Consider the following 144,179-nt stretch of genomic DNA (forward strand, 5'->3'; position numbering starts at 1 on the left):
AAAAAAATACACACCAAATACTGAATGTGTGAATGTGGCCTTACCCAAAAACTCTGGAGATAGGAAAATACTCTGCTGTGCAATCTGTGCTCTGTTGGGAACTGCTAATCTGTGACGACCCAGGTACTGACTGCCACTGTACAATGTAAAATAATAATCTGCTATATATCATAGCTGCAGAGTATTATGGCGGAGGTCCACCTGGCCACACAAAATTACGTTTGCCTGCTCTCTGAATCTCAAAGTGTTCAAATTCTCATGTAATCATGAATTTCAGAAAATTCATCTTGAGCCCGATCTTCGTCAGATAAATCCGCTCATCTTTAGTGACATAAAGCATTATTCATGAGGGCGCTTATTCAGATGAGATCATTCACCTAGTCCATTCACAGCATATATAGTAAGTATGTAAAAATCTCAGAAATAATATTTAGAAGGATACAATATTAATAGTAGCAGCAGTACTGACCCGGTTGCATAGTTGAAAAGGTCAGTTCCTCTCACCGCACTCAATGCATGTTTCGCTTTGTCACTTCATCAGGGAGTGTTATATTGCCACTATAAAAGACTTAAATATGCACTTCGGTCTATGCTTGATTAATCCATACTTGTAGTTTTGAACTCTTGCTAATTTTGACCTTATCTTGTGTGAACCGTTTGTTCAGTGCGCTTTTCTTTTGTATTACAATTATGTCTTACTAGATGAAATATTTATTATCCTATCATGGTTGATTTTTGATTGCATAACTATCATGAATATTCCTAACTTCAGCCTGCCCCCCCTTACTAAGATTAGACTTTTAATTTTTCAGATTGTGTTATATGTTATTTATATTGCCAATCATAGCATATAAATATTATTTTTTTTTATTATTATGGTTATAATTCTTATTTTTCAACACTTTTTTGTATGAAGGCAAACAGGATTCCAGCACATGTGCTTGTCGAACAATGACGTGAAAAGGATATGTGGCACTTTTTTTGTATAGTTTATTGTATGTTCATGCTCTGTAAAGTTTTTTTGATTTGGGGTATTTCTTTCTCAATTGGCTTTACGATTTGATTGATATCCCTGCATTAAAATAATTTTTTTATTGGCAGCACATTCCTCATGTAAATGGGATGTGCTACGGATAACATGCACTCTATATTGAGACAGAACAATCATATTGGCGATCATAATGTCTCATTGTTCATTATTAAGGGAGTTCTGAACCACTTGCATATAGTCGATCTCTGCTTGTTATTGGCCTAAAATTGGCCCATGTAAATGGGCCCTAACTGTAAGCCAGGCAGAGCCACTTCAAAAAGCTCCCCGACTGGTCTGTGCATCATACATTTAAGACTTCCAATACTGCATTATACATTGTATTATACAACTGGAGCCATCATCTTCTACCAGCAGTAATTTCAATTGCTTCCAATAATGTGGTTACAATTCTTCCTTACTGAATCTAAAACTGATCAGAGGCATTTACACTGCAAGATTATCGTGAACAACTGTTCTTAAAAACACTCGTTTCACAATTATCTTGCCATGTAAGCAGGCTGGTGATCACCCAATGAATGAACAAAGTGCTCATTCTTCAGATGAAATATTTTTTTGCGCAGCATAAAAAATCATCATTTTCAGCGGTGCCGAGAACCATGGCAGCCTATGTGCACTGAGAGATCTAGTCGGTCAATGCACATAGTTTGCATTGGTCTACCTGTGTAAACAAGCAGTCAAACGACCACTAATCGGCAAAAGTTTACTGATATGAGGTCATATTATGCCACCTGTTGGTCAATGTAAACGGACCTTTAGGGTATGTGCACACAACATTTTTCCAGGTGTATATTTTCAAAAACCTTTCTGAAAAAGAACCTCTTCAGGTTTCTAAAGACACAAAGCACTTAAAAGAAGTGAGTTGGCCATTCTTCAGGCGACTCCAAAGCTGCTCACTTTTTTATTCAATTCAAGTTTGGAAAAAAGCCGGTGGCCACAGACATAGAAAAAAATGACAGACAAGATGCCAAAAAAGATGCTTTAGACAAAAGGCGTGTCCTAGAGTATCTTCCTCCTGAAAAACTTACCGGGTTCACACACGTCTAAAAGACTTTGTATATACACAGCGGGTGAAATAAGTGTTGAACACGTCACCAATTTTCAAATAAAATATATTTCTAAAGGTGCTACTGACACAAAATTCTCACCAGATGTCGGTAACAACCCATCCAATCCACACAGGTAAAGAAATCAAACCATAGATGTCCATAAATTTAGTTACGTGTAATAATGAGAAATGACACAGGGAAAAAGTATTGAACACACTTATTGAAATTTATTTAATACTTCATACAAAAGCCTTTGTTGGCAATGACAGCTTCAAGATGCCTCCTGTATGGAGAAACTAGTCACATGCCTTGCTCAGGTGTGATTTTGGCCCATTCTTCCACATAAACACTCTTCTAATCCTGAAGGTTCCCGTGGGCTCCTTCTATGAACTCCATACATTTTCTATTGGATTCAGGTCAGGTGATTGGCTGGGCCTTTCTAGCAGCTTTATTTTATTTCTCTGAAACCAATTGAGAGTTTCCTTGGCTGTGTGTTGGGGATCATTGTCTTGCTGAAATGCCCACCCTCGTTTCATCTTCATCATCCAGGTAGATGGCAGCAGATTTTTATCAAGAATGTCTCGGTACATTTTTCCATTTATTCTTCCTTCAATTATATGAAAGTTTTCTAATGCCATATGTCAATAGCGCCTCTAGAAATATATTTACTTAGAAAATTGATGACGTGTTCAATACTTATTTCACCCGCTGTATGCCCTGAGGTAGGTGTTGGTGGAACCTCTCCATTAACATGCAACATGGCTTTCCTAACAATGTTCCTGCAAAAACGTCCTTTACGTTGGGTACCAGTTACGTATCCAAACTCTAGTTCTCGAAGCTATATACAACCCCTGGCAAAAATTATGGAATCACTTGGCTCGGAGGATGTTCATTCAGTTGTTTAATGTTGTTGAAAAAAAGCAGATCACAGACATGGCACAAAACTAAAGTAATTTAAAATGGCAACTTTATGGCTTTAAGAAACACTAAAAGAAATCAAGAAAAAAAATGTGGTACTCAGTAAGGGTAATTTTTTTCAGATGAAGCAGAGGGAAAAAATTATGCAATCACTCAATTCTGAGGAAAAAAATATGGAATCACCCTGTAAATTTTAATTTCCAAAACTAACACCTGCATCAAATTAGATCTGCTCGTTAGTCTGCATCTAAAAAGGAGTGGTCACACCTTGGAGAGCTGTTGCACCAAGTGGACTGACATGAGAGATGTCAATTGTCAACACGAGAGATGTCAACACTAGAGATGTCAATTGAAACAAAGGAGAGGATTATCAAACTCTTAAAAGAAGGTAAATCATCACGCAATGTTGCAAAACATGTTGGTTGGTCACAGTCAGCTGTGTCTAAAATCTGGACCAAATACAAGCAACATGGGAAGGTTGTTAAAGGCAAATATACTGGTAGACCAAGGAAGACATCAAAGCGTCAAGACCGGAAACTTAAAGCAATATGTCTCCAAAACAGGAAATGCACAACAAAATAAATGAGGAACGAATGGGAGGAAACTGGAGTCAATGTCTGTGACCGAACTGTAAGAAACCGCCTAAAGGAAATGGGATTTACATACAGAAAAGCTAAACAAAAGTCATCATTAACACCTAAACAGTAAAAAAACAAGGTTACAATGGGCTAAGGAAAAGCAATCATGGATTGTGGATGACTGGATAAAAGTCATATTCAGTCATGAATCGCAAATCTGCATTGGGCAAGGTGATGATGCTGGAACTTTTGTTTGGTGCCGTTCCAGTGAGATTTATAAAGATAATTGCATGAATAGAACATGCAAATTTCCACAGTCATTGATGATATGGGACTGCATGTCAGGTAAAGGCACTGGGGAGATGGCTATCATTACATCTTCAATAAATACCCAAGTTTACATTGATATTTTGGACAGTTTTCTTATCCCATCAATTGAAAGTATGTTTGGGGATGATGACATCATTTTTCAAGATGATAATGCATCCTGCCATAGAGCAAAAACTGTGAAAACATTCCTTGAAAGAAGACACATAAGGTCAATGTCATGGCCTGCAAATAGTTTGGATCTCAATCCAATTGAAAATCTTTGGTGGAAGTTGAAGAAAATGGTCCATGACAAGGCTCCAACCTGCAAAGCTGATCTTGCAACAGCAATCAGAGAAAGTTGGAGCCAGATTGATGAAGAGTACTGTTTGTCACTCATTAAGTCCATGCCTCAGAGACTGCAAGCTGTTATTAAAGCAAGAGGTGGTGCAACAAAATACTAGTGATGTATTGGAGTGTTCTTTTGTGTGTTTGTTTTTCATGATTACATAATTTTTTCCTCAGAATTGAGTGATTCCATAATTTTTTCCCTCTGCTTGGTGTAAAAAAAATTACCCTTACTGAGTACCACATTTTTTTTCTTGATTTCTCTTAGTGTTTCTTAAAGCCATAAAGTTGTCATTTGAAATGACTTTAGTTTTGTGTCATGTCTGTGATCCGCTTTTTTTCAACAACATTAAACAACTGAATGAACATCCTCCGAGCCAAGTGATTCCATAATTTTTGCCAGGGGTTGTAGATGGATGTCTTGTATATGTTTAAAGTGCCCTTTCCTCAAAAAACAAAACAGTAAAAAGTCAACTGAGTACAAACAAGCATAAAAAACTTGAATGGTTGTTATAAAAGTAAAAGAAAATTGTGCCAAAATTGTTCACGCCAGCAGTATTGTATCTGTTAGATTCAGGACATAATAAATACCTACAATCTATCTATATGGTCCAGGTTACAAGAAGATCAATGCAACAGAAAAAAATTCCAGGAGTTCACTGTAAATCATCTGAGTTTGTAAACATGTTTAATTGTCTTATGTAAAATTAATAAGGTTACATTATCGATCCCACATCTATATAATGTGTGTTAAGTGTGTGCCTGGACTGCCAATATCTCCTGGTCGCTTTTACCCTATGTCATTCATTTTAAGTGGTCGTCATTATGAGAAGATATTCCCTTTCAAGAACAAGAGATAACAGTACTGTGTATTTACCTGCCTCCAACTGTGCCCTATTAATTCATATTTCTCACATTGAATCGCTACTAATCTTTGGACAAAATGTAATATTATACAAACCTGAATAAATGTATAATGAAGTTGATGCATAATTACTACAAATTTATCAATCACCAATATTATCCTTGTAAGAGCATTTCTACAAGCTACAGGTGTTCTCCTATAACAGAATGTCACGGCGGTATTGCATGCGTTCCTGCTTCTGTGCTACCCATTGCTTTTGCCGCTCTGCTAGTCCTCATTTCTGGTCGCCACGCTGAGTTTATGCAGCACTTCTAACTCTGCTGCATATCCCTGTTGTCTTCACATGACTACTGGGGTGGTGGCCAGAGCCTGCAGGAATTTAACCCTGCTGGGTCCTGCAGGGTTTGGATTCCTCAGCCAATCACCAACCAGCAGTTACTATATTAGACAGTGTCATCCTCCACATCTTTGCCTGAGCTTAGGTTCCAGATTGCTGTTAGTATCTAGTTTCCAGTCAAGGTGTTTTGTTGTTTATCCCTCCCGTTACTGACCCGGCTTGTCATTTCGTCTTGTCTGATCTCGCTGCTCATAACCTCGGCTACATATCCTGAACCTGTGCTGCCAGCCCTGACCCTTGACCATCTGACTACGCTTCTGCCTTGTTCCTCCTGTACCTTGTATACCTGCTCTGACCCGTGTGACAGCTACTGCAAGACCGGACACTGCCCTGGAGTGGCACCTGGTGGCTAGCCTACTGCCCAAGCCTATACTCACCATCAGAGGCACTAGTGAAGACCAGGTAGCCAATTAGTCACACCCCTCTAGGGTAAGCCTGGCCAGTGGCACAGTGGATCCAAACCCACTGGCATTACACAGAGTTTTGGAACATGTCAATATATACAGGACTCATCATTACAGGGTTCTTCCAATCTCTTGACAAATTTCTGGAGCCACTTTATATGACTGCAGATTCCAGAATTATGACAGTGTGTAATGTGCACACTGTCAAGATTCCCTTGTATTCCCTGCATGAATGAGCAGTCAATTGGCCACAACTATGTGATTTGGACAGTTGTGGTCACATGCCGAATAGCTTCTCATCCTCTTCTCTCAATATTCTATTGAGAGAAGAGAAAGAAAATCTAATAACCATGTGACTTCCACTCTGCAAATTACATACCTGCAGTCATTTGACCATCCCATCAAGCTTGGGATACACAGGAATCATAACAGTTGTGCATATTTCACACTGTCACGATTCAGCAATCTGCCGAAATTTGTCTAGAGCAAGGAAAAATCCCTTTAGGCTATGTGCACATGATGCAGTTTTAATGCGTTTCCGCAGCCATTTTTCCGCCACGGAAATGCATTAAAACCGCTTGTTAATAGGTCTGCCATGTATAGCAATGGTAATCTGGATGTGCTGTGCACATGATGCAGAAATTTCCGCTCCGGATTACCATTGCAGCAAAAAACGCAGCAGGACCATTTATTGCGCGATTCCGCCGCGAATTCGCGCCCATTGACTTGCATTGAATCGCAGTAAACCCGCATGTATAATATCTATAGACGCCCTCCATTACTATCCTGGGCTTCACGTCAGCCGCCAATACAAGGCAGACGTGAAACCCAACCCCACTACCCCACTCGCCACCGCTACAGGGCAGTGGGAAGAGCGAGGCTAAGCGCCAGATTTGGCGCATCTTATGGATGCGCCATTTTTTGGACTGCTGAGGGGTGACATTAATAGCCGTGGAGGGGGCTAGTATACATGGCCCCTTCCCTGGCTATTAATATCAGTCTGCAGCTGTTTGTTTAGCCTTTGCTGGTAAGATTTTATAGGGGGACCCCCTCGTCAATTTTTTTCTGGGGTCCTCCTGTAATGTAGCCAGTAAAGGCTAAGCAAGCAGCTGTGGGCTGATATTAATAGTCAGGGAACATTTTTGGCTAATGGCCCCTTCCCCGTCAACTAATATCAGCCGCCAGCTTTCCTTCTGCTGGTTATAAAAATGATGCAGGAGCCCACGCCATTTTTTATTTTATTTTAGGCAATGTGCCCCCGATCCAGACGTAGAAGCGCTTTGGATGCATATTTTTTGCTGCATCCAAAACGTTGCATTCTATTGCACTTAGGTAAATCCACATGTGTTCACTGAATCATGCGGATTTATCGCATTCAATACTTTCTAGTGGTCAAATTTCTGTTCCGGAGACTAGCGACTCTGCAAGGGAATTTGACATGCTCTGGTCCTGAAAGACGCGCCGCATGTCAGTGTCTATGGCTGATTCGCAGCCTCTGATGCAAGTTTAGTGGACATGGGATTTCTAGAGATCCCATCCACTATGCTGTAACATCTGGACGCTGCGGGTTTGACGCTGTATAAACACGCAGTGTCAAACCTGCAGCGGCTCCTGACCGTCGCCACGCAGCCAAACTCACTCGCACCATGTCAACTTCTGTAGTGGACACGCTAGTCTCCGCTGCAGATTTTGACCGATTGAAGTGTCATTATATGCGGTGGATTCACATGTACCTTTAACAAAAGTGCGGCATTAGAACACCGTATTTTGGATGCAACAAAAATACATTGCAGACTGAAAAAAGATAATTAGCTCATATCACCTGATACTCACAGGAATCCCAGGCTCAAGGATTAGTGTCCAGCATACACTTGCAAGGATATATAAAGAAGGTAAAATCCGGTGCCACATGCGATAAATCCTTTTATTCCAAAAATAAAAATCACAACATGTCCCTAGGAGGGGAACAACTGGACGCATTTCGAGGACACAGCCCCTTAATCGTCAGTATACAAATGAATTAAAAAACAACACATTTATAATAAAAACTGTGACCACCCCTAAACATGTGTGATAGATTAGTATACAAATTAGGATATTAACTCCCACTTAGACAAGATTTGAGTGCAACGAATTCACATAGAATATTCAGATATAAACTTAGGGGAAAAAAATAAAAAAACACACTAAAAAATAAATAAATAAATAAATAAAAATTTATAAATGTAATAGATTTGCCATATAAATGCACAGAAACAGAACATGCATATAATATTATAAATGCAAGCATATACGTATAATTTAATAGAAAAACATTAGATCTGATCTATAATTCATACCTTGCGGTATCCATGCATTTAATTTCAATATCCATAATTTTTCTTTGTTATGGAGCATTTTTTCCCAATTACCGCCACGATGGGGATATGGTACTCTCTCTATGCCTCTAATATTTAATGTGCTTATATTGCCCACATGTACCTCCCTGAAATGTTTGGAAAGACCTGATAACCTGATGGATTTTGAAGCAGGATTTGCTCCAGTAATATGTTCTGATATTCTTGCTTTAAAGGCTCTGATAGTACAGCCTATATAATATTTTGAACAGCTGACACAAGTTGCCATATAGACAATATGGGAGGTGTTACAATTTATATAAGAGTCTATGTCATATTTTCTACCCGTATGTAAATCAGAAAAACTTGAACCCATAGCGACATACTTGCACATACAGCATCTATTTTCACCACACTTATATATGCCAACATATTTCAGCCAGGTGGGACTTTGTGCTTTATTATGCAAAAATACGATGGGTGACAACATATTGCGTAGATCCTGACCTTTCCTTGAAACCACCCTACAACCTGCTTCCAATATATTAGACAATTTTTCATCCTGATATAATATGGGTAAGTTCTTGAGAAAAATTTGTTTAATGTTGTAAAAATGATCACTATATGGCGTAGAGAAAGTTAATGAAGATTTCGCCTTTTTGGAACTATGTTTTTCTGATTGTGTCAACAAACCCTCTCTATCTTTAGATGTAGCTATAGATACAGCCCTATCGATCATCCATTTTTCATATCCCCTAGATTTTAGTCTCGCTGACATGGTTTTAGTTTTCTCCTCAAAACCCTCTTGTTCACTACAATTGCGTCTAGCTCTAATGAACTCACCCACTGGTAAATTTTTGATAACATGTTTTGGGTGACTACTTTCAGCTCTCAAGAGAGAATTACTGCTGAGGGGCTTGCGGTAAAGTTTAGAGGTAATTTTCCCTGTACTCACACAACCAGTTAATACGACATCCAAAAACGGAGTTGACTGCTTGTGAATCTCCATAGTGAATTTTAAATTATAGTTGTTATCCTCCAAATAATTTAAGAATTCCGTAGAAGGTGGTGCAGGAGACCCCGACGAGAGACCCCATATGAGGATCATGTCATCAATGAATCTCCCACACCACCAAATATTATTCCTATATGGACAACATTCACTAAAAATATATTGTTTCTCCCATCTTTTCATATAAACATTGGCCAGTGAAGGGGAAAACTTAGAGCCCATCGGACAACCACAAAGCTGTAAGTAAAATGTATCATTAAAAATACGTTGTGTCTGTCCAAAGCGCTGCTGAGTGCTAATTGGGGGGACGTAGCGGCTAATGAAACAGCTGCGAGATGTTAATTATGGCCAGGGAAAATGTTTGCCTAATGGCACCTTCCCAGGCTAAAAATAACAGCTCACAGCAGCCGCATAAATTACATGAATATAAATGCTCATGAAGGTTGGGCGAATGGGACTAGCTGACACCCAGCTCTTTTGTTTGGTGATGACAAGGTGTCAATCAGACCTTTTCATGGCCAAACTTAATTAAAGTAAAAAGGGTTTAATAAACACACAGACACAGTGTAAACACTTAATTTGAAATACAACAGACCCATTCTTTAATCATTTAAATGGACCAATATACTCATCCCAGTTCTATGGTAATCCAAGGGTTTAAGCAATGTCCCACCAAATAACTTTATTTAGCTCCAAAAAGCATTCATTGATGTACAAAAACGCTTCAAAAAGCGCATGTAAATCCGCATGCATTTTTTCTGCCAGGGAGAGGCAAAAACGCTCAGGAAATTTCTGCTTCAAATCCACATCGTGCGCACATAGCCTTAAACACCAATTGATTCTCTGATGATGATGAGGTGGACAGGTTTACAGGTTTTGTTTCTATCAATCAGTGCAAAGAAAGTGTAACAAGTAACATAGTAACATACATAGTAACATAGTTTTTAGGGTTGAAGGAAGACTAAGTCTATCTAGTTCAACCCATAGCCTAACATGTTGATCCAGAGGAAAGCAAAAAACCCCATGTGGCAAACACTAAGCTCCACATTGGGGAAAAAAAATCCTTCCCGACTCCATACGACAATCAGACTAGCTCCCTCGATCAACGCCCTATCAAGGAATCTAGTATATATAACCTGTAATATTATACTTTTCAAGAAAGGCATCCATGCCCTTCTTAAATTTTAATAGTGAATCACTCATTACAACATCATGCGGCAGAGAGTTCCATAGTCTCACTGCTCTTACATTAAAGAATTCCCGTCTGTGATTATGATTAAACCTTCTTTCCTCCAGATGTAGAAGATGCCCCTTGTCCCCGTCTCTGGCCTCAGAGTAAAAAGATCAGTAGAAAGGTCTTTGTACTGTCCCCTCATATACTTGTACATAGTAATAAGATCACCCCTAAGCCTTCTTTTTTCCACACTAAATAACCCCAAGTGTAATAACCTGTCTTGGTATTGATGATCCCCCAGTCCTCTAATAACCTTGGTCGCTCTTCTCTGCACCCTCTCTAGTTCAGCTATGTCTTTCTTATACACCGGAGACCAAAACTGTACACAGTATTCTAAGTGTGGTCGCACTAATGACTTGTATAGAGGTAAAATTATGTTCTCCTCATGAGCATCTATGCCTCTTTTAATGCATCCCATTATTTTATTTGCCTTTGCAGCAGCTGCCTGACACTGGCCACTAAACGTGAGCTTGTCGTCCACCAATACACCCAGGTCTTTTTCAGTTACAAATTTGCCCAGTGTTTTACAATTAAGTATATAATTATACATTTTATTTCCTCTGCCCAAGTGCATTACCTTACATTTATCCCCATTAAAGCTCATTTGCCATTTATCAGCCCAAGCTTCTAGTTTACATAGATCCTCCTGTAATATAAAATTGTCCTCCTCTGTATTGATTGCCCTGCAGAGTTTAGTGTCATCTGAAATATTGAAATATTACTCTGTATGCCCCCTACAAGGTCATTAATAAATATGTTAAAAAGAAGGGGGCTCAATACTGACCCCTGTGGTACCCCACTGTTAACTGAGACCCAGTCTGAGTATTTTCCATTAATAACCACCCTTTGTTTCCTATCACTGAGCCAATTCTTAACCCACATACATATATTTTCCCCTATCCCCATTGTTCTCATTTTATGTATCAACCTTTTGTGTGGAACCGTATCAAAAGCTTTTGAAAAGTCCATATACACAACATCCACTGCATTTCCTTGGTCCAGTCCAGAACTTGCCTCCTCATAAAAACGGATCAGATTAGTTTGACAGGAACGGTCCCTTGTAAACCCATGTTGATATTGGGTCATGAGGTTATTCTTCTTCAGATACTCTATTATAGCATCTCTTAGGAAACCCTCCAGGATTGTACCCACAGTAGAGGTTAAGCTTACTGGCCTATAATTTCCAAGTTCAGTTTTTGTCCCCTTTTTGAATATTGGCACCACATTTGCTATACGCCAGTCCTGTGGTACAGACCCTGTTATTATGGAATCTTTAAAGATTAAAAATAATGGTCTATCTATGACGTTACTTAATTCCTGCAGTACTCGTGGGTGTATCCCATCCGGGCCCGGGGATTTGACAACTTTAGTGATTTTTAGACGCCGCCGTACTTCCTGCTGGGTTATGCAAGTGACATTCAATGGAGAATTTTTGTTATCACTAATCATGTTTTCTGTCATGCGATTTTCTTGTGTAAATACGGTTGAAAAAAAATCATTTAGCATATTGGCTTTTTCCTCATCCTCATCCATCATTTCACCCAGACTATTTTTAAGGGGGCCAACACTATCATTTTTTAGTTTTTTACTATTTATGTAGTTAAAGAATATTTTGGGGTTATTTTTACTTTCTCTGGCAATGATTCTCTCTGCCTCAATCTTTGCTGCCTTGATTTGTTTTTACATAATTTATTTAATTTTCTATGTTTAATTAATGCCTCATCACTACCTATTTGCTTTAGTTCTCTAAATGCTTTCTTTTTGTCACTTATTGCTCCCCTTACAGCTCTATTTAGCCATAGTGGTTTCCTCCTATTTCTAGTATGTTTATTCCCATAGGGTATATATTGTACACAGGTCCTATTCAGGATGTTAATAAATGTCTCCCATTTGCTTTGTGTAGCTTTATGTCTGAGGATATCGTCCCAGTTTATTGCACTAAGATCATCTCTCAACCGTTGGAAATTTGCCTTCCTGAAGTTTAGTGTCCGTGTAACCCCTCTACTACACATCTTATTAAAGGTTACATGAAAACGTATTATTTTGTGATCACTATTACCCAAGTGACCCCCATCTCGTATATTTGATATGCGGTCTGGCCTATTGGTTAATATTAGGTCTAGCAGTGCCCCCCTTCTTGTTGGGTCCTGAACCAGTTGTGAAAGGTAATTGTCTCTCATAGTTGTCAAAAACCTATTACCTTTCCTTGAACTACATGTTTCTGTCCCCCAATGTATTTCAGGGTAGTTGAAGTCTCCCATAATAATGACTTCTCCTTCAGTCGCTGCTTCATCTATTTGCTTTACGAGGATATTCTCCGCTACTTCCATTATTTTTGGAGACTTATAACAAACCCCTATCAGTAATTTATTATTTTTTCCCCCTCCCCTTATCTCCACCCACAGGGACTCTACATTTTCATTAGATTCACATATATCCTCCCGCAAGAAGGGTTTTAAGGATGATTTTACATATAAACACACCCCCCCCTCGCTTGTTTGTACGGTCATTTCTGAACAGACTATAGCCCTGTAAATTAACTGCCCAGTCATGGCTCTCGTCCAGCCACATCTCTGATATCCCTACCATGTCATAATTATTTTCCAACAAAATAAATTCTAATTCCTCCATTTTGTTGGTGAGGCTTCTGGCATTAGTGTACATGCATTTTATGTATCTCTCTGTACCTCTATTCCTTCTTACTTTATTGACTGTTCTAACCCCACCCCCAATTTCTTTATTTGTGCCCAGGTCACTATCCGCACTATCTTCCTCACCTATAAAATGAATACCCCCCCAATCCCTAGTTTAAACACTCCTCCAACCTTCTAGCCATTTTCCCCCCAGCATAGCTGCACCCTCCCCATTGAGGTACAGCCGGACCCTAGCGTAGAGTCTGTAGCCAACTGAGAAGTCGGCCCAGTTCTCCAGGAACCCAAATCCCTCCTTCCTACACCAGTTCTTGAGCCACTTATTTATCTCCCCCACATCTACCCCAGTAAGCTGCTGCTCAGTTAGCAGCAGACTCCTTTCCATATTGTCAATGGATCTCAGTGTTGCCAGCTGCTCATTTAGATCCAGTACCTGGGCTTCCAAACGCACAACATGCACACATCTCGCGCAGCAGTAAGCAACCCCAACCGGCTGTTCAAGGAATGCATACATGTGGCAAGATGTACACTGGATAGCATTGTCAATAATGGAGCTCATTTCCTAATGGGGATTGCAATAGACAAAATGTTAAGTAAAAAGAAAAGTAAAGAATTAATAAAATACAGACAGCAATTCTGTCCAAAGTCCTCCCTTCCAAGCTCCCTGAAGTCACTGAAAAACAAGTCACACACTTACTTTCGGTCGCACTTACGCTCCGGTCACACTCAGCTCGTTCACACTCGCAAATTAAGAGATTTAAAGAGTTTTTTTTTTGTTGTTTTTTTTCCCCTTTTCCAGCAATGCACCCTACAGCTCAATGCACTTCCAAAGGCAGGTCACTCCTAAAGAAATGAAGATGGGTTACAGATTTTGTAGTATCACTCAACAGTTTCCAATACTTCAATTCATTTTAATTGCTTGGGTTTATTTAGGTATTCTTTTTTTTTAAAATGTTAGGCCATTGCACATCACTTTTAGGAGACCCATTCTTCCATATGTGTCTTGTATATCAACTGGGTGATCAGATCTTGGCACAATGGACAAGAAACTATTTCCTAAGAAAAGATACACTTTTTGTACATCTTTTATGATCAAAAGGGGATCACATTTAAGCACAATATTTCCCTTTTGCCAAGATACAATCACCCTTTTAATCATAAAAGAACTACAATAAAGTGGATATCCCAGGTGAGATATGAAAGGCGTCTCAGATGTAATAATTGTATACAGTAAATCACAGCTCCCTAAAAAGTAACTTGCTATAGTAGCCATTCCAATAATACATAATTGAAAGAGTAAAAGGAGTGATGAGTGGAAAACGAAGACTGAAGGAGAAGCAAATAAAAATTCTCCTACACAGTGAAATAGAGATGAAGGTTGAGCATCAAAGTGTTTTGCAACCTTATGAGGAGGGGAGAGCACTCAGAAGAGAACACCAGAACACAGGTGCTATACATGTGAGATATATGTACAAGCATGAAGAAACAATCAGAACATTTGAGTAAGCTGTAAACCTTTACGACAGTACATACTGTACATTTTAACAATATAAACGCGCTATACTCTGACTGTTCATGCTTGCATTTTCCTCTATATATGGTCTCATGTGATCTTTACCAACTTTTTCTTTTTTAAATGAATTGAACTTTTTAAGCCATGTGTTCCAATTGATATTTTTGTATCAAGAGTAAGTTTTGTTGACCATCAGTTTTCCAAAAATGGTAAGTCATATAAATGGTACATTGAGACCCCAAGTGCTATGCCAAAACAATGTATGTCCTAAAAACTGCAGAATAAACAGTAATCATATTTTACCACATACTGTAGATCATAAAATCAATAAGGAAATCCCAGAAGCAAGTGATTGGCACCGATGTCAGCTGGGGTCTTCTGATGATGTTTGTTACAGGGCTCTTGTGGCTGAGAACCTTAGCTCTATGGGACCAGTACAAGTATTACAGTGACAACGCTCTACTGAATGGTAGTTTGGAGTTTGGTATGCTTGGTTTCTTAGGTACAGGTAAACATACATTTTCTCGAGCAATAGGTTTCATGTTTTGAGGTTAAGACAAGATACCGAATCCTTGCAAGGAAACATTGAGATCACATTGGTTTGTCCAGGCAGAGACAGTCACTGACTGTTAATGTAAAATGAAGAGGGCTTACAAAATGACAGCACTATGAACAAAAGGGGTAACGTGAATTTCCTGGAGCCCAATGCAAAGTCTGTAATACCCCCTATAGCTATATCCCTGATATTATATCCAATATAGATACAGGGGGAAAGTAAGTATTTGATACACTGCCGATTTTGCAAGTTTTCCCACCTACAAAGAATGGAGAGGTCTGTAATTTTTATCGTAGGTACCCTTCAACTGTGAGAGACAGAATCTAAAAATAAAAACCAGAAAATCACATTGTATGATTTTTATATAATTAAATTGCATTTTATTATATGAAATAAGTATTTGATCACCTACCAACCAGCAAGAATTCTGGCTCTCACAGACCTGTTATTTTTTCTGTAAGAAGCCCTCCTACTCTGCACTCATTGCCTGTATTAATTGCACCTATTTGAACTTGTTACCTGTATAAAAGATACCTGTCCACACACTCAATCAATCACATTCCAACCTCTCCACCATGGCCAAGACCAAAGAGCTGTCTAAAGATGCCAGGGACAAAATTGTAGACCTGCACAAGGCTGGGATGGGCTACAGGACAATAGGCAATCAGCTTGGTGAGAAGGCAACAACTGTTGGCACAATTATTAGAAAATGGAAGTAACACAAGATGACTGTCAATCTTCCTCAGTCTGGGGCTCAGTGTAACATCTCGCCTCGTGGGGTAAGGATGATTCTGAGAAAGGTCAGGAATCAGCCCAAAACTACACAGGAGGACCTGGTCAATGACCTGAAGAGAGCAGGGACCACAGTGTCAAACATTACCATTAGTAACACACTACACCGTCATGGATTTAAATTTTGCAGGACACGCAAGGTCCCCTTGCTCATGCCAACACATGTCCAGGCCCATTTGAAGTTCACCAAGGACCATCTGGATGATCCAGAGGAGGCATGGGAGAAGGTCATGTGGTCAGATGAGACCAAAATAGAACTTTTTTGTATTAACACCACTCGCCGTGTTTTGAGGAAGAAGAAAGATGAGTAAAACCCTAAGAATACTGTCCCAACCGGGAAGCATGGTGGAGGAAACATCATACTTTGGGAGTGCTTTTCTGCAAAGGGGACAGGACGACTACACCATATTGAAGGGAGGATGGATGGGGTCATGTATCGCGAGATTTTGGCCAACAACCTCCTTCCATCAGTAAGAACATTGAAGATGGGTCGTGACTGGGTCTTCCAGCATGACAATGACCCAAAACACACAGCCAGGGCAACTAAGTAGTGGCTTCATAAGAAGCATTTCAAGGTCGTGGAGTGGCCTAGCCAGATCCAGAGATCCAGATTTAAGCGATTTGTCACTTACTGGGCTGTTTGCTGTAGCTTTCATGAAATCCCTGTTTTATCAGCAGGAGATTATCACTAAAGGACTACTTGGCTCACTGCCAGATAGTCCATTCACGCCCCCACCACTGATTGGCAGCTTTCTATCTATGCACAGCTTACACATAAAAACTGCCAATCATTGATGGAGACAGGGTTATACAAAGCTCAGCATTCAGAGAACTGCTAGATCTGCAGCAGATAAAACAGATTTTAATCAAAACTGCAGCAAGCAGCCCAGTAAGTGACACATCGCTGGAATCAGTCTCTGTGCCTCATCATCTTGCTGCTCTCAGTTGGGCTAGCAAAAACCTGATGACTGGTTACCTTTAAGCAGAATGGACCTTTATGTAAACCATGCAATTCACCATCTATAATACATCGGATTGCCACCACATGAGGACTTCTTGTGGGTGCATGGGACAAATAACCAGGCTCCTATGATTTTCGTGGATTAGAGACAAAAAGTGGCTAAAATGTATCCAAGTATGTGACTTTATGTGACTTTATTAAATGTATATCCTTTAAATTGTAGGTACAGAATATTCCACGTATTATTAGTAATCCATCTTCTGCCAACCACATGCCATATTTTAACAGTCAGTCTCGGCTTCATCCAGAAAAGCTCACAATGATTGCAGTCTTTACAGTTCTTCAATGCAGAATCTACTCTGTTCCTTTCATGTCAGGAAATAGACCCTTTGTATGAAAGTTGCCTTGAACAGTTGTTCTGACTGTGAGTGCATAGCTTTATGTGATGCACACATCTGGATTGAAGTTCTTCTTGTACCTGTCTTACTCTTAAACAAACACAGTAATGTATGAAATTTAAGATCAAACGTGTGTTTCAGTCTGAGTCCTGACTCTTATCCTATTCTTCTGGCCATCAGTTCTCCAGAGTAATCCTGGTCTTTTCTCTACATGGGAAAAGGGAGAGACTGTCAGGACATGGCAAAAAGCTACAGAGAGGAAATGGTTAAGAAGTTCAGTCCTTCCTATGCCCCCAAGGCAGAGTCTTTTTGATGTATGTGCTTGAGGTTGGCAGTGGATCAGCTTGCTCTGTGTTTTATGTTTCTCTGTTCTGCCTCTTTTGTCTTCAGCAGGAGGTGGAGATTATTCATCCCACCCAGCCATGGTCTGTGACAGCCTAGCACAGATGAAGTTGTGATCTCAGACAGAAAGTTCACTGCTTGGAGGTGCTGTGGAGAAGTTTGGCTGCTGCAGTTCTCAAGTGTGCTCTTCCTCATGATCTGGGATTTCTGCACTCACAGGAAACATCTCAGACATCCATCAGCTGCTATACCTGGTAATGCCGAGTTATTATTTTTCTTATTATGAACTGGATATTTACCTTTTTCCCTATCCTTACACACTGTTTATTCAGTACTGAAAAGGTTAATATTGAGCAATAAATCTTGTCTTCTTTCCTCATTTTGAGCATGATGTTGTCTGGAGTTTAATCTAAGGAAGTCATTATTATCAGATCTATCTTTAATTTCTTGTTAAGGAAAAATGAACTAATCTCATAATTGCTGTAATTAAGTAATCCCCGGTAAATAGTTGCGGGTTCTGGGGTGTTGGCAAATAATAGAGAAGAGAGGCAAAAGTGTACATTCATTAAGCTACATCTGGGAATCAGTTACACTCTTTGTTTCTGGCTCATTTGCAAGTTTTTTAAAAGAATTCTTATGAATGAACCTGGAGTCATCATCATCATCACCCCCTATGTAATATCTCTACTATGGCACAGGGAATGTAACACTACTATACACAATTTGTGTATGGGGGGCTTTTATTATTTAAAGATCAGTTCCGTGAAATGTTCATTAATGTGTTTGCTGGAAAAGAGCATGAAAAGGATTTATACATGCAGTTGCCCTGTTGAAATCAACATCTATTTTTTTTTATTTTCTCAGAGCAAATATGTCACCATTGCCCCTAACATTTAAAACACTGGGTAAAAAGCCACCACCGTGTCCTGAATCTCCTTGTAGGTTCTGGATATCTTTGCAATTGCTTTGTACAGTTTGCATGTGTAATTTTTGAACTCTTGTTTCCTATGTATATAAAACAAATACTAGCACATCACATTGTAGCAAAGGTCATCATGATTGCTGTGGATATTCTTGATGCTTTATACCTCCTGCCTCAGTGATTTGGCACTGACAGCTTTGATTTTTGGATTGCAAGCTTCTTTGTATGTATGTTGTATTTGAGCCGTAACCTTGTGTGTTGTCCATCAGTATAAAATGCAGATGCAGCAGAGGTTTACTTGATCATGTACAGCATTGCTAAATTATTCATTTGCTACAATTATTGATGATAATACAATTTGTTCTCTTACATAGGACTGCAGGCAAACCTTTTATATTAGCTCATCTAAATCACCTTGTACTTAGGTCAGATTGTACAATTTTATACATGATAAAAATTGCATGTATTTTGTGTCATATTTCATGTATTTTATACTTTACATATGCTTGAAAGGCATAAGTTATATTATGATCAGTCATGGCAGGAATGTTTTGCAATGACCCATTGACTGATCAACTTGTAGTATATAGTGCATGTCTCGTATAGTTTATTTTATACTGTGCTGTGATGAGGACTTTCTAGTAGTAGATGGTATAACATTTAAATACAGGGAATACTGTGTATTAGTATGAAAATACAGTATTATATAATAGTAAAACATTAACAGCTTTATTATTAGCGTTTTGAGAGAAAAATAGATTTCATGGTAATACATATTATGTAAAATAAAAAATTATATTGTGGTACTGTATTACCCAGAAAAATCGATGTAAATACTTTTCTGCCTAAAAAAGACAAACGTATTCTAAGAGTGATACCTTTATTGGCCAACCAGAGGAATATGTTTGCAAGCTTTTGGAGCTTGCCTGAAGAAGGAGCCTTTAGGCTCTGAAATATCATTTTTCTGGTTAGCCAATAAAGGTATCATTCCTAAAATACGTTAGTCTTTCTTGGCCATAAAAGTATTTACATGGTAGTAGATAAAGAGAGAAGAGAGTACCTGATTGTACCACATTCCATTTGTGTTCCAGACATACTCATCCCATGGGGAGCTGCTTTCTCATACAGCTCAGCTCTGGAGTAAGACATATAAATAGCCATGTGAATACGGCTTAACCCGAAATGAACGTGATTCCCAGAGTCACAATCCAAATATTTAGTTTGTGCTTTACAATGCAGTCTTCAGGAGAGGGCAAAGGAGAGTAATAAAATAGCCCTAACATGCTCCCTGGGGGATTCTGGATACTACAGCACCCTTGGTCTTTCCTGCTGTGGGATTGGTTTGGTTGTGACACACCACACAGGCTGTATATCGAAGTGTGTGATTTACAAGTGGATTCTATCTGGAATATAAATATTTACATCCATCTAAATATCTTTCTTTATAAACAGGAGTTTGCTGCAACAGAAATATTGAAGCGAATTGGTTGTATTATTATGGTTGCTATCATTTTGTAACAATTACTTCAAATATGACACATGCAACAATCTGTTCAGAAAAGGTTATGGTTTTATTACTTACAATATAGGTAGTAAATAGAGTTTATAGTGATGATATATTACCAAAATGTTTACTCGGTTGAGCTCACAATCTCAGACATTTCTCTGCACAGTGATTGACTGGAGTATGTACTGTATGTGCTGTTGACTTTGTAACATGTTAGTATGAGCTTGTCATGGGTCCTGTAGAATATTCATTGCATTTAATAAATACTAGTGTTGCTATAAACACTAGTATTTAAATATCATACTAGCCCACAAACTACTATTTCGGACTATACATAGTAGGGCAGGGAGGTTATGTTATATGTCGCACATCTTCTCATATTATTACAGTATAGAAGGGACGTCTCGTCAAAACTACTTCTTTTCATATGTTGCATTAGGGCATATAGGTTCAATTTAGGTGGTCCCCAATCTGGATCCACTTTCTGAGCCATGGAAGAAAGCCGTGAACATAGAGCATCTCCTGCACACCTGGCCATTTTAATAAACAGGATTTAATATCACACTTAATGCAGAAATCTTAATCTGAAAAAGAATTGTCAAGATATAAAAAGTTTTTAATACAAGTAAAATACTTTCAAAAATTTGTAAAGCTATGATTAGCCTGCAACTCACTATAAGGCCCCATTCAGTAGCACGAAGAGTCTCTATTAAAGGGGTTTTTCCACAAAAAGTTAATGTCAATCAATATTTTGAGTAATAGATTTTGGAATAATAATAAGTACCACAATTGGATGTGTTTAAATAAAATGTTCCTGTGCTGAGATAATGTTATAAATGTGCCCCTGCTGTGTACTGTGTAATGGCTGTGTCTCACAGTGCAGAAACATGGTCTGATCAAACCACAGCTCCTGGGCAGGGGGGGATGCAAAAGACAATACAGACATTACAGCAGGGGATCACAGCTGTGAAATATACTTTGTTCGTAGGAAAACCCATTTAAGTTCATATTAAGGAGATGGTGCCTCCATGTCATGATCCTCTCTGGAAGCACGGATATACAATACGTCATGCTAACATACCACCTTTTTCATGGTTTCTTAATAAATCTATGAGAACAACCTTCCATGTGCATCTGTGTAAAATTGGAAGCACATGGAGGTACAGTAGAGGGCTACACCTAACTATGAACATACAGCAAGATCATATGGACAGAAGCTTTGCTGGGAGGAGGTAAATTTACATGGGAGGAATATGTAGGCATACTATCTTCATATTATTTTTTATTATTATAAGTGGATAGGTAGACGAGGCCTGGTTCAAGTGGCGACAACGGTCACCAGACCTTACCCAGATGGACTTTTTCTTTTGGGAAGTTATACAGTATGTACATAGGTCTATATGGACACATCCCATGTCAGACTGAGGTGCTAAGGGCCCATCATTAACATTGACTCTGGTGGCTACTGTTTAGCTACAATCAACTATTATGTAATCCAGTGTCCAAGTCCCATGCACCATTGGTACAGTACAGACCAAAAGTTTGGACACACATTCTCATTTAAAGATTTTTCTGTATTTTCATGACTATGAAAATTGTACATTCACACTGAAGGCATCAAAACTATGAATTAACACATGTGGAATTATATACTTAACAAAAAAGTGTGAAACAACTGAAAATATGTCTTATATTCTAGGTTCTTCAAAGTAGCCACCTTTTGCTTTGATGACTACTTTGCACACTCTTGGCATACTTTTGATGAGCTTCAAGAGGTAGTCACCGGAAATGGTCTTCCAACAATCTTGAAGGAGTTCCCAGAGATGCTTAGCACTTGTTGACCCTTTTGCCTTCACTCTGCGGTCCAGCTCACCCCAAACCATCTCGATTGGGTTCAGGTCTGGTGACTGTGGAGGCCAGGTCATCTGGCGTAGCACCCAATCACTCTCCTTCTTGGTCAAATAGCCCTTACACAGCCTGGAGGTGTGTTTGAGGTCATTGTCCTGTTGAAAAATAAATGATGGTCCAACTAAACGCAAACTGGATGGAATAGCATGCCGCTGCAAGATGCTGTGATAGCCATGCTGGTTCAGTATGCCTTCAATTTTGAATAAATCCCCAACAGAGTCACCAGCAAAGTACCCCCACACCATCACACCTCCTCCTCCATGCTTGACGGTGGGAACCAGGCATGTAGAGTCCATCCGTTCACCTTTTCTGCATCTCACAAAGACACGGTGGTTGGAACCAAAGATCTCAAATTTGGACTCATCAGACCAAAGCACAGATTTCCACTGGTCTAATGTCCATTCCTTGTGTTCTTTAGCCCAAACAAGTCTCTTCTGCTTGTTGCCTGTCCTTAGCAGTGGTTTCCTAGCAGCTATTTTACCATGAAGGCCTGCTGCACAAAGTCTCCTCTTAACAGTTGTTGTAGAGATGTGTCTGCTGCTAGAACTCTGTGTGGCATTGACCTGGTCTCTAATCTGAGCTGCTGTTAACCTGCGATTTCTGAGGCTGGTCACTCGGATAAAGTTATCCTCAGAAGCAGAGGTGACTCTTGGTCTTCCTTTCCTGGGGCGGTTCTCATGTGAGCCAGTTTCTTTGTAGCGCTTGATGGTTTTTGCAACTGCACTTGGGGACACTTTCAAAGTTTCCCAATTTTTCGGACTGACTGACCTTCATTTCTTAAAGTAATGATGGCCACTCGTTTTTCTTTACTTAGCTGCTTTTTACTTGCCATAATACAAATTCTAACAGTCTATTCAGTAGGACTATTAGCTGTGTATCCACCAGAATTCTGCACAACACAACTGATGGTCCCAACCCCATTTATAAGGCAAGAAATCCCACTTATTAAACCTGACAGGGCACACCTGTGAAGTGAAAACCATTTCGGGTGACTACTTCTTGAAGCTCATCAAGAGAATGCCAAGAGTGTGCAAAGCAGTCATCAAAGCAAAAGGTGGCTACTTTGAAGAACCTAGAATATAAGACATATTTTCAGTTGTTTCACACTTTTTTGTTAAGTATATAATTCCACATGTGTTAATTCATAGCTTTGATGCCTTCAATGTGAATGTACAATTTTCATAGTCATGAAAATACAGAAAAATCTTTAAATGAGAAGGTGTGTCCAAACTTTTGGTCTGTACTGTATATTCTGTGCTTGCTCAGAAGGGTCTCCCACTAGGCCCAAAACAATAAAATATCAAGAATTCCGAGGCACCAGAGGATAATTGAAATGTTGCCTTATCTTTCTATCATTGTGTTTCTTTTAATAGTATTGAATAAAGATCTAACTTTTTAAGGATAATCTTCTGGTGCCTCGGGATTTTTGGATATTCTACAAGCAAATATTACATTATCCTCATTAGCAAATGTACCTATTCTTCTATACACTGGACAGTTTGCTAAATAAATGATGAGATGCTGCTTTTGTCTGTACATAGTGAATTGAGTGTATGGTGCTAACTACTGTTTATATAAGGGGATGGGACTCACTCCTGCACAGGGGCCCACCGGGGAACTCACCTGTTCCCCTATGGCCATGTTCGAACCTGGACACATTCCCCACCTATGTTGGCAGCTGGTATAAATTCCTGGAAAGTCTGTAAAAATAGTTCATATTTTTTCCCTGTCAGTAAAAAAAATTGCATCTGTGATTTTTATTTCTTTTTTTTTTTTGAGCTGGAGGAGCTTGTATATAGACTAGTGATTGTAGAATTTTACTTTTATAGTTAGAAGTAAACTCTACTTATGTTTTTCTATCAATATTATGGGCTGTAGACAGGTATCACTTGTGATCTTTATGATTCATTACGGTTTTTCAGTGCGTAAAAAATGTTGGCCATCTGTGATTTTTTGATCAGTTGCCCAGGAAAAAAAAACAGGCTGGCAACCCTGATGTGTGGATTAGCATCTACAAACACAACAAGAATTGCATGAATGGAAGGGTGTAATTAGCCTTCTTCATTTTGATAGGTGGCTAATTATTTAGGTCTGTACTTTCCTTGTAACCCTGAATATAACATACCTGTGTTTTCTTTTCCAGGCAAGCAGTTAGAGGTTCCCTAGAAGTGATTTCCTCTGGGATTGTGGACAATAAGGAGACATGGGTTCTGTTATCCTGAGAGTTATTGTGCTGTTGGCATTGACCGGACTTGCTATCAGTAAAAATGCTGGGGATTACTTCCACAATCGGACTGACACCACTGCTGACTTCACAATGAACAGGACCTTTCCTCAGCGTTCAATGAGACCAAACAGTACTGTTATCTGGTGTCCTCAGAGGACTAAAATCAGCCATGTCTTCAAGTACATAAACACCACATTATCTTGTGCTATTTTCATCATTGGGATGGTTGGAAATGCAACTCTTCTCAGAATAATCTACCAGAACAAGTGCATGAGGAATGGACCAAATGCTCTGATAGCCAGCCTGGCGCTTGGAGACCTTATCTACATTGTCATTGACATTCCCATTGTTGTGTTTAAGGTAAGCGAGATATTTTTGATCTCTTCTCAGCCATGGTTGTCAGTGGGTGCCTCCTTGATTGCTACAATATCATAAATAAAGAGAAATGTAACATTTGTTAAGGATGTATTTACCCTGACCAATTATCAGGAATGAGCATTCCCAGGAACACTCATTTCCTAATTATCAGCCTGTCTAAACGGATTGCTAATCAGCTGATAAGTGAGCAAAATGCTCTTTCATCAGTGGAAATGATTTTTAAACTTGCTTAAAAATCATCGTTCTTGGCAGCACATTGTCTTGCGTTGATATGATATGTGCTGCCGAGAACCATGATATTCTGTGTGAAGAGAACAATCATTAACAACCATTCTCTGAGCAAGGAAGTGTGGTTGGCTTGTTTAAAAAAGGATATTACATGGCCATTCATCAGATTTATATAGCCAATCAGTTATCATTTAACGGCCAAGAGTCGGGCAGTGAAGACGCATCTTTAGCTAGCTGACATTTGGATTCTTAAAAATGATAACCTTTAATAGCAGGATCAGTCTGAGATCTGCTCTAGTTGTGTCACACAAAGTTTGTATTTCCAGTGATGAATTCTATGTCTTGTTAGAAAACATCTTTTTCTCTGGAAGTCATCTTGGTGATCAACTGATCACTTTAGGATTACCTAACCTTACCTAAGCATTTGTTACTGTCAGGGAGCCTCCGGCCAGGCATACTATGTGGCATTTGCCTAACAGCCATTTGTGTAAATCTCGACGTAAGGTGAAGAGCAGTCTTCCTTTTTTGCTCAAGTTTCTAAGCTGGAGACCCCGTTTTATATGATATTCTCAGTACATATGAACAGAGGTGATCTTCATAAGACTGCCCTTTTATTTTTCTTTGTTTTGTTTTTATTATTTCAATGTGAGATCTCAAAACCCTCGCTTTTTAGAGAGAAAGGACAGCGAAAATAATATAAGCATACATTGGGTGATGGTTATGAAAGGCTGCATGACCACGAAGTCCAACAACATGATCGCAAGTGCCCAGGGGTCAGTGCTTCCACGACCTTGCCCACGACTCTAGTCCAGGGCACTACACATGAGGAGGCCACTTCCTGAGCACTACACATGAGGGTTGCACCTACTGGGTGCTACACAAAAGAAGGCCACCTCCTCGGCACTACACATGAGAGGGTAGCATCTGCTAGGCACTACATATAAGGGGGCCAACTCCTGGGCAATACATATAAGTGGGCCACCTCCTGGGTACTACACACAATAAGGCCACTTCCTGAGCACTACACATGAGGGGGCCACCTCCTAGGAACTACACATATGGGTGCCACCTCCTGGGCACTACACATGAAGGGGCCAGCATCTGGGCCCTACACATGAAGGGGTTACCTCCTTGGCATTACACATAGGGGGCCACACCCCTGGACCCTAAACATGAGGGTGCCACCACCTGGACACTACACATGAGGAGGCTACCTCCTAGGCACTACACATATGTGGGCCACCTCCTGGGCACGGTGCTTGAAGGGTCCAGCACATGGGCACTACACATGAGGGGGCCAGCATTTGGGCACTACACATGAATGGGTCACCTCTTTGGCACTACATATAAGGGGGCCCCCTCCTGAGCACTACACATAAGGGGACCACCTCCTGGGCACTACAAATAAGAGGGCCACCTCCTGGGCATGACGCACAAAGGAGCCAGCATCTGCTAACTGCACATGAGGAAGCCAGCATCTGTGCACTACATATGAAGGGGTCACCTCTTTGGCACTACACATAAAAGGGCCACTTCCTGGGCACTACACATAAGAGCACCACCTCCTGGGCACTATATATAATGGAGCCACCTCCTGGGCACTACACACAATAGCACCACCTCCTGGGCACTATATATAATGGGGCCACCTCCTGGACACTGCACATAAAGGGGCCACCTCCTTGGCACTACACTTGAAGGGGTCACCGTCACCTCCTTAGCACTTGTGATTGCAGCATAGGAGTCATAAAAAAAAAGATTCCTTGTCCAGCATAGGAGTCATAAAAAAAAATATTCCTTGTCATACAACCTGCAGTAACATCCCCCTTATATTTACACTACTTTCCTTACTCTTTCTATAAAGATTTCATCTGTTTTGATGGATCACAATTTCTTACCAACTCCCTATAAATAAAGTGGTTCATATGTAGCATATTTTGTCACAGTATAGTTGTCCAGTGAAGCTTATAATCAAATGTCTTATCCATAAGCAAGCAAATGCTGAGCTATAAACCAAATGAATCTTTTTTCATTTTTGAATAAAGGGAAGACTGAATAAACCTTTGGATGGTCTTTAAGATGCCTCTTCTGTAAAGTAGCTTATATTAGTGATAAGGCCACCTTCAGATGATAATGACATGACAGTTTTTCTAAGTTTTTCTTTTTTTAACTAATGAAGTTAAATACTAATAATTCAGTAGTAAATTCATTGCTTTATCGCCTACACTTCCACAGACTAGCACTGCAGATGTGTTGGTGTTATATGTTTAAAACCTTGTGTCATAGAGTTTTACGCTCATAGCAGAACACTTTTTACCTGTTTTTCTCTACTTTTACTGTTGATAAACACCATCTATGTCTCGGAGGGCAAATACTGGTACTATGACTGTTAAAAGCAAAGAATATCTGTGGATCTCATAGAAATAGGTATGCGATATATGTTTTGTCTCATAAAGTGGAGAGATCCTTAAGATTGAAGGATCCCAGTTGAAATGAAATTTTGCACAGGAATGGAAGGAAACTTTTGAAACTTATTTTTTGGGGAAAAAAAAAGCAATAATTACAAAGAATAACAGGATGATGGTGGTTTCTATTGCTTACTATAGAAACTGCTATTCCTTCATAGTACAGAAATTAGTTTAAAGTGGCTCACAACTGTTGTAGGTGAATAGTCTAATAGTTTGAAGAAAAATGGAAGAAGTAGTAATGTTGAGTATGTCATTCATTTTCTTTGCAGGGTCCCAACTCTGTTTCTGTAAGAGTGCAATCAGAATGTTTATAGTAATCACGATTTTGGCCATAGTAGTATCAGTTCACATCTGAGTAAATGACAAAACATCATGTCAGTATAAGAGGTCCCGGAGGTCACATCTGTATTAGGTTAACATTCACCCAACATATGGAGATCATTTTCACAGGGCATCAGCTGCAATGTCAGACTCATATTTATTACAGCCCCTCATGTTCAGCTATGTTCTCTTTTTACTTTCTTTTAGCTGCATGTACATAATATTTATGATGACTTGTAATATCTCAACCACGGTGCTGCCAATATCCAACTCTTTGCTCATCATAGTGATTTCGCATCTCCATATGTTTACAAAAGTTATTGAAAGGAAAGCTTTGTTTATTAAACAGTCTGATTTTCTATCATCCAGATCTATTCTGATACAATCCAGTGATCTCAAAGAACTCGTGTTTATCACAATCAAGGACAAGAAAAAAATCAAAAAGTACTTTATTAGACCATTGGGATGTTTATACAAGATATTTGTTGCATGAGGGTATTATAAGGAAATTAAAAACGAAAGAAACAAATTGGAATATAAGTTGGTATACATGCAAAGTGTAGGCGCATGTTCACATTGGCCACTAAACAGACAAAACCTAAGATAAAAGGAAAATGAGCAAATATCCAGCAAATAAGTAAATAACAGTAAATAACATAGAATACTTAGTTAAAATTGGTTTGATCAAAAAAATGTATAAGCCATCCCACCACGTCAAGGTGACCCTTAGTCGAGACAGTCCTAACTTCTAGTATTAAAACCTTACCATGTGTCAAGAGTTAGGACCATTTCAATTAAGGATCACCTTGCCGTAGTGGGATGGCTTATACATTTTTTGATCAATACAATGTTAACTACAGTAAGTACCCTATGTTATTTACATGCACTATTGCTGTTTATTTACTTATTTGCAGGTAAATGCTCATTTTGCTTTTATCTAAGGTTTTATCTCATTATAAGGAAATTGACCAAAATTTCCTGAAAGTAAGCACCCATTGGGTTATTAAAGTGAAACTGTCATGTCCTCAAACGCTATTAACATGCAGATACGCAAAGAAAGCATGGCTACCGGGAGGAAATAAACTTTATTACTCCTCAGCCTCAGTCTTAGACCACCGCCCCACTATCAGTATTTGGTCAGTATTCAGTCAGTATTTTTTCTCAGGAGTGGGAACCAAAACCAGGAATGGGTGATAAATGCAGAATTGGTGACTTGTTTCTATTATACCTTTTCTCTGATTGCTCCTCATTTGGTTTTGGCTCCCACTCCTGAGAAAAAATAGTGACCAAATACTGATAGTGGGGCCCTGGCCTTAGAGGCGCACTTGATGTGGCTTCAGTCCCGGTTCAATACATAGGGAGCGGAAGCTGTAAGAACACACTGGCATATTGACTGACAGCCGTCTCTGCAACGTAATACTGCACTGCCGGGGAAATCTTACAGCCGCCGCTCACTGGGTACTGAATGGTGACTGAAGATGAACTGGCTGTGCCTCTAAGACTGAAAGCCAGAGGAACTACACATAAGGGGGACATCATATGTTCATTTCTCCGCAGTAGCTGCGCTTTCAGTACAGTGGTCGCACAGCTTTCGAATGTTATTAACCTGAGGATTAACCCCATATCTGTAGGCTAATACCGTGTTTAGCACATGACAGGTTACTTATTTGTTTCATTAGTTCTCCATTTTCAAGGAAACACAATATCAAATAAATCATGACGTGGCTCCGAGATAGATTACACAAATCTGTAAATTACCTGATTTCCATTCTAGTTCTCGGAAATGAAAGCATACAGATATCAGATAGAACAGATGCAAACTGAAGATATTTGGGGGGTGGGGGGACATTTGAATGAGTCTTGTAACGGAGCATTTTATTTCCATTTTTCTGCACAAATGGATGAGAAAACAGAAATACAAAAGGAAATGTGAACAGAGCATTTGGAACGATTGGACCTTTGCATTTAATCTGATTGGAACCAAATTCAAATAAATGATGCAAATTCAAAAAAATAATGCAATACTTCTAAAAAACAGTAAGACATGAAGTTGAATGTTTAAATAATCATAATTCATTATTCTATATAAGTTACAAGGTGATCTTGGATTGAACCTGTGGACTGCTTGCTGTGACTGAGAATTCCTAGAAAGATCTGTGAGATGCAGTGAGAATTTCACATGGTTACTTTGTAGCTGCAGGAATTGTTTTCATTAATTTCTAACTCAAGTCATTGACAGAAGGATCATTTGACTGAGGAAGTTCTCTTGAACTTTCTACAAGTGGCAGGTCAAATATCATTGCTCGCAAGCTTGGAGATCACATTCTATTAAGCCTTGTAGCATACAGTGCAAGACCTGTTATATTTTTATTACGACTGCACAGTCCTCTGCCCAGTCACATCTAGTCTGCAGTCTATACATTATCTGATTTCCATTCTAATTCTAGGAATTAAAAGCAACTATAACTTAAGCTTGCTAAGCATGGAACTAATTTTATCCAATTAGAAAATGATTCAATGTAAATTTGTGACACATATATCATACAAATCAGTGCTCTTAACCAAAACGTCAAATTTCTGGTAAAATGCTTTACACATTTTTTTTTTACCAGTTTAAAACCACCTTTTTTGGTACTTACAGATTTCAATAAGTTATGTCAATACTTAGGTGAAAATGGGAACCTATTTGTGGTCGACATGGGGACTTTTATGACATCACTTTTTCTAAAACCTACTAATAAGTATATCATTGAAACAACACACAATACATTGTGTGTCAGCCTCCCTCACTTTAGGCTGTCCTGCTACCTGGGTAGGTTGTGAACATATCACTTGATTGATACTATGTAAATGCATTTACCTATTGACTTTTCTTGCTTATTGTGTGAGAGATAGAGGCCGAGTCATTATGTTTTACCATAAGTGTGGGAAATTGCTATCGATGGCTCTGCCCTCCGCTTTGGCAATATATTCTGTATCCTAACTGTCTACTACAGGTTTGGTGGGACCCCATTAGACATGTTAAATGGTGATACCTAGAACTGCACATGACTTTATAAATTTATTGTCTGTTCTGTCTGTTTTGTATTAATTAATAGGTGTATTTTAATATATTTCTAATAAATATTTATTTTATCTGAGTTTATAATACTCCGCATTTTTCTCCAAACTTATGGTCCATTTAGGTAAACCAATAATCAGTTAATGAGCATTCATAGTAGTGCTCGTTACTAACTATCGGCCTATTTTAACAGGTAGATGATCACCCAATGAATGAGCAAAGTGTAGTGATTTTAGAGACGGCATAAAAATCATAATTATCAGCAGCACATCGTCCAGTATAAATAAGCAATGTGCTGGTGATAAGATAATATTCTATGCACACAGAAAGATCATATCAGTAATCGTTCTGTGCTCAGAAAATATTTCCGTTGGTATGTTTAAACCGGCTGTTAAATGACTGTCGATCAGCTTGTATATTGCTGATTGAAGGTGAATTAACAGCCTGAATTGTTCCATCTAAAGTGATCATTAGACTACAAATAATCAAGACTGGCATTATGTATGCCAGTCTTCATGAAGAATCCGCTCGCGTAAGATTAACTAAATTCATTAAGAGGCACATGCTCCTTAAAGAACTTGACGCATCTTTCAGCTGGAACACATCAGCATTAGAAATAAAACTAGTACAAAAAGATATATTTTGTTTTACAGTCTGGCTTGGAAATAATTTCAACTGCTGTCAGAAATTGCCTTAAGGCAAAACAAAATGTCCATAAATGCACAGACTATGATAAAATGTAGCTTTTATTTGATTACTTAATGTACAACGTGGATCAATATATGCAAAAGGGATTTTAAAAACAGGACATGTCTAAGGATTTTAGTTTTTTATACTAGTCAGTTGTTTTTTGGGTAACTTTATAGATGCAATTTTTATTCTTTGGGAAGGGAACACAAAATTGTTTTTGGATTTTGTCACTGTTTTGAATAAAAACTTGATAGGTATGTTTTTCACGCATGAGCTAGGGAGTAAACAGATTAATTTACTGGATGTAAAAATCACCACTTTAACAGGCAGACCGATAACACTGACAACTACTGAAAGCCAACAATAACTTTTTACATTGTGAGAGTTGGCACCCCTCGTCTTAATATAGTGGCATAGCTATTGGATAGTACCTTAAGGGAAGGCATAACTATTCACAAGGAAAGACCTTCCAATAAGAGACCAATGCATTGTATCCACATTTTAAAACACATGGGTATCCTAAACGAGTTTTGTATAACGCCTATTGAAGGGCTAAAAGTAGTGATAGAATTTCCTAATAAATAAATCAACATCACACGCCACGCCATTACTTGCATGTAGGGTAAACAACATGTAAGATCTTGAGAAAATTTGGTCCCATTTTTGAGGCAGACCAGAATTTGAGAGGAGTAATTGGAGATACTGCAGGTGTTATTTAATGGAGAGGAAACATCTGAGAGATCTGTTCACCCATAGCCATCTGGCAATATTAAAAACAAAAACTGATCACAACTGGTTCAAAAGGCTACACAGAGGATTGTTTCCATGTGAAAACTGTACCTTCTGTAAATACACTATCTAGGTAAAAAAAATATATATTTTTATCCTAAGGGCAATTTGCTCAAGTTGCCTTTGAAATGTTTATTTCTCTCATAATTTCCACCACTTTTGTGTCATAAATTATAATGAATTGTTTGGGCCTGGCTTGGCCACACCCCATACTTCTAAGTAGTCCTAATTAAAAAACAAAAAGGCAAAACTCATATAAAAACTCCAAAAGGCGCAACATTTAAGTGCGCAATAGTTTTACTGTTTTATTCCAGATTTCTAATTTAAACTATTGGATTAATCAGCCCACATATTTACATAGTTTTTATCTATTATGTTCGGCATGTGCAACAGAAAAACTGTCAACACACTCACCTGATGTCATTTTGGCCTCCATTTGGATGGTATGCATTGACATCATTTTCTTTCATTTTATAGACACTCTTATTCAGTAACCCACCTCTTTAATATTGGGGCTGATTAATGACTTTTGTCTCTGTATGGCCATACAATGGCATACATTGGAAGCTCCTTTGGAAGTGTATGTCAGGAAATACTCGTAATGTAATATAAATCAGACAAGGCTCACATGTGATTTGGACTTACGATTAAGTTGCATTTACCCTGCAAGATAATCGTGAACATATACTGTATCATGCCGCCGGTCTGCCTTGGTAAAGGACTATTAGATTACCTAAACCAGATATAGTTGTGAGTGTTAGGTTACTGATAGCAAAAAGAAATGTTTATATGGTGAAAAATGAAAATACAAAGTATTCATTCGTTCATTAACATACTGAAAGCTGGAGGTCCTACATCCATCCCACCTGCTATCAGATGCCTAGGCAGAGAGAAAGATCAGATGGAAGACATCAGCCAGAGAGTGATTTTTTTGTAGCGATTCTCCACTCTAGTTATTAGAGAGGCGTCTTGAACGGGACAGCCATCCTTATGACATTCAAAATGAAAAAGAAAAAGAACTAAAATAATGTGGCTACATAAATATGCACACGCCTAAAATAGTACTTTGTTGAATTACCCTGTAAATTTAGGAAAACATTCAGTCTTTTTGGGTAGGAGTCTATTAACATGGCATATCTAGAATTGACAATCTTTGCTCACTCATCCTTGAAGTAGTGCTGCAAATCTTTCAGATTGCGAGGGTATCTCCTGTGTACAGCCATCTTCATGTCAACCCACAGATTTTCATTTAGATTCAGGTCTGGGCTGTGGTTTGGTCATTCCAAAACTTTCATTTTTGTCTGACAAACCCATTCTTTTGATTTGGAGTTATGCTTATGGACGTTGGCGTGCTATAAAAGGTGAAATTCGTCTTCAGATATTTAGCAGAAGCCTAAAGGCTCTGCTCCAAAATTTACTGACCTCCTTTGACGAAAGCCCAAGATCAAACTACGAAAGAAAGCCCCATAGCATAATTCTGCCTCCACAATGGTTCACTGTGGTATGGTGTTCTTTTGGTGATGCACAGTGTTGTTTTTCTACTTGCTTTTGGCAAAATATAGCCCGGTTTGGATGTTTTTCTTTGTAAGAATGGACTTCTGCCTTGACACCCTACCTCACAGACATGAGAAGAACACGGGAGATTGTTGCAGTACACAACCAGTACTTTCTAGAAATTCCTGCCGCACCAGCAATATTACTGTAGGCCTTTTGGCGGTTTCCGTGACCAATTCTCTCAGAAAATCAGAAGCACAGGAAATGATGGCAGCTGTGTGCGAACAACTATTTAACATGATTTTAAATTTGATTGGCTAATTCTGAACACAATAATATCCCCAATTATAAGACTGTGTTCACACGTATGCAACCACTTTGTTTTAGTTTTATTATTTTTATTTCTCCTTTGAAAATGATTTGTTTGTTTCTCAATGGATTTGTACAGATTATGTGTGACATTAAAGGTGATAAATGTCTGAAATGATTCTTCTTGTTGGGATTTTTTCACATGACAAAAACCTGACATTTTAATAAGGGTGTTTAGACTTTTTATATTCACTGTATATAACTAAACAAAGAAAAACTGTTATACAAATTATAGAAATGTGATACAAAAAAAAATTGAGATTGAGTAACCAGCATTTTTTCCATTATTTCTTCTCTCTGACACTTATTTGAATAAAACAAATTGTATTTCCAATATGAAAGGACTGCTGTCTACAGTGAAAGTGAGTGGGCATAATTCACATTGTGCAAAGATAAAACGACCTGACTGAAGTCCCGCATGTATTTTATGTGCCCATAACATCTTCAGCTAAAGTTTATCTTCATGACCCATCAGAATAAGTTCTCACAGTTGATCTGTGAATACATCTATTCTATCAATTAGTGATTCAGAATATCCCAGGACCTTTACATCAGAACTGTGGGAATTAGATACTTTTGTAACTAAAGACACCTTTGTTCTGCTGATGGTAAACCGCTTTCCCACAACATGAACATTTACAAAGTAACAGAAATAATAATCGTTCACAATGTCTCGAAAGGAGATATAATCTTTACAAATGTGCAAATTGCATTATTTCCGTTGACCATTATCTCATTTGATTTGTTAATTTAGTAATGCATTACCTCGACTATGTTAAAAAAATAAACTAGATAGACATGATATGGATATCTCTAAGGTCTATTGCGATAGTAACTTTAGGTCTCTTCTAACCATACCATTGCACATATACAACAAGTATATACAGTATGTTCTCTTTAAAATCACATTGGTTTCATGACATACACTTCCTCCCAGTACCACAAATTCATACTACCTAAATAGATTTTCATTACATTAATATGTATAGGTGTGTCCAAGATAGTAGGGAAATTATACTTTGGGGAAGACTGAAGAAAATGGAAAGTTATTCATAAACCACCACATTGATTGATGATACTGATGTTATGCATGTACCACACTCACACACGAGTAAAGGGAATAAGAAAGATTTGCTATATAGAGAAACGGCACCTACATCCATCTGGTCCCTGTACAGACTTGTCAATCCCTAGCTGCACAATTTAAAACACCACCTCGGGCCTGACTCCCTAAAAGGCTGTCGAGGGGTTTCTCATGTCTCCTGAGAAACCAGAGGGGAGCCGCAACACACTGCCAACAAGGGGAGAGGAAGGTGTGCAGATGGACACGAAGACCTAGGGTGAGAAACTTAAAGCACATTCATAAAAGGGGAGAGAGGAAATAGTAAGGAGAACCAAAAGATAAATTAAACTAGAAGTGCTGGGAGGGTAGACAGAGACACACAGCAAGAATATAAGCAGTGTAAGTCTAGCAGGGTAAATCCCTTCACTAAAGGGCTTGAACGCCTTAGCACAAATCCACCTTGAAGTATAGCAAGCAAGGAAGTGCAGTGAAGGGATAATATATAAAGCTCCACCCAGAACGTGATAGGGCAAACCAAAATGGGAAAATGGAAAACATCTGGAAAGGAGCAAACCAAGAAGGGAGAATAAAGACAATAGGAGCAATCAGCATATGGACAGGGAAGGAAAAGAGCAATAGCTCAACAAATAGAAGAACCGACCACAAAGCAACAGGTCACAATATTGAATCCCCAAACCGAGCAATTACAACTAATATAATGGATACTAGCAACATTTACATTTCATCATCAAAGCTTAATGTGGTTAGCACTGTAGCTTTTACAGCATTGGAGTCCTAGGTTCAATTCTCACCAAGAACAATATCTGCAGGGAGTTTTTATATTCTCCCCTTGTTTGCGTGGGTGTCCTCTGATACAGCAGCAAATGCTTAAAGTTCTGTAGGCTTCAAGCTGGGGGGCTCCATAGTATGGACATGTTTTTCCAGCACACCCCATAGATGCTCCACAAGATTAAAATGGTTGTCCTATTTCCCAGTTTGAACTGGCAAGATCTCAAGTTGCTATCAAATTACCCTCGTATTGTTTCTTGGCATCCTCAGTGGTCCAAATCTATGCTCAGCGCAGTGTTCTATGACTCTTTCCCCTTGTCTACTTAGGATCACGGATGCAGCAAGGCATGTCTGTACTATAAGCTACATGCTGAAAACTACAATTTGCGCATCAGACACCAGTGCCCAGTGCTATTTAGCCCCACCAACTGTTCACATCCTGCAGTTTTCTCTTTCCCCAGGTCATCCTCCAGCATATAAAGTCATGTTGGACTGCCCATGTACTAGCTAGAGATGTCATTCAATAAGAAAAGGGAGGAATGTCTGAGATGATTTCTCATCAGCAGGGCGGTGATTTGGATGCATTGTACTACATGATCTGATGATGTGACGTCAGTTAAGTATTGCACTGAAAGTGACAGGGGTCATGTGATCATAGTGTGCAGCTTAAGATTGGGAGGAAAGCGTAATACATCACAGTTATAAAGTTACTTAGCTTGCCTAAAAGGAGGTAGAAAGTTAAAATGGGGCAACCCCTTTAAGATATAAGGAATTTGGAGGTGAACTCTTTGCCATCCTACAATATTCTGGAACATTTTTTCCAGCATAGCAGTGTTCAATATAATGAAGAAGGCGGCTTCATATAGGGAATACCGTTGTCATAAAGGGGTGTACTTAATATGCAGCAATGTGTTAGGTAGGTGATATAGAGAGAAGTATCATCTACGTGGATGCCAAGATCTGAGGTTTCTGAGCATCACACTGCCACCACTGGCTCACCTTATTACTATAGAGCAACTTGGTGCCATCTATTTCCCAGGCAAGCTGTGCACATACCTGGCTGTCCAGCATGAATCATCATTCCAGGCCACCCTCTTCCATTGCTCCATGATGCTTAGTTTTTGATTTTAGATGTTTTTAGCTGGTTGCACTTTAAACATTTTTAGAGGGAATCTGACAGATGGGTCAACCCTCCTAAGCTGTTCATATGGGCATGTAGATCATAAGAAGCTGAATAAAATGATACCTTGATATCTGCAATTTGATGTCTTATTCTAGAGAAATCCATGTTTTTCTTAATATGTAAATGAGCTGTAACGATCTATGGGCCAGGCATAGATCTCCCTGAGAATCTGCCTCCCGAGCTTATTTTAAATTAAAGGGAGCATTACCAGTGTGAGACATGTAATGACTGACAGTCTGCTCTTCTGATCTACATGTCTCACACTGATAACACCCTCTTTTTTAAATAATAATATCTGGAGGCAGATTCTCATGCAGATCAGTGTCTGGCCTATAGATCTAAACAGCTCATTAAGAAAAACATGGATTTCGCTAAGACATCAGATCACAGATATCAAGGTATCATTTTATCAACTTTCTATGACCTGCATGCCCATATAGACGGCTTAGGAGGAGCGATCCTACTGATAAATTTCTTTTTAAGATAAATTCAACTGAAAAATATTTACTTCTGCCTAGTTCACAAGTGTCTGCTATGTTTGAAGCTCCTAATTATATTGCCTTTGGGTTACTTGCTAGACACATTGTTTAGTTTTCAATCATGAGATAAAACTGGAAAAGTGTTTTTAGCATCTAGAATTAACATTATTTTGTGACTTATTATTACTGGCCAAAGAAAAGAGAAATTGGAACTCAGATTTTACTGACACTTTTGACCATACGACTAGGAATGAGTATTTACTCACTACTTCTAAATAGAAAATTCTTCCATATTCTTATTGCGTGAGTAGACTTCCAGTAAAAGTCTCTGCATGGGCTGTCTTTCATCTTGGTTGAAACTTCATGTGTACATTTAGTGCAGTGCCTTAAAATGTCTACTCTTCCTCATGCTTCTTTCATCGTCTCAAAGGCCAAGGATATTATGACTTCAGATTTCCTCTCTAAAGCTATTAGCAACGACATGATTCGTGCACAAAAACAATTTTTTAGTAGAAAAACAGTGGAAACATATGCAATTGTTTCAGGGGGTTGTACAGGACATTTTGTGCAGTATTGTTCGTAGTGCATGCTCGTACGTAGCAAAACACACAGCAGCTGACAACTTTCTCTTCATGTGGCTAGGCAAAAAAAACAAAAATTATTGCTATTCTGAGAAGTTTTAACATGAATATATCCAGTCAATGTACAGTTTTATCCTGATTGTCATTGACTAATCTTTCTTTGAGTATTTACTTAGTAAAATCTTAGCCCCAAACATCAGCTCGGGGCGATGTGCAGTTCTGCGCTGCAATAACAGGATCACTCAAGAAGTCGCATTACAACAACAAAGATCATTCTAGTGTGATATCTATAGCAGAAATGACGTTACTGTATTAAACACAAAAACAATTACCTTGCGAGCTGTAGACATATTTGGCAGAATGAATTACTTCACGTCTATTGCTCGGAAATAAAAAGTTGTGATATGCAGACAAGTGTTCTAGTCATAAATTCCTAACTGGGATATTTGCTGGAATTGAACTTTGATGAATCCCAGCCACTAGCTTTCAACAATGGCTTACAACGTATTCTTACAGTAACATGATATTATCAGCTCTGCAATGTATACTTCTGTGGGTGCTTTTTCTCCTAACCCCCAAATGGAAATTGATTTAGATTAAGCAGGAAATGCTTTTGTGGTGTTCAGATGAAATTGGTGATTAGTGTGGGTTAGAAAGGTATAATAATGCAAAACATATACCCTGTGCCAGAAAGGGCAAATAGACACTATCAATCCATAAGTACTGTAACTATATGACCGTAAAATGCTGTTATTCAGGCCATAAAACACTAAAGTATGACCCTTTTTTTTCAGAAAACAAATGAAATACAATGTTATTTAGACACTGCATGATTCTATTATTTGGCCACACTATAAGGGGTGGTAATAGAAGTTATTGCTCACGACACAAAAAAATACAAAATACTGGCACTGAACTCTTATTAACCTCTCATTAAAGAAACACTCCCATCAAAGTTTGTATCCTCTTAATATATTGCAGTCATCATATTGTATAGCACTGTGTACTTACCGTTACTCATTTTGCCCTTCTACCCAGCTAATTCTTTTTTTTTTCCATTAGGTCTAAAACATCACATGATTAAAAACTGACTACCTGAAACCTTCTATGCTCTATTTAGGAACAGGAGGTCTCTTATCCCTGCATAAGTCATCTCCCTCTTCAACTACTGACCCAGCTGCTCCCTTTCTCCCCCTGCCAGGGACTTTGTAGTGAGTAGAATTGTAGTTCTAATGATGACTCATGTAGGGAAAACAGACTTTCTGTTTTTACATAGAGCTTAGAAGGACTCATCCAGTCTGTTTTTAATCACATGATGTCATAGACCTAATGGAAAAAAAGAAGAATTAGCTGGGTAGAAAGGCAAAATGAGCAATTGTAAGTACACAGTGTATATAATATGATGATTGCCATATAGTATGAGAACCAAAATTTAGATGGGAGTGCTTCTTTTATGAATAGATCAAACTAGATGACATAAATGAACATCCACTCTAGTTTTCCCTTGTTATCATTTTTTTAGCATTTAGTATGATAATTTATTGTCGTATTCTGGCTTGAAAAAAGATAGAGATGAATGTTGAGAAAGACTTCGTAATTCACAACCTTTACATATAGATCACATACTTGAAGTCAAGAAAGACGTGGTTTCTCACATTTCTTACAATTTTGGTCTGACTAATAAAAAGTTTTTGGATATCTTCCAAATATTTGGCTTTCCCTGAAATGATGACACAGTCTGGTTACACTGAATAGCAAACCACTTTGGATACGTGAAAGGAACTAGATTTCTTGTTAACATTAACTTGTCACGGTTTTAAAGGCACAGGCTTGGTTGTTAGTGATAATGAGATGACCATATTGTTCTTTGTTGGGTGCAGTTCAGAAGGCAACACAGTGATGGTGACCCTACTGTCAAGGTTCAGCAAACTCATTATACCTTTAGGTCTGAATAATTCCAAAATTGTCAGTCATCAATACAATAAGATAAAGTTACAATTTATTAGCTTTTTAAAGAAATCATCCCTCAATAATGTGAAAAAGTATACATATTAATGTACAACATAAATAAAAAAATGTTCCCTTAGGAGCATTGTCAAATCTATACCAGCCTGTTTAGCGTGGGAAAGTACAGTCTCCATATGCTGCTCACTGTGCTAATCATCACTTTCATGAGTTCCTATTTGTTGGTGTGCCCAATAAAACACAAATGGTTCCATAAAAGCTTCTGCCACAATATCCAATACTATTTCTAGTGTCAGATTTTAAATAAAGAAACCATTTTACTGTCTTCTTGGGATATGTTAATATAATAGAAGGTAGATCTTTAATCTGAACCGTAAGCTTTAAGCTAAAGAAAAGGAAACCACATGGCTGTCTATGGCCATTAAATTCAATAGACTCCCACTCTGACTTTGCTGCAGAAAAGCAAGTATTTACAGATGTATCAACCTAGAACTTTTTCTTACATTTTCTTGAAGTTATAAAACTTGTCATGATATCAGTTCATTACAATATTGTGCCATCGAGGAAAAAAGTATAGGTTAATTCTATACATTTATTATTTTACAGTTGCTCAAGCTATGGTTTTGGTCTTTTTTTTTACATGAAGTCTATTGATGACCAATGGTGATGTTACACACCTGTCTCGGGCATCCTGGGCTTCGCTCCCTTCTCCTGGGTCTGCTGCCCTCTATTGTGCTTCATGTCAGGTTTTGCAGGTTGCCTGGCGTGGATCAATGACATCATCTCTCTAGGCCAATTTAAGGCCCATTGACACACACACCTATGTCTTGGGAATTCATGTCTAGAACTCTTATGTTTGGTGTGCTCCACCATATGTCCCTCATATGTCTACTTTCTTCCATCCTTGCTGGGTTCCACTTCCTCCGCCCTGCTGCTCCTGAGATTCCTGAGTGCACCAAGTCCTCACTGTCCACGTGCCTTCCTGCTTGCTGCCCCAGCGCCGAGGTCCATGTGTCCACTTGGACCTGGGGCTCAGAGGATCCACCTCACCTGGTGAGCCTTGACAGGCAATTGATGGAAAAAGATATCATAGATTAACATTTCATGTTTAACATTTCAGGATTAGAGTGCAGTGAATCTCTCAAACTTTGAATAGCCCTGAATTGCTCTTCTATTTTCTGTCTTCTTTCTTCTTCCATATACTGTATCTTCCTTCCATCTTCCTTCTGACTAGGGTTAAGGTTGACAAGGCCCCACATTGTCACGTTATATGTCAGTGATGTGCATTGCACCACTTTCAATAAGGGGGGTCACGACACATATCATTGACATTTGTCGCGCCCCATCTCAGAGTATGGAGCATAATATATGGAAGACCCAGCTGGAAGGGAGAAAGAAGATAGAGCCTTCTATCTGTTACAATACGACCAGCGAAAACAGGCAAAGGGACGAGCAAAGAGAGGTGAGTAGAAGACATTTTTTTTCCTGGCCCTCTGTGATCCAGCAAAATGGCGGCCAGCAAAAAACGGATTGCAAAAAAATGTAGGGTTTAGGACCCAGTTGGGATCATGTCGGTACTAGGTCTCTGAATTTAGATTGTAAACCCAGTTAGATATAAAGACTGGTGTGCGTGACATCCATCTCACTACAACATGGCATTATATGTTTGTGGTGTACATATAAGTAACAGTACAAAAAAAACAGTCATGTAAGTTCAGTGAGTCTGGATACACAGAATCTGATGTATGTAGCAGATCTATGTACTCATTGTATAGAATGGACAAGCTTGTGTAATCAAAGATAGAACTCCATAAATAAGGGTGATCCTCAAGATTTCAGCATTGCAAGATTGTGACAGGCAAAAGCATTATATTACTTCACCATTACTGTGGAATTCACAATGTAGTGTTTGTGTACTCTCCAAGGGCTGCAAGATTTGTTGATGAAGTGAGTGCTTTAGGGCATAGGTGAAGACCTTCAGTTAAGTAGGTTAAAAGGTTGATGGGAGAAACCTCAATATTCCGGCCTCAAGTCACAGAGCATTCATCGGAATCTTGTCTACAATGTGACCAGCCAAAGAAATCCATAAAACATTAGACACAAGGTTATGAATGGGTGCATAAAGGCTATCCTTGAAATCCGTGGAAGAATACATATTAATATTGTACGTTCCACATATTTTGAAAGTCTTTTCTGAAGAATAATCATTTTATGTAAACTGTCACTGAAATGTTTACTAGAGAAGTTGTTTGTGTATGTGGCTCTTATCATGTTTTCAAATATGACTGATCTGATATAGTGGTTTGTCTGTAGTATGGTTTCCGCCTGTTGATTTCTACAAACAATTCCTATTTATACTTGAAATCTAGTTCTTGGGACACACGTCTCCCCTGCTGCGGCTCTGCTCCATGTAAGAGATGTGTTTGTCTACCTTGGAGAATTCCATGGGGATGAAGCTGCTGCCCAGATGACTGGACTTTGTCTGCATAGAGTAACTAAGGTTTTCTTGTTTTTTAATAAAAGGACCAAGAAAAACATTTTAAAAGTATACATAAAAATGAAAACATTTTGCATTTGTTTGTTTTTTATTTTATTTTCCCTGCCCGTAGTAAAATACTAATCATCCGGCATCTTCAGTTCTTCCTGGCGCCTCTCTAGTCCCGCCTTGCCATCTTGTGACTACATCTCCTGACTGGCCAGAAGTCAGAGGTAACGGTCAAAAGCTCTCATTGAAAGTTTATGAGAGCCTCGTTCTGGCTCTCATAGACTTACAATGAGAAGTAACTTCCAGTCCACTCAACAAACACATGAGCGATCAGACAGGTCACAACCAGCAGAAAATTACCAGAACAGCGCTGAGAACAGAAGATGACGGCAACTGGCAAGTATATTATTAGGGGCAGTGTGCATGCATTAGTGACACCGCTCCTTTTATGAAATTAAAAAATGCTGGAGTGGTGCTTTAATATAAGCAACTGGAAATAAATATTATGAGAAAAGTTGCCATATTTAAAATGTGGGTATAAGGCTGCATTCACACATCCATGTGAAATGTTGGTGTGTTTCCTAATTATTTTACTGGAGAGAACACAGATCCATTGAGTATGTTCTATTCTCAGCACGGTGGCTCAGTGGTTAGCACTGCACCCTTGCAGTGCTGGGGTCCTGGGTTCAAATCCCACCAAGGACAACATCTGCAAGGAGTTTGTATGTTCTCCCCGTGTATATGTGGGTTTCCTCCGGATTCTCCGGTTTCCTCCCACACTCTAAAGACATTCATATAGGCAATTTAGTTTGTGAGCCCCAATGGGGACAGTGCCCATAATGTCTGTGAAGCGCTGTGGAATTAATGTCACGATATAAGTGAGTAAAATAAATTCTGATACTTAAAATCAGATTAAAATTGGACATGCTTGAGCTTCACGGATCACATTCTTGGATTCGTCATTTTAACTAATGTCTGAATAGATTAATTTTACTCAATGGGTCCGTGTGCTGTCCAATAAAAAATTGGACATTTTTATTTAAATGCAGCCTTATGGTAGGTGCACATGGTGACTTTTATACCCCGGTGCATCGGCCACGTTTTCCATAGTGGAAGCTGTTTCAGGAAGGCTTTCTTGAAGGGGCTTCGCCAGCGGCTCTTCCATTACCAGTGTCTTTTACTCTGTTTGTTGAGTATACAGAGTGGGCACCACCTGAAGAATATAAGCATGTCTATTCTTTTACCCACTTTACTGTTTCTGACCCCTGAAGCATTAGATGAAGTGACATAAGACAGAACATGTAAATAGCAATGTCCTTACGACATTGCTGCGCACTATGTTCATTTTACAGCGCCCAACTGAAAAGGTCGGCATGTGCACATAGCCTTAGGGTTCTAGATGTGAATACACTAGCAAATGGCTGTTTTTTATCCTACTAGATCGCTGAATTAGAACCTTATGATGTGGTTTTGTTATAATTGCTTTCTACTGAAACTCAAATATCCTAAACTATGAAGGTTTATTGCAGGATCATTCAATACATTAATAAACAGGTAACTTAGATCTAAGGAAAATGCTAAAGGGTCCAGTTTTGTAACATGCTGAATAGGCTCTTAAGAGGACCGGTATGTGCATAATAAATGGAAGAAGTACCTTGAGAAGGCATTAGAAGCATTTTCTACCATTTGCATCTCCATTATAATGATTCTTTACTTCCTGAGACATTAGTTATTCTGAGTACCTGCTGTAAAGATACAAATGAGACAACATAAAACATGCACTGGGCTATCAATATTCTACTGTTTGGTATTTTACCTATATATTATAATGTACTATGTGCATCCAGTATAATTAATGTGGAAGATAATACTTAAGATAGGAAATTTTTGCTACACATGACGGAAGACAGCATATTTATGTATATTAGTAATGGATATCATGTAATATTAAAGAGAGTTTGTCAGCACAAAATGACCATTCAAATCAAGCACTGGCGCTCGGTGCACCCTTGGACCAGCCGAACAGTTCAATGCACCTTTCTATATGCTTGTTTTCCTTCTATCTCCGCTCTACTCTTCCTTGATTGACAGCTCAGGCTTTACTGAGCCAAAAGAGAGTGGAGATAGAGGGAAAACAAGTAGGTGGGAAGCCGCACTGACTTGTTTGGCCATATCAAGGGTGCTCCGAGCCCCTGTGCGTGGTTTGAACAGTCATTTTGAGCTGACATAGTTCCTTCAAAAGATTGCAGTATATGCAACATCACACTATATGTACTCAATGGTACACATGCAAATACAAAAAAGTTGTTCCATAATAAAACATCACAAAATGTGTAGTCTGTTGTTGGTCTACAAATATCTTAGGACTATATATATTTTGATTGAAGCTAAGTAATGCTAGCATTTTCTTTTCCAGCTTCTTGCAGAACGATGGCCCTTTGCTCAGTCACCCATTGGATTGTGTCTTTGCAAGCTGGTCCCATTCATACAGAAGGCTTCTGTTGGAATCACAGTGCTCAACCTGTGCGCTCTAAGTGTAGACAGGTACCTTTTCCATTTATCGTTCATAAATCAGAATGTTTTGTTCCTATAGAGATTCCATTATAAAGTCTTCTAAAACTAATGGGGAAGTTGTATTCGCTTCTAGAGAAACAAGAACTTGGTTAATAATCTAAAGATCAATTTTTTGGTAAAATGGAAAGCAGAATCTTGAGCCACCTGTGGATCTCTGTTTAATGAGCTTTAGAACAAAAATATACGTTACTCTTTAATGATAGGTGCTCGGGTAGGATACCACTCCATATAGTCACTATACAAAAAATCCATCACTCTCCAATGTGCAATGAAGAAAGTGTAGCTTTATTGGAACAGCAATCCAGATAAACGTAACTTTTCGGACTAACATTAAGACCTTCCTCAGACAGATTGCAGATTGGATAGCCATGCTAAATGAGGGACGGAGCAATAGGAGCGCACATCACTAGGGCTGTAGCCCATTTTCTATTTTACAACTTACTCCATCCCTCATTAAGTGTGGCTATCCAATCTGGAATCTGTCTGAGGAAGGTCGTAATGTTAGACCGAAACATTATATTTATCTGGATTGCTGTTCCAACAAAGGTACATTTTCTTCACTGCACATTGGAGAGTGATGGATTTTTTGTATAATAAATGAGCTTTAGTTATGTACAATTGAATTATTTCTTAGCTCTAAGCAAAGCCAGAACTAGATGATCTGATGGTAGATAAACTCATCACAAAGGATGGCAAAATGGCTGAATAAAGGGAAGTTGTAATGTTAATGTGCTATGAATGTCCGCTCTCTATCTGAAACTCAACCTGAACTTCATCTGCTCCCGCCGTCTACTCACCTCCCTAAATCTGACATATCCCTCTCCTTGTGTGGCACCACAATAACGCAGCGCCAGCAGGCGCACTGTCTGGCCGTTGTGTTTGACACCAATCTTTCCTTCACCTTCCATATACAATCTCTTGCCAGCTCTTGTCACTTGCACCTGAAGAACATCTCTAGAATCCGCCCTTTTCTCACCATGGAAACAGAAAAAACCCTCATTGTCGCCCTCATCCACTCCCACCTGGACTCCTTTAATTCTCTTTTAATTGGCCTCCCCCTCACTCGACTTTCCCCTCTCCAGTTCATCCTTAATACAGCAGTCAGGGTCATCTATCTGGCAAATCGTTACTCGGAAGCTTCCGCTCTGTGCCAGTCATTGCATTGGCTCCCCATATATTATAGGATCCAATTTAAACTGCTTGTTCTCACCCACAAAGCTCTCCACAGTGCGGCACCCCCCTACATCTTCTCCCTCATTTCTGTTTATCGGCCTACCCGTTCTCCACGCTCCTCATGCGATTCTCGACTAATATCCGTACTAATCTGTACGTCCCACTCCCGGTCCCAAGTGTTATCCTGAGTTTCTTCCCCAAGAAATTAGAACTAATCACAACTTACACAGTTTTAGGCACTCCCTAAAAGCACATCTGTTTAGGGCGGCCTATCACACTCCCTAATCTAAGACTTTTTTTTACTATTTCTCTAAACATAATTCTCCACCAAACTCCACCGCACCCAAAAGCACTACAAATACTGGCTGGTGACGAGCTCATGCAGCCTTTACCTATCCTCCATTCCCTCAAGATGGCTGGACCATCATTGTAAATAAGCCCCTGTACTTTGTGTCACCCCCACCTCATTGTAGATTGTATGTTTTTATGAGCTTGGTCGTCATTATTTTTGGTTTAATTATTGTATTATCTTTAACTGTTACTTATGACTGTTGTATATGAACCTCTGAATTGTAAAGCGCTGCGCAATATGTTGGTGCTATATAAATAAAGATTATTATTATTATGAAATCACTGAAAGGACCATTAGGTCATCTTGATTTAGTGGCATCACATCTTGCTACTAGTGATGAGCGAGCATGCTCGATACTCAAGATTTACAAGCATGCTGGGGTGTTTTCCGAGTATCTTCAGCGTGCTTGTGTGTTATGTTTTATTCACTCCATGCTCATGATTTACGACTGTTTAACAGCTTTAATACATGTGAGGAATGCCTGTTTCTTAGGCATTCCTCACATGTATTAAATCTGTCAGAAAGTCGCAAATCATGAGCACGGAGTAACTAAAACATAACACCCGAGCATGCTGAAGATACTCGGCTAGCACCCGAGCATGCTCGCCGACAGGGTTATCAGAACATACTCGCTCATCACTACTTGCTACCTATACAGGAACAATATAGTTCTTGGACCTGTATAAGAGGGAACTTCTAATTACACTGTCAAATCAGTTTATCCCCTTGTTTGACATTTCTCTCAAGACATTTGCACTTTAAGCTTTCTTCCCACAATCAGGAAGCCTGAATTTCTGCTACTTTTCGACGTGGCAGTATCTTCAAAGGGTAGGTTCCCCTCTAGTTCAGCATTGGCGTAACATTGGCTGGGATGTCCCAATTTCTTTGTATTGGCTTACAGAATTCTGGGTAGTTCTCCACAAATTTTTGACAGATGTCTATTTACACCAGATGCAAGATGATAACAGCATGATGCTTTACTTAACCATAATGTGTTATTCCTTATTATGTCTTCTGAAGAGGATTCATGATGGCTTTTTACAGGGGTTTCAATAGAACAAGTTTTTACCAGAACATTTCCGACCATCTGTTAGCACTCAGACAACAACATTTAACATGACTTTCAAGAGTGAATAAACATGAGTGGAGATGATCTGCCAGTGAGATGTGCATAATGGCAATGAGCAGAAATAACTAGTGCCAATCTTTTAGATATTTTTGTATTTTGAATCGAACTTAATTAAATTAATCAAAGCATATTGTAAATGTAGAAAGAAAGTATAATTATCTTCTAAAATGTGTGCACGCCTGAAGCGATAACCACCTAAAGGCTTTTCATTCATTCTAACAGTATATTTTGTCATTTCCTCAGAATAACCGGTTCACAGTCCATGAATAATCCTAACATCTGTATAAACAGTTAAACTGATAAAAATCAGACTTTAACCACATGTACTGTATGCATAATATAGGAAAATGTGATAATAGCTCCTGCAACATTGAAGATTTGATTAGAGAAGGCAAGTCATGGATAACACATTTTAATGGATTTTTTTTACTATTTTAAATAGCCCCCAAAAAATACTGATAATCTGCCATCAATCAGAATCCAATGATACTGCATTAAAAGTAAAAGCATGCCCCCAAAGCTTCACAGAAATATGCCAATCCAGGAGCCCTCTTGCCTGATTTCTTCCCACAGTAACAAAAGTGTGAGATCTTTATTAACACATAATTCACAAGTATTTTAAAGGGAAAACACTTTTGCAAACATTTCTCCATAATGTTCTGATCCATCTAAAAAAAGTAATACTAAAAAAATCACCCATTTGGTGTCTCTAGCTCCTTTGGTGACAGAAAACAAACAATCTGTAGTCTGATCCTGCAGTAATATTATTATCCATCACTCTGCTACTTCTTGTTAATCTACCAAATGTAAGAAAGAGGAACAGTTGGAAGATAAAATTATCAGACTACACATGACCATTTGTAGTCTGTTACCAAAGCGACAGTCAACTTGCTAGCTGTGGTCGGGGAGAAAAAGCTAGCAACATGTATTTATAGAATAATACATGCGATTAACGTGGTCTTCATGTGTTACTCATAGACAACAACCCAAAGACATCAAGATCTGCTTTACAATGATAAAAATCAAATAATTACTCAATTATGAATCATTATTAATAGATAATGAGGACTTTTCACCAATTTTGTTATGTTGAACTGGACACATAATATATTAGTGGCTGCAAAGCGCAATAAAAAAAATTGTGTTTTTTGGGGGGTTTTAGCCTGTCCATTGTGGATACTAGCAATCAAAATATATTGCACCTAATGAATTAACTTTTGTTAATTCCAAGTAGGTGTTATCAGATAGCTTTCACCGGGGGCATTTACTTCTCCATGTATGATGCTGACCAATCATAGCAGGCAGTAATACACTGGAGAAAGATAAACACCCCCCAGCATAGTTTATATCATGTTTCTCAGTGTGTGATACATCTCTGATCTCCTGGTCTAACCTCCTGCATGATTAGAAAGTTCTGGAGAGTAGAGCACAGACGACTAACACCTTTCAGATAAGGTCAATATATTAGCAGAGCAGGCTGTCATTTTACGTCTCACACAGAAGTAACCAGCTCTGCTCTCACTGCACACTGTTTCCAAGTTGCTGTGAGTACAACAGACATAAGTGTGATATTGACACCTATGAACTCATTTCTAGACAGGCAGCGTTAGGGGAGGAGCAGTACAGTACAGTACAGTACAGAGAGGAGGGGAGCTGATGGAAGGATTTGTAATGTGACACAGGTAAACTCAAAAACTTTTTCTAAAACTTATTAGTCATCTGTGTTTAACTCTCAGCACTTTCTAATCATGCAGGAGGTTAGACCAGGAGTTCAGGGTTGTATCATCACATGTCACACACTGAGAAACCTATTTTAAGCTATGATGGGGGGGTGTTCTTTTCTTTGAGTGTTGCTGCCTGCTTATGATTGAGCAACATCATACAGGGAGAAGATGTGTATGCCTCTAGTAAAAACTATCTGATAATGCCCAGTTGGACTTGACAAAAGTTAACCTTTTAGGTACCAAATAGGAGGAAAGGTAAAGGAGGGGTAAAATTAAAAAAATATATATATTATTTTGCTCTGCAGCCAGTATTATATTGTCCAGTTCAACATAAAATATTTGGTGAAATTTCCTCTTTAATAACAACAAGAAACTCCATTTTATATTCTAGGCTTTATCTTTAAACAAATTAACATTTACTTGTGATGAAGTATTCATCTATATTACAAATAAACAGGGTCGGACTGGGGCACCGGGACACTGGAGAATTCTCCGGTGGGCCCGGGTCCTCAGCAGGCACCCGAGCAGGACGCATGGGGCCCCTGGTTAACATGACCACTGGTGCTCCGCACTGCAAGGGCCTGGAGGGTCAGGAGGGCCCTTGCAGTGCAGCTCTTGAGGGCAATCTGGCCTGCTTCTTGGACCCCCAGGCTCCAGGAGGGCCATGGCCAGATTGCCCTCATCCTGTGTGGCAGGCAGGGAGCGATCCCTCCAGCTCCGATGCCAACAGGAGGAAAATGGCAGCGGAGCTGGAGGGATCCATCGTCAAGTCTGCTTCCTGCCCTGCTCTTCCTCCCTGACACAGGCTTGCGCTGCTTGATGACGGCATCATGCAGCGCAAGCCTGTGTCAGGGAGAAAGATGCAGAGGACGATGCCTCGGCGGGGGTACGTTTTTTTTTTAACTAATACACTGGACTGGAGATGGGGGGAAATGGGGACAGCAATGGTGATGGAGGAGGTGGAGGGAGATGAGGGAGAGCAATGGTGATGGAAGAGGTGGGGGGGAGAAGAGGGAGAGCAATGGTGATGGAGGAGGTGGGTGGAGATGAGGGAGACCAATGCAGATGGAGGAGGTGGAGGGAGATGAGGGAGAGCAATGGTGATGGAGGCGGGAGATGAGGGAGAGCAATGGTGATGGTGGAGGGAGATGAGGGAGAGCAATGGTGATGGAGGAGGCGAGGGGGAGAAGAGTGAGAGCAATGGTGATGGAGGAGGTGGAGGGATATGAGGGAGAGCAATGGTGCTGGAGAAGGTGGCGGAGAAGAGGGAGAGCAGTGGTGCTGGAGGAGGTGGGGGGAGAAGAGGGAGAGCAATTGTGCTGGAGAAGGTGGGGGAGATGAGGGAGAGCAATGGTGATGGAGGAGGTGTGGGAGAAGAAGGAGAGCAATGGTGAAGGAGGAGGTGGGAGGAGATGAGGGAGAGCAATGGTGATGGGGAGGTGGGGAGAAGAAGGAGAGCAATGGTGAAGGAGGAGATGGGGGAGATGAGGGAGAGCAATGGTAATGGAGGACGTGGGGGGAAATATGGCATGGCAATGGGGGAGGTGGGGAAGATATGGCATGGTGATGGAAGAGGTGGGGGAGATATGGCATGACAATGGTTATGGAGGAGGTGGAAGAGATATGGCATGGTGATGTAGGAGGTAGGGGGAGATATGCATGACATGGTGATGGATGAGGTGGGGGAGATATACATGGCATGGTGATGGAGGAGGTAGGGGGAGATATGCATGGCATGGTGATGGAGGAAGTGGGGGGAGATATGACATAGCACTGGTGATGGACGAGGTGGGGGGGATATGGCAATGATGACGGAGCAGATGGGGGAGATATGGCAATGATGATGGAGCAGGTGGGAGAGATATGGCAATGATGATGGAGAAGGTGGGGGGAGATATGGCAATGATGATAGAGCAGGTGGGGGTAGATATGGCAATGATGATGGAGGAGGTGGTGGGGGAGATATGGCAATGATGATGGAGGAGATGGGGGAGATATGCAATGATGGAGGAGATATGACAATGATGGAGAAGGTGGGGGAGATATGACAATGATGGAGAAGGTGGGGGAGATATGACAATGTTGGAGAAGGTGGGGGAGAGCAATGATGGAGAAGGTGGGAGAGAGCAATGATGGGGATGGGAGGGAGCAATGATGGAGGAGGTGAGGGGAGAGCAATAATGGAGATGGGGAGAGCAATGGTGGAGGTGGGGGAGAGAAATGATGGGGAATTATTTGGATGCTATATGCTGTTAATATCTGGTCTGGTCACGGTGTGGTGGTATTTCTTCCTTGTATGTGGTATTATTCGGTCACTAGGTGGTGGTAATAAGTGGTCTGATCATGGTGTGGTGGTATTTCTCCCTTGTATGTAGTATTATTCGGTCACTATGTGTTGATATTATGTGGTCTCGTCATGGTGTGGTTGTATTTCTCCTTTGTATGTGGTATTATTCAGTCACTATGTGGTGGTAATATGTGATCTGATCATGGTGTGGTGGTATTTCTCCCTTGTATGTAGTATTATTCGGTCACTATGTGGTGGTAATATGTGGTCTGGTCATGGTGTGGTGGTATTTCTCCCTTGTATGTGGCATTATTCAGTCACTATGTGGTGGTAATATGTGGTCTGATCATGGTGTGGTGGTATTTCTCCCTTGTATGTAGTATTATTCGGTCACTATGTGTTGATAATATGTGGTCTCGTCATGGTGTGGTTGTATTTCTCCTTTGTATGTGGTATTATTCAGTCACTATGTGGTGGTAATATGTGATCTGATCATGGTGTGGTGGTATTTCTCCCTTGTATGTAGTATTATTCGGTCACTATGTGGTGGTAATATGTGGTCAGGTCATGGTGTGGTGGTATTTCTCCCTTGTATGTAGTATTATTCAGTCACTATGTGGTGGTAATATGTGGTCTGGTCATGGTGTGGTGGTATTTCTCCCTTGTATGTGGTACTACTGGTGTTGGTATAGTGGATTGTGTTGTGTATGGCAGTCATTTGTTCTCTCTGATATTAATTAGGAGAAGATTCTTTATTTCCATTAGTGATTAAATACTTGGATCAAAATGCACTTACAGGGGTTCTCCAGGGAAAGCAAGTAATCACCTCTCCACAGGATAAGTGATAAATTATTGATTAGTGGGGGTCTGACTGCTGGGACCCGCCCCGATTGGTAGAATGTGGAGCTTTTATCCCCATTAGACTGGAGCTCATGTGCGACTTGACCACTGATCCATTCATTCCCTCAGTGGCTATTCTTGTTTTTTTTCTGGAAGCCCCAAAGAGAATGAATGGAGCTGCAGTCAGACGTCCCACCTGCTGCTGCATTTTAAAATGGGGATAAGTGTCCTGTCAGGGATAAAACTTCACCATTCTTCCGATAGGTGCGTTTTCCAATGTTCGGACGCAAACGATCAATAAGTGATCACCGATCCTGTGAATCCCATGGATCGGTGATAACTTGTTTTAACCAAAGAACCCCTGTAATGCAAACTACCGTAATTCGGCATCCCAGTTATGGTGATGCACAGTAGATGTGCCGGAGCCGCCTGTGATTTACAGTCGACGCTCCACTATAACAGGGATATAGGCTAAAAGTTATTTGCATATTGCTGTAGGGTGGGCCCTGAGGATCAATTCCTCCTGTGGGCCCGAGACACCCCAGTCCAACACTGCAAACAAATATGTAAAAGTAAAAATATTGTTTTGTATCAAGTAGTTTCTTGTATTCCCGCTGAGCCAAGTTTTCTAAACAGATAAAGGTAGTAAATACTGAACTACACCCAATTACATCTAATCACTGAATATAAGGCTACAGAGAAGTTCAGCACAAATTCCCAAAAATATTCTAGCTCCAGCTGATTTCTCCCAGAATGTCTTCCTGCCTGCTAAGAAATTGAGATATTCCCGTATAATACTGCCTTCTCACGCAGACTTCGAGTAAAGTAACAATCACTCATTTTGGCTGTATTTGCTTAAGGCACAACAAACACATTAGTACAAATGGCACTGACTTCCCTATCCTATAATGCCAATAGCATATTATTGTATGCTAAATGTAAATAATGTAAATGATCCCATCCGATACATTTGTTGAGAATTTCAAAAGTTTAATGTCCTTAATGAAACCGGTAACCACAGTTCTTGGACACTAATTAAAACCAGACAGCAAAATACATGAATCCAACAACACTTCTGTGATCTTCCTCTGCTTACACTGCAACACAGACATCTGCATGGAGAATGTGTATGATTGCTCTGTTAATAAAAACAGCCAGATGTGGATCAGCACCAGACAGAACATCCTACACAGCTACCAGTGACCTCACTTCTCAGAAGACTCAACTAGTAAATTACCATCAAAGCCAATGGCATAATCTTCAGTAATCTCCAGTAATGCAAAGCAGCAGGTACACATCTACAAAATGTGGACCGACAAATTAACTAGTGTTTTACCATACAATCTTTAACCTTTACCATTCTTACACTTAGTTACCAAGAAATCATCTGAGAATCATAAATAAGAATAAATATGTACAATAGAAATTATTTCAGGTTAGACTCTACTTATTGATTGAGGCTTGCTACAGACATAATGTGAAACTTAATGGGAACGTGTCACCTCGGAAAATGTTGCCTGGATACTGAAATTAACTTATTTCCTTCTGGGAAACGCCGGCTTTCAGTCATAGGGGAATACATGGAGTGGCTGCCGTGACAGCTCACTAAACTATGAGTGGGGGCTGTAAGCACATCCCAGCACTTTGACTGACAGCTCGCTCTGCACAGATGAACTACAGAGTTGGCTGTCAACCAAAGTAATATAAGTTGATAAAAAACAGGGTATTTAGTTGACATGTTTTTTGCAAAAAATGTATACTAAGGCGCCCTACCAACGTCAAGGTAACCCAGATCAGAGCAGTCCCTATCTGATGTATTTAAAAACTGATCATGTGTATAGTACCTATATGAGCAGATCTAACAGGTAATGTCCATGTGGACACGCTGCAGAGGATGGCATTTTATGTGCATGGCCCACAAGGGAGGGGTGGAGACCTCCCTAATCTTGCTGTTACTTTTTTACAACAGAGTATTTTTATAGGTTTGTTTTACTGTGTCCTTGTGTGTTTCAGTCTTTTGGTGGTGTGAACACTGTCCCACCGACTTGTTCACCGTGTGCATGGCCCATGTGTTTGTATCCAATTCAAAGTAATATAAGTGCATTTTCTCCCAGTAGCCACACTTTCAGTAAGGTGAACGGGCAGCATTGTAATGCTATTTACCCTACATCTACAGGTACATAGCGTTTTCCAAGGTGACAGATACCCTTTAAATCAGAGATTGATATATAGTTCTGTAGAATAAAGCAGTATTACTTGAAACTAATTGACTGACATCTCTGTTCTAGGAGTCCAGTGGGTGATGGGATCTAATGACTGACAGCCTTTCTAGTTTGAGTGTGCATGTAGACATAGCTGTCAATTACTGAGGAAGACCACCCAGTTGACGTCTGAACTCAGAATGAGCAGAGATTTAGGATAAATGAAAAGTCATACTGAATAACCTTTTAATATTGAGTATTATCTTGTTTTAAATTACATGGAAACCCACAGCTGCATTTAGCATTTGTGGTTTGCTCACTCAGCCAAACCAGATCTCACACTTTGCACTGATGCAGTACACCGAAACACAGTGTCTACAAATTGAGATTTTAGTTTTGGCTTTTATCCTAAGTCACGTGACAAGGCTAGTTAGAGAGTCAATATTGACTTTTAGGATTGCTACTTCCTATAGGTGGCACTAGAGTTCTAGTCCTCTTCCTCTCTGAAGAGACTATTTGCATATTTCCCAGAGGAGCATTGTGGCTTAAAAGTCTCCTCACCTTGACATGCTTAACATGTCACTCTCCTCAAGGAGAAATGTTACCCTTTTGATACTGGTTTGCACCTTAAAATCAATCACCACTGATACTTACAGCTTAGCTCAGATCCTAGAATGTAGAATTCTATCTTTTACAATTCTAGCTAGCAGATTATATAGACACTGAACTACCAACTGGCTTCAGGGGGATTTCAAGTCATAGCAGTAAAAAAGCTAGCAGAATTGTGAATGCAGCTCTGGATGAGCATCAGTAAATAACAAGTAATATATTTACAAGAAATATTACACATTTTATGCAGACATAATCTATAAACACGTTACTCTATCCATTAATCAGACTTTATCTTTTATTTAATTTGGAGAGTTTACTTCCCATCATTTCTCCTTTTGTTAAAGGCACATTGAGTGATGTTGACCTCGTGCTGTACGTTTTCCAGTACTGATGTGTTTATAATGTGTGTTTCTTGGGTATATGTCTTACTAATGCAGTCATATAAATGTAATGGTAATATTAAGGGCAATGCCATACTATTATATATAAAATTATATACAATGTAACGTGAAAGATTGATAACTTTGAGTAGGAAGACAATTTGGACCTTTGTAAACTCCATGTACATGTTTTATGCTGTTAAATTATATATCTTATTGTATACATGTTTGTTTATTTAGGTACAGGGCAGTAGCATCCTGGAGTCGGGTTCAAGGCAATGGAATCCCTCTTATCACAGCGATTGAAATAGTCTCCATCTGGGTTCTCTCGTTTGTCCTTGCCATCCCTGAGGCTATTGGATTTGTCATGATACAGTTTGACTACAGAGGAGAAGACATTCGTACTTGCATGTTCCATGCTACATCACCATTTATGGAGGTATGTATAATATATGATGTTCTTGTTTGCATGTGTTCATCTTTGAGGTCAATGCCATAAGCACAGACCCTGAATGGTGGGACAAGAAGTGGCTATGGGTCTGTATAACTTGTGTCACTGGTGTTTCCATGAGGCACCATATTCTTCCCTAGGAGCAATGCGCACCTTCATAGTATGACATGTAATCCTGCATACTGCATTTTTTCTTACTTATTTGCATGGAGTCCTTGAGAAAAAAAACCTCCATGTTCCTCTGTATAAAATCAGAGGCACATAGAGGTAAAGTATGAACTGCAGGCTATGGATAAAATATTTTGCCAAAAAAGCAATATTTTTCATGAATCTAGTCTTGGGTTATGGCAAATATGTGACATTGGTTATTACACATTGGATTTAAAAGCAGACTGCAGGTTTAATATGCCACCAATCCTGGATTGTAATGCAGGTTATTGGTTTGTACCAGGGATGTCAAACTCAAATACACAGAGGGCCAAAATGAAAAACTTGGACAAAGTCACGGGCCAACCAGTATACAGTATAATGGACCCAACATAGTCCTCCATACGGAATAATGGGCCCCACATAGTCCTCCATACAGAATAATGGGCCCTACATAGTACTCCATACAGAATAATGGGCCCCACATAGTGCTTCATACAGAATAATGGGCCCCACATAGTCCTCCATACAGAATAATGGGCACCACATAGTCCTCCTTTCAGAATAATGGGCCCCACATAATCCTCCAAACAGAATCATAGGCCCCACATATTCGTCCATACAGAATAATGGACCCCACATAATCCTCCATACAGAATAATGGGCCCCACATAATCCTCCAAAGAGAATCATAGGCCCCACATATTCGTCCATACAGAATAATGGCCCCACATAGGGGTGGTGGTTTTAGTGTCGTGGGCCAAGTATAATCACCCTGCAGGCTAGATTTTGCCCACGGGCCAAAATTTGACATGTATGGTTTGTACGATTTATTGAATGGTGGTTTTATATATTTAGTTGATTGACCCTGGATATTAGAGATGTAGTTCTTCAGAGATCCTGTAAAAACTAAACGAGCATACACATAGAAGGAATTACAGTGTGGTCCAAAATTCTCAGGAGCAGCTTTCTCTTGTGGAGCTGTACTGTATGGTTTAAGACAAAAAAAAGATAAAATGAATGTTAGAGGGCTGCCAGGTATTATGCGCCTGTTCACGTCATTGGAATAGGGCATGTGCGCAATACCCGCCAGCGAAGCATGCATCCATGCAGGCACCAGTTGATGGAATGTCATCGGTGCCGCTCACCTCCTGATTCAGAAGAGAGTAGCATCATAGCAACTCTGTAAGGACATTCACAATGTAAAAACCTTCAATGATGTATATACGCAACGGTCATCAGACTGCAGACACTATGCTATGTCCATGTCACAAATAAAGATGGTATGATCTGAGATTTTGTTGTAGGAACATGAAACAAGAGAGATTCCCACAGAAAAATTTTGATAATACTACATGTTAAATCTACAAACGTAATGACAAGTCAATACGATATGGATTCATGTCCTGTATACTGTAAATGTGAGATGTCCTTGAACTTATCCAGCAATGTTCCACTGCCTACATTAATGTAGCTAACAATATCACTTGCAGAATGGTCTTTGAAGTTCCACATTAAAAAAAGTAGTATATGCTTAGGGAGCTACATTAGGAAAGCGCACTTCACACATTGTGGATGACAATAGTACTACTGTAATTTGTAATTTATTTATTAGGAACATGAAAGGCAGTTTATACTCTTTTGTAATGAATGATGAAAGGCATGGAAGGACAAAGAGGTAACTCAGCAAAGTTTACTTTGAAATTTTAATAGGCCTCCTAGTTTACTGCATTACAACACCCATTGTAAAATATGAGTAATGTTTCATTACATCTTGTATGGTGTACAGTATATACTTATCAGTGAATATATTACATTGAATATATCACTAAAGGTGTATAACTTGTAGCAACATAAGATATATTAGTAAATATATAGTCTTAAACCCATATATCAAATTAAATCATTGTACTCATGAGTCAAAATTTACTTCAACTGTGAGCTGGAGCAGTCTGAGTATCTGGCCAGTATATTAATTTATACAAAGAACTATGAAAGAGAATGCTTCCGTTCAGTGTCGGACTTTGGTGCCATGGGCCCACCAGTAACCAACTCCAGGGCCCCACTTTTTAACTACATGTAAATGTGACATTATCCTCAATCATAAATTTATATAACAATGAACTGGGTAGATTATTACATGAATATGTTGCTGCCTTTGTCTGTACATAGTGATTCAAGTATATTGTGCCAAGTACTGCTCATACAACAGGGTGGTGGCCCACTCTTTCACAGGGGCCCACCGGAGGATTTTCCTGTTCTCCTGTGGGCCAGTCCAAGTCTGCTTCCCTTTATAATATAGGGCTTCTTCAGCAAAAGCATGTAGATATGAGGGCTTCACCACTAGTGGTTGAGGTTTTTGGCAAACCTAAAAATATTGTTCAATTTATCTTCCATTGTGTCCTGAACCCAGCATAATGGTAAAAAGAGATTATAGACACAGAAAGTAGTTTATGATGACTTTTGTAAAAACCACCTCTCCACTTAGCGCTTTGGCAGTACCTTATCACCAGCCCCACCTCACAGTATGAGGCAGTGTATCAGGGCGTGGATGCTTTATGGAAGCGTAAATAAATGTTAATCAATTGACAGAGTCTATAAGTCTTCAGTAAGTGAAGGCGTTTAGACCTTAATGTCAAAGACCAAAATATCAAAATATGGAAGATGTGTACAGAAAAAGCAAATGAAGGTATCCAGCTATTTTGATATAAAACTTCACCAATTTATTAGTACATTAACAATATTGCATCAAGGCAAAAACCGACATGTTTTGGGCATAAAACTATCTTTAGTCATGGTCAGTTCTATGTCCAAAAAATGTTTATGCCTGGATGCAATATTATTATTGTACCTGGCACCTTTTAAGTTGTACTAATAACTTGGTGAAGTTTTATATGCAATCGACTGGATACCTTTGATTGCTTTGCCTGCATCTCAAGCCAAGAAAGAGCTTTTACTTTCCGTGCTAAGGCTCTTCACAGGCAATCTACGGGAGCTGATGAACCTTGTACTTTCTGCTTAAGATGTGTACAGAAACTTAGCTGTGCATCTAGTGTCGATACCCTGCTTTATATACACCTTCAACATTGTACTACAGCTGTCACTTAATCATCCACATCCTAAGGTTTCATTCAGATGTCCATGTTTCACATCCCTGTTCTGTCCATTGTTCTCATGGAAGTAACTATTATAATAAATGGAGCTGTTCACATGTCTATGTTTTCTGGTGGACCTGTTACAAAAAAATAATGGAGACAGACATGTCCGTTTTTGATTCAAGTTATGGATCAAAATTACAAATATAAAATGATCGGTCCATGAAAAATCACTGACAGCACACATTGTAATCTCTGTGCAATCTTTGTGATGTCTGTGAACATCATTGCAATGGGTAGGAGAAGCTTTGTAATTAATTTTTTTCGTATAAGTAAACTGACACACTGAACAAACCCCGATAAAACTCGATCAAAAACACTGATGAAAATCAAGCCATTTTTTGCAAATGTGGAAAATCACTGATGTCTGAATGAGGCCTAATAATAATGAGGTGACTCTGCTCATTTTGTCCAAGACTGCACAGCAAAGTAGATAAGTGAGCTGTAAAAAATTGGAAAGTGTAAGTCTGTGGTGCCTGCTCTAAGTTAGAACTAGAATATTTCAAGAATTTATTTAAGTGCAGAGTCACATAAACATGTATAAATTAATTAGATAGGACAAACATTGGCTTCATTTTTAATGTATAAATACATAGTAATGTATAAGACAGAGACAGTGATCAATGAGCTGCGTTAGGAAAGAACATTAGAGTATAAGAAATGCAACACATGTATCGGTATCATTTATGGTCAAGCATTTCACGAACTTTGCCTCGGATGCCTGAAGGGTCATATTGTTAGTCGCTCATGTTCAGTGGAATACTGCTTTAACAAGAACTGTTGAGCAGTGCTTATCTCTCTTTGAAATCGACATGCTAGGCCTCCAGAAGTATCGTGGTGCACAAGGAAGCCTGCTTTAAATGCACTCTTCCTGTTGAAAATTGTTAACATCTGGACCTGCAGGGAAAACAAAAGCACTTTTATTCTTTTTAGTCGGGCCCTGATGTAAGATGAGAGGGACGCCCTGTTCAGTACCCGTATTTAATCAGTCACAGGCCCTCCACAGAAATATATTATTTCACATATGAGGGCAGGAAAATAAAATACATTACCTTTTTACATTTTGGTTCATATTAACATACCCTTCTTTTTCACTTTTTATATTCTTTACTGCTTCCATAATTTTTATGTTTGTTATAACACAACAATAAGTCACATTTACAAAAATTGACAATCTTATAGAAAGCACTTGTCGTTTTCCTGTAGTATTCACCCAGTGTTTTCTGCCACTAGGATCATTCTTATTATATCTCTAGAATAATGATTCTGATATCAGAGCTATATTTTGTTTCTAAATAACTTAAAGCATACCTTTTGGTGACTCTTCAGAATAAGCTGTCATGTGTATGAGATAAAATGCTGGAAGCTGCAGCACCTCTTTCTGTGTTTCCCTCTGCCTGTTCTCTCACAGTGCTCCTCCCCCCTCCACTCCCCTCTACATAAACTTAAAGGGAACCTATTATCAGAAAAAAACACTATTACCTGCAGATATGGGGTTAATCTGCAGGTTAATAGCGATATTAACCTGCCCAGCGTCCGCACTTAGCCGAACACTGCGGGGAGAAAATGGCAGCATTCCGGTTTCAGTCCCCGGCCCTGACTACAGGCTCTAAATTGGGGCCGGCTGTCAGTCAGGGCAAGGGGCATGGTTACAGCCGCCACTCTGTATACGACTCAACCCGCGCAGGCACCGCCCCCGTGACTACAACCAGAACGCTGCCGGGGAAAATAAAGTTAATTTTCTCCCCGCATCATTCGGCTAATTGCAGGTGCCGGGCAGGTAAATAATGCTATTAACCTGCAGATTAACCCTATTTCTGAAGATAAATAGTGTTTCTTCTTTTGACAGATTCCCTTTAAGCAGCTATAATCTGATACTTCAAAGAATGACTCATATGAGGAGAAAAAAGCCTATTTCTCTCAAAACATATGTTGCAAAGTTTCTTCTGTATTATTGATTTATGCAGAGGTTATTGAAAGGTCAGTGACCATTTAAGCATAAATTGATCTTTCACCCTGGGCACTTGAATTGGCAACTGATTTATGCAACTCGTGAGTTTTTCATACATGCTTTCATTCCTGGCCCTATTATAGTATTTAACAAAAAAAATCAAGCTATGTACTGTCAACACATTTCTTAATTTGTGAGATATAATCACAGCTGTTTGTTATGTGTATGTGCTCTGTATATATCAGGAGCAGTTTTTTAGTAATCCATGGCCTAACGTCCATAGCATAAATGTGGTTATAGCTTAGAATTGGCCATTTTTGCAATAAAAATGTCTACTTCATATACTTTTGTGTAACTTTGTTTCACTATTGACAAGCAAGAATCTCACAATATATGGAAAGCAACGAACAATGTACTGAACCATGGCCACATTGCTTAGTAGCTACAGTTGAAACCAGAAGCTTATATACACTATATAAAAAGACACATATGCATGTTTTTTCTCAATATCTGACATGAAATCAGAATAAATCTTTCCCCTTTTAGGTCAATTAGGATTACCATAATTTTTACTATTTGCCAAATGCCAGAATAATGAGAGAGAGAGAATGTTTTAAGGCATTTTTATTACTTACTGCAAAGTCAAAAGTTTACATGCATTTCATTAGTATTTGGTACCATTGCCCTTAAACTAAAAGAATTGGGTCAAATTTTTGGGATATCTTTCCACAAGCTTCTCACAATAGTTGATCGGAATTTGGGCCCATTCCTCCTGACAAAACTGGTGTAACTGATCCAGGTTTGTAGGTCGCCTTGCTTTCACCTGACTTTTCAGCTATGCTCATACATTTTCAATAGGATTGAGATCGGGGCTTTGTGATGGCCACTCCAAAACATTGACTTTGTTATCCTTAAGCCACTTTGCTACCATTTTGGCAGTATGCTTCGGGTCATTGTCCATTTGGAACACCCATTTCCGCCCAAGCTTTAACTTCCTGGCTGATGTCTTGAGATGTTGCTTAAGTATTGCCACATAATCTTCTTTTCTCATGATGCCATCTATTTTGCGAAGTGCACCAGTCCCTCCTCCAGCAAAATAACCCAACTACATGATGCTGCCACCCCCGTGTTTCACAGTTGGGATGGTGGTCTTAGGCTTCTAAGCTTCTCCCTTTTTCCTCCAAACATAACGATGGTCACAATGCCCAAAAAGTTAAATTTTAGTTTCATCAGACCACAGGACATGTCTCCAAAAATTGAAGTCTTTGTTCCTGTGTGCATTTGCAAAAATTAATCTGGCTTTTTTATGTTTCTTTTGGAGTAATGGCTTCTTCCTGGCAGAGTGGCCTTTCAGCCCATGTTGATACAGTATTGACACAATCTTACCAGCTTCTGCCATCATCTTCACAAGGCACCAAAGCACGTTCATCTCTGGGACATGGAACCCGTCTCCTTCCTGAGCGGTATGATGGCTGGACATTCCCATCTTGTTTGTACTTGCGTATAATTGTTTGTGCAGATGAACGAGGCACCTTCAGGTATCTTGAAATTGTACCCAAGGATGAGACAGACTTGTGCAAGTCCACAATTCTCTTCCTGATATCTTGGCTGTTTTCTTTACACTTTCCCATGATGCTACACAAAGAAGCAGTGTGTTTCAGGTGTGCATTAAAATACATCCACAGGTGTGTCTCTAATTAACTCAGATGTTGCCAAAAAACAGAAGCTTCCAAACACATGAGATCATCATATGGGCGGTCCAGAATTGTTTAAAGGCATAGTACTCTTAGTGTATGTAAACTTTTGACTTTGCAGTAAGTAATAAAAATGCCTTAAAACATTCTCTTTCTACCATTATTCTGGCATTTGGCAGATATTAAAAATTATGGTAATCCTAATGACCTAAAACGGGAAAGGTTTATTCTGATTTAATGTCAAATATTGAGAAAAACATGCATATGTGTCTTTTTATATAGTGTATGTAAACTTCTGGTTTCAACTGTATATACAGTTAGATCCAGAAACAATTAGACAGTGACCGAACTTTTGTGATTTGGGTTCTGCATGCCACTATTTCAGAATTAAAATGAAACAACTGAGATGCAATTAAAGTGTAGACTTTCAGGTTTAATTAAAGGGGTTGAACAAAAATACCTTGTGAAACGTTCAGGAATTGTAACCATTTTTCTACAATGCCTCCTCATCTCAGAGGCTGAGACGTAATTGGACACATTAACTTTACCATAAATAAAATGTTCATTTTTAATACTTTGTAGATAATCCTTTACTAGCAATGACTGCCTGAAGTCTGGAAACCATGGATGTTACCAAATGCTGGGTTTCCTCATTTGTGATGCTTTGCCAGGCCTTTACTGCAGCTGACTTCAGTTGTTGCTTGTTTGTGGGTCTTTCTGCCTTAAGTTTTTTCTTAAGCATTTGAAATGCATGCTCAATGGGGTGAGATCTGGTGATTGACTCGGCTATTGCTGAATATTCCACTTCTTTGCCTTAAAAACTCCTGAGTTCCTATTGCAGTATGTTTTGGGTCATTGTCGATCTGTACTGTGAAACGCCATCCAATCAGTCTTGCTGCATTTGACTGAATCTGAGCAGAGGGCATAGCCCTGTACACTTCAGAATTCATCCAGCTGCTTCTGTCTTCAGTCACATCATCAATAAACACTAGTGACCCAATGCCATTGGAAGCCATGCATGCTCATGCCATCACACTGCCTCCACCATGTTTTACAGAGGATGTGTTGTGCTTTGGATCAAGAGTCTTCGTCCCCACGTTATGGTACAGGGTGATCTTAGTTTCATCTGTCCAAAGAATGCTTTTGCAGAACTAGGGTGGCTTCTTTAGATGTTTTTTGGCAAAGTCTAATCTGGTCTTCCTGTTTTTTAAAACTGATTAACGGTTTGCACCTATGGTGAACCCTCTGTATTTGCTCTCATGAAGTCTTTTTATGGTAGACTTAGTTATTGAATCACTTACATCCTGGAGAGTGTTCTTCACTTGGATGGATGTTGTGAAGGGGTTTTCTTTACCATGGAAAGGATTCTGCGATCATCCACCACTGTTGTCTTCCATGAACATCCAGGCTTTTTAGAATTTCCAAGCTAACCAGTGCACTCTTTTTTTTTGCAGAATGTACCAAACTGTTGATTTGACCACTCATAACATTTCTGCTATTTCTGATGGATTTCTTCTTTTTATCAGCCTAATTATGGTCTGTTTCACTTTCATTGAGAACACCTTTGAGTACATGTTGTGGGTTCACAGCTTCAAAATGCAAATGCCACACCTGAAATCAGCTCCAGACAATTTACCTGCTTAACTGATGATGGATTAATGATGGAAAATCCCATGTAGCCAGTGAAAGAGCTTTTGAGATAATTGTCCAATTACTTTTTGTCCCTTTTAAAAAGAGGCAGCTACATATTAAAGAACTGTAATTCGTAAACCCTTACTACAATTAGGATGTGAATGCCCTCAAATTAAAGCTCAGAGTCTGCACTTTAAGCCTATAGTGATTATATAACTGTATTTTGAATATGTTTTGGTTAAATGGCTAAAATTACAAAACTGGGATCATTGGCCAAATATTTCTGAACCTAACTATATATGTACTATAGGAAATGAATAGTTAGCTTGTTAAGGCCACTATACACATTACATCAAAATTTGCCAAATCTTGAGTTTTCGTTGGTACCAGCTACTTTGTGTGGTGCCCTCATGAAAATTTAACAGTAGATGATGGTTTGGAATGAAAAGGGTCAGGAAGGTTGAATTTACACCCCCAGTCGTTTTCTTCAAAAATAAGTAGCTGTCAGCCATGACTAGTAATGGCTTTCTAGAGCTTCCCCAATGAAAAACTATAAACGCTTGTCCAAGCCAAACATTCATGTGTGTGTGGAAGTTGAGAGAAATGGCTGTGGGCCAAGTATATGTGGACACCTTTCAGGAAGCATATGGAATTGGTTACCACTAGCTGGTACGGTAAATGAGTGGCAACATGTGTGCTCTATTTGAGAAGGTAATTTAAAACAATGAAAATTAATATTTTTTTATTTTCCTTCTAGTTTTACCAGCAAGCAAAGGATTGGTGGTTGTTTGGCTTTTACTTCTGTGTTCCCCTGGCATGTACCGCAATATTTTATACATTAATGACATGTGAAATGCTGCACCAAAGGAAAGGAAGTCTGAGGATAGCCCTGAGCGAGCATCTTAAGCAGGTAAATTGACATTACATTATTCATATTTTATCTGAATATTTGGGGAGGTGATTTTGTGTATGGAGATGGTATACAGATCTTTGTGGCTCATTGTTTACCAAGATCAAATATTTTACTAGTATGATCCTACAGAGGTACCTCTTAGCATAGTTCCCAACATTTCTGTGGACTTAAATCGATCCCGTCCTTCGGTGATTGCCCGAATCCCTCACAGCCCATCCTAGGAATGCCCACTTTTGGTGAGGTTTTCAAAAACCCTGTCCCCTTTTGATCCCAGAGCATCAGGAAATACCTGGACAGCTGGCAACTATGCCTCACACAGTCCTTTTTTCAGCATCTATAAATAACAAAACAGTCCTCACTCTGGGTAAGGCAAAGTAAATCAAACGATCACACCAACTTCGTCTTACAGGAACCTCTCAGGCTGCAGTACAGATTATCCCCCAGCTCTGTGTTTCTACAGCCTCAGCACACTACTCCTACTTGAGCTAGACCAAGTGTATTTTTTGAGGCCAGCAAGACAGGGACTCGAGTATGGGAGCGACCTCTCCCACCCAAGCTCTTTTGTTCGCTCCTAAGTCCGAGAACCAAAATCCAGTCAAAATAAAAACCATCTGAGTTTCTATACCTACCATCCAGAACCTCACCTCCTGGTTTCTTAATATATATACAGTACAGACCAAAAGATTGGACACACCTTCTCATTTAAAGATTTTTCTGTATTTTCATGACTATGAAAATTGTACATTCACACTGAAGGCATCAAAACTATGAATTAACACATGTGGAATTATATACTTAACAAAAAAGTGTGAAACAACTGAAAATATGTCTTATATTCTAGGTTCTTCAAAGTAGCCACATTTTGCTTTGATGACTGCTTTGCACACTCTTGGCATTCTCTTGATGAGCTTCAAGAGGTTTTATTTGGTTTGAAGGATTGAAAGGCTTGGTAGCCATATATTGTTTGTAAATGTTGTTGGTGCTTACAAAATAGAAGCATGTCCAATTGAAGGGATCCACATCTACTATACGTATATGGTATACCCAATTGATATGCTGAAAATGTACGAGATGTGAATACCATTTCAAAAAGGTTTTCTGCATATTTTAAAAACTTTACATATGGTAGGTTGGCCTATAACAAAAGAAATCAACTATATTTACCATTAGTCAGCACTGGAGCGAGAGGGGTGGATGGATTCCGATGGCAGGTATGACTTGTTTCTTTCTTTTATAAGCCAACCTACCCTCTCTGAAGTTTTAAAAAACAAGTTGAAAAAAACCTGATGGAATGTCAGTAACTGATCTGTATAAATCTATATAAATACTTGTAATAATAAAATGTAATATCTTCTTTAAACAGCGACGTGAGGTTGCAAAGACCGTGTTTTGCTTAGTTGTCATATTTGCCCTATGCTGGTTCCCCATGCATCTGAGTAGAATAATTAAGAAAACTTTATACAATCAATATGACACGGGACGATGTGAGCTTCTCAGGTAATAAACTCAATGAATTGCTGCTTTTAGTAATAATAGAGATACGACTGAATCATGAAAGCATTTTGCATTATGTAATGCATTATATATTTAATTTCAGGTTAATTAATTCAATTAAAGTATTTAGAAATAATTGAATAAAGAATCAATATGTTTATAGAGTATTTAAATGTTGCTGTTTTTTCTTCAAAACTTCTCTGAGGATTGCCATATTGGAGAAATTCACTTAGTTCTTGTATTCTTCTGTATAGACTGTACTGCTTTATGCCAGCTATGTTCACTGGGAGTGTTTTTATTATTAAGGTTTTCAGGAAAAGATCAATTCTTCTTCACCAGAGAGCAGACAGTGACAAGGGAGATCTATACAGAGCCTTATCTTTGTGTACAATGTATAGTGATAATATCCTGCCTGATCTAGTCCTCCATCAGAAAGAAAATTAGTAGACTCGGCTGATTCTGCTCCAGTCTACCCAACAAATCTGAAAAGTCTACCACAGACATCTTTCTGTCATTTTCTGGTGCTACATTCCCTTCTTTTATTGAAACTTTGGCCACCATCCATACTTTATTGAAAAACAATCCATACTTTTTTGGAAAAAAATGTAAGAACGACAGAGGACAACATTAAAAGTGCACCAAATGTACAAAAACCTGAAGCCCTAATTCAAAATAATTGTAGGTATAATGTATAATATAATCAGTACATCATCTCCAAAACAGGAGCAGTAATGACTTGATTTTGCTCCAAATATTCTAAAGAAAAAGTATGCAGTATCAAAAAATTACTAATTTGAGTAGGCATAAAGTTCTTTTTCAATGTGCAATGTACATAATCATAACAAATAGAAAATTCATCCCTTAGAACCCAAGATGGTGGGAGGAAAGCACAACGCTTAAATCAAATTTATATAGTAATATATACTACTAGCTGGTATGTGCTGCCCCCTCCTGGTAATTGTGCTGCCCCCATCCTGTCCCCACCATTCTATACTGGTATGCATGGCACCCCTCATCCTCATCCTGGTATGCATGGCACCCCTCACCCCCAATCCTGCTATGCATGGCACCCCTCATCCTCATCCTGGTATGCATGGCACCCCTCACCCCCAATCCTGGTATGCGTGGCACCCCTCACCCCCAATCCTGGTATGCATGGCTCCCCTCATCCCTATCCTGGTATGCATGGCTCCCCTCACCCCCAATCCTGGTATGCATGGCATCCCTCACCCCCAATCCTGGTGTGCATGGCATCCCTCACCCCCAATCCTGGTATGCATGGCACCCCTCACCCCCAATCCTGGTATGCATGGCACCCCTCACCCCTAATCCTGGTATGCATGGCACCCCTCAGCCCCAATCCTGGTATGCATGGCACCCCTCAGCCCCAATCCTGGTATGCATGGCACCCCTCAGCCCCCAATCCTGGTATGCGTGGCACCCCTCAACCCCAATCTTGGTATGCGTGGTACCCCTCACCCCAATCTTGGTATGCGTGGCACCCCTCACCCCCCAATCCTGGTATGCGTGGCACCCCTCAACCCCAATCTTGTTATGCGTGGTACCCCTCACCCCAATCTTGGTATGCGTGGTACCCCTCACCCCAATCCTGGTATGCGTGGTACCCCTCACCCCAATCCTGGTATGCGTGGTACTCCTCACCCCAATCCTGGTATGTGTGGTACCCCTCACCCCAATCCTGGTATGTGTGGTACCCCTCACCCCAATCCGGGTATGTGTGGTACCCCTCACCCCAATCCTGGTATGTGTGGTACCCCTCACCCCAATCCTGGTATGCGTGGTACCCTCACCCCAATCCTGGTATGCGTGGTACCCCTCATCCCAATACTGGTATGCGTGGTACCCCATACCTCATCCCTATCCTGGTATGTATGGTACCCCATCCCTAACCTGGTATGTATGGTATTCCTCATCCTTTTATGCATGGCTCCCCTCATCCGAATCCCGGTGTGCGTGGCCTCCTTCATCCGAATCCCATTATGCGTGGCAGCCCTCATCCCCCCAATCCCGATATGCGTGGTACCCCTCATCCCCCCAATCCAGGTATGCGTGGCACTCCTCATCCCCCCAATCCCGGTATGCGTGGCACCCCTCATCCCCCCAATCCCGGTATGCGTGGCACCCCTCATCCCCCCAATCCCGGTATGCGTGGCACCCCTCATCCCCCCAATCCTGGTATGCGTGGCACCCCTCATACCCCAATCCCAGTATGCGTGGCACCCCTCATCCCCCCAATCCCGGTATGCGTGGCACCCCTCATCCCCCCAATCCCGGTATGCGTGGCACCCCTCATCCCCCCAATCCTGGTATGTGTGGTACCCCTCAACCCAATCCTGGAATGTGTGGTACCCCTCACCCCAATCCTGGTATGTGTAGCCCCCGCATCCCTTTCACGCTGTACACACATCCAAAAAAAAGAAACACTTATACTCACCTTTCTTCTCTGTGCTCCAGCGCTGCTGCGTCCTGTTCTGCCAGGGAGGAGCGCTGCGCCAGAGCACCGTGCTGTCTGGCGCCATTTTGCTGAAGACACTGCAAATGTGTCTTCAGTAAAATGGCGCCGGATAGCGCTATGCGCATGCGCCGATCCGACGCCTCACTCCTGCCCCGGTCTCCGGCGAAGAGAGGCGCCGCGGCATCGCTCCTCCCGGTCAGGTAAGTATGTAAGTATGGCGCCGGAGATCGCGGTATGCGTTCAGTGTCTACGCATACCGCGATCTCCGGCGCCATACACTCCTCTTACCTGTAACGACTGATGCGTTCTTCTGTCTGGAGCCAGACTGTGCGTCTCGCATGCGCAGTCTATAAAGGCTTCAAACAGATGGACGCATCCCCCGTTATATTATAGATTGAAATAATCATGGTAGACTACACACAAAATTTGAAATCCAATGGATAGATCATTGTTTGCTCCAGTCAAATACTGAGAGCAGACATGATAGGCTGTGTGCCCACTATGCATTTTTTAAGCGTTTCCGCAGCGGCAATTTTGGCGCAGAAACGCTTAAAAAACACTTGGTAGAAGGTCTGCCATGTTCCCCAATGATAATCCGCTTGTGCTGTGCTCATGCTGTGGAAATTTCCGCTGCGGATTCATTGCGGAAAAATCACCAGCACTACCAATTATTTTGTATAAGCGCGGCGGTTTTGCCGCCATTGACTTGCATTCAATCACTTAATATCCGCATGACTACATGTGCACATGCGGATATTAAGCGATTCAATGTGCGGATGGTACCCGGGTCTGGAGAAGAGGAGACTCTCCTCCAGACCCGGGTACCATAGTACCTGTAAAAAAAAAGAATTGAAAATAAAAAAAAACATTATACTCACCTTCTGATGGCCCGCGGTCTTCTATTCGGTACGTCTTGGCTCCCCGGTTGCTCGAGATGGTGAAAAAGGACCTTCCATGACCTCATTCAGTCATGTGACAGGTCACGCGACCGCCGACGTCAGTGGTCGCGTGACCTGTCACATGACTAAATGAAGTCATGGAAGGTCCTTTTACACCACCGCGTGCCACCGGGGAGACCGGAGAAGGAGACCGGGGGCCATCGGAAGGTGAGTATAGTGTTTTGTTTTTTGTTTTTTACCATTTTTATTCTTTTTTTTAACTAACTTGGTCACACTATATAATATCCATGCCGGTTGCATGGATTTATATAGTGTGACCAAGTTGTCAAGCACTTTTCCAAGTGATGCTAACATCGCTTGGAAAGCGCTTGACAACCCGCATGCGAAATCGCATGTGCAAAACGCCTGACAAACGCTTGTCCCTGGCTGAAAAAACACATGTAAAATCTGCATGCGTTTTTTCTGCCAGGGAGATGCAGAAACGCTCAGGAAAAATACAGAGTATTTCTGCATCTTGGGCACATAGCCATACAGCGTTCTGGCATCATAAAAGAGTGACCATTTTATCATCAATGTGTGTCCTGGTATATGAACTGTAGTAAAACAATGCTGCAAATTCTTGAAGGTTACCACCGTCCATACAAGTCTCTTGAACTGGGTAACATAGCAGGCGACCATTACATTCACATACTGCCCATACCATATTTCATGGGTTTCCATCTCATCTCATTCTAAGAAATGAACTACTTTTCATTATGCACATTGTGATTTGAAGATGAACTTTATGCCTGCTTGATTTTTTAGGTTTGTTTATACTGCATTATTTTACTTTAGGGTCTGTTTGGAACAAATTCTTTGTTTATGGGATATTGCATTAATTATCATGCATGTTTTACACACAATTATTCATTCAGTTAAGACAATTACACCATAAGGGTACGCTCACACTAGCGTACCATTCTCATCCAGAAAAGTAGGGTGATTATTTCCTCACTTGTCATCAGTGTGCAGTCCGTATGCAATCAGTTTTTTTACTCAGCAGCTATTAATCTTTTACAAGGCCATTTATAGTTTCCTATACTACAGAATTGTAATGTATCCATAAAAATCGTAAGTCATTCTGATGGTCCATATGGCATCCAATTTTTTTCTCACACCCATCAGATTTCGGGGTGAAATCGAAGCATGCTGTGATTTTTTTCTCATGCTGAATACAGCTGAGAAAAAATATGCAGATCTGCACTGCCACCTTTTTTACGCTCATTGCACTTGTCCAACTTACACGCTAGTGTGAGAGAACCCTAAACGTATAAAAGTTTTGAATATGAAGTCCAGGTTCTTGTAATTTCATGCTTTTTAAGGCTTTTAAAATTGCTGCCACCTTTCTGCCTTATTTTTTCAATAAAGTCTGAATTATTTTTGAACTATGAATGTGCAGCCCAGTTTGCCGGTACCTTTCGTCTAGAAATTTGGTATAACTGCTTTACCGTAGTCTTCTTTTTTGGCTAAATTGAGCAAAAAAAAAAAACACTAATGAGATTATATTAAAGATGTGTTACTTTTACAAGTTGATCCCTTCTGAAATTTTACTTCAATTTAACTTTTAAAAACGTGTCATTTTTGTGTCTCCAGCTGGGAAAGCCAGACAGAGATAGGATGTGTCATAGGGCGATGTGCTTATCCCAGTCTCTGTATGGCTTGCTTTTGTACTGCCATGCATGGTTTTCATCAATGTCTGTCACAATTCAATGTGAGATATTAAGGTCTAGTAAATAGTTTTGTAGGTTTGTGTTTTATAGATAAACAAGACGTTAATGTGTTCATGCTTTTTTCTTGTCTAGTTTTTTGTTGGTGATGGACTTTATAAGTGTTAACTTGGCTGCCCTCAACTCGTGTATAAATCCAATAGCGCTCTACTTTGTCAGCAAGAAGTTTAAAAACTGCTTCCAGGTAAGAATATCTGATTTTGAAACGCATTTAAAGTTTTAGTTACTTATGCATCATATAACAAAAAAGGAATGAAAAAGATGTCAGATGTATATTAGTGGGAGGCTAAATGATATGCCATATCAGTATCCTATAAAGGATACAATTCGAATATGAAATAAAATAACAAAAATACTGTTAAGTAAAGAGAATTATTAGAAGATGGATACCTCAACAGCCAAAAAAATGATAATTAAAATGTTAATAGATATAAAGTGTTGCCTTAAAAAAATCATATACCATACATACATCCACCCAGGAAAAACACACCCAATGTGCGTTTCGCTGAGGCTTCATCTGGAGTCGTATGCTAATAAGATGCCAAGTGGCCACCGTGCCTTTCTTAACCAGTGAAGTTTCCTGGTCTCCCGTCTGTAAACATTCCTAAACCCCTCCCCTTTGGCCTTCAGTGATAACTGTATCTGTTGTCAGTGTCATATAACGTGCTATTGAAATCCCCATCACTAGGGAGTTTTAACCTCAGTCAGATATATATTAAGGAAAACTCCCCTTAATATACTTTATTACACAGGAAATATATACCTGGCCTTTACCAATAACCAAAACATAGCAGGAGAATCTAGTGGTCTATTTGTTGAGGCACTCGAAGCCTCTCATGCTAAGCTTCACAGCCTTTGAGCCTATTAGCTTGGCAGGAGAAAATTCTAACATTGCACGGCTGCCTAAGAAAAAGAAACGACTGATCTTCTGGCTGACCCTTTTCAACTTTTGGCAGGAGAAACAGCTTTAAATATAAGTTGAGCCGAGGTACAATTTGAGTCATGAATTTTATTAAATGAATCTGGAACTATTGTAAGATATGGAAGAATATGGTGAGTGAGTGAGACCAGTGTAGTATGGCCGAGTTGTAAAATACAGAAAATAGGGATGGTGGCTGAGGTTGTGAACAGTGGGTGAGATAGGGGGAAAACCAGATAGTGGCACGCAAAGTACAGTGCGGCTGATTATGACAAATGCCATGTCACCATCAGGACAATATTGTAAGATATGGAGAATAGGCATTTAAGAGGGAAAGTAACACTTTGAACAGCATAGTAATACATGACAATAGAATTACATTTAAAGAGTGTGTCCCATCTTCTGAAGCAGGCGCACATCGCTCCCCAGCCTACAGTCTTTCGGCTAGCTGAGGGGGTGACTGTTCCTGCTTCCGCCGCTAGGCTGAACTGTGTATTCATGATGCTGCTATAAGAGACAGCTTCTACAGCATCAGCAGTGCAATGGGGCTGGAGAGGTGGCTGGGATTAGGAGCTACAGTGCATTTCAGCAATCCCAGACTGGTCTCATGGCAGTGCTTACAAGCTCAATAGGAAAGCTATTGTAAGCACTGCTCATGTTTGCCACCGCCAACAGCAGTGGTCAGTCCCCATTACAATAAGCTGTAAAAAATAAAGCACAAAAGGTTTATCCATAGAACTGAGCAAATTGTAATAAAATAATAAATGGCAGAGTTGCTTGTTTTAACAAGCACAATCCAAAAATACCTATCTGACGCACCCCTGGGCCTGTGTCGCACAGCGTTGCGCATGCAGGAGCTTACCCGGAGCCGGATCTGTTGAGGGTTGTAGTCTCGTGGCGGTGACCCGGTCCGTGCCCAGGGAGTCAGACTAAGTGGCGTTGTATTAGCGGTAGATGTTGGACGACTACGCCACCCGTTGAATGCAGCGAAGGAGCTGCCGCTGCAGGACAGACCGCTGAGGCCGGTGGTAGGATTGTGCAGCGTGATAGTATCACCCCCAACGGGAGGGGTATGGCCTCAGGGCTGCCGACGTGGATGATGGGGGTAGCAGGAATCACTCAGAGACGATGCGGTGTAGTTCAGGGTCTTTACTGGTGATAAAGATAGACCCTCCCGGAGTACTGGCTAGCGATCGGGGCCTGGTCAGTCCTTGAGTAGATGGGATCTCCCCTGGCCAGGCGGAGTTGTAGGCCTCCCAAACTGACTGTACTCTTCTGGCTACCTTGCTAGAGGCGGGTATAAGTAGCCCACGTCCCTGAGTGTACCGTGTGGTGCTCACCCGTATGGCCGGTGACTCGGGGCCTTCTAGTGGCGTCCGCTCCACGACGGCGGTGCTGGTCCCACGCGTGTGACCGTGCCTTCGGGTTTCTTGGCCAGAGGACCTGAAATCCCCTGCCGGTCGGTTTCTGCTGCTGGGTAGGAGTTAGTCCCCACAGCCTCGGACTCCGGGTCCGGTGATAGCTTCCCAGTCAGGGCGAGCTCTGCAGCTGCCAGCCCCTGACTCCTTATAGCACTGCTCCCACAGAGCTCCTGATGTTCTTTTCCTATATCTGCTTCTCTTCTCTGTCTCTACTTCTTCTCTACTCACTAACCCTGCCTCAGCCCTAGGTTTATATAGGGGAAGTCCTTCCCCTCCCAGGACTGGGCAGGAGGTGTGGCATGCATAGGATCCCTGACCAAGAGACCTCCCACCTGCTCTCAGACATAACATTGCTGTTACTGTGGAAACCAGACCCCTGGGGTGCCACATTCCCCCCTAGTGAAATTTAGTACTCCGGGACTAAACATATTTTTAGAAAAACATAACAAGGTATAAACAATAATAATACAATAAGAAAAACACATAAAGATGGTTACGGCGTGTCCGCAACCGGGTGCAATTTTGAGGAAAAGCAAGGTGTCCATTTCACCAAAACAGGGAGACGTAACCAGGTAGGGGTCTGTCCTGCCCCGAGTCCTTAACAGTCTTTAGTCCATTCCTAGGTTACGCTCCAACCAATTGTACAAGGATTCCCGGTAAATCCACCAAGGACTCCTAAAAATAACTAGAAACACATAATTATTTACAAGTAACAGACAGGTGACCTCAATAAAACAATTTAAACACTTCAAATCCTCCAACGTGCGGGTAACTGGCCTCTAGTGGCCCTAGTGGACCTACGGAGCTGACTGTCTGGCCCTGAACTACAGGGTGTAGGAGCTGTCAAGGGTAAACTGGGCAGCTGTTTACGGGCTCTTTGGCTCACTAGGGGTACGGCAGGCTCACTATGAGCAGAGGGTTGATCCTCCTGTTCTGCTTGTGTGGAGTCTGCTGCCTCCTGGACCGGCTGCTCTTCCAGCTCTACCTGTTGCTCCGTAGGCACTTGGGATGCTGGTTGGAGGAACGTGAGGACGGGTACCACAACTGTACCATTGACTTGAGTCCAGGACCGAGGGAAGTCTCCGAGCACAGTACTAACCATATCTTCCCTTTCCTCTACGGGTCGAGGGTCTTCTTGCTCTCCTTCTGGGTTCCGTAGCTGTTCGGGACACTTCTTCAGGTGATCCCGGGATACAATGGCTGTGGTTTCCCCTCCGTCTTTACTGATGGTACAAACCTTCGGGTTGTCGTGGCTTGAGGGCAGTACGGTGTACGGGTCCTTCTCCCACTGGTCGTCCAACTTGTGGAGCCGTCTCTTCCTCTTCAAGACCTGCTCTCCGGGTACCAGGGGAACAGCGGGAGCATACTGGTTGTAAGTTTTCTCTTGTCTTTCCCTAGCGAGACAGAGACTTCGCTCCACGCTCTCCTGTACTTTCCGGTACTGCTGCTGCCTCTCTGTGTCCCAGTCTGCTTCCGGTGAAGTGTCCTCGGGTGTCAGGACTCCCATCTCCAGGTCAACAGGTAGCTTACCAGGCCTTGCCCTCATTAGGTAAGCCGGGGTACAGTTGGTGGAACCTACAGGGATGTAGTTGTATAGGTCCACCAGGTCGGGCAGCTTCTCAGGCCACAGACTGCGTTCTTCCAGGGGCAACGTTTTCAGAAGATCCATTACCACCTGGTTCATTTTCTCACAAAGTCCATTAGTTTGCGGATGATAGGGTGTCGTCCTTATCTTCCGGCAGCCATACAGATTGCAGAATTCCTGGAAGACCTCCGCTTCAAAGGCAGGTCCCTGATCCGTCAGCACTTGGTCCGGGTACCCGTGTGGACGGCAGAAATGCTGCTGGAAGGCTCTAGCTGCCGTTTGAGCTGTTAAGTCCTTAACGGGGACGACAACCAAGAACCGGGAGTAATGATCCACAATGGTTAACGCGTAGACGTAGCCACTTCTGCTTGGGGTCAGTTTTACATGATCCAAGGCTACCAGTTCCAACGGCTGCTTGGTGACGATGGACTGAAGGGGGGTCTTCTGGCTGGCACGGTCCTTCCTTCTTAGGTTGCACGGGCCACAGTCTCTGCACCACCTCTCGATGGTTCCCCTCATGCCTACCCAGTGGAACCGCCCGCGCAGCAGGAACTCCAACTTCTTCCATCCGAAGTGTCCAGCCCCGTCGTGGTATGCCTCCATCACCATGGCTGCGTCTCTTCGTGGCACCACTACTTGCCAGATTAGTTCATGCGTCCGGGAGTTAACCATTCTGCGGCACAACTTCCCCTTGTAAAGGAACAGTCGACTCTTCTCAGCCCACAGTTGTTTGGCTTCCTCCGGAGCGTCTGGGTCAAGGCGAGCCTCTGGCCGAGTCAGCATCTCCTTCACCAGTCGGACGGCAGGGTCACTGTCTTGCGTTTCCTCCCAGTTGTAGTGAGGCAAGGGGTTAAACGTAGCGGCTTGCTTACTCCTTACCCGATGGGAATACTGGATAGTCCCACGACGGTGGAACGCGGGGAGTTCGACTTCTTCCAGTCCCTCTGGATCTTCTCCTACGTCCGGTAGGTTTGGCATCCTGGACAGGGCGTCCGCGTTGGTATTGGAGCGTCCTGCCCGGTATTTGATTGTGAACTCGTAGTTGGACAGACGGGCCATCCATCTCTGCTCTAGGGCACCGAGTCTTGCCGTGTCCAGGTGTGTCAACGGGTTGTTATCCGTGTACACGGTGAACCGGGAAGAAGCGAGGTAGTGCTTAAAGCGTTCGGTGACTGCCCACACCACTGCCAGGAACTCTAGCTTAAATGAGCTGTAATTCTCAGGGTTTCTTTCGGTGGGTCGCAGTTTTCGACTGGCGTAAGCGATTACTCGTTCTTTCCCCTGCTGGATCTGGGACAGTACGGCTCCTAGCCCGATGTTACTTGCGTCGGTGTAGAGGATAAAGGGCTGGCTGTAATCAGGGTACGCCAGGATTTCATCCCCCGTGAGGGCCATCTTCAGCTGGCGGAAGGACTCTTCTTCTAACTTCTCCCATTTGAAGGGCGGCTTCTGGTTCTTGGCCTTCCGGGACTGGCCTATCAGGAGGTCCTGCATAGGAGCTGCCTTTTTGGTGAAACCGGGGATGAATCTGCGGTAATAGCCTACCAACCCGAGGAACTGCCGCACTTCCTTTACACTGGAGGGACTTGGCCATTCCTTAATTGTGGTGATCTTATCAGGGTCGGGAGCCACTCCGTCAGCACTCACCACGTGTCCCAGGTACTGCACCTTTGGTTTTAGGAGGTGACACTTGGAGGGTTTTACCTTTAAGCCGTAGTTTGCCAGAGCTTCGAACACTTCCGCCAGGTGTTTCAGGTGGTCCTCATAAGTCTTGGAATATACGATGACATCGTCCAGGTACAACAGGACCGTCTCAAAGTTTCTGTGGCCCAGACAGCACTCCATTAATCGTTGAAAGGTTCCTGGTGCGTTACAGAGTCCGAACGGCATGCAGGTAAACTCGCTAAGTCCCATCGGGGTGGTGAATGCGGTCTTCTCCCGGTCCGCCTCTGCTACAGGATCCTGCCAGTACCCACTAGTGAGATCCAAGGTAGAGAAGAAGTTAGCAGATCTTAAAGCAGCCAAAGACTCCTCTATCCTTGGTAAGGGGTACGCATCCTTGTGTGTGATACGGTTGATTTTCCGGTAATCTACACACATCCTCATGGTGTTGTCTTTCTTTTTGACTAAGACTAGTGGAGCTGCCCAGGGGCTACAGCTATCCCTGATCACCCCAGCCTCCTTCATGTCCCTAAGCATCCCCTTGGCGTGTTGGTAGTGTGCAGGGGGTACGGGTCGATACCTCTCTTTTATGGGAAGATGGTCTCCCGTGGGGATGTGGTGTTCTACCCCCTTGACTCGCCCGAAGTCTAACGGGTGTTTACTAAACACTCTCTCGTACTCTTGAACCACCCAATAGACTCCCTGTCTCTGGTGTGAGGGAGTGGAGTCAGTACCCAAATGTAGTTGCTGACACCAGTCCTCCATTGTTTCCTTAGAGCCGTTACTTTCCTCCGGGGAAGATGGAGGCAAGGGTTCTACGGACTGTATGGAATTTTGATTGATGGTATACAATTTGGCTAGTGTGGCATACCGGGGCAGGTACACTTCCCTCTTCCCGATATTTATTGTGCGAACGGGCACCCTCTCATGGCGTACATTGACCACCCCCCGTGCTGTCAAAATGGTGGGCCTACTGTCTGAGTAAACTGGTTCTACCATTGCCTGGTAATCTCTACCTCTCAGACCAATAGCTGCCCGGCACCAAATCATCATTTCACTTTTTGGGGGCATGGCAATAGGGAAAGGGTCACACATTCTTACGCTACCAATCTCACCACCAGAGAGTTCTATCTGTTGCCGTCGCATCAGTGCCCGGATCTCTTTCTGGAGCACTCGCTGCTGGCCGGAGCTGGCGTTCTTGCAACCTGCTGTAAAAGGAAAATCACCTCTGCAAGACAATTTTCAATTACATTAGTTCCTAGAGTTATCTTTGGGTGACTCTCGTGCTTGTCAATGTCTACAATGATCAGTCCCTGTGCCGCCAGTTCAACTCTACCGATTTTAATGGTCACCTCTTTAAATCCAATCTGTGGCACGGGCTGACCATTGCTGGCGATGATACTCAAATCGTCGTCAGGGTAGCGGGTGATATCCGAGTCATTCCAGTACTGCTTGAAGAGCACGTACGGGATAGTGGTAACCTGTGACCCGGTGTCCAGTAGGGCACTCATAGGGATGCCATCCAGTACCACAGGCAAGACTGGACGTCCTCCCACATATTTGTCGCGCCAGTTCGATGGGCCTGATGATCTTTTTCCTGGGGTTTGGCCCTCTACCCCAGGTTGTGCCAGTTTAAAGGACAGTACCTTGCCATATGTCCGGGTTGATTGCAGCGGCGGCAGATGGGTTGTCCGTCCTCGTTGTATCGGTCGCTGGGTCTTCCTCTGGCCGGTGGGGTCCTCCTTGGTCGACGCCACGGGATGTCCTCCGGTCCGGATGCCAGCTGGATCTTCCCTGGAGTGGAAACCTGTAAAGACTGCACAGTTCGGGTTAGCGCGGCAACGCTTTTAGCTAGCTCTTGGACCTGATGGTGCAGGTCTGGAGCCGGGTCATTGTTCAAAGCCTGCGCATCAGCTCCCACAGGCCCTGCCGACAAGGGCGCCGCCTCCTGGTGGTAAGTGATAGTGGGGCGTCTGTGGGTCACAACGCCACCTGGTGCCGGTTCTCGGAGCACCCGGATGGCTCTGTCCTTGAACTGTGCAAATCCCAGATGAGGGTCCTGTAAGGCCATTGCCCGCAACTGGGTTCGGTGGGCATTGCAATATAAACCCTCTATAAATTGTTCAGTCAACAGCCTGTCCTCATCTCCCACGCCGTCAGGGTCGGTCTGCTTAATGGCTCTCAGGGCCTCTTGTAGGTTCAGGGCATAGTCCCTTATACTCTCGTGTGCTCGCTGCTTGCACCCGTAGAATCTAAGCTTGATCTCGGCTGAGGTGCGGGTATCAAAGGTGTCCCTCAGCCGGGTTAGTATCCCTGCAACAGTCCTCCCCCCAGGTGGCCAGGACTTTACCTCCCTTTGGGCTGCCCTGGTTAATTGGGCCACCAGGATGCTCACTTTTTGCTCTTCTGTGAGGGGATACACCTGGAAGAGGCTATCCAGCTTTTCTCTAAAGTCATGCAGGGTATGTGACTCCCCTGAGTACTGGGGTAGCCAGGCCGCTCCCGGGATATAGGGCATGGTGAAAGGCATGACTGCAGCAGCGGTGGCGCTGGCGGGGGTTGAGGCAGTGAAGCTCTCCTCCGTATCCGACATCTTCCTCCCCCCTAGTGGACCGTGGCCTACCTTGCAATGATCCTCTTCCGTAGGCCGCGGCTCCGCAGTGGATCGTCAGGGTTGAGGACCTTCCGTCGCGCTCCTGTGACGTCGGCATCTGCTGGGCTCCTTCCAGGACCTTACGCAACGTCCGGACGTGAGGCGGGGCTTCAGTTCTCGCGCGCTTTCGGAGTCCACGCCCCTCTTCTTCCCGCGCGGCGTCTTCAAGATGGCGTCCAACGGCGGGAAAACTCCACGGATGGCGGGAAGAAGGCAGAAGATGGCGCCGGATGGCGGGAAAACTTCGCGGATGGCGGGAAGAAGGTAGAAGATGGCGCCGGATGGCGGGAATCTTCACCACTGGTAAGTTTGAACAGTCTTTTTCAGGCACGCAGTACCCGGTGGTTGCGGGCACGAGATCCTGCCGACTACGCCAAAAGTTGACGCACCCCTGGGCCTGTGTCGCACAGCGTTGCGCATGCAGGAGCTTACCCGGAGCCAGATCTGTTGAGGGTTGTAGTCTCGTGGCGGTGACCCGGTCCGTGCCCAGGGAGTCAGACTAAGTGGCGTTGTATTAGCGGTAGATGTTGGACGACTACGCCACCCGTTGAATGCAGCGAAGGAGCTGCCGCTGCAGGACAGACCGCTGAGGCCGGTGGTAGGATTGTGCAGCGTGATAGTATCACCCCCAACGGGAGGGGTATGGCCTCAGGGCAGCCGACGTGGATGATGGGGGTAGCAGGAATCACTCAGAGACGATGCGGTGTAGTTCAGGGTCTTTACTGGTGATAAAGATAGACCCTCCCGGAGTACTGGCTAGCGATCGGGGCCTGGTCAGTCCTTGAGTAGATGGGATCTCCCCTGGCCAGGCGGAGTTGTAGGCCTCCCAAACTGACTGTACTCTTCTGGCTACCTTGCTAGAGGCGGGTATAAGTAGCCCACGTCCCTGAGTGTACCGTGTGGTGCTCACCTGTATGGCCGGTGACTCGGGGCCTTCTAGTGGCGTCCGCTCCACGACGGCGGTGCTGGTCCCACGCGTGTGACCGTGCCTTCGGGTTTCTTGGCCAGAGGACCTGAAATCCCCTGCCGGTCGGTTTCTGCTGCTGGGTAGGAGTTAGTCCCCACAGCCTCGGACTCCGGGTCCGGTGATAGCTTCCCAGTCAGGGCGAGCTCTGCAGCTGCCAGCCCCTGACTCCTTATAGCACTGCTCCCACAGAGCTCCTGATGTTCTTTTCCTATATCTGCTTCTCTTCTCTGTCTCTACTTCTTCTCTACTCACTAACCCTGCCTCAGCCCTAGGTTTATATAGGGGAAGTCCTTCCCCTCCCAGGACTGGGCAGGAGGTGTGGCATGCATAGGATCCTCCCACCTGCTCTCAGACATAACATTGCTGTTACTGTGGAAACCAGACCCCTGGGGTGCCACATATCCAATAAGATAAAAACTGCAACTGAAACAGCACAATACTAATATACAGATACCCCAACTTTTTCCTGAGCCAAATAAAATATATAATAATTTTATTTATACAAGTATACATAAAAGAATATTAAAAGCATATGTATATAATGAGACAACATGGGTAAGACTGATGATGGGTATACCTGGAAAGAATGTAAATATCCTACACAGTTATAATGTATATTATATAATGAATTCTGCAGATCAATAATAGATATAATAATAACCTATAAAATCATCTATCTGTACACTGATATGTGCCTCAGATAGTGAGTGACAGTATACAATGCATTATATTCAAATAGACAAAGCAAAAAAATGAGAAGTATGGCAAGAACTACATCAAATGTTCCACACAGGAATAAATTCACAAATTTAGATGATATGCAGTATTCATTGATGCATAACCAGAGATATATTACCTTTGGAATATATTTCCAAGAACCCACTGCACCCGACGCGCGTTTCGCACTGAAATGCTTCGTCCAGGGGTCAATATACAAATTACCCACATTAACATTATTAAACAGTTTAACAACCATATACAACAAGCAGGGTGAAAGGCAACTTGTGCATTCTTATATTCACAGACGTACAAATTGTAGTTCTGCTAGTGAAGATTACAATGGAAATGCTGTATAAAAATAAACAATTGTCACTATTTAGTGTAGATTTCTATAGGCTTACAAACCTTTGTTAAAAAGAACCTGTCATCAGAATTTTATACCCGAAACTAGTGGCCTGAATGTAAAGGCACTTTAATGCTGAGTAAATCTTTATGTTGCCTATAGAAAAATGTTTTGCTGTTTTAGAGAAATCCATAGTTGAAACTGTATGCTAATGAGTTGTAAGTGCAGTGGGCGGGCCCTGCTCCTACAGATCTCTTGCCTCTCTCCTTATTCCCCTCCTGCAGACTGCCTCCTGTCTCTGACTGACAGGTCACTCCTGTATCAGTGACTTGTCAGGATTTCTACAAGCAAGGTGAGAATTGAATCAGCATTAAAGCGCCCTTACATACATGACATTAGTTTGGGGTATAAAATTCTGATGCCAGGTTCTCTTTATCCTGTTTCCATTAGCAAAGTCTATAGTCATCCTTCTATACAAGTCCCAGGAGTCTTCATGTGCTTTCACCTATATGATTAAGCATTTGCTGTATATCCTATGTACTAATATGCATATATATCTTTCATATCCTCCATTCTAGTCATGTCTGTGCTGTTGTTGCCAATCAAAGACTCTCACAAGTACATCTCCAATGAATGTCACCAGTATTCAGTGGAAAAATCATGACCAAAATTACTACGTTGCGGACAGGAGCCTCCACAAGGACAGCATGAACTAACCACATCCTCCAGCTTCAACTGCATCAGGAAACATCAAAATGAATGGCTTTCTTCAAAGCTAGGATCTTCTTTTTTTTTTTTTTTTTTTACAAAAATCGAGGAACTATTTTAACATACTGAAGAATTTGCCATTGGGTTTCAAAGACTAAGTGGAGCACTGTTGAATCAGAGCTACACGCACATGGTTTTTATTGGCTGTAATACAGTCTTCATGATTTTGTCTTGGTATTGCTTGCAGGTGGGGCTAATATTGTCCTACATATGGACCAGAGAAAAATCAGACTCAAAAATGGCTGTGTTAAGACTGGCACGATGGAAATCCTGGAGAATTTGTGGGCAGCTATAACTTCTGCTATGTTGCACTCACGGAAATCTAGAATTTTATTGAATGTTATATAAGTCCTACTGTGTGTAAGGTCTCCTGCATACGGCACGGAAGCTGTGTGGCGGCACAATGAATACCATATGGCTCTCAATTCCACAGCTGTACGTGACTCTGTTTGCCGCCCTACATGTGTGGGGTACCGTATGTATGGAGCTATTCTCTACATATCCATGACATCCAGTAGAGCATGCCACAATTTATTTTCTGTCGTATTCATACAGAATCCAGCAGAAAAATAAACTTTGTGCCTTCATATGGAATTGGACATATACGGAGGTACAATAAAGATACCCTAAAGGTACCCTATTACAGCTCCATGCAAATCTGCATTATGGCCTTTAGCATGAGGCCTAAGAGGGTGAATTCAACCTACAGTATTTCTATTGTTATTATATATATATATATATAACTATAATTTCTTTGTATATAGCAATTTTTATTTAACGTATCTTAAAAAATATATTTTTTAACCTGAAAGCCTAAAGGATTGTGAAATATTGTATTATGGCATGAGCTGTACGTGCATTTTTCAAGTGATGTAATGGGGAAAGGACACGTATTTTGTAGCACTTCATTGTACAAAGCCTTACTGTATAAGAATAGATAGTGGCATTTTTAAGTGCATGACAACAAGACACATTAACGTGTGTTTACGAATGAGATTATTGTATCTGAATATATTGTATTCATATGATGTACACATCATATAAATGCTAGTACTTGTGAAATGTTATTAAAGGGTATCACTAAAACTGAACTTCCCAAAGAAGGATTCATTTATAACACTTTTTTGTTACATAAATGTAAGGTGCCCCAGCGAGGTAGTCGTGGGCGAACTGTAGTCCCCACTCGCTATGGTACCCTACAGACAATACGTGTCCTCCCTCTGAAGTGTGGCTGTGTATGTGTTGCTCTTCACTTACTTCAAGCCATCCGATCGCGGCTGTCTCCAGGCATTTCTCTTCTGGGACCAGGGCAGCAAGAACTTCAGAGGACACGAGGTTCTTAACCAGAACTTGAACTTTACTTGGGGAAGAGGGATATATACAGTATTTACAGGCAGATATAATGGATAAGGCCCGACAGGCTATCATCTCTCTCACAGGCACTGACAACATCTTCAGCCCTGGTTCCCTCTTTAAGTGAAGCATCTCTGTGACTCTATCTCTAGTCCACAAGACTCTTCTGTAACATTAACAGTGACCTGGATCAAATATCTCCCCCACGTCCTAGCCTGGAGTCCTATTTATCTTCTTTTGCTTCCTGCAGACTAGAAGTGCCTCGGGTCCTCACTACCTCTGATGAGTTTCTCCGACCAGCTAACAGGACTCTTGCTCTTGCGTGAGGAGACTTGCACAGTAGTGATCCCACTGTCTGAGGGTGTATAGCTCCCGTCTACCCTAGCAGCCACTATAGTCAGGCTGCCCGCACGATTTCCCGTACTGTCTCTTACTGAAGAATCACTTCCTGATTCTGGAAACTAAACAGAGATTTTCCTAATGTGCCCACCCTCAGTGAGCTGTCATCACACAGCATTAACTCATCCCTGTCTGTAACACTGCTAGCAGACTCAACCTGACATCTGCACCCAGGACAGTGGCATCTTGTGGCTGTTTACAGGTACTGCAGCCCACAATGAATTATGCCAGGAACAAGCTCTATATCACTCAAGGCTTGATCCGGGCACTAAGTTCCCCCTCTACTCTACTGACTGGACCACTGAAGCTAACCCCTTAGCTTGGCCTACCACAGTTCAGGGAGGATTAACTAAGGGAACATTTTCCTTAACTACTTCAGTGCCTAGGGAAGGCTACATCCTTCCCCACTATTACATAAAGACATATGAAGGGTCACATAAAAACGTGAATGCTATCCAGGGCCATCCTGAGGTGGTGGCTAAGTAGCACTATCTATTGACGCCCCCTTATGTTGTACCATATAGTGCCCAAATAATGCAATAATCCCATATCTAAGCAAAATAAAAGACAGTTGCCTAAATAATACTTTCCAATCAATGAATCGAGGATGGAGCTGTTTTGGACATCAAATATGGGAATGGGGTTCCAAGACTATCAAAGACCGTAATGACACAAGATGCGAGTTACTGGTTTTCCACCTTTAAGAACAGTTCTGGTGTTCAATATGGCAGATAACATTATTCCAGATGGTCATTTTACATCAATTATCTTAGTCTCAATCATATTAGGTTCTATGGGTATCGTCTCTACTTTTTATCAGCACTTGCTTCTATATACAGGGTACAGGGCCTGTGTTATTAGGTCTATCAACTAAAGAGGACCTGTCACCTATAAAAATAGTCAGGTTTTGCCTGTAGTATTCCTTGAGTATTTTCTTTTTTATCCTTTTTAAAATTCCACCATACGGTTCCGGAGATGTGGACTTTTTCATTTTCTGAAAATTTTTATGTTTTTTACGAAAATGGCATGCCTCACTTGACTCTCTGTCTTTAGGCTGCTCTGCATTATTGTGAGCTCCACTACCTTGTTAAAAACTTAATTTTTAAACCATAAAACTTAGCACAAAATAAAAATAACAATATCTCTGGAACCGCTTGGCAGATTTTTAAAAGGACAAAATTGGAATAATAAAGGGAGCTGCGGAAAATATAATAAGTACAAAAACTGATCACTTTTGACCTGGCAACAAGCACTTTTTAAGTAGATGCAGACTGTTCCAGTGGTGAAACAATATTCTAGAAGATTGTGATTGTGGTACTGGTTAGTACTATTATCCTTAGTTGTACCTGAGAAGATCCACAAACTATGTAAAGGCAAAACTTCATTTCCATAGAGCTCTAACATAAAGAACCTTATAGAAATCTAACTGATTAAAAGTTTTGTCTAAGAAAAAGGAACTATCGAAAAAACAAAACACATTTCTGCAATTCTTCCCTTGACCATATTTGGTCTCATAATGTAATTAAAACTAAAGGACCTATATCATTTTGTATTTGGCTCAGATGATACATCTCTCACTCCTCTTCACAATCCTGTGCCTAGTAGTAAGGTAGGCTGCTTCAGAAGAAGCCTTCCCACTGGTCTGATGGCATTAGGAACATCAAGCACTGCATAGTTAAAGGAGTTTTGCTCTCCTGATCTTTTTAATGGCTTAGGATAATAAAAAAGAGAAGGTACAGTGTACTTATCTCATTGATCCCACTCTGCCCAGGACAACAGGTGGTCTCCATACTTTCTTCTCCAGCTGGACAGACATGTGACTTCTGTAGCCCATTATTGGGCTCAGGAGTGATGCATTGGTCACTGCTGCGGCCAGTGATTGGCTGCAGCAGTTACATGCCCGTGTGGCTGTAAGTACAGCAGTGTGGATAAGTATGTATCATTTACTTTCATTTTTGAGAATTCTGGTCTATTTAAAAAAAAGAAATAATTTGTATTATATGTTTTAATACTGTTAGTTGCTACCACTCACGATACCTGAGAGTAGGCTAGTATCCAGTCTTGGAAACATTTTGTGTTCAGTAAATGACTTGTCATGTGATTCTTATTAAATCTAGTATGTATATAAACTATAAGAAGAAATTAACCAAGAATTTGTAGATGAAATTGTGCAGTTGTGTAATCAAGGAGGAACTTTCTTTGAAAGTAATCTGTAAACTTCACTTCAAAGTAAAAATCCCCATAACAGCTCTACCCCTTGGCATATTGGCTATAGCAGGCACATAACAATTTAAACATACTTCAAATATTGAATTATGACTGTTTACGGTGTTGGTACATTTAGCCATATAACCCACCCTTTATAAAATCAGAGAGATTGTTTCCATACACAACCACTTCGTTGATGAAATGCTAACAACATAGCATGACCCTTTCCAAACTTTCCAAACTGCTTTGAATTGGCACTCAGATATTATTCCCATGCATTTGAATATTAGAAATAAAGTTTCTTGGCTTGAACAGTGTTTTTTAAGGCCTATATTATTAAAATTCTATAATTCATGTATTGTTAATATGCTATTTTCTCTTTTTACAATGTAATAGACATTATGGTCCTGATTGATCATGGCTGGTGTTTTGTACACCAGTCTTGGCGAAGATTGTGCTGTAATAAGACCCATGCCTCTTAATGAAATTGTCGCCATGTGCCACCCCAAGAAATCTACTCCTGTCAGAGACAAGAGGACACTTCTGTCATAAATTATGCCATAAATTACGCCACTTTTGTGGTGAAAATGATGGCATTGCCCTCCTAGGCTAAGCGCTCATTTAAAACAGTTGGCACAACTGGCCGGGATTGGTGTAAAAACAACAAAAGCTACACGTTGCGCATACAGTGTGTGACATATTAAACAGTTTTACAACAAAATACTGGCATGGATCAAGAATGAATCTATATGAAATCTAGATTAATCGAGGCCTAAATGTATTAATTTATAACTCACACCTAATAAAGTTCCAATAAATCTAGGCACCCAGACAGGAATGGATTCATTTCTTAAAATAAATATACCAAAATATATTTTGTAATTAATTCCCTTAGGCCTAAGGCCATGTCAAAATTTTGACAGTACTTTGGTCTTTATTTTGCAACAGTATCTGTAAGCCAAAATTAGGAGTGGATTGTACAGCGAGAAAAATTATGGTTGAAAAATTGACACCTGTTCTGTGTTTTAGACTGAATCCTATTTGGGGCATACATATACTGATTCAACAGGGACCAAAAATACTGATGTGTGAATAAAGCCTTAGTATTTTATGAACTGTACTTATATATATGGAAAAAAAATGTTTTTCATATATATGATGAGAACATATGAAATATTTTTTGGGAAGCGCCACATTGATTTTTCAGTTGGATACCTGTGATCCTTGTTGTTCTTGTATTTAAATACAATGCACAGGACTCTGGAAGGTTTTATATATTTCACACAGATATGGAAACTTCATACATATAGTTGTTCATACCCTTGCACAGAACCACTGGATCTTTTGTACATGGCTAGGAACTTTCTGTGATTGCACACAATCAGTAATATGTCGCTCATGGACGATGGAGGGAGACTGGAGCTCAGTAGGTGTCCGTTGAAATATGTAGACATAGTGAGGTTTCTTTTCGCAAATAACTTATGAGTTTGGCAGATGTGTCTGTATTATATAGATACGGACCCATAATGAGTCCACATATGGAAGTACAACATAGTGCTCCATAGTGTAGAGCTGCAAGGACTGTGTGCCTCCGTACGGCCTCTGCCTAAGTGTCTGACGGCTAACTATGCACAAAGATAGACATAGCTGTTTTATTATTTTAGTTCACCACATCTAATATCAGCATAATTGGCTAATGTTACAGTATAAAGTTATATTTTGGATTAAATTTTGCATAATATTAAAACTATCAAAACAAAGTAACAGCAGTCTGATATATACCACTGACAAATTCAGCAGGGGGTTGGACCAGATGACCCTGGAGGTCTCCTCCAACTCTACCATTCTATGGTTATATGAAATTTCAAAAAGCACTTTTAGGAGCCCCTTGACTGTAAACTCATAAGTAATTACCAGTACAAGCATTCTGAAATGTGTGGATAAAAATGTGAAAAGTAGAAGGAAGATTTGGCTAGAAGGCAAATGTTAAATTTCAGCAAAAAAAAAATATTTTGTCACTTCTTTTTCATTGCTTGTTCGTGATACATGTCTTCTTAAAATATGGTATTCGCTCCTCAGCAATCTGATTTTAAATATTTGCTTGTTATCCCATGAACACGGTTTTGCAAATTTCCCGTGGATTAGTTAAAAGTATGCAAGACCCATTTTCCGAACGAAAAACAGTGCATTTTTACATGAATGGGTTTGATAAATGATTGTGGATGTTTCCATGGATCTGTGGTCTTTTACAGAGAATTTTGCTTCAATAATAAAATGAAACTATAGCCTGTGGTATGTTATTTTTCAGTTCTATGTGTTATACTAATGTGATTGTTTTTCAAACAGGATTCCAGGGTCTGCTTTGCATTAAAAAATTATATTTGGTCTGCTTAGCAATGCATAGTCTGCAATTCAATAGCTCTTTAAAGATTCACAGTCTTCATGGAAAATAGGACATTTTGAGGAAGCACATACTTACGGAAAGCTGAACCGAAAAATGTAGCAGTCTTAGATTTTAGGTTTAGTATCCACAAACTTTAGCTTGAGTAATTTTAGAAAGAACACAGAGATCTTACAACATCAAAGGCTTAATGGCTCTGCTTGACAGGGCATCTCTCCTTTATAGTAGTTATAAACATTTTTTGTTCAATCGTTATTCATTATTGCCCAAACAATTGAAAGTTCACAGATGGGAACCTTCACTGTTCTCATAAAGGAGTTGTCCAGGTTTAGGGTTCAATTCTGTAGTCACTCTATGTGACTGCAGACTTGTGAATACTCACAGCGCGCACAGTGTGGGCTGTCAGGATTCTCCTTTAGCGGCGCTGGGTGTGGTCGGGCACATGACCACAGTTATGCGATTAGCATACATGTGGTCACGTGCCGATTAGATGTGCACAGCCTCGCTCAATACCAGTGAATTGAGTAAGGCTGGACACATCTAGTCGGAATGTGATCAGAAGTATGCAAATCACATACGTTCGATCACATGACCACCGCTCCCATTGCTGCTACCGTAGAATCCAGACAGTGCACACTGTGCTCGCTGTGAGTATTCACAAGTTTGTATAGAATGACTTTAGACTACAGATTTGAGCCACAAGCCATGACATCCCCTTTAAAGAGTTATTTCCATCTTTATAAATGAGTATTGTAGGGAAGTGTTTGAAAATAGAAGCAATTTTGCAGTTTACTGCTTAGTAATATTTTCAGCAATATTTGAGATATTAACATTTTTTCTTGTTGAAAGCTAGATGCCTTAGAGACCGACCACTGCTTTTAGACGACAGAATATGTACAGTGCTTACAAGGCCTTTTCTATTGAGCCTTTAAGCACTGTTTTGAAGCTGTACGTGATCACTTGAACACGCTCTTAGCCCTTGCTAACTCAACAAAAATTCCCTGGATGGATGAACCCTCCTTTTTGAGTGATGCTGATGGATTCATAGAAGATTGTAAGTACTTGGGATTGTAAGAACTTGGATCAAATGTGACCTACCCTGTGTGATATCAAGATTAAACCCTATTTGTAGCTGTGGTACAAAATAGTTTCCATAATTTCAATTACCGTAATTCCCTAATATCACTTTACCACTGAACTGTAGAGGGGAATTAAACATTAGTAATCAGGTTCATCCATTAATGGCCACTCTTCATTCAAGTTCTGATGGAAAGCACCAGTTTAATTGTGAAGCCCTCAGAACAGCCTCAAGCATCTTATCAAAGGGGTTGAATGAGGTGTGCACATTTTTATGCCACTTTCACAGCTTCAGCAACTGTACAGTGCCATTATGCTGGCATAGTAAATTATCATTGCTTTAAGGGGAATCTGTCAGCCGGTTTTTGCTATGTAATCTGAGGACAGCATGAGGTATGGGTTAAAACACTAAATTCAACAATGTGTCACATCAGACTGTGTGCTGTTGTTTACTTACAATGGAGGTTTTATCACTAGAACATTATCATTGCCCTGACTAGCTGCCTTGTGCCAAGTCATCCAACTCCGCACCCTGCTCTGATAAGCAGCTCACTGTCAATAGACCATGTACACAGAGAGCCTGGTGTGGGCGGGGCAGCTTTATCAGCTCTCCTGCATTCTGTATCTAAGAGCTCAGATTGTGTCACAACCACTGCACCCAATAATCTAAGTGATACATCATTGGATTCAGGGTCTCTTTTCCTACATTACGCTGCTCTCAGATCAGGTAGCAAAAACCTGGTGATAGATTCCCTTTAGAGAGGTTGTACATTACCTTAACTCAGTTACATGTTTTATCATAAATGCTTAATGATCATGCTCATACAGATTCCCATATACCTTTTCTGTCGATTTCCATTTTGTTTTATGCCTTTCTTCTTCACTTCATGTGCCTTGCCATCAGCTATGCTGTCACATTTATCATTTCCTCTTCAGGACCTTCCGCTTCTCTGACTATATTTCCCATCAGCACTTGGGCAGGCCTGTAGGGTACACACCCCCCTGCAACTACTCCTAAACCAATCCATCTTCTCCCTCAGCTTCACACACAGCTTCAACATAACATTCTGTCCAGGACACCGTTTATTACTGGTGTTCTGGTGCTTTGTGTATTACTTCTATTCCTTGTAACAATTATCCCCAACCCCTCCTCACTGATTAGTCATGTTCCACTGTAATGGGTGGATGAATAAATGGATGGAAGAATGGTTAAATGGATGGATAAATGGATGGATGGATACATGGATAGATGGATGGGGAGAGAGATATGTATGAATGTATGTTTATAGTAGAGGGAATACAGCACGGTGTATATATATATTACAGGGTATAGAACTAGGGACTTGGGAAGAATCTGCCATGACATCACATGAAGTCAAAGGATTCTCAGCCAGATCATGTGCTCAGGTTACAGCAGAATTTTGGAAAACAAGGTATTTACAAAAGAGTTTATCTATGGCCGCTAGTTCACATGAAAGAGACTTATAAAGTAATGACCAACCCCTTTAAATTTCAGAAATCTTCAGGAATACATGACATTCCACACTGCAGCTGTTCTGAGGACAATAGAGAAGAAGGAGTTCAGTTTACATGTATATGTACCCAATAAGTTGCTAATTCAGCACATGTTACATTTGAAATCCACAAGCTCGGGACTGTAAAAACAAACCTTAGTATGTAAAAGCCTTAGAATATTTATTTACCCTTTAAAACAATAATTTTTTTTAACATTTACCATATTTTCCAGAGTATAAGACGACTGGGTGTATAAGACGACCCCAACTTTTCGAGTTAAAATATAGAGTTTGGGATATACTCGCCGTATAAGACTACCCCTCTTCTAACGCACATACGGTAAAAATTAAAAAAAAATCAGATTTGATTTCAATATGGTAATTTTAAAGTGATGAACCTTACCGGCGATTGACTGATTGTTGTATACAAATCCTGCTTGGATTGGTCAGCTCTCCCTGCCTGCCCAGCTCTCCCTGTCTCCAATACTATCAGAGCGGTAGCACATCCCTCTGGCTCGCCCTTGAATCCTATTACTGGTGCCTCCTTCTCTGCCTCTCCGATCTCGCTCCTGAGGACTGCAGTGACGAGGTGAGGGGGTGCCTCACCGGGAAGGTGTAAGTGAAGCAAGCTGCAGCCATCCGGGATGCCCGGGGTATGGAAAAAAGAGAAAGAGCAGTGCTGTTCCCTAAAAAACATGCCTCGTTCCCTCGTCTGGCCTGCCCTTGTATTACCTCCTTCTCTGTCTCTCAGATCTCGCTCCTGAGGACTGCAGTGAAGCGGCGCAGGTGCGCATGTGCGGGATCTGAGAGTCAGAGGAGGAGGTAATAGAAGGGCAGGCCAGACGAGCGAAAGAGGCGTGTTTTTCTGGACACAGCACCGCTCTTTCTCTTTTTTCCATACCCCGGGCATCCCGGACACCTGCAGCTTGCATCACTTACACTTTCCCAGTGAGGCACCCCCTCACCTCATCACTGCAGTCCTCAGGAGCGAGATCAGAGAGGCAGAGAAGGAGGTACCAGTAATAGGATTCAAGGGCGAGCCAGAGGGATGTGCTACCGCTCTGATAGTCTTGGAGACAGGGAGGGCTTATACATTACCATAATTATACTCCCTATAAGATGACACCCGGCGTATAAGACGACTTCTGACTTTTGAGACGATTTTCAGGGGTTAAAAAGTCATCTTAAACGCCGGAAAATATGGTATACCCTTTGTAAACCCCTTAAGAACTGAGCATTTTTAATTTTTGCCCTTTTATTTTTCCCTCCTCTTCTCCCAAGAGCCGTAACTTTTTTATTTTCCAGCTGACAAAGTCAGGTGAGGGTTTATTTTTTGAGGGACTAGTTGTACTTTTGAATAACACCATTTATTTTATCATAAAGTTTACTGGAAAATGGGAAAGAAATTCCAAGTGAAGTGAAATTGCAAAAAAAATGCAATTCTACAATTGTATTTGGATTTTGTTTTCTCAGTGTTTATTCTGTAGTAAAAATGACCTCGAAATATGGTTGACCGGGTCAATACGATTACGAGGATACCAAACTTGCATTTTTTTATATTTAAAGGGAATCTGTCAGCAGGTTTTTGCTACCTCATCAGAGAGCAGCCTGATGAAGGCAAAGAGAAGCTGAATACAACGATGTATCACTTAGAGTTTTTAGATTTAGCAATGAAGTAGAGCTGAAAGAGCTGGTCCTCTGTGTACAAACTCCATAAACAGTGAGGTGCCTGTCACAGGAGGGGGCGTGTCAGACCAGGAGGAACAGACCAGCTAGTCACAGCAATGATAAGCTCCTGGTGCTAAAATAATCATTATAAGCAAACAAAACCTTGGAGCTTGATAGAAGAGGCATTACTGAAATCTGTGTTTTCACCCCTACAGCATGCTGTCTTCAGCTTACGTAGCAAAAATCTGCTGATAGATTCCCTTTAAGTGGTGAAAAAGTTCCAAAATTTGTAAAAAAACAAAAACAAAAATTAGTTTCAGTCGCCATTTTCCAAAGCCCGTAACATTTTTTTGTTCAGTCAATAGAGTTCATTTGTCAGGGTTCATTTTTTGCGTGAAACCTGATATTTTTATTGATACTATTTTGGGTATTTTTTTTCTTTATTGTTGACTGGGGAAAAAGGAATTGTGATTTGAACTTTTAGATTTTTTTAACTTTTTTTTCACTTTTTTTGTTAGGGGACTGCCGCTGTTAAAGACAGATGTCAGCTACAGTTGAAACCACAAGTTTACATACACTATATAAAAAGACACACATGCATGTTTTTCTCAATATCTGTCATGAAATCAGAATAAACCTTTTCAGTTTTAGGTCAATTAGGATTACCATAATTTTTAATATTTGCCAAATGCCAGAATAATGAGAGAGAGAGAATGTTTTAAAGCATTTTTATTACGTACTACAAAGTCAAAAGTTTATATACACTAAACTTACTATGCCTTTAAACAATTTTGAACTGCCCATATGATGATGTCATGTGTTTGGAAGTTTCTTGTTTTTTGGCAACATCTGAGTTCATTAGAGACACACCTGTGGATGTATTTTAATATTCAAAGAAGTAATCAACTCACCCTTGGTTGAAATCCCATAAACTCGTGATGTGAAGCCCTGCCAGACACGATGCACATAGAATCATAGAATGGTAGAGTTGTAAGGGACCTCCTGGGTCATCTGGTCCAACCCCCTGCTCAAAGCAGGATTCACTAAATTATCTCAGACAGATGTCTGTCCAGCCTCTGTTTGAAGACGTCCATTGAAGGGGAACTCACCACCTCTCGTGGCAGCCTGTTCCACTCATTGATCACCCTCACTGTCAAAAAGTTTTTTCTAATATCTAATCTGTGTCTCCTCCCATTCAGTTTCATCCCATTGCTTCTAGTCTTTCCTTGTGCAAATGAGAACAAAGATGATCCTTCTACAATGTGACAGCCCCTGAGATATTTGTAGACAGATATTAAGTCTCCTCTCAGTCTTCTTTTTTGCAAGCTAAACATTCCCAAATCCTGTAACAGTTCCTCATAGGACATGGTTTGCAGACCGGTCACCATTCTGGTCGCTCTTCTCTCAACTTGCTCCAGTTTGTCAATGTCTTTTTTAAAATGTGGTGCCCAAAACTGGATACAGTATTCCAGATGAGGTCTGACCAAAGAGGAGTAAAGTGTGATAATGACTTCACGTGATCTAGACTGTACGCTTCTGTTAATACATCCCAGAATTATATTTGCCTTTTTTACTGCTGCATCACACTGTTGACTCATGTTCAGTCTATGATCTATTAGTATACCTAAGTCTTTTTCACATGTACTGTTGCTTAGCTCTATTCCTCCCATTCTGTATGTGCTTTTTTACTTTGCATTTTTCCCTGTTAAAAAACATTCTGTTAGCTGCTGCCCACTGCTCCAGTTTATTTAGGTCTTTTTGAATCCTCTCTTTCTCTCTTCTCTAGTGTTAGCTTTTAGAGATGAGCGTTGTTCTACTCGAACTGTTCGCCAATCTCAAATTCGAGCTGTTTTGGGCGGTGTTCGAGCCGTTCGGCGAACACGAACAATTTGATAAAAATTCGGCTGTTCGAGGTTATGTTCGATAACTGTTCGTGCACCAAAATCATAACTGGATTTTTTCTCAGTAATGATGAAAATTAATGTTAATACGCAGTTTGAGTGTACAGCGGGGTGGGGGGAGGGGCAGGGGATGGATCTCTGCAGGAACAATGAAGATCTCCATTTTTTTTTCTCTTTCCCGCATTTGCAGTGGGGAGGTGCAATCTGTCAACCTATCAGCAGCGCACACACGGAGCGAAGTGCTTTTTTTCACACAAGCAAGGGCATGTGTCATTGGCAGTGTATGTCACATGTCCTTGCCCTATAAGACCAAGCCATTTTCCCTGTCGCCACCATTTTCTCACTGCTGCAGCTGCGTGTTAGACGGCACCGCTGTTGCTGTGTGCGCTATACCTTGTTAATTTCAAGCCAATTTTCGCACAAATATACAGATAGCTTGGGAGTAGGGAATAGTTGTGATTGCAGTCCTTTTAAGGACTAGGTTACAGCATTTCCTACGACTTTTATCAGGGAGGTCTGTGCTCTTAAATAGATAGGTTGTGGGAGTAAAGACTAATTGTAATTGGAGTCCTTTTCAGGACTAGGTTACATCAGTTCCTATCAGTTTTTGCCAGGCAGGTCTGTGCCAGTGCTGTGCAAGTTTTTTTCACAGCATTTGGCTGAATCTAGCAAAGCTAATCCTTTTTGGCCTATTGCAGAGTGTGTTAGTCAGTGGAGTAGCCTATCTGTGCTGCAAGATATACCACCTGTGTATAGAATACCAATTTTTTTACTGCACCTAGTGAAGTAAAATCTTTTGGGCATAGCATCATTCTATTAGTCCATCTATACTGACCTCCATCAGGTTGCAAATTAAAACTAATTTTTATCTGCATCTACAGTACCTCTGAAAAAATATTTGGGCTTCTAGCTGTGTGTGGGACTTGTTGTATTAGTCCATCTATACTGACCTCCATCAGGTTGCAAACTGAATATATTTTTTTCTGCATCTACCTCTGAAAAAATATTTGGGCTTCTAGCTGTGTGTGGGTCTTGTTCTATTAATCCATCTATACTGACCTCCATCAGGTTGCAAACTGAATATAATTTTTTTCTGCATCTAGCTCTGAAAAAATATTTGGCCTTCTAGCAGTGTGTCGGACTTTCTCTATTAGTCCATCTATACTGACCTCCATCAGGTTGCAAATTAAAAATAATTTGTATCTGCATCTACAGTACCTCTGAAAAAATATTTGGGCTTCTAGCTGTGTGTGGGACTTGTTGTATTAGTCCATCTATACTGACCTCCATCAGGTTGCAAATTAAAAATAATTTTTATCTGCATCTACAGTACCTCTGAAAAAATATTTGGGCTTCTAGCTGTGTGTGGGACTTGTATTAGTCCATCTATACTGACCTCCATCAGGTTGCAAACTGAATATATTTTTTTCTGCATCTACCTCTGAAAAAATATTTGGGCTTCTAGCTGTGTGTGGGACTTGTTGTATTAGTCCATCTATACTGACCTCCATCAGGTTGCAAATTAAAAATAATTTGTATCTGCATCTACAGTACCTCTGAAAAAATATTTGGGCTTCTAGCTGTGTGTGGGACTTGTTGTATTAGTCCATCTATACTGACCTCCATCAGGTTGCAAATTAAAACAAATTTTTATCTGCATCTACAGTACCTCTGAAAAAATATTTTGGCTTCTAGCTGTGTGTGGGACTTGTTGCATTAGTCCATCTATACTGACCTCCATCAGGTTGCAAACTGAATATATTTTTTTCTGCATCTACCTCTGAAAAAATATTGGGCTTCTAGCTGTGTGTGGGTCTTATTCTATTAATCCCATCTATACTGACCTCCATCAGGTTGCAAACTGAATATAATTTTTTTCTGCATCTAGCTCTGAAAAAATATTTGGCCTTCTAGCAGTGTGTCGGACTTTCTCTATTAGTCCATCTATACTGACCTCCATCAGGTTGCAAATTAAAAATAATTTTTATCTGCATCTACAGTACCTCTGAAAAAATATTTGGGCTTCTAGCTGTGTGTGGGACTTGTTGTATTAGTCCATCTATACTGACCTCCATCAGGTTGCAAATTAAAAATAATTTGTATCTGCATCTACAGTACCTCTGAAAAAATATTTGGGCTTCTAGCTGTGTGTGGGACTTGTTGTATTAGTCCATCTATACTGACCTCCATCAGGTTGCAAACTGAATATATTTTTTTCTGCATCTACCTCTGAAAAAATATTTGGGCTTCTAGCTGTGTGTGGGACTTGTTGTATTAGTCCATCTATACTGACCTCCATCAGGTTGCAAATTAAAAATAATTTGTATCTGCATCTACAGTACCTCTGAAAAAATATTTGGGCTTCTAGCTTTGTGTGGGACTTGTTGTATTAGTCCATCTATACTGACCTCCATCAGGTTGCAAATTAAAAATAATTTTTATCTGCATCTACAGTACCTCTGAAAAAATATTTGGGCTTCTAGCTGTGTGTGGGACTTGTTGTATTAGTCCATCTATACTGACCTCCATCAGGTTGCAAACTGAATATATTTTTTTCTGCATCTACCTCTGAAAAAATATTGGGCTTCTAGCTGTGTGTGGGTCTTGTTCTATTAATCCATCTATACAGACCTCCATCAGGTTGCAAACTGAATATAATTTTTTTCTGCATCTACCTCTGAAAAAATATTTGGCCTTGTAGCAGTGTGTCGGACTTTCTCTATTAGTCCATCTATACTGACCTCCATCAGGTTGCAAACTGAATATATTTTTTTCTGCATCTAACCCAGCCAATAGTTTTGGCCTAATACCACAGTTTGGCCACTCAGCTCTGCTCGGTTACCATCCATTGTTTTTTTGTGCAAACAACTCCAGAGTTGTGAATTAGTTAACCACCAAAATGAGTGGAAAAAGGCCTGCTGCTGGTGGAAAGGGGAATAGGCGTGTTGGGAAGGGGAAAAAAGGTTGTGTCCGTGGTGTAGGTGTTAAAGCAACAGTAACATCTGCAGAAGAAAGACCATCTTCCAGCCAAACTAAAATGTCTACTTCTTTTAGCGGACAATGTGATAAGATCCCTTTCTTACGGCCACGCCAATCGCTACAAATTCCAGATGAGGCACAAAAACAGCAGGTGATTCAACGGATATCAAGTGCTCCTTTAAGTGGGCTCTCCTCCACATCAACTTCAACATCACAAATACTCCAGTCCTCAAAGGTGTCACCCAAATCGCACTTGCTTCCTCACAGCTCCCAAATCTCCAGCTGCCCGTCTGAGTATGAGGTAGAACAGATGGTTGAGTCTGCAGAGCTGTTTACTCATACTATAGCCTGGGAATCAGAGGTCGACTCCAGCGCTTCTGTGAATCCAGACGAGGAAATGATCTGCACTGATGCCCAGAATCTTTATGAGTCGGATCCAGGACCAGACGCAGAAGGTTCTGACCATAATGTAGACCCTCATTCCCAAACTGTAACTCCTGTTGGTGGAGACAATGAGGAAGACGATGATAAGACTCAAATACCTGATTGGAGCGACAACTTTAGTTTTTTGTCAGGGCAGGAACAGGTTGGCTCTGAGGACGACGGGTGTGATAACACACAGGGTGATGATGATGAGGTTGGAGATCCCACTTACTGTCAACCCACAGTCAGCCAAGAGATGAGGTCAGCAGAGGAGGTGGAGGAAGATGCTAGTGACGACGAGGTCAGGTTGCGCCTTCCTGGACAGAGACGTAGTACTGGAAGCACGTCAACAACTGCATCCTCAAACACAACTCTGCCTCTCACCACAAGTCGTGGTGGCTCTTCAGGTCGCATGGGTGCTAAGCCTTGCATAGCCTGGGCATTTTTTCAGATCGATAAAGATGACCCAACTCGTGTTATCTGTAACATTTGTCAGCAAAAGCTAAGTAGAGGCCAAAAAATACATAGTTTGAGTACTTCATGCATGAACCGGCACATGGACATGAAGCATAAGTTGCAGTGGGAAGCTCAGTGTGCTACAATGCGGCCTAGCCGGCCGGGCCAACCACCGTCTGCCATATCTTGTGCATCCGCGGCCTCTTCATCCTCTGTGACTGGGGGGACAGCAGTCACACCTGTTTTGGGGCGCAGACCTGCCACCTCTTTACCCGCAACAGCCAGCGTGATTGGCAGGTCATCATTTTCTTTGGAGGTGGTAACAGCAGCTGGTGTTGAGCGCTGTCCGACATCGATAGCACCACCTTTGGATCAAGGCAACATGTCCGCCTGCATCTTCCTCACAGACCGGCAGTTTGCCGGGGACACCCTTATCAACCCCGTCTAAGCACAATAGCCAGCCCTCGGTCCCTCAGATGTGGACAAGTAAAAGACCATTTCCTCCTAGCCATGAGAAAGCTAAGAGGTTGAATTTCACCATCTGCAAGCTCTTGGCTACAGAAATGCTGCCTTTCCGCCTGGTGGACACAGAGGATTTTCGAGACCTTATGTCCGTCGCAGTGCCCCAGTACCAGATGCCCAGTCGGCACTACTTCTCAAAGAAAGGTGTGCCTGCGCTCCACCAGCATGTCGCACACAACATCACCGCTTCTTTGAGAAACTCTGTGTGTGACAGGGTGCATTTCACCACAGACACTTGGACGAGTAGGCATGGACAGGGGCGTTACATGTCGCTGACTGGGCACTGGGTAACTATGGTGACAGCAGGACAAGGGGCTGCTGTCCAAGTCTTGCCGTCCCCACGAGTTGTGCGTCAATCCTCTTTATGTCAAAGTTCCTCCACTGCTTCTGCCTCCTCAACCTCCTCTCGGTCTTCCACCTGCACCCAAAGCCTGTCTGGTCATGCCACAAGCTTTCTAACTGCGCAGAAGGGATCCTGCACACCTCCTTACTATGCTGGCAGTAGGGCTCAACGTCATCAGGCGGTTTTTACATTGAAATGTCTGGGAAATGTGAGTCACACAGCTGAGGAGTTGTGGTCAGCTCTGGAGAACCAATTTCATGAATGGTTGTCTCCACTGAACCTGAAACCAGAGAAGGCCGTGTGCGACAATGCTGCAAACCTGGGTGCGGCCCTTCGCCCTTCGCCGGGGCAATGTCACACACGTGCCTTGTATGGCTCACGTGTTGAACCTGGTTGTCCAGCAATTTTTAGCCCACTATCCCAGACTAGATGGCCTTCTGCAGAGGGCACGGTCGCTGTGTGCTCACTTCCGCCGTTCGCATCCCGCAGCTCAGCGACTTACATCTCTACAGAAGTCGTTGGGCCTGCCACTTCACCGGCTAAAATGCGATGGCCTACCCGGTGGAATTCAACTCTTCACATGTTGCAGCGACTGTGGCAGCACCGACAAGCCCTGGTGCAATACGTTCTGACGTATAGCCTGGGCCAACGAGATTCAGAGGTGGGGCAAATCACGCTGGAGGAGTGGTCTCAGATCAAGGACCTATGCACCCTTCTGCACAGTTTTGAAATGGCGACGAAGATGTTTAGTGCTGACGATGCCATTATCAGCATGACTATTCCGGTGATTTACATGCTGGAGCACATGTTAAACAGAATTCGGAGTCAGGTGGTGGCACAAGAGGAGGTGGAGGAAGTAGAGGAGGAGGAGTTGTATGCGGAAGGGCTAACATCTGCAAGGTCCAGACGGTCGGCAGCACCAAGGCGGCAGGCATGTGAGGGTGGGGGAGATGGTTTTACCAGGGCGCATGGTAGCAGCCAAACTAGTGAGGATGGTGCAGGAGCCCAGGAAGAAGTGGAGGACGAACTGATGGAAGACTCATCAGATGAGGGAGACCTTGATCACATTTCTGTTGTGCGAGGTTGGGGGGAGAGGACAGAGGAAGGAAGCATGATTGTTACCTCGCCACCAACACAACAGGGACTTGGTGCTCCTGGATGCGCAACACACATGAGTGCCTTCTTGCTGCACTACCTGCAACATGACCCTCGAATTGTGAGAATTAGAAATAATCCTGACTACTGGGTTGCCACACTGTTAGATCCCCGGTACAAAAGTAAATTTGCAGAAATTATTCCTGCCATAGAAAGGGATGCACGCATGCAGGAGTATCAGCAGAGACTGTTGCAGAATCTTACATGTGCTTTTCCACAAAATACCAGTGGTGCACGTAGTGAATCTCACAGTTCCAACTTGCCAACCGTGGGACCGTCAAGTGTTCAGCACTCAAACCGTAACAGAACCACAGTATCTGGTGGTAACATCAATTTTGCGGAATCATTTCACCACTTTTTTAGCCCATCCTTTGCAAGGCCACAGGAGACAAGAAGTCTGACACATAGTCAACGCCTAGAGACGATGTTACAGCACGCGGCTCTCCACTGATAATGTAGACAGACTCACGTTCATAAAGATGAACAAATCATGGATCCGAAACGACTTTTCTACCCCTGTGTCATCCTGGGGAGAGTAAAAGCTTGATGATTGTTTAAAATCACCCTACCAACCGTTTTAAGCTTTCAAATTACTAATCATGTTTATCTGTATCTTGACTGGAAAATAATTTGGGCTTTGTAGCAGTGTGCAGCACTGATCCTATTAGGCCATCTATAATAAGCTCCACCAGATTTAAAATTAAAAATAATTTTTAGCTGCATCTAGCCCGGAAAATAATTTTGGGGCTCCGAGATGCGCAAGACACATAAGTGCCTTCTTGCTGCACTACCTGCAGCATGACCCTCATATTGTCAGAATTCGAAGTAATCATAACTACTGGGTTGCCACACTCTTAGATCCCCCAAACTTTTCGATCAACCTTTTCATTTTAATAAAGACCAAAAAAATGGTCATTTTTGAAATTATAAGCATTAGCAGGTTGTTAGAAACTGAAATCAAACAGTTTTCAACTCAAAACTTTATTCTAGGTGATGTTACATTTTCACATAGGACCCCTTGTTCGAAAGGAGCTTCTGAACTCTCTCGTCCATTGAATTTGTCAGGTTTTGGATGGTTTCTGCTTCAATTGTTTTGCATGAGGACAGAATACCCTCCCAGAGCTGTTGCTTAGATGTGAACTGCCTCCCGCCATCATAGACACTCCTTTTAATGATGCTCCAAAGGTTCTGAATGGGGTAGAGGTCAGGGGAGCATGGGGGTCACACCATAAGTTTGTCCCCTTTTATGCCCATATCAGCCAGAGATGCAGATGTTTTATGTGCAGCATGAGATGGTGCATTATCATGCAGAAAAATGATCTTGCTGTGAAATACACGGTTCTTCTTCTTGAACCATGGCAGGAAGTGCTGTTTGAGAAAATCCACATACATTATGGAGTTCATCTTTAGCGCCTTCAGGGATCCTAAAGGGGCCGACAATCTCTCTCCCCATGATTCCAGCCCAAAACATTACTCCACCTCCTCCTTGTTGGCGCTGTAGCCGTGTTTGCGTGGGGTGTCCATCAACCAGCCATCCTCCACTCCATCCATCTGGACCATCGAGCGCTGCACGGCACTCATCCGTGAACAAAACAGTTTTGAAATCAGTCTTCATGTAATGTTTGGCCCACTGGAGCCGTTTCTGCTTGTGTGAAGTGGATAGAGGAGGTCGACAGGATGGCGTATGCACAGCTGCAAACCTCTGAAGGACCCTGCATCTTGTTGTTCGGGGGACGTTGGAGGCACAAGCAGCTTCAAAAACTTGTCTGCTGCTATGACAAGGCTTTTTTGCCGCTGCTCTTTCAACCTGACGTAATTGCCTGTAGGAAAGAGTCCTCAATTTGCCCTTATCAGCACGCACACGTGTGTACTGTGAATCAGCTACATACTTTTTGATTGCCAAGACACTTCATCCTGATCATCGCACAATGTTGATTGTAGTCATGCCTTGACCTAAACACTCCACAATTTGTTGCTTCTCAGCAGCCGACACATCCTTTTTCTTTCCCATTTTGGCAGAAAATGTAGGCTGCTGAATAATGTGAGAGAGCCTTCTTAAGTAGTCTTGCCTTTCATTGGACACACCTGACAAACTAATTAGCACTGGTGTCTGCAATTGCCTACAGTGATATAAAGAGCCCTGACACACATCACCATCAATGAGTTTAACTGACAAACAAACAAATTCTTCCCTTATCACTCCTAAACACTTTTTGCATAATAATTTGGAACACAGTGTACATGTGCTTTTCCACAAAACACCAGTGGTTCACGTAGTGAATCTTACAGTTCTAACTTGCCAACCGTGGTCTGTATGGAGTTGTTCAATAAAGGGCCCAAAATTAAGATAACATAGATGGGAGAGGTCTCTATGAATAGGAATTCCTAAGTATTTGATACCCTGTGAGGGCCAGGCAAAGGGAAAGTTGGACTGGATGGAATCCTATATGGATTTGGGGAGGGAGACATCGAGGGCCTCAGACTTCGCTGCATTGATTTTAAAATTTGACCATGTAACAAAGTGATCTATTTCAGCCATAACAGCATGGATGGATATATGTGATTGAGTGATATATACTAGGACATCATCAGCAAATAGAGAGCACTTGTACTCGGTGCCTCCCACCTCAATCCACCTAATATTGGGGTTATGGCGAATTGATGAGAGCAGGTGCTCCGTCACTAGGATGTATAAGAGAGGGGACAGAGAACATCCCTGCCTTGTCCCATTGGTGATTGTGAAAGGTGATGAAAATGTTCTGACGCGCCCCCTGGGCCTTGGGACACCCGGAGCCGGACCCTTTTTGGTGGATGCTGGTGGTTGTAGTCTCCGTGGCGGCAACCCGGTTCCGTGGCTCAGGGCGGTCAAACCAGTGGCGGAACTATTTATGTGGTTTTGATGTTTAAATGTCCGACTACGCCACCCGTGGATTGCGGTCAGAGTGAACCGCCGCTACAGGGCAGACCGCTGAGGCTGGTGTTGTGGGTGCAGCAGAGCGTAGCATAACTCCCCACGGGAGGAGTATAGCCTCAGGGCAGTGTATGCGGAGGATGGGGGTGATGGTGCAGGGCAGCAGCAGTAATGACACGGAGTCAGTGATGCAGTCCAGGGCCTTTACTCACAGTTCTTATTATCCAGACCACGTCTTCAGGTAACGGCTGCCCACGTCGTACTGTGCTCACCAGGTGAGGGGCTCAGACAACTCCCAGATAACTTTGGAGCGCTTCACAGGACCCCCTTTGTGTGTCCTTTGTCTGGCCTTTCTTACCAACCCTTCTGTCCGGCTGCCTCGGGCCTCCTCTTGGTAAACTTGGCGCCAGTTTCCCTGACCCTATGTGGTGCCTTCCTAGCGGGTGTAGCGAGGGGCTGCGCCACATAAAATGTCACAGTCTCCTGTTTCTAGCTGAGGGTCGTTTCCTGCCTCCACTAGTTTCGGGGACCGGTCTCCCCCTTTGGCCTGACCCCTCCACGCAGGTGGATTCTGGCGTGTGGTGGCGACTCGCCCATCCGCACCCCTGAGATCCCTTCGTTCCTCGTTCCTGGAGCCTTCTCCGCTCCTCTTCCTTCCTTCTCCCTCTTCCAGGCCTGGGCCTCTGTTACTAGGCCCGCCTCCGGAGCAGAGCTCATGCAGAGCCCCTGCTCCCTGCCACTTCTGCTCAGACTTCTCTGCACTGAACTAAGATGGTGCCCACCTTTTATACTCCCTTCTCAATGCACCCAGGAACTGCTTCCTCCCTGCTCCTGCACTACAGGGTTCCCCTTCCTCAGTGTTCCCTCCCCCCACTCCAGCCAGGGACAGGGACTGTCGTGCCCATCTCAGGGGCATATTGGTCGCCCTGCCCCACGGCAATGTGGTGTAATGCATGCAGGTGTCGGGTCCTGATCCACACTACATCCTTACCTGAGAGTGAGATATCACACCTCTGGGTGAGGTGCAATACCTCTGTAGCAACCGAGCCCTCAGGGTGCTACAGTTCCATTTATCTTCAGCCTAGGTGACGTATTGCGATACAGGGCCGTGATTTTGGCTATAAAAGGGTCCCCTAGACCCCTACCCCAAGCTTTTTAAGAGAATCATATATGGCGTGCCAGGAGACTCTATGGAATGCTTTCTCAGCATCCAACGAGAGTATCTAATTACAAATTTTTAACTGCATCTAGCCCAGGAAATACTTTGTGCCTAGTAGCAGGGTCTGCTAGTCAGCGGATTATCCCGGCTGTTAAGCAAGCTACACCACCTGTAGTTTGGACACTTCATTTTTTCAAAGGAAATGCTTCGGGACCACGGGATACTCAGTGAAGAGCATCAGGAGGCACCCCAAGGCATAGGGGCTGGGATTGGCTGTAGGATGCCTTGCGGTGGACAGCCGAGCTCGATCCTTATAAAAGCTTTTTAACTGCAGCAGCTTTAGTGGACGCTACTGGAGCTGGAATTACGCGGCTGCTGGCATGAGACTTGCCCTCCAATAGATCCTTGTAAATGGATTTAAAGTGTATTCATTCAAATTAGAGAGACAATTTAAATTAAAAAGCTTAGAGCTGCCTCCACCACAGGGGGGCTCGCTCGACCCACCAGCGGACAGGCACCAGTATTGGGAGAGGGGGGCTGGCCATCAGGGTTCACCGCGGCTCTGGCACAAACCCGGCGACACGGAGGTGGCACGGGCAGGAGCGGACTGGCCGTGTCGGCTTCTCACTTTTTGGATTTTAGAAGGGCATGACATGCCTATATCTGTGTCTCCCCCTCCTTTTACTCCTCCACCTCTTTTATTTTCGCATGACTATATGTACTTGTCACTTTTCCATGTGTTAGTTATGTCTTCTGAGCAGTTTGTCAGCTTTTGGACACCTTTGAAGGTGTTTTCTATGTGTTTCTATGTGTTTTTGTTTGCCTGCCATTGGTTTTAACGGTGTTCGAAGGTGTTCGTCGAACAGTTCGACGAACAGTTCGGCGAACACACGGGTGTTCGACGAACCGAACCGAACTCGAACACTACGGGGGTGGTTCAACACTATTAGCTTTCCCTCCTAGTTTTGTGTCATCAGTAGTGTTGAGCATTCCGATCCTGAAATATCGGGTATCGACCGATATTCGCGGTATCGGAGTTCCGATACTGAGTTCCAATACTTTTAGAATATCGAATACCGGAATCGGAATTTCCCATAATGCAATGAGCCAGTTTGATTTTATTCAGCCAATGAGGATCCTAAGAAGTTTGGGCACATCTTGTTAGGCATGTTAGGCATGTTAACTAATGGCATGGCTGTGATTGGCTGCTGAAATGATGTCATGATGCACTATAAAAGCCGCCACCGCCATTTTGGGTTCACTCTGCTGTGAATTCAGTTAGGGACAGGACGCTGCTGTTCTGAGGGACAGTTTTAGCTACCGATTTGCTTTATTGTGTTTTACCCAGGCCACTTTATAAAGCTTTCTTTTGCCTTGCAGCGCTAGTGCACAGTTCTCTGCACTGTTCACGGCTGTCTGCGAGGTCTCTGTGTGTGAGTGCAGCTCACGCTGTAATGTGTTCTGCAGCCACGTCTGGCTGTAGTCCGCTCAGCGTGCATCACTGCCTTATACATTGTGCTTTTTTGCATTAGTGCTGCTCATTTTTCCCGATTTCTCCTATTAGTGTGGTTCCATCCGTATCCAGCTACATTGCTTCCAAACACACTATATAGGAGTAGATAGAGGAGCCTTTCTCAGCCTTGTGCCCTGCAGCCCCAGCCAGATTAGTATTAGCCTTTTTTTTGTAGCCTCATCTCTTGCATTGTAGGTTACCTTCCTGCATTGTAATAGCTTCAAAAAGTTTGTGATACTATCAGTTTTACATCTTTGGGCACATCCAGTGTCTTTTTGTGAAAAAAAAAACATAAATAAAGTTCACCAAACACTCCACTTTACAGTGGTGTAGGCCACATTAGCTCATATTAAAGTCTAGTCCACACTTTATAAAGTTAGTGTTTCTTATACCTGTTAGCAGCTGTTCAGGAATAAGCACACTAAGCCCTTAGTACTTTTCTGCCTATCTTTATCAGTCTACCAAGATGAAGAAGGCAGGGAGTAAGCCATGTGGTCGTGGTCGTGGGCATGGAGTTTCTGCAGGGAGAGGACGTGGGGATTCTGTGCCTGCTGCGGGCACCAGTGACTCAGCATCCCCCAGTTTTACCAGGGAACAGTCCTTTATGCGCAGCTTTGTAGGAGCTCGCCATACCCACTGTTGCGGTAGGGCCAAATTGAAGCCGTTGTCGGATGGATGGCAGTTAACGCATCGACTTCAATTACTTCCAGATCCTCTCAGGTCCTGAGCACTGAAGAGCACCAATCTGTCTCTTCACCACCTGCCAAATTGCCCAGGCAGTCAGAGAGCCCTGGACAGGAGCCATCTCTACTTCTGTTCTCTGAATCTCTTGGCTTGGAAAGAGGGGGCCAGCCAAGCAGAATTCTAGAATTTGAAGAAGAGGTAGTATGCAGTGATGTGCAACCGCTTTGTCTCTCTGAATCTGAAGAGGCGGGTGGGCCAGTGCCTATGGTGAGCACACCTCAGTACGCATCTGATGATGAGACTCAGGTGCCACTTTCTGGTGAGTACTGTGCTCTCGAGGCTACCCAGGAGAAGCAGTTGTTTGAAGAGGGTGGTGTAGATGATGAGGTCCTTGACCCATCATGGCGTGAGGTACAGGAAGGTGGTGGGAGCAGCTCTGAGGAAAAGATTCCCCGAACGGCCCAAAAAGGAGGGAGAGGGAGGGGGCAGACTTGGTTGCCTGTAGCCTCCACTTCGGCACCCATTAGGAGCATGCCTCTTCCAAAACCGAAAACGGGCTCTCCCAAGACTTGCAGTGCCTGGTCCTTTTTTGACACAGTTGCAGATGACATTTTATTTGTCAAATGCAAGCTGTGTAATCAGAAAGTGAAAAGAGGGAAAAGTGTCAGCAACCTCAATAACACAAATATGTGGAAACATGTGCGGACCAAGCACGTGGTGGAGTTACAAAGACACACTGAAGACCTAGGCCAACCCACAGCGCCACCTAATACCTCTTCAGCTCATGTTGTAGCCTCTTCCTCCAGCTCACACACAGCTGGTTCAGCTTCCTCACAGGATCGCCATGGAAGAACCTCAGGCACTGTTGTACAGAGACACAGTGTAATTCCACCCACAGCACCATGTTCCCTGTCATCCTCACACTCCCAGGCCAGTCTACAGCCATCGTTAGTACAGGCATGGGAGAAAAGGCGCCCATACTCGGCAAACCACCCCCGAGCACAGGCTCTGAATGCTGGCATTGCAAAACTACTGGCCCTTGAAATGCTATCATTCAGGCTGGTGGAGACTGACACCTTCCGTAACTTGATGGCATTGGCAGTCCCACAATACAACGTGCCCAGCCACTTTTATTTCAGCAGGCAAGCCATCCCTGCCCTGCAACAGCATGTGGAGGGAAAAATTAAACATGCGCTACAAAACACCGTTAGTAGCAAGGTCCACCTGACTACTGATGCGTGGACCAGTAAGCATGGACAGGGATGATACCTTTCCCTCACTGCCCATTGGGTAAATGTTGTGGAGCCGGGTACAGATCTTGAGAGTGGCACTGTACGTGTTCTGCCAACTCCAAGAATTGCAGGAATCCAGTCTGTACACATTGACTCCTCTTCATACTCCAGTTCCTCTGAATCAGCGCTGCAGGAGCCATCACTGTCTACCTCCACATCGACCCGTGAACGGTTACCTGTTACGACCGATATGAGCACAGCCATGGCCAAACATCAACAGGCCATATTGAAATTAATTTATTTGGGGAATCGAAGCCACACAGCGCAGGAGCTCTGGAATGCCATCAAGCAGCAGAGCGACGTGTGGTTTGTGCCAGCGAATCTCCAGCCAGGCATGGTAGTGTGTGACAATGGCCGAAATCTGGTGGCAGCTCTGGGCCTAGGCAACCTAGTGTTACGGGTCCGGGTGGTGGAACCTCTGTGCCGTGGTGCAAGGAGGGACCCAGAGGGGCGTAACTAAGTATCAACTCAGACCGACCCTGGTCGTACGGCGGCTAACAACTCCGTGACCAGGGAGGGACCGAGCAGAGGGACCAGGTGCTACTCTGGGAACGACCTTGTAAGAGAGCAGGTGGCTCCACGGGTCAGATGACTGGGACTGACAGGTATAGCGGATGGGCACAACAAGCAGGCAGAAGTCTCTGGGTTAGCTGACAGGTGGTCACGGCACGTGACGGCAGAGCAGGCAGAAGTCTCTAGGTTAGCCGACAGGTGGTCACGGCAAGTGACAGCAGAGCAGGCAGAAGTCTCTAGGTTAACAGACAGGTGGTCACGGCAAGTGACAGCAGGAGCCTCCAGGTAGGCTATCAGGTGGTCACGGCAAGTGACAGCCGAGCCTCCAGGTAGGCTAGCAGGTAACAAGCAGGTAACAGGCGAGTGCTCCCAGGTGAGTGGGCTAGCAGGAATGGCAGATAGCAGGCAGGTAACAGGCGAGTGCTCCCAGGTGAGCGGGCTAGCAGGCTCGGCAGGTAACAGGCAGGTAACTGGCAGGTGCTTCCTGGTAAGCAGGCGGACTTGCCCATAGACAGACTGGCGGGTAGAACGGAAGAGAGACTGTCGGGCTGGAGAGTAGTCAGACTGGCGGACTGGAACAGAAGTCAGGCTGGCAACTGGACCTGAGGGCTGAAGCAGAGGTAAGTATACGGTGCAACAACTATTGCTCCGGCACCTCCATTTTGGAGGAGGTGCCTTATATATGGGAGGTCCTCTGGCTATTGGCCGGGGACTCCTTAGGATGGCGCGCGCGGGCCTTTTAAGAGAGAGGGAGCGCGCGCGCCCTAAGCACGGTGCCCGGTAAGCAGCGCGCGCCGACAGCAGCAGCAGGAAGAGGAGCGCTGGAGGACGCCGCGCGGGGAGCGAGGAGGTGAGAGGGACGGCGTCTCTGCCTGGCAGGGGGCAGAGACGTCGATGCTACAGTACCCCCCCCTTTACGCCCCCTCTTTTTTAGGCCAGAAAGAAATCTTTCAAGGAGAAGCGGGGCGTGGATGTTCTCCTTGGGTTCCCAAGTTCACTCCTCTGGGCCAAACCCCTTCCAATCCACCAGAAAAAAGCTTTTTCCTCTTACCCTCTTGGTGGCCAGAATATTCTGTACCTCAAAAACGTCCTCAGTGGAAACCGGGGCAGGGGAAGTACCTCGATTGTTGGAAAAAGAATTAAAGACAACTGGTTTGAGGAGAGATACGTGGAAGGAGTTTGGAATCCGTAAGGTGGCTGGAAGCTTTAACTTGTAGGCTACTGGATTGATTTGTTAAAGAACTTCAAATGGACTGATGAACCAAAGGCCCAACTTGTAGGAGGGTATTTTAAGCCGAACATGTTTGTAGCAGAGCCAAACCTTGTCTCCCGGACGGAATTGAGGCGGATCCAGACGTCTTTTGTCAGCAAAACTCTTCATCCGCTCAGAGGACTGAAGAAGTGTGGTCCTAGTATTCTCCCAAATGGTGGAAAATCCGCTGACCAGAGACTCCGCGGCAGGGTTGTCCACAGAAGCGGAGACAGGAAACGGAATCCGGGGATGTTGACCATAGACTATAAAGAATGGGGACTTGGAGGTCGATTCGCTCTCATGGTTGTTGTAGGAGAATTCGGCCCATGGTAGGAGGTCCACCCAATCAGTATGGTGAGCATTAACAAAGTGCCGAAGGTAGCCGGTAAGGAGCTGGTTGATCCGCTCCACTTGACCATTGGACTGTGGAGAGTAAGCGGAGGAGAAATCTAGGGTGACATCCAGCAGCTTACACGTAGCTCTCCAGCAACGTGAGGTGAACTGAACCCCTCGATCCGACACGATGTGGAGGGGTAGACCATGGAGACAGAAGATATGAAGGAAGAAGTCCTTAGCTAGCTCTGATGCAGACGGGAGACCAGGCAGAGGGATGAAGTGGGTCATCTTAGAAAAACGGTCGGCGACCACCCAAATGACTGTACAACCAGCAGAGACAGGGAGATCTGTAATAAAGTCCATAGCAATGTGTTGCCATGGGGCATCAGGTACGGGAAGAGGTAGGAGATGACCGGCTGGTAGATGTCTGGGAACTTTGTTGCGGGCACAAGATGAACAGGCTGAGATGAAGTCTATCACATCCTTGCGCAGGGTAGGCCACCAGTAATGTCGGGTAATGAGCAGGAAGGTCATTTTCTGGCCAGCATGGCCGGCTAGTTTAGATGAATGACCCCAGTGAAGAACCTTCTTCCGATCTGGCACTACTACAAAAGTCTTACCGGGTGGAAGACGGGTCAGATCCAAGGGGGCCACATTCATAACCTTGGAGGAATTGATGATGTGCATAGGCTCCTCCTCTTGGTCGGAGGACAGGAAGGATCGGGACAAGGCGTCGACTTTGACATTCTTGTCCGCCGGGTGGAAATATAGGACGAAGTCGAAGCGGGCAAAGAACAAAGACCACCGGGCCTGACGCGGATTGAGTCTTTGGGGATTTTGGAGATATGCCAGATTTTTGTGATCTGTATAGATGATCACCGGGTACAGAGCCCCTTCAAGCAGGTAACGCCATTCCTCCAGTGCCAACTTGATGGCTAACAATTCTTGGGCTCCAATGGAGTAGTTGCGCTCAGACGAGGAGAAGAGTTTGGAGAAGAAACCGCAGGTTACCATTCTCCCGGATGAAGATTTTTGGGTGATCACCACTCCGGCTCCGGAGGTGGAAGCATCAACCTCCAGGAAGAACTGTTTGTTGCAGTCCAGACGGTGCAGTACTGGGGCAGAGGAGAAGGCTTGCTTTAAGGAAAGGAAGGCCTCCTCAGCTTCGGGTGACCATACCTTGGGATTTGCTCCTTTACAGGTGAGCGCAGATATGGGAGCAGTCCGAGAAGAGAAGTGCGGAATGAAGAGACAATAGTAGTTGGCGAAGCCCAGGAATCGCTGAATCGCCTTCAACCCCTCCGGACGGGGCCACTTTAGTACAGCAGAGAGCTTCTCAGGATCCATTCGTAAGCATGTCTGGGAGATAACATAGCCCAGAAATGGAAGAGAGGTCTGCTCGAAGAGGCACTTCTCGTATTTAGCATAGAGGTGGTTCTGCCTGAGCCTAAGCAGGACCTGACGAACATCCCTCCGGTGTGTGGGAAGATCCGGAGAGAAGACCAAGATATCGTCCAGGTATACCACCACGCAGGAGTAGAGAAGATCACGGAAGATGTCATTGACCAATTCTTGGAAGACGGCGGGAGCATTGCAGAGACCGAAGGGCATCACACGGTATTCATAGTGACCGCCCCGGGTATTGAATGCCGTCTTCCACTCGTCTCCTTGACGGATACGGACCAGGTTATATGCTCCACGTAGATCCAACTTGGAAAAGATCCTGGCGCCCTTAAGGCGATCAAACAACTCGGAGATGAGCGGCAGGGGGTATTTGTTTTTTACAGTGATCTGATTGAGTCCTCTATAATCAATACAGGGGCGTAGCGAGCCATCCTTCTTCTTGACAAAGAAGAATCCGGCTCCAGCCGGGGAGGTTGATTTCCGGATGAATCCCCTAGCCAGATTCTCCTCAATGTATTCGGACATGGCCCGGGTTTCGGCCGCTGACAACGGATAAATACGCGCACGGGGTGGAGTGGCGCCAGGTACCAGGTCGATCGGGCAATCATATGGCCTATGGGGTGGCAGTGTCTCCGCTTCCTTTTTTCCGAAGACATCCGCATAGGACCAGTAAGGAGCCGGAAGACCGGGTAAATTAGCTGGGGTAGGTGGTGGACGAGCTGGGCGAACCGGAACCAGGCAGGTCCTGTGGCAGTCCTGACCCCACCGGAGTACTTCACCGGATTGCCAGTTCAGCATGGGTTCATGTGTCTGGAGCCAGGGTAGACTTAGCAATAGGGAGTGGGAGAGTCCGGGTAGCACATAGAAGGAGATCTTCTCAGAGTGCAGCATTCCCACCTGCAGGGTTATGGGTTCAGTGACGAGCAGGATGGACACCGAAAGGAGTCTTCCATCCACGGAGGCGACGGACAATGGTTCAGCCAGAGGTTTGGTGGGAATCCGGTATCTCTCTACCAGGGACTGGGAAATGAGGTTTCCAGCAGCTCCAGAATCCAGGTGAGCAATTTCAAAGTGACGGTTTTCACCCCAGGAGATAGAGACGGACAAAGTCAGGGATGGAGAGGGCTTACTTTTGCCTAAGACGACCTCTCCGAGCGGTCCTAGACACTGGAGTTTCCCGGCTTCTCCGGGCAGGAATGGATCAGGTGCTCCTTACTGCCACAATAGATACAGCTCCCCTTGGCTCGGCGTAACTCTTGGCGAGATTTGACCTTCTTGGTCTGGTCGATCTGCATGGGTTCGGGCGAGTGTGCCCGGGGAGTGACTGGTTGAGAGGCAGGTCTCTGGAAAGTGAGAGCAAGGCGGGGAAACTTTCTCTCCCGGGTGGTCTCTTTGGTGCGTTCCTGGAACCGGATGTCAATCTGGGTGGCTAGTGACACCAGGTCATCCAGGGTGGTAGGAATGTCCCGACCAGCTAGCTCGTCCTTAATTCGACCAGAAAGGCCCTCCCAGAAGACGGACACCAGAGCCTCGTTATCCCAGGCAAGCTCAGAAGCGAGGGTATGGAACCGTATGGCATATTGGCCCACAGTGAGATTCTCTTGGCGGAGACGTAGCAGAGAGGAGGCTGAGGAGGTTTTTCGTCCTGGTTCATCGAAAACTTTCCGGAAAGCAGCGAGGAAAGACGACAGGTCGGACACCAGGGGATCCTCTCTCTCCCACAGGGGATTTAGCCATGCCAGTGCCTCCCCAGTGAGATGGGACATGATGAATGCCACTTTGGCCCGGTCGGAGATGAACAGATGCGCCAAGAGTTCAAAGTGCCGGGTGCACTGGTTTATGAAACCTCGAGCTAAGGCGGGGTTGCCACCAAAACGAGGAGGTACAGAAATCCGGGGATCGGGGCTGGATGCCATAGTATTGGTGGGCAGCGGCGCTGCTGGAGCGGGAGTCGTACGTCTGGAGGAGGACGCAGGAGGAACAGGCAGTGTGTCCAGGCGGGAGTTGACACTTCGCAGGAAGTTCAGGATGGTTTCCTGTTGAGATCTCTGACGGGACACCTCCTGGTATAGGTCAGAGAGCGAGGGAGCCACCGGGTTCCATGGCCCGAGCAAACTGTTACGGGTCCGGGTGGTGGAACCTCTGTGCCGCGGTGCAAGGAGGGACCCAGAGGGGCGTAACTAAGTATCAACTCAGACTGACCCTGGTCGTACGGCGGCTAACGACTCCGTGACGAGGAAGGGACCGTGCAGAGAGACCAGGTGCTACTCTGGGGACAATCTTGTAAGAGGAGGAAGTAAGAGGAGGAAGAGGCGCGCTGGAGGACACCGCGCGGGGAGCAAGGAGGTGAGAGGGACAGTGTCTCTGCCTGGCAGGGGGCAGAGATGCCAATGCTACAGTGAGCAGCAGGCAGCAGTAATGGAGCACCAGCTGCAGCAGGCGCAAACAAGTCACCACCACTGAGTGGGCCTCTATGAAGGACATCTGCCACGTTTTGCGTGCCTTCGATTATTTCACCCGGATAGCGAGTACAGATGATGCACTAGTCAGCATGACTATCCCCCTTATCTGCCTGCTTGAAAAAACACTGCAAGCACTAAGGGAGGACGTTTTGGAAGAGGTGGAGGATGAGGAGTCACAAATGCCATCTGCTTCTCTACAGTCTGCGCAACGTGGTTCCTCACAAAGGCCTAGGCAGGTGACACTTTGTGAGGAGGATGAGGAGGAGTCAATGGAGGAGGAAGACATCTGTCCAGAGGAGGGAGGTACACAATGCTCTAGTAGTCAGTACCTAGAGCGAGGGTGGGGTGATGCAGAGCAGGCAGAGATCACGCCTCAAGCAGGGGACAGCGTTTCTTGGCCAGTTGGCAGTCTGCAGCACATGGTTGATTTCATGCTGCAGTACCTGAGAAACGACTGCCGCATCGCCCACATTCTCAACACGGCTGATTATTGGGTGTCCACCCTCCTAGATCCTCGCTACCGGGACAACTTACAAAGCCTCATAACACCGTTGAACCGGGAGCTTAAAATGCGGGAGTACCAAGACTCAATGGTGCATTCCATCATGTTCTCCATTCCACCCGAGAGCAGTGCTGCTAGTGCTTTACAAAGCAGCTCAGTGCGTCGAGGCAGTGGAGGAAGCTCTGCACAAAGAGGGAGCAGAAGCAGCGCCTCAGCATAAGGCAAGACCAGTATGGCCCAAATGTGGCAAAGTTTTGTGTCCCCGCCACAAATGTCTACACAATCACAGACGGCTCCAGTCAGCAGGAGGCAACGTTTCGGTCAGATGATGACAGACTACATGTCTTGCCCTGTCAGTGTACTCCCAGACGGCTCTTCCCCTTTCAAGTTTTGGGTCTCTAAGCTGGATACATGGCCAGAGCTTATCCAGTATGCATTGGAGGTGCTGGCTTGCCCTGCTGCTAGTGTATTATCGGAACGCGTCTTTAGTGCCCCAGGTGGTGTACTAACAGACCGTCGCATCCGACTATCCTCCAATAACATTGACCGGCTTACTTTTATGAAAATGAACAAGGCCTGGATCTCGCATATATTTGCCAGTCCTCTTCCAGATTAAATAATTGGTTGGCAACAGTATCCAGGTCTCCTGTTGTGTTCATGTTTCTACCACCTGAACTGTAATCCCCGGGCTCCAACACCGCCAGTTGCTGCTCAGAAGTGCTGTCTGCACAGTCAACACTTGCTCCTGTGTTATTGGGGTTCAGTAACGTCAGCTGATCCCCTGCTGTGTGCCCGGCAATTTCTCCTGTTCTGTCCACATTCACACTACTACTGATTTAAACTTGCTCCAATTAGGCCTCTGGCTCCACTCTGTTTTTAGTATTTACCCTGGGCTCCAACACCACCAGTTGCTGCTCAGAAGTGCCGTCTGCACAGTCAACAATTGTTCCAGTGTTATTGGGGTTCAGTAACGTCAGCTGTTCCCCTGCTGTGTGCCCGGCTATTTCTCCTGCTCTGTCCACATGCACACTACTACTGATTTTAAACTTGCTCCAATTAGGCCTCTGTCTGGCTCCTCTCTGTTTTCAGTATTTACCCTGGGCTCCAACACCGCCAGTTGCTGCTCAGAAGTGGCATCTGCACAATCAACACTTGCTCCAGTGTTATTGGGGTTCAGTAACGTCAGCTGTTCTCCTGCTGTGTGCCCGGCAATTTCTCCTGCTCTGTCCACATTCACACTACTACTGATTTTAAACTTGCTCCATTTAGGCCTCTGGCTCCTCTCTGTTTTTAGTATTTACCCTGGGCTCCGCCTCCAACGCTGCCAGTTGCTGCTCAGAAGTGCCGTCTGCACAGTCAACACTTGCGCTAGTGTTATTGGGGTTCAGTAACGTCCGCTGTTCCCCTGCTGTGTGTCCGGCAATTTCTCCTGCTCTGTCCACATTCACACTACTACTGATTTTAAACTTGCTCCAATTAGGCCTCTGGCTCTACTCTGTTTTTAGTATTTACCCTGGGTTCCAGCACCGCCAGCTGATTCCCAGAAGTGTCTTTGACACGGGTACTACCTCCTGCCCAGCCTGGTTCCAGCACGCCAGCTGTTACCGGGTAGTGTCAACGTCACTTTGCCTCCAATACGTTGCCCTGTCGTGTTGCGGTCAGGTTAGCCGACTCTATGGTGCCCCTGGAAAATACCTGCTGCTGCAGGCCAAACTGAACGCGGACAAATCCTGTTGTAAATCTTTTGTGACAGGCAGAACGGAAGGTGTAATCTTCAAACTTTTATAGATAACAACTACAGGAATGCCTGTCACAAATTAGAATATGATGAGGAAGAAGAATATGAAGAAGATGAAGAAGTAGAATATGAAGAAGAATAATAGTTGAATAAGAAGAATATGAAGAATGTAAAAAAAGAATAATAGGAAGAAGGTAATGAAGAAGAAGATGAATAAGGTGAAGAAGAAGTTGATGAAAAAGATGCTGCTGCTGAGGATGATGAAGGAGAAAGTGTGGGAGAAGTAAAAAAGAAGGTGAAGAGCATGGAAGTAGTGAAACATAAATATCTGACCAAATATAAAAAAGCTTATCATAGTCAATATCTTTGTAACTCCGAACGTCTTAAAAAAAAATTAATTCCTGCTATTCCATTTGATTGGGCTAAACCTCTATGCCTTTAATGTCTCCTCCACCTCCCCCAATACATTCTACATTATTCTTAGTTGTTTTCCTTCATGTAGAATTAACCTACAAGGAAAGAAAGGGTTTATTTTCATTCTGATATTTGTGTCCCATTGACTTGCATTGGTTTCCAGTATCGAAATCGGAGATATCCGATATTTTTGGGGCTATCGGTCCGATCCGATCCGATATTTCCCGATATCGGAAGGTATCGCTCAACACTAGTCATCAGCAAATTTAATCAGTTTACCCTCAATTCCTTCATCTAAATCATTGATAAAGATGTTGAACAATACAGGTCCCAGGACAGAGCCCTGTGGTACCCCACTTGAGACATTCATCCAACTGGATGTGAAGCGATTTACGACCACTCTTTGAGTCCGATCACTAACCCAGTTATGAATCCACCTAACAGTTGCCTTGTCCATTCCATACTTGGTCATTTTTTCAATAAGGATGGTGTGAGATACTTTGTCAAATGCTTTGCTGAAGTCAAGATATCTACAGCATTTCCCTGATCCACCCAGTCAGTGATTCTGTCATAGAAGGAAATTAAGTTAGTCTGACATGACTTGTTAGTTACAAACCCATGCTGACTCTGGTTAATTGCTTCATTCTTATCCCGGTACTTACATACAGATTGTTTAATAATTTGTTCAAAGATCCTTCCTGGTATAGAAGTCAGACTCACCGGCCTATAGTTCCCTGGGTCCACCTTCCTCCCCTTTTTGAAGATAAGAACAACATTTGTTCCTCTCCAGTCTTCTGGGACTTCTCCTGTTCTCCAAGAATTTTCAAAGATTATGGAGAGTGGTTCTAAAATTTCTTCTATGATCTCCTTCAGTACTATGTGGTGTAATTCATCTGGACCTGGAGACTTGAACTCATTTATGTTAGCTAAATATTCCCTCACAATCTTTCTGTTTCCAGATAACCTAGATTCTTCTATTCCTTTAAAAGGACAGTGAAGATCAGTTGATGTTACATTTTCTTTCTGAGAGAAAACTGATGCAAAATAGGAATTAAAAAGTTCGGCTTTCTCAACATCCTTTCTTACCATTTCACCATTTTCATCCTGCAAAAATCCAATAGCATCTTTGACTTTTCTTTTACTTTTGACATACCCCTAAAATCCTTTTTCATTGCTTTTGACATCTCTTGCAAGCCTTAATTCATTGTCAGCTTTAGCTAACCTGATATGTGCCCTACAGGTTCTGCAGACTGCATTAAAATCTTATTTAGATATGCCTCCCTCTTTTCATTTGATAAGCATTTCTTTTTTTCTTTTTAGCATGTGTTTAAGTTCTGTGTTCATCCATCCTGGTTTCCTTAAATGCTTCCCATTCTTCCTACTTTTCGGGATTGTTAATGATTGTGCTTTGAGAATCTCATTTTTAAAAATTTCCCATCCTTCCTGGACATTTTTGTCCTTAAGGACATCCAGCCATTGGATCCCTCCTATTCTCTTTCTGAGTCGCTTAAAATCTGCCTTTCTAAAATCTAACCTTGAAGTTTGAGTCTTCACATGTCTTTCTCCTCTAGTTATCCAAAATTCTATAATAGCATGATCGCTGCCTCCTAGGGTCCCAGACACTTTTACCTCCTCAACCATTTCCTCCCTGTTTATAAGGATTAGATCCAAAGTAGCAGATCCCCTTGTTTTCTCCCCTAACATTTGGAAGATAAAGTTGTCAGCAAGAGAGGATAAGAATTTGCTTGACCTGTTAGTTTTACTTGAGAGAGATTCCCAACAAATGTCTGGATAGTTGAAATCTCCCATGATCACTACGTCATATTTTTTGGAGAACTTGGTCATTTGATACATAAAGAGTTCATCCATATCTTCAGCTTGCCCAGGTGGCCTGTAGTAAATGTCTACAATGGTGTCGTTGTATGCTTACCCAAACAGTTTCCACAGAACTCCCAGTCTCTGAAGCTTCAATCTCTGTGCAGATATACGCTTTTCTAACATACAATGCGACACCTCCTCCTCGTTTATCAAGTCTATCAAGTCTGTTTCTTGCATGTGTGAGTAAGAAGAAATACAGCTTCCACGATGTAAAATTTCCATCCTTTATTTAGTCCATTAAAACACGGGATGTAGGTACAACCACTTGGTTGGTGGTCACCAGTCTAAGAGTATGTAGTGTGCTTGAAACGCGTCCAGTGTGTTTTTGTCTTTTTCTTCCCCCCCCATATTTCCCCAAGTGGTTGTACCTACATCCTGTGTTTTAATGGACTAAATAAAGGACGCAAATTTTACATTGTGAAAGATGAATTTTAATGCACATCTGAAACACACTGCTTCTTTGTGTTGCATCGGGAAGTCTAAAGAAATCATCCAAGATATCAGGAAGAGAATTGTGAACTTGCACAAGTCTGGCTCATCCTTGGGTACAGTCATGGCCAAAAGTATTGAGAATGAGACAAATAGTAATTTTTCCAAAGTTTACTGCTTCATTTTTTGTAATGGCAATTTGCATATACTCCTGCATGTCAAAGAGTGATCAGCTTAACAGCAATTACTGTACTTGCAAAGTCAATATTTGCCCAGAAAATGAACTTTAACCCCCAAAACACATTTCAACACCATTGCAGTCCTGCCTTAAAAAGAGCAGCTAACATCGTTTTAGTGATTGATCCATTAACACAGGTGTGGGTGTTGATGAGGACAGGGCTGGCGATCAATCAGTCATGATTAAGTAAGAATGACATCACTGGACACTTTAAAAGGAGGCTGGTTCTTGGTATCATTGTTTCTCTTCAGTTAACCATGGTTATCTCTAAAGAAACACGTGCAGCCATCATTGCACTGCACAAAAATGGCCTAACAGGGAAGAGTATCGCAGCTACAAAGATTGCACCTCAGTCAACAATCTATCGCATCATCAAGAACTTCAAGGAGAGAGCTTCCATTGTTGTCAAAAAGGCTCCAGGGCGCCCAAGAAAGACCAGAAAGCACCAGGACCGTATCTTAAAACTGTTTCAGCTGCGGGATCGGACTACCAGCAGTGCCGAGCTTGCTCAGGAATGGCAGAGGCTGGTGTGAGTGCTTCTGCACGCACTGTGAGGCGGAGACTCTTTGAGCAAGGGCTGGTTTCAAGGAGGGCAGCAAAGAAGCCACTTCTCTCCAGAAAAAACATCAGGGACCGACTGATATTCTGCAAAAGGTACAGGGAGTGGACTGCTGAAGACTGGGGCAAAGTCATTTTCTCTGATGAATCCCCTTTTCGATTGTTTGGGACATCTGGAAAACAGCTTATTTGGAGAAGAAGAGGTGAGCGCTACCACCAGTCTTGTCTCATGCCAACTGTAAAGCATCCTGAAACCATTCATGTGTGGGGTTGCTTCTCAGCCAAGGGAATCGGCTCACTCACAGTCTTGTCTAAAAACACAGCCATGAATAAAGAATGGTACCAGAATGTCCTCCAAGAGCAACTTCTCCCAACCGTCCAAGAGCAGTTTGGCGCCCAACAATGCCTTTTCCAGCATGATGGAGCAACTTGCCATAAAGCAAAGGTGATAACTAAATGGCTCATGGAACAAAACATAGAGATTTTGGGTCCATGGCCTGGAAACTCCCCAGATCTTAATCCCATTGAGAACTTGTGGTCAATCATCAAGAGACGGGTGGACAAACAAAAACCAACAAATTCTGGCAAAATGCAAGCATTGATTATGCAAGAATGGACTGCTATCAGTCAGGATTTGGTCCAAAAGTTGATTGAGAGCATGCCAGGGAGAATTACAGAGGTCTTGAAGAAGAAGGGGCAACACTACAAATATTGACTTGCTGCATTAACTCATTCTAACTGTCAATATAACCTATTGGTACTCAGAATATGATTGCAATTATATTTCTGTATGTGATATAAACATCAGACAAACACTAATAAAAACCAGAGGCCAGCAGATCATGTGAAAATATAATTTTGGTGTCATTCTCAAAACTTTTGGCCATGACTGTACAATTTCAAGATACCTGAAGGTGACTCGTTCATCTGTACAAACAATTATACGCAAGTGCAAACAAGATGAGAATGTCCAGTCATCATACCGCTCAGGAAGGAGACGGGTTCTGTGCCCCAGAGATGAACGTGCTTTGGTCCAACATGTGCATATCAACCCAAGGATAAAAGCAAAAGACCTTGTGAAGATGATGGCGGAAGCTGGTAAGATTGTGTCAATATTCACAGTGAAACGAGTACTGTATCAACCTGGACTGAAAGGCCTCTCTACCAGGAGGAAGCCATTACTCCAAAAGAAACATAAAAAAGCCAGATTAATGTTTGCAAATGCACATGGGAACAAAGACCTTAATTTTTGGAGACATGTAATGTGGCCTGATGAAACTAAAATTGAACTTTTTGGGCATAGTGACCATCGTTACATTTTGCAGGAAAAAGGGAGAAGCTTGGAAGCCTAAGAACACCATCCCAACTGTGAAACATGGGGGTGGCAGCATCATGTTGTGGGTTTGTTTTGCTGCAGGAGGGACTGGTGGCATCATGAGAAAAGAAGGTTATGTGGCAATACTGAAGTAAAATCTCAAGACATCAGCCAGGAAGTTAAAGCTTGGGCAGAAATGGGCTTTCCAAATGGACAATGACCCGAAGCATACTGCCAAAATGGTAAAAAAGTGGCTTAAAGGGGTATTCCCATCTCCAAGGACCTAACTGTGTTCATCCATCCTGGTTTCCTTAAATGCTTCCCATGCTTCCCATATATTTGGACAGAGACAAATTTTTTCTAATTTTGGTTCTAGACATTACCACAATGATTTTTAAACAAAACAATTCAGATGCAGTTGAAGTTCAGACTTTCAGCTTTCATTTGAGGGTATCCACATTAAAATTGGATGAAGGGTTTAGGAGTTTCAGCTCCTTAACATGTGCCACCCTTAAAACATTCTTTTTCTCTCATTATTCTGGCATTTGGCAAATATTAAAAAGTATGGTAATCCTAACTGACCTAAAACGGGAATGGTTTATTCTGATTTCATGTCAAATATTGAGAAAAACATGCATATGTGTCTTTTTATATAGTGTATGTAAACCTCTGGTTTCAACTGTATGTAATATAGCTGACATCTTCCCTCTGAGTAACGCCCTCTGCTTTTGACCCTGCTCCAAAGTTCCTGCCACCATCCATGAAGGATATATCCGTCATTGGGAATTAAAGGGTTACAATTTTGGACCACTAATGACACAAGCAGAAAAACCCAGTGCTGTATAGGCTGCATGAAATACTAAGACATCAAGAACTCTCAGAGCTCCTGCCAATCAGTTCTTAGACAAAACTTTCTAATGGAGTTTATATGTTGGCAGCTATCCAGCCAGCTATGCTTCAGTGCAATAAAATCCAGGCTACTTGAGTCACTGCCAGGATATCTAATCAGACATCAGGAAGAGAAACACCCAAAAATCAGATGTGCATTCCTTTAATTAGCAGTAAACCCATAATACTCTCAATAACGAAATCCTTCCTCCTTTAAATACTGTCGTTATTACAGTGGGTATAAAAATTTTACACACCCCTATTAAAATGCCAGATTTTTGTTACGTAAAAAAAAACATACCAAGAAGAAATAATTTCAGAACGTTTTCCATCTTTAATGTCACCCACAAGAAGCTCAACTCAATTGAAAAATAACTGAAATCTTTTAAGGTGGAAAAAGAAAATGAAATCACTAAAATAATGTGGTTGCATGAATATGCACACCCATAAACTAATATTTTGCTGAAGTACCATATGAATTTGTGACAGCATTCAGTTTTTTGGGTAGGAGCCCATCAGCATGGCACATCTAGCATTAGCAATCTTTGCCCACTCTTCCATACAGTAGTGCTCCAAATTTGTCAGCTTGTGAGGGCCTCTCATGTGTACAGTGCCCTCTTCAGGTCAACCCACAGATTTTCAGCTGGATTCAGGTCAGGGCTCTGGTTGGTCCAATGCCAAACTTTGATCTTCTTCTGGTGAAGCCATTCTTTTGTTGTTGGAGGTATGCTTATGGTAGTTGTCATACTGAAAGATGAAGTTCCTCTTCATCTTCAGCTTTTTAGCAAAAGCCTGAACTTTTTTTTTTTTGCAAAATTGACTGATATATGAAACTGTTCATAACTCCCTTCAACCTGAGTAAAGTCCAGTTCCAGCTGCCAAAAAACAGCCCCATAGCCTGAAAAGGCTTTTGTCTTGCCACCCTACTCTATAGGCCAGACATACACTGACAAGCAAAAGGGTAACAATGTTTTGAACTTTTGACTTTCAGGCTTCATATCTGACCATCCACTACTGCTTCGTACATGAGACTTTCATCATTTTATAGACAATCATCTTGGCTATCTCATACATAAATTTGACTTGCAACTATTTTGCATATGATTAGTTATGCAGATTCTTGTCATGTCACTGCATTGTTACTATTTTGCTCCTAAAAATCACATTTTTTATTATTTTGTTAGTATCTTGTAAATCACCTTTGGTTTTAAATACTGCCTGTATTCTTCTGGGCATGCTCTCGATCAGATTCAAGCTTGTCTCAACTGAAATATGATCCCAGGTCTCTTCTACAATTTCCCAAAGTTGGTGCATACTGATCGACTCACTTGAATATGTATCCAGCTTTTTCTTCAACTCTACCCACAGGTGTTTGATTGGGTTGAGGTCTGGGGACTGTGGGGGCCAATCCAGCACCTCTACTTCATTGTCATTGAACATTTCTTAGCCTATCTCGATGTATGCAACAGGCGGTTGTCCTGCTGAAACGCTATGTCGTCCTTTTCATACCCATAGTACTTGAGTGTACGAAGTAGCTTGATGTGTAGAATACTCACATATAGCTCAGCATTCAGACCACCATCAATCCTTGTCAAGTATCCAATGCGATTAGCTGTGAAATAACCCCATATCATCAGGCTTCCTCCACCAAACTTGACAGTTCCTTTAATTTCTCAATCCATTAGCCCTTTTTTCCATTGTTTCTTACAGACCCATTTGCACCCATCAAAGTCTAGTCTATTGACTTTCATCTCATCGCTCCAAATTACCTGTTTCCAATCTTCTGCTGTCCACTTTTCATACTTTTTTGCAAATTCGAGCCGACACTTCTTATGACGATATTGAAGTTGAGGCTTCTTCACGTTTTTTCGGGCCACCATTCCAGACTTGTGTAACGTGCATCGCATGGTGCTAGCAGGGACATCTGTCATCTCACTCCACTGCCATGTTTGTCATGCCAAAACTGATAGACCTTGTGATGAACCAACTTGTTGACTCTGATATTTTGCCTGGACGTCCATTTCTTGCCATTTGAATGGATGTACGGACTTCATTTCGTATTCTTACAACTGTCATGACACTCACATGATGCAGTTTGGCAATTTTATTGGCCGAGAGACCACTATCGATGAGTCAATGATGCTGTTTCTCTTTTCTTGGGAAATCTTCTTCATGGCTGCTCCTCGATTCGAACCAGTGATCGCTTGGGAATCAACCTAATAACACACTGAGCTATTAGGAATGTGAGAACAGGTTGTATTTTGTAGTATAGAGGAAGAAAAAGATTTTTCCACCACCAAGAGCAAAATAGTAACAATGCAGTGACATGACAAGAATCTGTATAACTAAACATATGCTAAATAGTTGCAAGTCAAATTTGTGTATGAGATAGCCAAGATGATTGTTTATAACATGATGGCAGTCTCACGTTCAAAGCAGTAGTTGATAGTGAGATATGGAGCCTGAAAGTCAAAAGTTCAAAACATTGTTACTCTTTTGGTCGTCAGCATATGAAGAAAACAGGACATCCTTGTCACATGTAGTACACAACCAATATTTGCCATAAATTCCTGCAGCTCCTTTAATACTGCTGTAGGCCTATTGGCAGCCTCCCAGTCATATTTTCTTCTTGTCTTTTCATCAATTTTTGTGGGACTTCCATTTCTAGGTAATGTCACTGTTGTGACAAATTTAATCCACTTCTTGATGACCATCTTCAAAGTGTTCCATGGTATATCTGATGTCTTGGGATTTTTTTGTACCCTTCTTCTGACTGATAATTTTCAACAATGAGATCCCTCTATTGTGTTGTAAGCTATATACAGACCATGGCTTTTGTTGTAAAATGCAGCTAAGAAAACGTCAGGAAAATCAAACTATAACAGCTAAACTTTATATGAGGTTAATCAGAATCATTTTAAATGATGGAAGCTGAGAATCTGGCTCAAGAGCTTGTTTTAAATGAAAGGGGCTGTTACCAATGTGAGACATATAGATCAGGAGAGCAGATTGTCTGTCATTACATGTCTCACACTGGTAAAGCACTTTCATTTAAAATAAGCTTTAGAGGCAGATTCTCAGTGAGATCAGTGTCTGGCCCATAGATCTTAACAGCCCTTTCACATATAAAGATAAATGTGGATTTCTCTGGAATAAGACATCGGATCACAGATTTCAATGTATCATTTTATTCAACTTTTTATGACCTAAATGCCCATATAGACACGGTTTAGAAGGGATGACCCTAATGACAGGTTTCCTTTAATAAAGATTTTGTTCTTTGATTTGGATGTACACCTCAATTTATAGGTTTCAGTATTAACTTAGACAGAGTGCACCTGGATTCAGGAGGTATGTGAAAATGGATGGAGGGCCAGCAGACCAGAAAAGTGAATTTAGAGGCTGCAAGAATTAATTTTCTAAGAAAAAAAGATTAGTATCAAGAATTAAATTAATATGTGTTGAAAATTTATGAAGGAAACTCGAGTATTTTAGAAAAATAAATGATGTAATCTTTAGCAAAAGTGAAAATAAAATCTTCTTTATCGAATCGTTAAAGGAAATCTGTAAGTCTTAATATGTAAATGAGCTGTTAAGATTTATCAGGCTGACATACTGTATATCTCCCTGAGAATCTGCCCTCGGAGCTTATTTAAAATGAAAGGGGGTTCCCAGTATGAGACATGTAGATCAGGAGAGCAAACTGTCAGTAATTACATATTCCACACTGGTAACGCACTTTCATTTAAAATAAGCTCTGAAAGCAGATTCTCGGAGAGATCTATGTCCAGCCCATAGTCCTGAACAGCTCATTTGCATAATTAGAAAAGTGTGGATTACTTTGGAATAAAACTGTTATGATCTGCAACAAGTACTAAGGAAAGTTAAGGGAAAGCTGTCCCTACAGTAAGACTAAGCTAAATCCCTGCGATGTAGCCGGCTGCATGTTCCTAGTGAACAGACCTGCCTTAGTCCTTGGCTAGTCTCAACGAAGACCTATAGCATTAAGGGAGGGGTCCCTAAAAGAACTAAGGACTGGGACAAAAATGGGACACCTCCTAAACAGAGAAGTTGTTGCAGAACACAAAAAGACGAACTGACAAAAGGTACTAGAGGTCCCAGAAGGACCAAGCAAACTGAAAGAGAAAGGCACCGAAGCACCAGGCTAGAGAAACAGTCAAACACTGAAGTCCAGCACAGCCAGAAGGGCGGAGCTGGAATATAAAGGCAGATGGTCACATGACCGCAAAACACAAGATGGAAAAAACAAACAGGAGGTTCTAACAGTACCCCCTCTTTTATGAGGATCCTCCGGATCCTCCAGGCCCAGGCCTATCCAGAAACCTCCTGTGGAAAGCTTTAACAAGCCTAGGAGCAGAGACATCATCCATCTTTACCCAGGAGTTCTCTTCGGGACCGAAACCCTTCCAGGAGACAAGATACTATAATCTCCCTCTATGCCATCTAGAATTCAAGATAGGAGAAATTTCATATTCGCCGTCTTCCACCACAGGAGGAACTGTGACAATGGCACCCCTATCAGATACAACAGCCTTTTTCAACAAGGAAACATGAAACACAGGATTAATCTTCCAGGAAGTAGGGACATCCAACCTAACAGCAGACGGGTTAACAACCTGAAGCACTTTAAATGAACCCACAAACTTAGGACCCAGTTTTTTAGAGGGAATCCTCAACCGCAGGTTCTTCGAGGACAATCAAACCATGTCACCCACAGTAAACAAAACCTCCTTACGTTTCCTGTCAAAATACTTCTTGGACTTCTTGTTAGCCTCTTGAAGGATGCAACGTACATTAGTCCAAACTCTCTCCAAATCACTGGAAAAATTCTCCTCCTCCGGCACCGCCGACCCAAATTCGGAGAACGAACCAAAAGACAGATGTCTCCCAGTACAACAAAAAAAAGGAGAACACCCAGCAGAGGAGGATGTATGATTGTTAAGAGCAAATTCTACAAGAGGCAGAAACTCAGACCACACCTCTTGATTGTCCGCCACAAAACAACGCAAAAACTGTTCAACATCCTGGTTCTTTCTTTCAGTCTGTCCATTAGACTCAGGATGATAACCAGACGAAAATGACAAATGGTCTCCCAACCTGTCACAAAAAGCACGCCAAAAGCGAGCCACAAACTGAGGTCATCTATCAGAAACAATATCCATGTGAACACCATGGAGCTTGACAATCTCCTTAACAAATGCCTTAGCGAGTGTCTTGGCGCAGGGCAACTTAATGAATGGAACCAAATGACACATCTTACTAAAACGGTCCACAACCACCCAGATGACAGTAAAACCCTCGGACACAGGAAGATCAGTAATAAAATCCATTGTGAGAAGCGTCCAAGGCGCACTAGGAACCTCCAGAGGGCAAAGCAACCCCCGCAGCAGGAGTATGTGAAGCCTTTGACCTAGCACACACATAGTACATTGACGCACCCACTTGATGACTTCCTTCTGCCATCCAGGCCACCAAAAACTGCGACTGATAAGTCTCTTAGTCTCCGAAATTCCTGGATGACCTGCCAACCGAGACTCATGACACTCCACAAACAAATCTCTCCTAAAGGCTCTAGGCACGAACAACCTCCCATGGGGAGTGTTAGACGGAGCATCATCTTGAGCTTTCAGGATCCCATTGTCCAAAACGGAGTCCAATGCCGCCACCACAACTCCTTTCTGTAAAATGCTCTCCTCCTCCATGGCACCGACCGTAGGAGAGAAGCTGCAAGATAAAGCATCGGCTTTAACATTCTTAGTACCAGGGATATAGGTAACAGAAAAATGAAACCGAGAAAAAAAAAGTGCCCACCTAGCTTGACGGGCATTCAAGCGCTTGGCAGCATCCAGATAGATCAAATTCTTATGATCTGTGAAAACCTGAATAGGAAATCTAGTGCCTTCCAAAAAATGATGACAATGTTCAAACGTGAGTTTAGTAGCCAGCAACTCCCGATTCCCAACATCATAATTCAGTTCGGCTTCCGAAATTTTTTTCGAAAAGAAGGCACAAGGATGTGCTCCACCCTTGTTCTCCTGAGACAAAACTGCTCCGACCCCCACCGATGAAGCATCGACCTCGACCAAAAAAGGCTTGGTCTCATCAGGCTGCTTAAGGATAGGGGCAGAACTGAACCTGTCTTTGAGATACTCAAACGCTTCAATGGCCTCAGTAGTCCACTGGGCCGTATTCGCACCTTTCCTGGTGAGATCAGTTAGAGGTTTAACAATTACTGTAAAATTCTTAACGAATTTCCTGTAATAATTGGCAAAACCCAAAAATATCTGTATAGATTTCAAACCAATAGGCTTAGGCCATTCCTGCACAGCCTGAACCTTCACAGGGTCCATCTCAAAGCCCTCGCTGGAGACAATGTAGCCCAAAAAACTAATTTTCTGCACAGCGAACTCACATTTCTCCAGCTTAGCAAAGAATGAATTATCACTCAATAACTGCAAAACTTCATGTACACTCTGCCAATGGGACTCTAGATCTGGTGAGTAAATCAAAATGTCATCCAAATACACAACCATATTCTTACCAATCAAAGGTCTCAGGATGTCATTAATAAGGTTCGGAAAAAATGCAGGTGCATTGGTAAGACCAAAAGGCATCACCAGATTCTCAAAATTACCTATTGGAGTGTTAAAAACAGTTTTCCATTCATCACCCTCCTTCACTCTTAACAAATTGTATGCCCCCCGAGATCAATTTTAGAGAACCACTTGCCCCCCACTAACTGGTTAAACAAGTCAGGAATTAATGGCAATGGGTAGGAATTGCGTACGGTAATCTTATTAATTTTATGAAAATCCAGACATGGACGTAAATCGCCGTCCTTTTTTTTAACAAAGAAAAATCCAACTGCCACAGGCGACTTAGAAGGTCTAATGTGACCAACAGCCAGGCTAGTCTGTATGTATTCCTCCAAGGCCTTTCTTTCAGGGATAGTCAGATTAAACAAGCGACTCTTGGGAAGAGTAGCTCCCGGAACAAACTCAATGGCGCAATCATAATTCCTATGAGGAGGTAAAACTTGCGACTCCTACTCAGAAAAAGCCCTCCAAAAATCCTGAATAGGTACAGGTAATTCCCCTTTTTCCACATTGACCATTACAACATTTATCATAGCACTTCGGACTCCAAGACTTAATCACATTAGTAGACCAGTACAGTAAAGGATTGTGCAGTTTTAACCAAGGCAATCCTAGAACAACCGGAGAGGGTAAATTATCTAAAACAATCAAGTCCAAAATTTCTTGGTGAACTCCATTGATAGTGAGGGGAAATGCAGCAACCTTGTAAGTAATATATTTCAAGGGAGTGTTATCAATTGCAATCACAGAAATAGGTGATGACAAAGGTTTGGATTTCAAGTTAAGGTTTTCCAAAAACCCTTTATCAATCACATTAAGTGTTGAACCACAACCACAAATACCTGAAAATCAATCAAATCTCCCTGCAAAGTAGTCGTCCCAGAAAGAAATACTCCTGCAGAGCGCAAACAAGCTATACGGGCGTAACTGACTTTTTTTTTTCTTTACTTAAACGACAATCACAATACTTAATCAAATGGTCAGCTTTATCACAATAAAGACACAATCCCTCGGCGAACCTCCGGTCTCTTTCCTGTGAGCGGAGTGACATCACCCCAACCTCCATCGGTTCTCCGCAGTCTGAGCAGATTTTCTGGGCACTAGGAACTGACATTACAGGAGTCTTTACCTCATTAACTCTGGACCTCAGTCTCCTGTCCACACGAACAGCTAATTGCATGGCATCCTGCAGAGTCTCAGGTGCAGGGAATGCAATTAGCAGATCCTTAACCTTTTCACTCAGACCAGCAAGAAATAAACATTTCAGCGCAGGATCATTCCATTTAACCTCTGAGGCCCATTTCCTGAAGTGTGTGCAATAATTTTCAACATCACCTGACCCCTGATTAAAACGCCTGAGTTCTGCCTCCGCAGATGAGATTCGATCAGGATCGTCATATAATAGCTCCATAGCAGAAAAAAATTCTTCAACAGACGTTAAACACGGATCATTAGGTTGGAGAGAAAAAGCCCACCCCTGTGGTTCATTGCGCAAAAGTGACATAATAAAACCAATGCGCTGTGATTCATTCCCAGAGGACCTTGGTGTCAAACGAAAATATAACAAACAAGCATTTTTAAAGGAAAAAATCTTGCTGTTTAGCATAAAAAACATCAGGCAGTCCTACCTTGGGTTTGACAAAATGCGCTCCAGAACAGCTACTGTTGCTGAAGCTCGGCCACCTCCGGAGACAATCCCTGCAGGCGTTGAGCCAAATCCTGGACGGAAATCATACTGATCCCCGAATTTCTTTCCTTTTAGTTTTTTAGGCTGGACTTACTGTTATGATCTGCAACAAGTACTAAGGAAAGATAGGGGAAAGCTGTCCCTACAGTAAGACTAAGCTGAATCCCTATGATGTAGCCGGCTGCCTGTTCCTAGCGGCTAGTCTCAACGAAGACCTATATTATTAAAGGAGGGGTCCTAAAAGAACTAAGGACTGGGACAAAAATGGGACACCTCCTAACAGAGAAGTTGTTGCAGAACACAAAAAGACTAACTGACAAAAGGTACTAGAGGTTCCAGAAGGACCAAGCGAACTGACGGAGAAAGGCACCGAAGCACCAGGCTAGAGAAACAGTCAAACACTGAAGTCCAGCACAGCCAGAAGGGCGGAGCTGGAATATAAAGACAGATGGTCACATGACCGCAAAACACAAGATGGAAAAAAAAACAGGAGGGTTCTAATAAAAACATCAGATCACAGATATCAAGGTATTATTTTATTTAACTTTCTATGACCTGCATGCCCATATAGACAGCTTAGGAGGGTTGATCCTACTGACAGATTACTGAACTCTTTGAAACCACTGCATGTGGCTGAGCGCCTCCGTTTGTAACATATGCCATTCATTACCTGTAAAGACAGCATCTGTAAATATGGCTATACACTTGAGAGGAATGACAGTAATGACAAGTAGCTTTCCTCTGTTTGGTGTTAAAAAGTAATGTTAATGCAATGATTGTCAATCACACCCCCAAGGCAATAAAGCGACCTTAAAGCGCACCTGTCAGCAGGATTGTGCTCAGTAAACCACATACACTGTCAAGTGGGCGACATTACACTGATTTATATGATACCTTGGTTGATGAAATCCTTCATGTGGTTCTTGTGTAATCTTTACTTTCAGTTTGGAGATAATGATATGCCCGAGCTTCAGAGCGGCCTGTGGGGGGGGCGTTCTATCTGGTGCTCTGCTTACATATTCATCTGTATGCTCTTATGATAGCTCACTGTGCCGTCAATGACCTTCCTCCAATTTTACCTAGCCCTGCACTGCTAGATGCATTAGGTAAAACAGGAGGCAGGTCAGTGAGGGCACAGTGAGCTGTCATAAGAGCATACAGATGAATATGGAAGCAGAGCACCAGATAGAGCGCCCCCCACAGGCAGCCCCGGAGCACAAGCATATCATTATCTCCAAACTGAAAGTAACGATTACACAAGAACCACAGGACGGATTTCATCAACCAAGGTATCATATTAATCAGTGTAATGTCGCCCACCTGACACTGTATGTGGTTTACTGAGCACAATCCTGCTGACAGGTGCTCTTTACATCCCAGCCATTTAACTCATTCAGAACAGCAATCAATGTTAATTGTGTTACCCACATCAGAAGCTTCATTTGTCTCACTAGTATGAATTCTGGCATCACATGAATCATTTTCCATCAGATTTGTAATGTTTTCTGATAGAATGTTTTATCTATTTCAAGGGAAAGAAAAAACCTGCCCACTCAGTCAATTTGATCCAACAAGCAAGTCATAGTGGAAGATGGCAGCGGGTCATAAAATAGACACTTATGTGAACAGCTGTTTTCCTAGGTTTTGTAATCTAGTTGGAGCCCGTGATCCAGTATACATGAATATCATATATTTAAAGATGTCAGAAATAGTTAATGTTACCAAATACCAAAGTATGTCAAAGCATAAAACCCCTTTAAGGCTGTGTGCCCACGATGCGTTTTTCAAAAGTTTACGCTGCGGAATTTCCGCAGCGGAAACGCTTGGTAAACCTTCCCCCATGGTCTCCAATGCAATTCCGCACTTTCAATGCCCATGCTGTGGATTTTTCCGCAGCGTTTATGCTGCGCTCAAAAATCCGCAGCATGTCCATTAATTTTGCGGAAGCGCTGCGTTTTCGCCGCCATTGACTTGCATTAGAATGCGACAATTCCGCAAGACTGCATCTGTGCTTGCGTAACTGGCGCGTTCTAATGTGCGGATGGTACCCTTGTGTGGAGGACAGGAGACTCTCCTCCACACCCAGGTACCATTAAAAGCTGTAAAAAAATAAAATAAAATAAAAAATAAAGATATATTCACCTTCCGACGGCCCCCGGACTCCTTCTCTTCGCTTGCCGACAGATCACGGGCAGATCTGTAGGACCTGTGCTGACGTCACAGTCATGTGGCGGCAGGTCCTTCAGTACAGCGTACCGCGATCTGCCGGCAGCCAGCACAGGAGCGCAGCAAGTCTCGGAGGCCATCAGAAGGTAAGTATAGGTTTATTTTTTTATTTTTAACCATTCTCTCGGGTCACACTATATAAATCCATGCTGTTTGCATGGTTTTATATAGTGTGACCTAGTTGTCAAGCACTTTCCAAGTGATGCTAAAATGCGGAAATGCCAGTGAAGAACGCTTCATTTTCGCATGTCCCTGGCATGGAAAACGCATGTACAATCCGCATGTGTTTTTTTCTGCCAGGGAGATGCAAAAACGCTCAGGAAAAATCCTGAGCATTTCTGCATCGTGGGCACATAGCCTAAGGGTGAAATGTTGTTCTATATGTTTAGGTGAATAAACATGATGTTTTTCCATATTTTAAGTGTGGCAATCTTCTCTAATATTATGTACGTACCATCTGAGGCATTTGTCACTAGAACATAATTTTTACCTGTATGGTGTGAACTCACCAACCGACTAATACGTATTTGCTATTGGGTTGGCTATGGAAAAACATTTCATAAATAAATGAACAAGCAGACAATGTGTATTGACACAATCAAGTATGGACTTATTTTATGAAATGAAATCTAGCTATTTATACTGTGGGAGGATGTGTAATACATAAAAAATACTGTGTTCTGATAAGCAAACACCTGAATGATTTTCATGCCAGACTTGTAGGCTTCTCATATTGAAAATATGTTACTTTTGGCACATTTGACTCCCAGGATATACAGTAACTCATTGATATTAGAAATGCAATGTAATTGATCAAAAATATTTGCCTTGGATGATGCTTTATATATGACAGCAGTATACTTCCTCTAGTATTCACAAAGTGTAGCTAATTACTTCAAGACATGACAGCGTTTCAATACACATATAGATCATCTTTATTTTTCTTCTGGGTATGAGATACTGCATGCCCTAACTAGAAGTGTACATGCAAGAGGGCATAAACTAATATCACATGCTAAAAGATACTAATTTTAGGTAGACGCCAAATACAGAGGTTATGTGTTAGTCCAAAACACGCAGAATCAAAGTCAATGAAAAAAAGGAGAAAAAAATGCATGTGAGAAATAAAAGAAGAGAAACTCACTAAATGCATTTGATATGATCCATACCCAGAAATTTTGTAGGTGTCTTAAATGTTTTTTCATCTGTAACTGCTAGCAATAAATAAAATATTGTCAGTTCTTGGTCTTAATGATTTGTTCAGTGCTCTTCTTTTCTTTCCCATACACAACTGTATTTTTCTTTTTTTTTTATTGCCTGCATCATATGCTAACACCATATAGGATCTATATAGAATACCATATGACCGATGAATTATAGAGCCACATCTAAAGCCATACAATTTACAAATCATAAAATGCTATAATGCATTGTATATAATACAATTCCTACATCCATGATCTTTTCATTACTAACAAACTTTCCTTCCTCTGCATCACCGAAACCTGGCTTACCCCCTCTGACATGGCCTTTCCAGCTGCCCTTTCTTATGGCGGATTCAACCTTTCTCACACACCCTGCCCCAGCAGCAATCAGGAGGAGTTGGCTTTCTCCTGTCAGATAACTGCTCCTTCACCCCAATTCCACTGCCACCCTCCGTTACCCTCCCTTCTTTCAGGTGCACTGTGCGCGCATCTACTCCCCCTCCAACTGGCTGTCATTTACCGCCCCCAGGGCCAGCAACCACCTTCTTCAACCACTTCTCCACTTGGCTACTTCATTTACTCTCCGCAGACATCCCCACTATCATCATGGGCTATTTCAACATCCCCATTGACACTTCCCTCTCAGCTGTCTCTAAGCTTCTAGCTCTCACTTCCTCCTTCGACTTCACTGAGTTGTCTTCCGCAGCCACTTACAAAGATGGCCACACACTGGACCTCATATTCACCTGCCTCTGTTCCCTATCTAACCTCTCTAACTCACCTCTCCCTCTTTCTGACCACAACCTACTTATATCCTCTTCACTCTCCTCTCCAGGTCCACAATCCCTACTCCACAAACCTGCACAACCTCACAGAAATCTTAAACACCTTGATCTACACTCAATCTCTGAATCCCTTCTACCTTACAGACATAAGTTCCTTACACAATGCAGATGCTGCTGCCATTTTATCTAACACCACAGTAGCTGCAGCTCTCAAATCGGTGAACCCTCTCACTCGTACCAAAGCTCGCTAAATCAACAGACAACCCTGGCACACCAGTCTGACTAAAGAACTGAGGTGGGCTTCCAGAGTTGCTGAGCAGAAATGGAAAAGATCCCATTCCAATGAGAACTTCATCACATTCAAACAATCCCTCACTACTTTCAAGTCCACACTTACTGCAACAAAGCAAACATACTTCTCATCTCTCATATCCTCCCTGTCTCACAACCCAAAACAGCTGTTCAACACTTTCAATTCTCTCCTCCGTCCCCCAGCACCTCCTCTGTCTCCACTCTTCTCCGCTAAAGACTTTGCCTCATTCTTCAAGCTGAAGATTGAAAACAAAAGATAAATCTTTGGCCTACAACCTCCACAGACCCTCCTCATAACTACTCAGCCCTCCTCCTCCACAACCAGCTTCTCCACCATTACAGAAGATCAGCTTTCCACTCTACTCTCAAGATCACATCTCCCTACCTGTGCACTCGACCTGATGTCATCCCACCTCATCCCAAACCTCACCGCAGTCCTCACCCCAACCTTAACCCACCTCTTCAACCTATCACTGACAACTGGTGTCTTCCCCTCATGCTTTAAACATGCCTCAATCATATCCATCTTCAAAAAGGCCTCCCTTGACTCATCCTCTGTGTCTAGCTATCACCCCATATCACTTCTCCCCGATGCCTCAAAACTACTGGAACAACACATTCATCTTGAACTGTCCTCCCACCTCTCCTCCTGCTCTATCTTTGACCGCTTACAAACTGGCTTCCGACCACATCACTCCACTGAAACTGCCCTGACTAAAGTCACCAATGACCTAACCGCCAAAGCCAAGCAACACTACTCTGTCCTCCTCCTCCTGGACCAGTCCTCTGCTTTTGACACAGTGAACCATTCCCTATTACTATGGATTCTCTCATCTCTTAGCATCACAGACTCGGCCCTATCCTGGATCTTATCATACCTAACAGACTGGATATTCAGCGTCTCCCACTCACACACCACCCCCATCTGTCGGTGTACCGCAAGGCTCAGTCCTAGGACCCCTGGTCTTCTCCATTTATACCTTCGGCCTGGGACAGCTCATAGAGTCCCATGGTCTTCAGTATCACCTCTATGCTGATGACACACAGATCTACCTCTCTGGACCCAATATCAACTCCCTACTAACCAGAATCCCACAATGTCTGTTCATTATTTCATCCTTCCTCTCTGCTAGTTTTCTAAAACTTAACATGGACAAAATAAAATTCATCATCTTTCCCCTATTTCATTCAACCCCCCCAATGGACATATCAATTAAAGTAAATGGCTGCTCACTCTCCCCAGCCCCACAAGCTCGCTGCCTTGGGGTAACCCTGGACTCTGATCTCTCCTTACAACCACATTTGCAAGCCCTTTCTACTTCCTGCCAATTCCAACTCAAAAACATTTCTCGGATCCATACATTCTGTAGTTAAGAATCTGCAAAAACCCTAGTCCATGCCCTCATCATCTCCCGCTAACTAACGCAACCTCCTGCTCTGTGGCCTCCCTTCTAACACTCTCGCACACCTCCAGTTGAAAACCCTAACCATGGCATACAAAGCCATCCACAGCCTGTCTCCTCCATACATCTTTGACCTAGTCTCACCTGCACGCAACCTCCGATCCTCACAAGATCTCCTTTTCTACTCTCCTCTTATCTCCTATTCCCACAATCGCGTACAAGATTTCTCCCGTGCATCCCCCCAACTCTGGAACTCTTTACCCCAACTTATCAGACTCTTGCCTACCATGGAAACCTTCAAAAGGAATCTGAAGACCTACCTGTTCCGATAAGCCTACAACCTACAGTAACCACTGTTCCACCATACCACTGCACGACCAGCTCTGCCCCCACCTACTGTATCATCACCCATTCCTTGCAGATTGTGCTGTTTTTTTATAATGTATACCCCTTTTCACATGTAAAGCGCCATGGAATAAATGGCGCTATAATAATTAATAATAGTCTAAACTCCTGTCATACATTGTTCCTTACCAGTTGAATACTTTCCAATAATAATGCAACAAAAATATAATAAATAGTGATGAGCAAGCACTAAAATGCTCGGGTGCTCGATGCTCGGGTCGAGCACATTGGAATACTCGGGTGCTCGACCCGAGCAACGAGCCCAATGTGAGTCTATGGGAAACTCGAGCATTTTTCAGTTGGCTCCCACCGGCGGTCTGTAGAGGGCCTAAAAATTGCCCAAATCGATGGGAACAGTGCTCAAATGACATGAGGACAGCATGGGGAAGACCCCTGGAAGCATTTCTGACTCCCAGGTCACTTCTGTCAACAATGTTTTCAGAGGTATTACGCCACTTTTACGGACTCACCATAAAACATACAAAAACAAAAACAAAATGGATTTTCCTGGGAAATATGTTAAGGAACATCCTTTCCAGGGTAATGACTTGTATATAAAGCAAAATAAATAACCAAAAACAAAAATGCTCCTCCACACCTTGGGCTATGTTCACACGTAGTGTTTTTGATGCGTTTTTTTCACTGTTGCATTGCTTTCAACCGTGACAAATGCATTTACCAGGAAATGTCATTTTAACATTTTACAACCTCATCTGGCCATGTGGTGTGTGAGATATCATCAGACACATCGTGTTTCATTTATAAAGGAGGGACTCTGAAAATTACAAGGCCTATTTTTATAGGGCCAACAGGCTGCCTATACTATTCTTAAAGGACCAGCAGCCGGCCCTCACTGTTCTTAGAGAGCCATCAGCCAGCTATGTTTTATTGTTTCCATTACTAAAGAGTGGGTCTTCTATACTGTTATTGCGTATGCAGTGAGTGCCAGGGCTGCCCAAAATTTGGACGCACCCCAATACCACTTTGAAAATTTGGATGCACCCCAATACCCCTTTGAAGAGACTTAGAGGAGGGCCTCCTGAAAACAATGTTCCCATTATTAGGAAGTACAGTACAGACCAAAAGTTTGGACACATCTTCTCATTTAAAGAATTTTCTGTATTTTCGTGACTATGAAAATTGTACATTCACACTGAAGGCATCAAAACTATGAATTAACACATGTGGAATTATATACTTAACAAAAAAAGTGTGAAACAAATGAAAATATGTCTTATATTCTAGGTTCTTCAAAGTAGCCATCTTTTGCTTTGATGACTGCTTTGCACACTCTTATTATTCTCTTGATGAGCTTCAAGATGGAGGCTGAAGAGGAGGAGGAGGCTGAGGAGGATGAGGTGCAGGAGCTGTAGACCGTGGGGGCAACCCTGATTGACCTAGGGCCTGCAATCCTTGGCGTCTGGAGGACGTGTTCCATCCCAAGGTCCGACTGGGTCCGGCTTCCACTATGTTAACCCAGTGTGCCGTCAGCGAGATGTACCATCCTTGCCCACAAGCACTTGTCCACGTGTCCGTGGTTAGGTGGACTTTCCCGGTAACTGCGTTGTTGAGGGCACGGCTAAAGTTTTGGGACACGTGCTTGTGTAATGCGGAGATGGCACACCGGGAGAAATAGTGGCGGCTGTGGACCGAGTACCGAGGGACGGCGGCCGCCACAAGCCTAAAAGGCAACATTTCAAGCGCAAGCAGTCGTGAAATGTGAGAATTTAGTAGTGTGGCCTGTGGGGCGTTGGCTGCATATTTGAGCTTGCGTTCCAAGGACTGGGGTATGGACAACTGAACGCTGAGCTGGGACAAGGACATGGACGTGCCCCCTGATGCTGCTACTTGAGAGTGTGCAACGTCAGGTGTAGGGCAGGAGGCATCTTCGCATGCACCATGGACAGGGGATTGGCTTGCATGCACAACAGCGGAAGAAGCAATGGTGCCACCCGCAGACACTGTTCCTGGACCCTTCGTGTTGGTGTTACCGGGAACGGTTGCCTGCCTTCTGTCTGTGGCCACCACTCTGCTTCTTCCTGCCTGTTGGGGTGCTCGGCCTCCCTCCCCCTGTGTGCTGCTGTCCTCGCTCTGCATGTCCTCCTGCCAGGTTGGGTCAGTTACTATATCATCCACCACCTTGTCTTCCACTTCCGCACCCATCCTCCTGACTGGCAATTGTGTCTCATCATCGTACACCTCTTGTGACACTTTCCCACCATCGCCTTCGTGTGACCGTGGCTGCTAAAATATTTGGGCATCGCTACATGTGATCTCCGCTTGCCCTGCTTCAAGTGGACCAGGCGAGAGGCCCGAATCAATAAATGGAAAAGTGAACAGCTCTTCAGAGTGTCCAAGTGTGGGATCAGTTGTCTCCGGGCACTCGGCATGGTGGGAGAAAGGAGGATCAGGGTGAGGAATATGCGGTCCAGACTCACGGGTACTGAGACTTGACCGTGTGGAAGACAGGATGGTGTTGGTGGTGGTGGCTAAGTGACTGGAAGCATTATCCGCTATCCAACCAACAACCTTTTGACACTGCTCTGTGTTCAATAGTGGTGTTCTGCGGTCCCCTATTAATTGGGACAGGTAGGTCGGGCGAAAAGATCTGGGTGTTTGTTGTGGCACAATTTCAGCTTGCCCACGGCCTTGTCCTTGGCCTCTGCATGCACCATCACCATCACATCCAGTTCCCCGTCCCTTGCCACGTGCCTTGCCCATTTTAAATGGAGGACAGTATCTTCCACGCTCACTACAAATGACTGAGTTTGGAGCGAACTTATATGTGATCCGTGTGACGGTGAAAACAGGGTTTTACATACCTGGCCTGTAGATAACTAGTTTGAACAGCAAACTGGTGTGAATTGCTTCACTGACACACTGAAAGAAATTTTTAATTGCTCACTCATTACTAATAATAAACAAACATAGTAAATAATACTGCCTTACATTGTCTATTTATTAATCACCTACATGTAAGAAGAAACTGACGTACAGTGACCAAATAATAGTACTATACAGTGGTTCCCCTGCAGTTGGCAGCTATAGATGCTAATGTGCAGTTGTGGCCACAGCGAGGGTTAGAAATATATCACATTGGTAAATTTTATAATTTATTCTTTTTAGTAACTAGTTTGGCTTGTTTTCAAAAGTGTCTCAAGCTACAATAACCTATGCTTTACAGTATTCACAAAATAAATAATTTATTAGCGCCATTTGATTTTTATAAAATACAGACTTGTCAAGTAAATTCTTAAAGTCGTTTTTCAGTTTTCAAAAACTTTTGTTCCCTGGCTGGAGTTTGTTTTAAAAAAAAAGCAAAAACAGATGATTTTAAGGGTGTAACTGGGACTGTCATATACCTTCCCTTGAAGACAACAACTGTAGTGTGAATATTAACATGCAGCTGTATTGTGTTTTGATGGTATAATGTGAAATGTAAAATGCATAGAGTGTTATAAGTACTGATGCTGCTGTGTGGGTACTGTATTGGTGATTCCTAAGGTAACCTGGTTCACTCAGCTCAGGGGCAGGGACAGAATAGAACATAGTTTAGTGTTTAGGTAGTGATAGATAGGAACATCAGGACAGGTAGGCAGTGGTGGGCCTTATTAGTGTACAGTACAGGATACAGTTAAATGTTTGGGACCAGCCCAGCACGGGAGAAGCTAAGGTCAAGTAAATAGGGGAAGCATTTCCTGGTTTTTAGTCAGTCTGAGTTAGTGTGTGAGGTTCGGGTCAAGTTCAACTGGCAGTGGGCTGGAGGCACGTGGAGCACATAGTGTTCTGGCAGCATGAGGTCGTACCAAATTTCCTGCGGACGTTCCTGTAACGTCCAGCACAAAGCACTGGGAAGTGTGCCTTAATCTCTTCCATACAGTGGGAGCTGGATGGGGAAACGTGTGAGGGAAATGTAATGGATCTCGGGAGTGCTGTGGTGCCGGATGTGAAATCCCTGGGTTGATAGGAGGCTCAAGCGTTGGGGTAATATGAGCAGAATGAGAGTAGAGGCTTGAAATGTACGGTGTTGATGAAACTGGAACTGGAGGGTGCTGCGCCTGATACTGCATGTGAAAGACTGATGTACTTGACTGGTCCAGTAAAGTTGAACTTGTTATAACGAACCGAGTGTCTCCTGATTTGTGTGCAGCTGGTCGTGGACGTGGATGCAGCGGAGGCCTCAAGCCTGAAAGTGAGTACAATGCACTGTACACAGCACAACACTAATGGACTGGGACACTGTTTGTTTGTGGGGTGCCAGGGCGTGCAGAAGCAGCAGCTCATCCATGGCTACCAACCTGGGCACCTTACGAGATCATCCCCATCATTATGTAGTTTATTTTAAAAAAGGGTTGGGTTCGAACCAGAAACACGTAAATAAAGAGTATATAACTACTCATCCTCTACAGCAGCGTGGTCATCATCCAATGCCTACCCTCCACTTTTTATCCATTGTCCACAGAGTAAGAGAATGTAGGTAGTCTTCTACCTGCTGGCGTTTACCTACAAGCTTATATCGAAGTTGTGACATGCACAATTCCACAAAGTGAGCAATATCTCACCCTCCTCTTTAATTCATTGTGTCACCCTATGTACGCTTGTTTCTTTTCCCTTTTTCAAATGTCACATATTGTCATATAGGGAGTGGGAGGAAACCAGACATACAGAAGTTCCAGAACCAAGCTGATGGGACTGAAGTCTTGCACGCTATGAAATTGTGAAAATGTAAGTATTTTAGTAAGATTTCTGCCATCGAGCAACCTTTGTAGGGTCCACATAGACACTAGATTAATGCCAAACAAAGCAGCTGACTTCAGCGGGACCAGATGACTATCAAATGTTTATGGGAGTAGATGTCGGGGATAGAATGACAGGCAATCAGATTTCTGGCAGAGGTGTCTGGCAGCTGCTTATTCCCCGGCATGCATGTGTGTAGGGTGAATAGGAGGGACAATTTTCAAGCGCTTGGCTATCTAAAATATATGGCCTGCTTTATCCTTAGTAGAAGTGTGCTTTTTTATTTTTAGAGATCTCTTCCAGCTAATCTCTCTGGAGCTTTTTTACAGGGCTGTCTCCCAATGTATCGTCTATGAGAACTAGTGTTGAGCCACCCCCGTAGTGTTCGAGTTCGGTTCGGTTCGTCGAACACCCGTGTGTTCGCCGAACTGTTCGTCGAACTGTTCGTCGAACACCTTCGAACACCGTTAAAACCAATGGCAGGCAAACAAAAACACATAGAAACACATAGAAAACACCTTCAAAGGTGTCCAAAAGCTGACAAACTGCTCAGAAGACACAACTAACACATGGAAAAGTGACAAGTACATATAGTCATGCGAAAATAAAAGAGGTGGAGGAGTAAAAGGAGGGGGAGACACAGATATAGGCATGTCATGCCCTTCTAAAATCCAAAAAGTGAGAAGCCGACACGGCCAGTCCGCTCCTGCCCGTGCCACCTCCGTGTCACCGGGTTTGTGCCAGAGCCACGGTGAACCCTGATGGCCAGCCCCCCTCTCCCAATACTGGTGCCTGTCCGCTGGTGGGTCGAGCGAGCCCCCCTGTGGTGGAGGCAGCTCTAAGCTTTTTAATTTAAATTGTCTCTCTAATTTGAATGAATACACTTTAAATCCATTTACAAGGATCTATTGGAGGGCAAGTCTCATGCCAGCAGCCGCGTAATTCCAGCTCCAGTAGCGTCCACTAAAGCTGCTGCAGTTAAAAAGCTTTTATAAGGATCGAGCTCGGCTGTCCACCGCAAGGCATCCTACTGCCAGTCCCAGCCCCTATGCCTTGGGGTGCCTCCTGATGCTCTTCACTGAGTATCCCATGGTCCCGAAGCATTTCCTTTGAAAAAATTAAGTGTCTAAACTACAGGTGGTGTAGCTTGCTTAACAGCCGGGATAATCCGCTGACTAGCAGACACTGCTACTAGGCACAAAGTATTTCCTGGGCTAGATGCAGTTAAAAATTTGTAATTAGATACTCTCGTTGGATGCTGAGAAAGCATTCCATAGAGTCTCCTGGCACGCCATATATGATTCTCTTAAAAAGCTTGGGGTAGGGGTCTAGGGGACCCTTTTATAGCCAAAATCACGGCCCTGTATCGCAATACGTCACCTAGGCTGAAGATAAATGGAACTGTAGCACCCTG

General features: G+C 42.5%; 1 protein-coding gene and 1 long non-coding RNA gene across 2 annotated transcripts; one reads left to right on the top strand and one right to left on the bottom strand.

The window, feature by feature from the left end:
• Positions 1-17,785: 17,785 nt before the first annotated feature.
• On the top strand, positions 17,786-89,748 carry EDNRA (endothelin receptor type A). Its single transcript, XM_073642507.1, has 8 exons — positions 17,786-17,962; positions 24,189-24,632; positions 45,032-45,159; positions 56,128-56,326; positions 65,675-65,827; positions 67,194-67,327; positions 72,541-72,649; positions 83,314-89,748. Exons 2-8 carry the CDS (start codon positions 24,249-24,251, stop codon positions 83,449-83,451), a joined length of 1,245 nt encoding a protein of 414 aa, XP_073498608.1. The 5' UTR covers positions 17,786-17,962; positions 24,189-24,248; the 3' UTR covers positions 83,452-89,748.
• LOC141155955 (uncharacterized) lies at positions 58,405-95,313 on the bottom strand. Its single transcript, XR_012247590.1, has 3 exons — positions 95,035-95,313; positions 92,443-92,497; positions 58,405-60,537 (listed from the first exon to the last, which is right to left on the bottom strand). It is a non-coding gene; the product is annotated as an uncharacterized lncRNA (long non-coding RNA).
• Positions 95,314-144,179: the final 48,866 nt, after the last annotated feature.

The sequence above is a fragment of the Phyllobates terribilis genome, unplaced genomic scaffold (assembly GCF_046119375.1).
Source record: "Phyllobates terribilis strain yellow unplaced genomic scaffold, ASM4611937v1 Scaffold_1__5_contigs__length_1240528914, whole genome shotgun sequence".
In the NCBI taxonomy this organism is placed as follows: domain Eukaryota; kingdom Metazoa; phylum Chordata; class Amphibia; order Anura; family Dendrobatidae; genus Phyllobates; species Phyllobates terribilis.

Coding starts and splice junctions, on each gene's coding strand:
- EDNRA (XM_073642507.1), top strand. CDS start 24,249: ATGGGTTCTGTTATCCTGAGAGTTATTGTGCTGTTGGCATTGACCGGA. Junction 56,327..65,674: donor CTACATCACCATTTATGGAG/GTATGTATAATA, acceptor TTTTCCTTCTAG/TTTTACCAGCAAGCAAAGGA. Junction 72,650..83,313: donor AGTTTAAAAACTGCTTCCAG/GTAAGAATATCT, acceptor CCTCCATTCTAG/TCATGTCTGTGCTGTTGTTG.